Here is a 138519-nt window from a genome sequence, read left to right on the forward strand (position 1 = left end):
TTTCCTGCTAATAACATCTGGACAGCAGGTTTTTCGCTTACACAATAAGTTTGATCTGGGGTGTTGAGGTAATGCCTCATCTTCACTGGAAAGTGTTGCTATCATTGTTTGTTGTTTTTATTTTTACCATTCTACTTTCTTCATTATACGTATATATGTTGTTGTTTTTTTCTCTTGCTTATCGTTGTTGTTTGGGGTGGCATAATCATATGATAAATCAGGAGGGAGATGTTAGGGTTTTCAGGTTAGTTTGATCCTATGATTATGTTGGAATGTACAATGTAATAATTAAATCAATCACGTCTGGCCCTCACAATGTAATAATTAAATCAATCACGTCTGGCCCTCACAATGCAGAGTCTGTTTCCCACAATAGTGTAAAACACCCCCTGCTCTGATCTTATCAGAGGCCGGGGGTTCACCAAACCTGTCCACTCCCACCCCCACTCTGTTCCTCCTAATAAATATGCCCTTGCAGGGAGGAGACTTTTAGACTTCATTCCTGTAGCGAGTGAACTCTCCACCTGCAGGTGTCTAAAAGAACTTGCCTGTCTCCTTGTGGTTCTTGCAAAATAAGTTGGAGTAAGCAAATCTCTAACACCCTTTGAGACTGTTTGTGATTTAGGGCTATACAAATAAACTTGACTTGACTTGACTTGACTTGTATGCCAGCACGGGATAAAATATTATTATTTTCGGAAGAAGACCTGATAACTTCCTTACATGTTTTCTTGGTCCTCGCACATGTCAGTCAATCATACAAGTGTGCGATAACGGTGACATCACGTTCAAGCTTTTTAGCAACACCATGCTAACGTGTCTACTGACTAATGTTCCTTTGCTAGCGCTCAAATGCAGACCGACTTTTTTTAGCAGCAGCGTGTTGTGCCACTGACAAATGTGAAACATTTGCTTGAGTGCCAAAAGGTGTGAGTTGAACTGGCGCTCACCTTTGCCAGCTGGGCGTTCACCCAGTTGGTGAAAGTCCTTTTCTGGATCTGCTCCTGCTCCACTGCACACGCACGCACACATTGGTCTAGTTTATTTCATGTCTCCATCAAACACACAAGTGTGAAATATTTCACTGAGACACGTTTGATCACGTTTGAAAGCATCTGTCATTTCCCCAATGTTGAATATAGAGCAAAAATCACAGTCGTTGTCAGCTAAAGCTCAAGTTTACATGGACTTTGGGGTCCAGAATTTGCGAATTGCGTTTACACGCTAATCATTTAGCTTCACATTGTCTTTATAGTCAGAATCAGAAATCAGAATCAGAATCAGAAAACCTTTATTGTCATTCTACATAGTACAATGAAATTGGAGACCTCCATCCAGTGCATGAGGTAGACACAAGTAACATAGTCAAGTAATCGACTAGTAGAAAAATTTAAAATTCATTTAAAATACTACTTGAGAATGTATTTACGATGAGACAAATTTTGGAGGCCGTGACCCAACTTCGGTAGACAGCAAGTCGCGTAGAATCGATCTGGGTAAAATATAATTTCGGCTGTAATTGCTTAAAGACGCCACAAGATGCCGGCACAGTGTTCAAAGGAACCTTCTCAACGCAAATTATTATACTGTAGTTACTGGCACCAAGATGGTAGAAGATGGCGCCCAACCACAATTTGTGCCTCATTGGGGCTGAATGCTGAACTGCAAATGTCCGCACACACACATTGGCGGCATTGGCAATTGAACTTGATATTGTTTGCACCTCGGCTTTTGTATTGAATGTGGCTGCAAGGTGTACCTAACTTACTGTCCAGTGAGAGGACTATTTTTTTCATTTTTTTTTTTCAATTGACATCATCACTTCCTGTTTTGCGAATTTACTTCAGCCAATCAAGTACTGCACAAAATAATAATAATAATAATAATAATAATAATAATAATAATAATAATAATAATAATAAAAGACGGCTCGGTGGCGCACTGGGTAGCACGTCCGCCTCACAGTTAGGAGGGTGCGGGTTCGATTCCACCTCCGGCCCTCCCTGTGTGGAGTTTGCATGTTCTCCCCGGGCCCGCGTGGGTTTTCTCCGGGCGCTCCGGTTTCCTCCCATATTCCAAAAACATGCTTGGTAGGCCGATTGAAGACTCCAAATTGTCCCTAGGTGTGAGTGTGAGTGCGAATGGTTGTCTGTCTCTGTGTGCCCTGCGATTGGCTGGCAACCGGTTCAGGGTGTCCCCCGCCTACTGCCCGATGACGCATGAAGCCTGTCCACATGAGCCGGCGCCTTTGAAGACGTCAGAAATACCCGGTCAGCCAATTTTATTTCTGGAAATTGGAAAGCACACACGGATGAGCGAGTCGTGCGAGAACTGTCATCGAAAATGTGGCCCAATATGTCATATTCGACTTTGGATGTAGCACTTGAGTTTAACAATACTCACAGGTCTATTCTTCTTTGTTTGTCTTTGCATGGCTGCATTGTATTGCCTCCTAGTGGCCAACTTGTGCACAGCAGAAAGAGGGCAAATGAAATCCATTTAAGGATTCCCCAATGGTTTCTTTCATCTTTTGTGTTTTGTTAATGATGTGGTTACTGTATACACAAGTGATATTTTTTGTCATTAACGAACACATCACAAAAATTTTTTGGGGGGGGGGGCTGAAATATAACATATTTATTCTAATTATCGCCCATATTCTAATAATCGCCCAGTGTGTGTTAGCGATGACATAAATAAAAAACATTGATACCTCTAATTATCGCCCATGCTGCTAAAAATTCCACCCAAAACTTACATTTTCCAAGTTTAAATATGACTGATTTGACAACAGGTCGAATGTCCCTTTTAAATTGTTTTTCTCCATAAATTACACTCGTCACTCCGCTACAATATCCTCACACAATTACGTTTTCGGGGCGTGCGCTCGAACAAGACGATCGCGATAACATGACGTGCTCAACATGTGATGTGCGACAGTAACACGTCGCATCAATTGAGCGTCAATTGACGCACCCCGCTGTTAGAGGTAGATCAAAACAGCCGCAGTTCTAGTGTTAAGAACACCAATGAGATGCAGGTATTGCATACTACATAAGGAAAATATACATATTATCGCCCATTTCAGTGCCCCTTGGCGATCGGACAAAAAGTGTTCTCTATTAATCGCCCACCCCCCATGTTGGACATAAACCTTCTCTAATTATCGCCCTAGGTGACGTGTGAGCACGTTTGGTGTTGTGTAGTTTTACTGACCCTGCAGCAGCATGAGTACGTTGTCAATGTCCAGAGAGGTGGAGCCTGGCTCCCCCATGACGTCATCAGTGTAGTCCGAAGCCATTTGGGCTCAGTGGCCCCCTGCTGGCACCACAGCGCCTCTGCACAGACATGAACAACAAACTCATGTCCATCCATCCGGGAGGACACAGTTAGACGGACAGCTGTCATAACGTGTTCAAATGACAACACCTGACCGTAGCACGCACACCCACACTTGTTTTGACCTTTAGCCACTGCCAACGATTCAACAACTACAGAACCCATAAAAGTGTATGCGTGCGTGTGTGAGCATGACAAAAGCCATCCCACGTGCTTTCTGAAAAGCAACTTTAGAAGTCAACCACTCCCCACGTGCTTCTTGCAAGTCATCCCAAGGTTGTAGCTCAGCTGCAGCAAGAACCGCACGCACGCATGCACGTCCACTATTGGAATCAGAATCGCCTTTATTGCCTTTGTACACAATACATACATCGAAATTTGAGCCTTGCTTCCTTTGATGCAAACAAAAGCAAATTAAATAAAAAGTACCCAGAGCACACAAGATAAGGAAGAAAAAAAGTAAGAAAATTATATCAAATATATAGAAAAGGCAGTCGTATATACAGGCAGTAGTATATACAGATATGTACAAATATGGAGTGATATGGGAAACCCGATTATTGCACAGGAAACCAGAATATTGCACAAGATTCCAAGGCCAGTTTCATTGCACATGCAGATTGATTGTTTTTTGCATTGTGATCAATGTGATCAGTATACATTCAAACCTCGGTTTTCGAACGTCCCGGTTCTCGAACAAATCGGAATTCGAACGAGAAATTCGAGATTTTTTTGCTTCGGTTGTCAAACAAATTTCGAAGGTCGAACCTCGCGAGATGAGCCGAGAGGACCCGAGAAAATCCGACCGCGCGGCCCGGATGCCAACTGACTCCGTTGTTATTGTATTTTCGTTACTTTGAGGATTGTATTAACCCCTAATTATGCTTCCAAAGAAAGCAAGTAGGACCAGTAAAGCCATCCTAAAACACAAAGATGCTCTTAAAGCAATGCGACAGTGAGCGCCCAGCACGCTGCAGTTGCGCGATCAGACCAAATTAAGCTCCCTGCGCACTGCGGTCCACTTAAATTTGGGAAAGTACATCAGGACTTTAAAAATATTTCTAAATTTCAGCGACGGCTCTGTCACCATACTGCGACCAGTGTGGTGCAGTTGCGCGGTCGGCAGTGCGCTACGGTTGCACGGTCGTCGGTGCGCTGCAGTTGCGCGATCGGACAAAAATGCGCAAATGAAAAAATGCTTTAAAAAGTTTCTCAGTGAGCGGGCGAGTGAGTTTTTCCAATAAGGACTTTGAGTGCAGCTTACCTGCGGCAAAGGTCAGCAGGGTGGAGCACGAGATATAGAAAGGTTCGCCGGGCAGAAGAAGATGAGGAAGACGAGGAGGAGCAAGGTTGAGTGCCGGCAGCGTTTGGACACTCCGGAGGCAAACTTGAAGCTCCGATGATGCGCCAACACACCAAGTGGGACAGACACCGGAGATATCCCAACCATACTTCTCGCCTGACTAAATATAGACACACGCTGGCATGCACACACTTTGACGCACGAGCACAAACCAGCACAGACGCATTTGCATCTTTACACTCATGCACAAACACACGTGTGGTCATCCATATTCACATGCACACGCAGAGACACACACAAAACATTCAAGCACTCATAGCGCACTTGACACCTGCTTTGAAGGACCAAAGGCAAGCACAGTCTAAAGTCACCAAGAGAACAATAACAAAGTAGTAAGGACCCTTAAAAGCCAATTTTATCTGCGAAGGAGGTGGGCTTTACGCAAAGAGTCCAGACAAGTTCCCCCAAAACAGCATGAAAAGCACCTGCAGACTCAAGAGAAAATGTGTTGTTGCTAACCTTGCCGCAAAAGTCTTCACTTTCATCCTGCTAATGGGCTCGCAGAGGAACTTCCAATGGTGAAAAATTCTTCATAGTTCAATGTGTTCTATGCATATTTGGGGTCTTTTTTGTGGCGTGTTTCAGCAATCAGAAAAGAAAAACAAACCTCAACGAAGCAACAACATTTAATCCCGAACCACTGTAAACAGCATCATGAGAGAAATGTGCATCCCTTTTCTTCCATTTGACATTTTCTTTGTTAAAAATGAAAAGTTCGTACGAAAAGTCCACATGGAAGATTCCTGTTCCCGTCACCAGAAGGAGCAGTGCAAGGCCGCCAGCCGACACGACCGGAACGCGGCAGATTGCTGGTCCTGCCACCAGAGGGAGCAGCGCAAGGCCGCCAGCCGACACGACCCTCACGCCGCACGCAGTAGCACAGGCCTTTCGCCCAAGAATAGCGCTATCGACTCAATCCCATTCCGGAGCTCAAACTCACGGTGTCTTATTTCTCTTGGAAGACGCGACAGCCTCCTGCCCCCTACTGGTTTGGAGTTTAAACATAGTGAGTTTAGTCTGAAGCGCGCTAATAATTAGCGTGACCAGATTTGGGATTCAGAAAACGAAGACACCTTTCTTTTTGGGCGGGGGGGGAAGTCTTTTTTTTTTTTTTTGGGGGGGGGGGGTCATTTGTGTCATAATGGGATGACACATTTGACATGGTGTCTGTATAGCAATTGCATTTATTGGCCCTAATAACACAATAACAAAATATATATACACATATATACAATAACAAAAACATTTGTACACTGACATTTTTTAGTTTTATAGTGATACACTCTGTATAGCAATTGCATTTATTGGCCCTAATAAAACAATAACAAAATATATATACACATATATACAATAACAAAAACATTTGTACACTGACATTTTTTAGTTTTATAGTGATACACTAAGAAAAAAAAAAAGACAAAAGAAATATGACCATCGGTGCACCGTTTGAAGAAGAAAAAAAGTCCTCCTCTTGCGGGGTGCATTGGCACTGTTGGATTTTGTCCACAATTTAGGGAGCGCGCTATCTGCGCCTCACGGCAAAAGCCGTTGCCAATCACTTGTTATCCAATTTACTCACTGCGTGCTCGTTTGATTTCTTCAGATTTAGGAAAATGCTAAGACACTGAAGCAGAAATTAGACTTACACAGGTTGGTTGAGTTCAATCACAATTCTTGTTCAGAAAGCTCTGTTTTCAGGAAAGTACAATACAGCGCTGGGCCTTTCAAGAGCGGAAAGTCTCCATTCAGAAAAGGCAATGTTCAAGGTTCTTTGGTCAGCTTATATTCAGTTGCACATGCCAGTGTGGGCCAAGTTTGATGAGTGATGAGTCTTTGGGGCGGGGCAAGTTCGCAGGAGAGTCTGATTCCATGGGAGTGGGTGCTGGTTCGGTGAGAGCTGGTTCCGTGGAGTTGGGTGCTGATTATGGCCGATTCGATGTGTGGGGGCTGTTGTTTTCCTTTCCGTCTTTCAGCCTTGACGATCATCTTTGGCTGGGCTGTCTCCCTCTGGCACCTGCTGGTTTTATCTCCAAGTGACCTTCCTGTAAACATTCTCCTCCATTCTTGCACATACACTGTTCCACCTCATCCATTCACCATTCTTCCAATTTTGTCATTTTGTACGGAATTATGTGAGCTTTTCGCTGTGACATCATCTACGTATTTATTAATGTTCCCTGACTATGCAAAGTTTGTACTCACCACTTACCATGTTTTTGTTTGTTTGTTCTTTTGATCTCCATGTACTTGCTTATGTCATCATATTCTTAGTTTAACCATGCTTTCAACCATATCTTTTCTTTGTTAGGCAAAAGATTTACCTCTGTCCAGAACGTTCAGTAGTAATCAAAAACTGCCGTCTAGCATTAGTCAAAACATAAGATACAATCAAGTACTGCTTTGGCAATGTCCGTGATTTAGAAAATCATCAGGCATGCATTAAACAGTTCCTTAAGGGTCATTAAGCTATTCAGGCAATATATCAAAAAACATTTGTTATTTCAAAGTGCTCAGAAATATAGATCAGATCATAAAGTTATAAAAACCTTTCTAATTACCACTTATCAAAAAATGTCTAGTTATGTCTTCTTTATTGATTTGGTGTGTAGGTATAATTATATGCTTAAAATTTTTCTTTTATTTATTTAATATGTGAATATACTTGTCTGCTTATGTACTTTATTCAATGAGGTTTGAGCATATCTGTTTTTGTAGCTAGGCAGGACTTTTTGTATTTCGACCCCATTCCTTCAGCACCTTTATTTGCCACAGACACGTAAGTGCCTGCCTTGAATGTCAAGCACTCAGCTTCATAAGGATCACGAACCTGGCGAAAGCACGGGGAAATGTTTTATTCAACTCCTCCGTGAATGTGCATTTACCTTTTGGCATTGCTTGTAAACACTCGGTGTAGACTGGCCAACCCACCCTACTTCGTAGCAAAGTGATTAGATTTGAGGAGAAGAGCGTGACTTATTTGCAAACGATACAGAACAACCTGGAATTGAGTGAAATGGAACTATTAATAATGTACTGACTGAATCGCGATGTAGCGAGATGTTTTGGGTTATTCGGGCCAATAAATACAATTGCTATACAGACACCATGTCATTTGTGTCATAACATGACATATCATAGAAATGTGTCTTTAAACGTGTCTTAAATGTTTCTACTGAGGTAGCAGTTCTAATAGCCATTGGTAGGGCATTCCAACCCTAAACCCCCGTCGACTGACTCGTCCAACCGCACATGTTGTGTACAAATTGTCGTCCGTCCACCCACAACCGCACATGTTGTGTACAAATTGTCGTCCGTCCCCCCCGTCGACTGACTTGTCCTACTGCACGTGTCGTCAAACAAACGTTAGAACTGCTGACTTCGGACTGACGCCCCCCTACCGCCCCCTTCAACTTCTGACTTCAGACTGCCGCACCCTACCGCCCCTTCGTCCTCACCGCCCCCCTACCGCCCCCTTCGTACTCACCGCCCCCCCAGATCTTTCCACCGCCCACTTTGGGAACCACTGCTCTAGACCCTGCAGACATTTTCTTGGCCCTCGGTGTCACTAAAAGACTAGCGTTTTACGAACGAAGGTTACGAGACGTTCCCATGGGCTCACCACCTGTGGGAGGGGCCGAAGGGGTCGGATGCAATGTGAGCTGGGCGGCAGCCAAAGGCAGGGACCTTGCCGGTCTGATCCCCGGCTGCAGAAGCTGGCTCTTGGGACATGGAATGTCACCTCTCTGGCTGGAAAGGAGCCCGAGCTGGTGTGCGAGGCAGAAAGATTCCGACTAGATATAGTCGGACTAGCCTCCACACACAGTTTGGGTTCCGGTACAAGCCCTCTCGAGAGGGGCTGGTCTCTCTTCCACTCTGGAGTTGCCCACGGTGAGAGGCGTCGAGCAGGTGTGGGTATACTTATTGCCCCCCGGTTGGGCGCCTGCACATTGGGGTTCACCCCGGTGAACGAGAGGGTAGCCTCCCTCCGCCTTCGGGTGGGGGGACGGGTCCTGACTGTTGTTTGTGTCTATGCACCAAACAGCAGCTCAGAGTACCCACCCTTCTTGGGGTCCTTGGAGGAAGTGCTGGAGAGCGCTCCTTCTGGGGACTCTATCGTTCTACTGGGTGACTTCAATGCTCACGTGGGCAATGACAGTGAGACCTGGAAGGGCGTGATTGGGAGGAACGGCCCCCCTGATCTGAACCCGAGCGGTGTTCTATTGTTGGACTTCTGTGCTCGACACGGATTTTCAATAATGAACACCATGTTCAAACATAAGGGTGTCCATGTGTGCACTTGGCACCAGGACACCCTAGGCCGCAGTTCGATGATCGACTTTGTAGTCGTGTCATCGGATTTGCGGCCGCATGTTTTGGACACTCGGGTGAAGAGAGGGGCGGAGCTGTCAACTGATCACCACCTGGTGGTGGGTTGGCTCCGATGGTGGGGGAAGATGCCGGTCCGACCTGGCAGACCCAAACGCTCTGTGAGGGTCTGCTGGGAACGTCTGGCAGAATCTCCTGTCAGGAAGAGCTTCAACTCCCACCTCCGGCAGAGCTTTTCCCACGTCCCGGGGGAGGGGGGGGGAAATTGAGTCTGAGTGGACCATGTTCCGCGCCTCCATTGTTGAGGCGGCCGACCGGAGCTGTGGCCGTAAGGTCGTTGGTGCCTGTCGTGGCGGCAATCCCCGAACCCGCTGGTGGACACCGGCGGTAAGGGATGCCGTCAAGCTGAAGAAGGAGTCCTATCGGGCCGTTTTGGCCTGCGGGACACCGGAGGCAGCTGACAGGTACCGGATGGCCAAGCGGAACGCGGCTTCGGCGGTTGCTGAGGCAAAAACCCGGGCGTGGGAGGAGTTCGGTGAGGCCATGGAGAATGACTTTCGGACGGCTTCGAGGAAATTCTGGTCCATCATCCGGCGTCTCAGGAGGGGGAAGCAGTGTAACGTCAACACTGTTTACAGTGGGGATGGCGTGCTGCTGACCTCGACTCGGGACGTTGTGAGTCGGTGGGGAGAATACTTCGAAGACCTCCTCAATTCCACCTACACGCCTTCCATTGAGGAAGCAGGGCCTGGAGACTCTGAGGCGGATTCTCCAATCTCTGGGGTCGAAGTCACTGAGGTAGTTAAAAAACTCCTCGGTGGCAAGGCCCCGGGGGTGGATGAGATCCGGCCGGAGTTCTTAAAGGCTCTGGATGTTGTGGGGCTGTCATGGCTGACACGCCTCTACAACGTTGCGTGGACATCGGGGACAGTGCCTCTGGATTGGCAGACTGGGGTGGTGGTTCCCCTCTTTAAGAAGGGGGACCGGAGGGTGTGTTCCAATTACAGGGGAATCACACTCCTCAGCCTCCCTGGTAAGGTCTATTCAGGGGTGCTGGAGAGGAGGGTCCGTCGGGAGGTCGAACCTCGGATTCAGGAGGAGCAGTGTGGCTTTCGTCCTGGCCGTGGAACAGCGGACCAGCTCTACACCCTCGGCAGGATCCTCGAGGGTGCATGGGAGTTTGCTCAACCAGTCCACATGTGTTTTGTGGACTTGGAGAAGGCGTTCGACCGTGTCCCTCGGGAGCTTCTGTGGAGGGTGCTTCGGGAGTACGGGGTGCCGAGCCAACTGATAAGGGTGGTTCGGTCCCTGTATCACCGATGCCAGAGTCTGGTCCGCATTTCCGGCAGTAAGTCGGATTCGTTCCCAGTGAGGGTTGGACTCCGCCAAGGCTGCCCTTTGTCACCGATGCTGTTCATAATTTTTATGGACAGAATTTCTAGGCGCAGCCGAGGCGTTGAGGGGGTCCGGTTTGGGGACCTCAGCATCGCGTCTCTGCTTTTTGCAGATGACGTGGTGCTGTTGGCTTCTTCAGGCCGTGATCTCCAGCTCTCGCTGGAACGGTTCGCAGCCGAGTGTGAAGCGGTCGGGATGAGGGTCAGCACCTCCAAATCCGAGTCCATGGTCCTCGATCGGAAAAGGGTGGAATGCCCTCTCCGGATCGGGGATGAGATCCTGCCCCAAGTGGAGGAGTTCAAGTATCTTGGAGTCTTGTTCACGAGTGAGGGGAGGATGGAGCGTGAGATCGACAGGCGGATCGGTGCAGCGTCGGCAGTAATGCGGACCCTGTACCGGTCCGTTGTGGTGAAGAGAGAGCTGAGCCAAAAGGCAAAGCTCTCAATTTACCGGTCGATTTACGCTCCTACCCTCACCTATGGTCACGAGCTTTGGGTCGTGACCGAAAGAACGAGATCTCGGATACAAGCGGCCGAAATGAGTTTTCTCCGCAGGATGTCCGGGCTCTCCCTTAGAGATAGGGTGAGAAGCTCGGTCATCCGGGAGAGACTCGGAGTAGAGTCGGTACTCCTCCACGTTGAGAGGAGCCAGATGAGGTGGCTCGGGCATCTTAGCAAGAATGCCTCCTGGACGCCTCCCTGGGGAGGTGTTCCGGGCATGTCCCACCGGTAGGAGACCCCGGGGACGACCCAGGACGCGCTGGAGAGACTATGTTTCTCAGCTGGCCTGGGAACGCCTTGGGATCCCCCGGGATGAGCTGGATGAAGTGGCTGGGGAGAGGGAAGTCTGGGAGTCCCTCCTAAAGCTGCTGCCCCCGCGACCCGACCCCGGATAAGCGGAAGAAGATGGATGGATGGATGGATGGATGGTTACGAGACGGAACATAAGGAACAACTAGGTCGACGAGATATGAAGGCGCTAAGCCATGCAGTGATTTATAGGTTAATAGAAGAACCTTGAAGTCACATCTTAAATGGACCGGGAGCCAATGTAAGTTGGCTAATATTGGGGTAATGTGATCAAATTGTCTTGTCCGTGAGAGCAGCCTCGCAGCAGCATTTTGTACTAACTGTAGACTTTTGATGCTGGACTTAGGAAGACCAGAGAATAATGCATTACAGTAGTCCAGGCACGACGTGACGAACGCATTTTGTACTAACTGTAGACTTTTAATGCGGGACTTAGGAAGACCAGAGAATAATACATTACAGTAGTCCAGGTGCGACGTGACGAACGCATGTATAATAGTTTCCGCTTCACCGGTCGAGAGGATCGGACGAATCTTAGCAATATTACGAAGGTGAAAAAACGCAATTCTGGTTATATTCTTAATGTGCTTTTGAAAGGAGAGCGTTTGGTCAAATATTACCCCGAGATTAGTTACAGTATCGCTCTGAGTAATAGTACGGTTATCTATAGTTATAGTGGTTTCCTTAAATAAGTGTTGATAACGAGTTGGACAAATTATCAACAAAGAAAGATTGTTGATGAGAACAGAGGCTTTAAGAAAGAACGGACTGAACTATTTGCTTTCATTGCCGATGCTGAAGCATTGCCTCCATGTTTGATTTGCAATGAGAAGTCGTCAAATAACAAGAGCAATTTAGAGAGACATTTTCAGCTAAAGCATGCTAAATTTGCTGCCAATCACCCAGTTGGAACTGAGAGGAAAGGTGCAATTACAGTGCTGGTGGAGAAATTTGAGGACCGAAAAAAACAGTTTCAAGAAGTGGATTGCATCTCCAAACTCTACTACTGCTGCAAGTTTTGTTGCAACCCCGGAGATAATAAAGCGCAGAAAACCATTCACCGATGGCGAGTACATGAAGGATTCATTCATTAAAATATCAGTGCCTATTTTCGGGCTTCAAAAACAAAACCGAGATCATTCAGACAATTAAAGGCATGCCTCTCCAAACAAACAATATCACCGATCAGCAGATCAAGGACATAAATTCAGCTCCAGCTTTCTCAATTGCCTGTGATGGATGAGTCGTGTGACGTGACTGATATCGAACAGACAGCGCTGCTATGCAGATACGTGAACTCTAATGGGCCGCAAGAAGAAATGATCAAATTGACACCACTATTTTTCTTTAAATTATTTTAATAGTAGGCATACAACTTATGTATTGACAGTCTATGGTGCATTATAAAAGGCTTTTAGATTTTTGCAGCTCCAGACAGGTATGTTTTTTGTTTTTTGGGCCAATATGGCTCTTTGAACATTTTGGGTTGCCGAACCCAGCCCTAGCTAATTCCAATCAGGTGAGCCTTGCTCATGACCATCACGCGTGCGTACCCAACAAAGCTCACCTGAGCCTCCTCGCTCGTTCCAGTGGTGAAAAATATCAATAGTCTATATGCAGTAGTACAGCAATCCCTCCTTTGTCGCGGATAATTGGTTCCAAAAAAAAACACGATAGGTGAAATCCGCGAAGTATGGTCACCCTCTCATCTGTACATTTTGTGTGTGTCAATAAATGTGTATGAAACCATTTAAGTGCATATTTTATTAAAACATTAAATAATTGTTTCAAACATGTAAATACATTAATAGTATAAATAACATACAGACCCCTCCGCGAGTCGTCACCTTATCGTGGTGGAGGGGTTTGCGTGCCCCTATGATCCTAGGAGCCATGTTGTCGGGGGCTTCATGCCCCTGGTAGGGTCACCCATGGCAAACGGGTCCTAGGTGAGGGGCCAGACAAAGCACGGCTCACAAGCCCCTTATGATGAGTAATATAAATGGACTTAGTTTTCCCTCGCCCGGACGCGGGTCACCGGGGCCTCCCTCTGGAGCCAGGCCTGGAGGCGGGGCTCGAAGGCGAGCGTCTGGTGGCCGGGCCTTCGCCCATGGGGCCCGGCCGGGCATAGCCCGAAATGGAAACGTGGGTCCCCCTTCCCATGGGCTCACCACCTGTGGGAGGGGCCGAAGGGGTCGGGTGCAATGTGAGCTGGGCGGCAGCCAAAGGCGGGGACCTTGGCGGTCTGATCCCCGGCTGCAGAAGCTGGCTCTTGGGACATGGAATGTCACCTCTCTGGCTGGAAAGGAGCCCGAGCTGGTGTGCGAGGCAGAAAGATTCCGACTAGATATAGTCGGACTAGCCTCCACACACAGTTTGGGTTCCGGTACAAGCCCTCTCGAGAGGGGCTGGACTCTCTTCCACTCTGGAGTTGCCCACGGTGAGAGGCGTCGAGCAGGTGTGGGTATACTTATTGCCCCCCGGCTGGGCGCCTGCACATTGGGGTTCACCCCGGTGAACGAGAGGGTAGCCTCCCTCCGCCTTCAGGTGGGGGGACGGGTCCTGACTGTTGTTTGTGTCTATGCACCAAACAGCAGCTCAGAGTACCCACCCTTCTTGGGGTCCCTGGAGGAAGTGCTGGAGAGCGCTCCTTCTGGGGACTCTATCGTTCTACTGGGTGACTTCAATGCTCACGTGGGCAATGACAGTGAGACCTGGAAGGGCGTGATTGGGAGGAACGGCCCCCCTGATCTGAACCCGAGCGGTGTTCTATTGTTGGACTTCTGTGCTCGACACGGATTTTCAATAATGAACACCATGTTCAAACATAAGGGTGTCCATGTGTGCACTTGGCACCAGGACACCCTAGGCCGCAGTTCGATGATCGACTTTGTAGTCGTGTCATCGGATTTGCGGCCGCATGTTTTGGACACTCGGGTGAAGAGAGGGGCGGAGCTGTCAACTGATCACCACCTGGTGGTGGGTTGGCTCCGATGGTGGGGGAAGATGCCGGTCCGACCTGGCAGACCCAAACGCTCTGTGAGGGTCTGCTGGGAACGTCTGGCAGAATCTCCTGTCAGGAAGAGCTTCAACTCCCACCTCCGGCAGAGCTTTTCCCACGTCCCGGGGGAGGCGGGGGACATTGAGTCTGAGTGGACCATGTTCCGCGCCTCCATTGTTGAGGCGGCCGACCGGAGCTGTGGCCGTAAGGTCGTTGGTGCCTGTCGTGGCGGCAACCCCCGAACCCGCTGGTGGACACCGGCGGTAAGGGATGCCGTCAAGCTGAAGAAGGAGTCCTATCGGGCCGTTTTGGCCTGCGGGACTCCGGAGGCAGCTGACGGGTACCGGATGGCCAAGCGGAACGCGGCTTCGGCGGTTGCTGAGGCAAAAACCCGGGCGTGGGAGGAGTTCGGTGAGGCCATGGAGAATGACTTTCGGACGGCTTCGAGGAAATTCTGGTCCACCATCCGGCGTCTCAGGAGGGGGAAGCAGTGCAACGTCAACACTGTTTACAGTGGGGATGGCGTGCTGCTGACCTCGACTCGGGACGTCGTGAGTCGGTGGGGAGAATACTTCGAAGACCTCCTCAATTCCACCTACACGCCTTCCATTGAGGAAGCAGGGCCTAGAGACTCTGAGGCGGATTCTCCAATCTCTGGGGTCGAAGTCATTGAGGTAGTTAAAAAACTCCTCGGTGGCAAGGCCCCGGGGGTGGATGAGATCCGCCCAGAGTTCTTAAAGGCTCTGGATGTTGTGGGGCTGTCATGGCTGACACGCCTCTACAACGTTGCGTGGACATCGGGGACAGTGCCTCTGGATTGGCAGACTGGGGTGGTGGTTCCCCTCTTTAAGAAGGGGGACCGGAGGGTGTGTTCCAATTACAGGGGAATCACACTCCTCAGCCTCCCTGGTAAGGTCTATTCAGGGGTGCTGGAGAGGAGGGTCCGTCGGGAGGTCGAACCTCGGATTCAGGAGGAGCAGTGTGGCTTTCGTCCTGGCCGTGGAACAGTGGACCAGCTCTACACCCTCGGCAGGATCCTCGAGGGTGCATGGGAGTTTGCCCAACCAGTCCACATGTGTTTTGTGGACTTGGAGAAGGCGTTCGACCGTGTCCCTCGGGAGGTTCTGTGGAGGGTGCTTCGGGAGTACGGGGTGCCGAGCCAACTGATAAGGGCGGTTCGGTCCCTGTATCACCGATGCCAGAGTCTGGTCCGCATTTCCGGCAGTAAGTCGGATTCGTTCCCAGTGAGGGTTGGACTCCGCCAAGGCTGCCCTTTGTCACCGATTCTGTTCATAATTTTTATGGACAGAATTTCTAGGCGCAGCCGAGGCGTTGAGGGGGTCCGGTTTGGGGACCTCAGCATCGCGTCTCTGCTTTTTGCAGATGACGTGGTGCTGTTGGCTTCTTCAGGCCGTGATCTCCAGCTCTCGCTGGAACGGTTCGCAGCCGAGTGTGAAGCGGTCGGGATGAGGGTCAGCACCTCCAAATCCGAGTCCATGGTCCTCGATCGGAAAAGGGTGGAATGCCCTCTCCGGATCGGGGATGAGATCCTGCCCCAAGTGGAGGAGTTCAAGTATCTTGGAGTCTTGTTCACGAGTGAGGGGAGGATGGAGCGTGAGATCGACAGGCGGATCGGTGCAGCGTCGGCAGTAATGCGGACCCTGTACCGGTCCGTTGTGGTGAAGAGAGAGCTGAGCCAAAAGGCAAAGCTCTCAATTTACCGGTCGATTTACGCTCCTACCCTCACCTATGGTCACGAGCTATGGGTCGTGACCGAAAGAACGAGATCTCGGATACAAGCGGCCGAAATGAGTTTTCTCCGCAGGATGTCCGGGCTCTCCCTTAGAGATAGGGTGAGAAGCTCGGTCATCCGGGAGAGACTCGGAGTAGAGTCGCTACTCCTCCACGTTGAGAGGAGCCAGATGAGGTGGCTCGGGCATCTTATCAGGATGCCTCCTGGACGCCTCCCTGGGGAGGTGTTCCGGGCATGTCCCACCGGTAGGAGACCCCGGGGACGACCCAGGACGCGCTGGAGAGACTATGTCTCTCAGCTGGCCTGGGAACGCCTTGGGATCCCCCGGGATGAGCTGGATGAAGTGGCTGGGGAGAGGGAAGTCTGGGAGTCCCTCCTGAAGCTGTTGCCCCCGCGACCCGACCCCGGATAAGCGGAAGAAGATGGATGGATGGATGGATAACATACAGAATTATTTTTATAAATACAATATAAATACATGTGTGCGTGTAACATATGTTAACAAGGAGTACTGGGCAGAGTAACGAGTTAGCAGAAAGATGCTAATTCGCGATCGTGCTAACACGTGAAAACGGACCTCTAAAGGAATGTAAACGAGCATTTGGAGCAATACTACATTGTCCTAAAGGTTAGACACATGTGATCGTTCATTTCTCTTGTTAGGAGACTAAAGGAAAATGTGCTTTCGGCAGTTTGCAAACATATGTTTTAAGGTTGTGTTAAACTTATAATCATATTAATATCTAGTATTAGAGTGCTCGTGTGGATTGGTGGGGGGCGAGGAATGTGCAGACAAACTGCATGAACTTGTTTTCTTCAAAGTGTTGTGGAATAGGCCCGGATAGGGAGTACCGGAGGAGACCATCTCAAGGTCGGTTAGGAACAAGAACAACAGCACGTCTATGAGACCGGCCTTCGAGGGAAAAACCCAACTGTCTGACCTCAGCGACACCTGGACCGGGGAGGAGATGGCCATCGACCAATCATCTCACAATATTTTGCATGCTTTAATATTCATATTGTGTTTCTTTAAAACTGGGCAACCCGGAAGAATGTGTCGTCTTTTGGTGGTCACAAAAACGCACGAGTTTTAGTGTGAGGGACCCGGGACCCAGGCCTGTATTAGTGCGCTTTGTCAGGAATAAATAATTGGTAAATTTGGTCTGATTGATCTACTGGTCTTCTCTTTGACAGAACGAACTCGCAAAATTGTTAGGTGCGCCAGTGTGTGGATTAGGACATAGCAATTTATGTGTTAAGTGTTGATCGCAATTTGGAGTCAGATCAATAACTAGAATCCGTAACCTAACAATTTCTTGGTGACCGCGGACGTGATGTCAAGAGAAGGGTAATTGACAACTCGTGGTCTTTAGCCAAGACACCGGACAGTGTCAGGGACACTGTCTCCCGGTCGGCGAACCGTTTGGAATAAGCGCACAACGTTGAGCTGGTACGACGTTTCCTAAACCCTGAGCTCATCACCGATAAGGTAAGCAGAATACCTGTTACTATAAGTCGAAATGCTGCAAATTGAAAGAGGAAATTTAAGAGGAGACTGTCGTTCAGATCAAATAAGGTGTGCATGAAGTTAAGATACATACGGTGAATAAGTTTGGAACTTACGTGTGTAACGTGTACGGTAAAGTCAGGGACTTACGCGTACTACTGATAGGTCAGGGACCTAGTGCTTCGTCGTGGCGGACAAGGGTGCGGTGACGATCGTATTCAAATAGCTGGGGTTAATAAAGAGATCCCCGAGGGGAAGTGAGGCCTCCTCAAAAAATATCCGGTGGTAACAGTTCCTCCTGTGAGAGATCAGACCGCTAAAACATCCAAAATGAACCAAATTGGGGGGAGAGAGAGTGTGCGCGCAGAGGATCCTCATGAGTGGGTGTGTATATGAGTGTGTGTGAGTGATGTGTGTTCTATGGAAGAATGGTGTGTTTAAGTTAAGTTGGTTAGAGAAACTAAGATGAGCAAGGTGTGGCAGTAGAGAAAATAAGGTGTGTGACAGAAAGTTACTAGAACGGTGGCTTGATAGGATGAGAATAAGAGACAACAAATGTTGTGTAGAAGACATTGAAAGATGTCGAATGTGAACATGGTGAAGGGCGCAACAGCAAAGTTGGCCTGCCCTTTGAGAGGTTGAGACTGATGGGCGAGCCTGCACTCGCGCGTAGTCGCGGGTCTGGGCTGTATGCGTGGGCCTGTGCTATGCTCGCGCGGGCGGTGGGCCGGCATCATGATTGTTGCAGGAAATGGCCAGCCTGTAACCAGTCAACATTGATGCCACGACCCTCTCGCACGGGGGGTGCTATAGCCCGGGCGGGGCAGGGACAGTGTGAGTTTCTCAGTGAATGTTTGAAGCAGTGAGATTGAAGGAATGTATATGCTGATGTGGAAGCGCAAATTGTGAGTGGTATTGACCGATAGAAAGTGGCAAAGAAGCTACATGAGAGATGGATTGTGCGTGCGTGCGTGCGTGCGTGCGTATGCGTGTGTGTGTGTGTGTGTGTGTGTGTGTGTGTGTACGTGCGGTTGTGTGCGCGCTCGGTGTGTGCGTTTATGTGCACACCCTGTGTGCTGCATCCACACAGTGTGAGGAGGAAGACGGCATGGATCAGAGAATGTTCAAGAAAGGGGGGCTAACTCGTAAATAATGAGGAGCTATTGGGAGTAATCTGTTTGTCCTTTCTTTAAGGTTAGGTTAGGTTAGGTTAGCAACACGAGCGATTTAGAGGTTCAAAAGAAAGACAGTTAAAAGAAAAAAACATTTTTGATTTGGACAATGGCAGGCTAACAAGAGCATGAGAAAGAAGGGTAGAGAAAGCGGTGAAAATAGACAAGGAAAGAAATGAATACAAGGGCATTTATCCATCTTTGCATGATGTGACACACCCGAGTGCCCCGAAACTTGGAGTGAGCTATGTTGGACCGCCGCCGTACGGCGACCCCGGAGTAATGGATCCGGTGGTGACGTTGGGTGGTAGGATGGTAGTGGATGTCGAGGGCGAAGGCGAAAGGGCGGATCAGAGTATTGTACAGTTGATTGAACAAGCAGTAAATAAAGAGAGGCGACAGGCCCGGGAGGGGGACACATCCCGCGTGGACACATCCCGCGTGGACACCTCCACCCCCGGTCCGAGCCCTCAACCGTCCAATGTGACAAAAGGAGAAAGCTGGCATAGACTTACTGCCGAGAATGAGGAGCTAAAAAAGAAAATTGATCAAGCCGATGAGCAGCGTAGACAGGAAGCGCAGATGTTAAAATGGGCAACAGAGAGAGAGAGAAAGAGAGAGAGAGAGAGAGAGAGAGAGAGAGCGAGACACGGAGAAAATATAATTTGCGGAGTGGTCAGGGACAGATGACACAGGCCGAGGTGCAGAAAAATGAATTGATGTGTCCGCTGGTGACCACATCGGGCGGTCAGCACTACGAGCCCATGGTGCTCCGTGATGTGACCACGATAATGGAAAATATGCCCCCACTTCACAGAGGAGGCAAGGTGTGGCTGAACAAATTTTTGGCTCTGATGAGTGGGCAGAGCTGTACACTCGGTGACATGCGCCAGATGTTGGCAGGAGCATGCTCCCTGGTGCAACTGCAGGCAACTGAGGAAGCAGCAGGCACAGCGAGACTGGGGAGGGAGGTGCCCTTGCCACAAGTAGCAGCGCCCCTGTTTGAAAACATTAAATTGACTTTCCCACAACCCACCGATCTGGCCCCCACTATGTTTCCTTATGATGTGAAAATGTCACCTGCACAACATTATGTAACATGTGTGGAGAGTTGGATTGAAACCACAGGTCGACATCCGGCTCTCACGCACGAGGCAGAGGTGCTCTTCCGAACGGCGCTGCTGGATGGACTTCCGCCAGATGTGAAGAAGCAGCTAATGTCAGATCCTGACATTCTGGTTTGTGCCGAAGAACGATTTAAACGTCATCTTTTGCATCACTGCAGAATGTTCACTGAGTCACAAGCTAAAGTTGAAAACGAGACAGACGCATTATCTAAACAGTTGTTGAAATTACAGTTGGCAAAAATGCATGGTGAAGCTAAACAGTCTAAATCACAGAAAAAGGAAATGCAAATGTCACAGGCTCTTCAGGTGGTGGGGCGCGGAAGGGGCCAGTTCCGGGGCGGATACAGAGGGAGTGCACCTGCTTACCCGGGGAGGGCAGCATACAAACCCCATTCGCCCAACGCATGTTTCATCTGCGGCGAAACCGACCACTGGGCAAAAGAATGCCCACAGTATCGACCGCGCGGAGCCACCCGCCCACAAACGCACGGAGGTCAGTACTACCAACATGATGATCTCTGGTGTGGACAATTTGAATAGGGCTGCCCAGGGAGCCAGGAAAGCAGTGGCCCGGCGGAGCCAATGCTTCATGTGACAGTGGAAAGAAAAACCTGTGAAGATGCTGGTGGACACAGGAGCAACTTATTCATCAATAAACACTGCCCTTCCTGTATCCTCACTGTCAAAGAAAACAACAACTTTAGTCGGCTTCTCGGGACAACCACGTACTCTGCCTTTTACCAAACCACTTGAAACTGTGATCACCCGGACAGGGTGTAGACTGTGGTACAAATACATCCATTCCACAGACACTCCGATCAATTTGATGGGAAGGGACTTGCTGTCAGCCGTTCAAGCCAGAATTCTGTGTGGGCCAAAGGGAGTGATTATTCAATTTCCAGATGGCATCAGCATCCAGTGCTCACAGCAGCTACAACAACATGGTCAGTGGCTGATGGCGCCCCTACCGGCAGAAGCAGAAACTGCAACCATCTACTGGGCCAGGCTGGAGCCAGAGACCCCTGCTGGTGGCGGTGTGTTCTCGACCTACCTACTGTGGAAGCCTGGATCTGCTCACTGGCGCCATACCACCCACCTGTTGATCCTTTGCATTGCACTCTATTTTATGACCGAAAAAGTGATGATGTATATCGGGATTTGTTTGAAGAAATTGAAGGGCACATGTGGGATTTAACTTCATCGTGCATTTTGATTGGTAAAGAGGGAGTCGCAGCGGCAACTGAATTGACATATGAACAAATGCAGTGGTTCAAAATGACAGAGAAAGGGGTGCCACACATTTCGCTGGCTCTTGCCCCAGGACACGAGGCCAGACAATTGGGCTCAATGGTCAAGCAGTTGTTGCAACAGACTGATTGGCGGAAAACTCACATTCCTAATTTGTACTGGTCTGAGTCTCAGAATGCATACCAAATTAAACAACCCATGGCAGACACAGGATTGCTGGAGGAGATGATGGTGTCCCGCACACACGGTAGGGAGTTAACTGATCATGAGGACGCTGAAGTAATGCTGGCGGCCTTGCCCGACACTCTGTGGTCCCAGGGTCCATTTGATGTCGGGTTTTGTCATTCGGTGGCCCCTATTGATCTCCAAATGGATGAGACGCAGCCTATCAAACGGCCTCAATATCGTTGGCCGAAAGAGGCGGACCAAGGCATGGAAGACACTCTGTGTGGCCTCTGGGACGCAGGGGTGTTGGAAGTGTCCGACGGCCAAATCGCACTCCTTGCTGTGGCGTTACCAAACTGGGTGGAGCTCGGGTCAAGGTGGACAGGAGCTTCATTGTGCACTGAGTTTGACAGAACTGAGGAGATTTGATAAAAATTGAATAATGCGTAGAGCTACAGAGAAAAGCATCATAGTCAGAGATTGAACAGATTTGGATAAAACAAATAGGCTAAAACGGTAAGAAACAAGAGCGAGATCTGATATTTTGGCTCATCAGGCTTAAGAAGTAGAAGTCGAGTTAGATACATTTTAGAATAGGACATTTGGACTAAAGTGGATTCGGTCAAGAGGAACAGGGGCATTTTAACAGGGATTGACAGCAAGGGAGATTGAGGATAGAAGATCTGGACGGCAATGACGTAAATTACATTAAAAACTGCCCATTCTAGGGAGAGGTGCTGGATGGTGTGACAGGCAGGATTTTTAGGAAGAGAAAAAGGGGCGAGTTAGACTCGCCAAGAGGGGCAATAAAGAGAAGCAGACTGAGAAACATATTTGAGCTAGACAACAGGAAAAAGGGGGAGAGCCAAATGATGATGTAAAAATCCAGAGGGAATAGTCGGACCCATCTTTATTGAATTTAATTAGGATAATTAATAGAGATCGAGTTTGTAGGAGCAATCTGAGGTTATGGAGGCTCCCCTGACACGCGGGTCCCACAGTCGTCTCCCCCCCAGATAGACATATATGACAATTTGCGATGAATCTGATGGGCGACTTTATGGAAAATTGAATTGGAGATTTTACAATAGGTCATGTTGACAAGTATGTCCAAATGTGAAGAGTTACTATTAGGAGTCAATGTTTGCCTGCACACTAACATACTAACTTTGCTTAGTGTGGGAGGAGAGCTGAGTGATAGAGACGGATGTGTGTGTCTGCGAGTGTGTGGATGGGTGTGTGCGCATGTGATCATCTATGACTGTGTGTGCGCAGTATGATTGGCCAGAGAGGTTTGAAGTTGGGGTGATGTGTTTGCAATTGAGGATAAAATTCCTCTCACCTGAAGGCGTGGTACAGACTGGAGGGTCTGGAACTGGTAAATGATGAGTTCTGACCGGAACCATGGCTCAATGATCAAATCAGGGGCACCATCGACAACAAAACGATGTGATGGAGAAGGCCCATTTCAGTGATATGGTCAGACAAGACAGAACTAGTATCGAACAGCAAGACTTTGGACGATTTGACGTGTGACGACTTTGAGCTCACCCGACGGGGTGACGGACTAGGTGGACAGTGACCAATTGTTTGACGCTTGAACGTGTTTGCGACAATAGCACGCTCTGCTTTGTTTTTCTGTGTGACTTGATTTTTTTTTTTTTTTTTTTGCAGCATCAGCCACCAGCCAAGGAGCGGATTGCGCGTTGCTTGCGTAACTTGTTTTCATTCTTGCAGGTTGTCGATTGCATTCGTGGAAAGTTTGTGTTGGATTTACAAGAATATGTTAACCCTTGCCCTTTTGGTTTTTATGATGAACTTGTTGATGACGTGGTTTTCAGGACATGATCCGCGGGCGCCAGGATTCATTTTATGACTGTTTTAATTTTGATACTTGATGTCTGTTTTTGTGTGTACAAATGTCCGCTGTCAGCCGGGCTATAAGCTCACTGACAGGAGTGCGATGATTTTTGTTTGTGTTGCCGAGTGTGTGTGTGGTGGACAGTCAAGTTTCAAGGACTTGGGGTGATGGTCCCGGGGCCCAGATGGTAACTAGAGGTTCCGCGGGCCTGGCTACAATGAGTGTGGTGATGAGAGGGGACGCTTTGCAGGTTCCTTTTGATACGTAATGACACATTGGGTGAATGTGTCAAAGGGGGAGAGTGGTAAAATAGAAATGGGTGAGTAGGTTTCAATTTGTAATTGTGATATACAATTTTTTTTTCCAAATTCACTTGCTTTCAAGCTTTAACAGGACATGCCAGAATTCACCCAGCAATGATGGAAGGAGCAGAGGAAGACCAGTGACATCTGGTTGTGGTGTGGAGATGACAAATTATAGGATCGCTTGCCGAAGAATGCATCAGGTATCTGTGCCCTCGTGTCGTTGATAATGCCTGTGGTGGTTGTCCCCATTGAAATACAGAATCTCAATTGGAACCTGGAGTCCCCACTGGCGGGGCTCCTGAAGCAAGCCAAAAGAGACATTTTGCCCCCGTGGTTGAGCGACGACCATCCAACATATATTGACACTATAGGAGTGCCCCGGGGTGTGCCAGATAAGTATAAACTCGTTAATCAAGTGTCCTCGGGATTCGAAAGTATCTTCCTATGGATCACCCCCAGTAAAAATGTAGACCGTATTAATTACGTTCATTACAATGTCCAACGACTGGGTAATTATACAGCTGAATCATTTGCCGCAGTTCATGAACAATTGGCTGCAACGTCGTTAATGGCGTTCCAAAATAGAATTGCGTTGGACATGCTATTGGCTAAGGAACATGGTGTGTGTGGAATGTTTGGTGATGCATGTTGTACTTTCATCCCAAACAACACGGCACCAGGAGGCCGACTGACCAGGGCGTTGGAAGGACTAAGGACACTGAACAAAAAGATGAAAGATCATTCAGGCGTACACACCGATATTTGGTCTGATTGGATGAAAACGTTCGGAAGCTGGAAAGGCCTCATCATGTCTGTGCTTGTTGCTGTAGCTATTTTTATTACAATTATGATTTTACGCGATTGTTGTTGTATTCCATGTATTAGGTCACTCACTGTCCGGTTGATCGAGAAAACCGTCGGCCCGTTGCCACCGATGGGCCAATATGCCCTGGTGACTCAACATGAGCAGCGGGGGGAAGGAAGGATCGACAGCGCGCTGGTAGCTGTTTGCTAAAGTAACGGGTGATGACCTCATAAATGAGGTCATGAGAGGGAATAAAGGAAAATGTGCTTTCGGCAGTTTGCAAACATATGTTTTAAGGTTGTGTTAAACTTATAATCATATTAATATCTAGTATTAGAGTGCTCGTGTGGATTGGTGGGGGGCGAGGAATGTGCAGACAAACTGCATGAACTTGTTTTCTTCAAAGTGTTGTGGAATAGGCCCGGATAGGGAGTACCGGAGGAGACCATCTCAAGGTCGGTTAGGAACAAGAACAACAGCACGTCTATGAGACCGGCCTTCGAGGGAAAAACCCAACTGTCTGACCTCAGCGACACCTGGACCGGGGAGGAGATGGCCATCGACCAATCATCTCACAATATTTTGCATGCTTTAATATTCATATTGTGTTTCTTTAAAACTGGGCAACCCGGAAGAATGTGTCGTCTTTTGGTGGTCACAAAAACGCACGAGTTTTAGTGTGAGGGACCCGGGACCCAGGCCTGTATTAGTGCGCTTTGTCAGGAATAAATAATTGGTAAATTTGGTCTGATTGATCTACTGGTCTTCTCTTTGACAGAACGAACTCGCAAAATTGTTAGGTGCGCCAGTGTGTGGATTAGGACATAGCAATTTATGTGTTAAGTGTTGATCGCAATTTGGAGTCAGATCAATAACTAGAATCCGTAACCTAACAGAGACCCACTTACATCGTCAATGACTCCTGTACCACTGTAGCCGACATATGTACACGAACGTAGAACAGGAAATGGTATCGCCTGAAAACGGCCTGCAAAATAAATCACCCTACCTCAAATCAAAGCATAGCTTAATAACATAACATGGAGAATTCTTAACACATACTGTAAATATGTTTTTAGAACAACTTTTATTATATTATTTTATACAAGTGTACATACTGTAAATATGTTTTTAGAACCCTTTTATTATTATAAAAAAATTTCTATAACAAGGTACGACACTGTAAATATGTTTTTAGAACTTATAAAAAAAATTTATAAAAAGGTACGAGTGTATGCACTGCAATTGTGTGGGCACTCCTTGCCTTCTGCTGATGTGTGGGCAAGTTTCGTGCCATAATTCTTCAATTTAGAAGTTTTATTTTGACTTTTAAATTAGTTTTTAATTTTGAAAAAAAATCTGCGATGTAGTGAAACCGCGATAAACGAACCGGCACAGACTTTCAGGCAGGAGGGTGACATGCTGTCTGAGCCTGGTGCCTTCCTGACCTTTTGTCTCTGGAACATCTGAGCTTAGGGTGAGAAGCTCGGTCATCCGGGAGAGACTCGGAGTAGAGTCGCTACTCCTCCACGTTGAGAGGAGCCAGATGAGGTGGCTCGGGCATCTTATCAGGATGCCTCCTGGACGCCTCCCTGGGGAGGTGTTCCGGGCATGTCCTACCGGTAGGAGACCCCGGGGACGACCCAGGACGCGCTGGAGAGACTATGTCTCTCAGCTGGCCTGGGAACGCCTTGGGATCCCCCGGGATGAGCTGGATGAAGTGGCTGGGGAGAGGGAAGTCTGGGAGTCCCTCCTAAAGCTGCTGCCCCCGTGACCCGACCCCGGATAAGCGGAAGAAGATGGATGGATGGACATCTGACACTTCCTCTTCGCGAATCTGAAGTGCGGCTTCTGTAAGAGAGAGAGTAGGTGATAACGATGATGGAGGTGTGGACAGGGGGGTTGTGGGGGGAGGTGTGTATGGTGTGTATGTCGATTGTGATGCAGGAGGTCCTGTTCTGTTGGTGGACCCTTCAAACATGCAGTAAAACCTGTTTAGCTGGTTTGCAAGCTTTGGGTTCTCCACAGGACAAGTGGGTTGGTTTCTTGAAGCCCGTGATGCTCTGCAGACCTTTCCACACTGTTGAGGGATCAGGATTGGCAGAGAGGTGTCTCTCCCCATAACACCTCTTAGCTTTCCTTATCTCTTGGTTCAATATGCTCCTGGTCTGCCTGAACAGGTCCCAGTCTCCACTACTGTAGGCCTCCTCCTTGGCTTAGCGCAGCATCCTGAGGTTTGGTGTAAACCAATGTTTGTTGTTGTTGTACGTGCAGAAGGTCTTAGTCTGCACACACAAGTTCTCACAAAAGCTGATGTATGATGTCACAGTGTCGGTGAGTTCATGCAGGTCTGAAGTTGCAGCTTCAAAAAAAAAAAAACAATCGGTGCAGTCAAAGCAGGCTTGGAGGCCCTGCTTTGACTCCACTGTCCACTTCCTCACAGTCCTCACCACAGGCTTAGAAGTTTTAAATTTCTGACTATAGGTTGGGATCAGATGAACTAGACAGTGGTCCGAGCGTCCTAAAGCTGCACGGGGTACAGAGCGCTATGCGTCCTTTATTACAGAGTAGCAGTGGTCCAGTGTCTGTCTCCCTTTGGTGGGACACGTTATGTGCTGTCTGTATTTGGGGAGTTCGTGCGTGAGGTTCACCCTGTTAAAATCACCCAAAACAATTAGTGAGTTTGGTAGTATTTTCTCCATGTCTGTTACCTGATCAGCCAGCAGCTGCGTGGCTTCAATCGCACATGCGTGTGGTGGAATGTAAACAGCCGCCATTAAGATCGAGGAGAACTCACGTGGTGAATAAAACGGCCGGCAGTTTATGAAAAGTGTTTCTAGGAGAGGGCTGCAAGACTCAACACCATGACATCAGTCTCCTGTGGACTTCCTCACGGTAGCCTTCCGCGGCGTCATGCACCAGGCCTTGCTTGTCACCGGGCATGCCGCTCGTCCGGCGTCCCGGTCCTTCTCACCACTGTGCTGCCTGGGACTTTTCCCCTCGCTCAACTTACCACACGCATGCAGACAAGGAGACAGAAAGGATAGGCGTAAAGAGAGGAGAGGAATTTCCTGGCTACAAGTGCTTACGAGGAAGACGTCGAAGCAGAAGACTGAGACGCCACGCCATTTGGGAGAAAATCCAATATTTGGTTAAATGGCACAAAGTGTGTGAAACAGAAGAAAGCTTTTGTTTGTTTGAAGCACATAACATTTTCTATTTTTTCTTGTTTTTTATTATGTTTTTTTCCGTCCGTTTGCAATAATATCAGTTGAAGGGAAAAAGAAAAAAAATATTTACAGTGTTGAAAGCATGAAAATAGACGTGAAGATGAATCTATTGTAAAGTAATCGCACAAACACAAGAAAAAAAACATAAGAAAACAAAAAGTATCAATTAAGAGACCAGCGGAGCTCCCGATCCAAACCGCAGACACCGCCGGCCAGACGTTTCTGGGGAGGGGTGGGTTCTGCGGGACGTGGCTGATGGGGATGGGGGGGTTGAGCGTTAAGTGGGGATGATGCCATCACTCCGTAGGCCTCGCTTGAGCTCCAAGTCCTCCAACTTCTTCCAAAGTTCCTCGCGCTCCTTCTCCTTTTTCTTCTCCCTGGAGCCAACAGTCCACAACAAATCGCAATTTCATCCAGCACACTTGCTGTAAGGGGGCAGTCATTTATAACGGGTGGCCCTCAAGTGGCTACTGGCAAGTTGTCCTCAGTGCCACAGAGGAGAGGACCGGGACCAGGCACTTGCATATGCGGGCATTCTCGTTAGAGGATGATATGGATTGGCACACGCGGTCGCCACAACACTCAGGCTGACGTGTTTCTTACCGCTGGCGGTCTGACTTGTAGGTGGCGGTGAGTTCGTCGAATAAAGTACTGTTCATCTCCATGAAGGCCTTCAGTACGTTGTACACCAGTGCCACGATAGCCCTGAGGAACACCACAGGGGACGGTCACATTAGAATTACCACAGCAACAACAAAAGCCGCCCCGCCCGAACCAAATTGCCTCGCCCTGAGTTGGGCTGTCAATCGGCCTCTTTCCCCCCTCCGAGGCGGCCGATCCCAAGGATTTGGATGGTCATCGGATGAGCCCGTCGTTGCAGCGGACGAGCAAAACGTGGACAGCGAGCGGGCGGGGCCGGCCGGCTCGGAGAGTGGGAGAGATTCTTCTTGTGCGGCAGTTAGCATTAGCGACATTCAAGAGGAAGGAAGAAGCTACTTTTTCTTGCTCGAGAAAGCGAGGCGCGCTTTGCTTACGGGTTCCAGTGTTCTTTGGAGATGCGGTAGAGGCTGGCAAACATGATAGGCAGAATGACGCTGGAGTTTTCTTCAATCAGGCTCATGATGTACTCATTGTTCCAGTAGTAGAGCGCTCGCTCCGCCACCTGCGCACACACCGGCACCTCTGTTAGCTCGAGCGCAAAGGTGGCGCACGGGGCAAGGCAGACCTGGAAGTGCGGGCTGGACACGCATCTGGAAATCTGTTTGAAGAGCGGTTCCTGGATCTTGACAAACTGGGTGGGCTCAATCACATCCAGGATCTCCTCCAGCTCGCCCAGAAACATCACCTGAGGCAGCCACGCAAAGGCTTTCAAGCGGCGGAGACAAGAAATGAGAAGAGACGCGGTGGCTCACCTCTTTTTGACTGCAAGTCTTGGGCCAGAACTTGAGCAATCCTCGGATGACCTGAACAATTTAGTCAGAGTTAATGTCTAGCAATGCTTTTCAAATTTGGTCCCAGGGTGGCGACGCATACTCACAGGTTCTGTTAATGTGGGGTCTTTCTCTAGGAACTGTACAATGCAATACGCCAACTGTAGACAAGAGAGGAGACGGGCGGCGTCAGTCGGGACACCACGTGCGGGGCACCCGATATGCCATCTCGTCTCATCGGAGGCGCGTGTGTACCTGCGCGTGGAAGAGCGACAGACTGCGGACCGTGTGGAGCGGGATCAACACTTTGACCAGGAACTGTTTATGCTCCGCCTTCAGCGGCAGAGCAAAGCCATTGATTATACTGCACACAAAAACAAGCGCTCATCACCACTCTTGACAAAGGGTGACTCGGACTTGAGGTGATTTTATGGCTGGTTCCGAAAGCTGACTGAAGAACCGCTCAACTGCAATATTGAGAATAAAGCAGAAGCGCATTTTTTGACTTTGTGACGAGTGAAAATCTTGCACAACAATGCCGAGTTAAAACATGTCCAGGTCTTCGATACAGTCAGTACGGAAATGCATTGAAAATTAGGGTTTACATTTTACTGTTGTTTTGAATGGTAATGGTTGAAAACCACAAGCTGACTAGCGTTTTATTTAGCCTGTCCAACTTAAGTCTGTGCAATTGAATCAACAGGGGAGAGAGTCAGAGAGGAAAGGGTGTTTTGTTGTCAATGTTTTGCTGTTCTTTCAAAAGTTGGAGTAGTTAAGAACCATCAGCTGACAAGCTATTTGTTTAGCCAATGAAACGTCAGTACAAACGAAACAACGGAGGAGGGAGTGTAAGAAAGGAAGGGGTGCCGTGTGTGTGCGTGCGTGACAGACTGCGTGATTGGACGCTGCAATGAGGAGTAATGTCTTCTCTCCCGATGTGTTGTTAAGTAAAGTACTGAATGCATGTACTTTGTGGGGAGAACAAGTATTTGATACACTGGTGATTTTTCGGGTTTTCCCACTTGCAAAGCATGTAGAAGTCTGTAATTAGGTACTCTTCAACTGTGAGTCAGAAAAACAGACCTTAATATTTGGTGCAGAAACCTTTGTTTGCAATTACAGAGATCAGATGTTTCCTGTAGTTCTTGACCAGGTTTGCACACATGCAGCAGGAATTTTGGCCCACTCCTCCATACAGATCCCTTCCAGAACCTTCAGGTTTTGGGGCTGTCGCTGGGCCACACAGACTTTAAGCTCCCTCCAAAGATTCTCTACTGGATTCAGGTCTGGAGACTGGCTAGGCCACTCCAGGACCTTGAGATGTTTCCTACGGAGCCACTCCTTAGTTGCCCTGGCCGTGTGTTTTGGGTCGTTGTCATGCTGTAAGACCCAGCCGCGACCCATCTTCAAAGCTCTTACTGAGGGAAGGAGGTTGTTGGCCAAGATCTCACAATACATGGCCCCATCCATCCGTCCCTGAATACGGTGCAGTCGTCCTGTTCCCTTTGCAGAAAAGAATCCCCAAAGAATGATGTTTCCACTGCCATGCTTCAGAGTTGGGATAGTGTTCTTGAGGTTGTACTCATCATCATTCTTCTTCCTCCAAACATGACGAGTGGAGTTTAAACCAAAAAGTTCTATTTTTGTCTCATCAGACCACATGACCTTCTCCCAAACCTCCTCTGGATCATCCAGATGGTCATTTGCAAACTTCAAACAGGCCTTGGCTTGAGCAAGGGCACCTTGAGTGCACTGCAGTATTTTAATCCTGGATGGCGTAGTATGTTACTGATGGTTTTCTTTGAGACTGTGGTCCCAGCTCTATTCAGGTCATTGACCAGGTCCTGCCGTGTAGTTCTGGGCTCATTCCTCACCTTCCTCATGATCATTGATGCCCCATGAGGTGAGATCTTGCATGGTGCCACAGGCCGAGGGAGATTGACCGTTGTCTTGAATTTCTCCCATTTTCTAATAATTGCACCAACAGTTGTTGCCATCTCACCAAGCTGCTTGCCTATTGTCCTGTAGCCCATCCCAGCCTTGTGCAGGTCTACAATTTTATCTCTTATCTCCTTACACAGCTCTCTGGTCTTGGGCATCGTGGAGAGGCTGGAGTCTGATTGATTGTGTGTGTGGACAGGTGTCTTTTATACAGGTGACGAGCTCAAAAAGGTGCAGTTAATACAGGTGGAGAAGAGGCGGACTTCTTAAAGGAGAACTAACAGGTATTTGAGGGCCAAAATTCTTACTGGTTGATAGATGATCAAATACTTATGTCATGCAATAAAATGCAAATTAATTATTTGAAGATCATCTGCTGTGATTTTCTGGATTTTTGTTTTAGATTTTATCACTCACAGTTGGAGTACCTATGACAGAAATTACAGACTTCGACATGCTTTGCAAGTTGCAAAACCTGAAAAATCAGCAGTGTATCAAATACTTGTTCTCTCCACTGTAGTAGACCAATCACTTACTACAGCAATGTGGAGCTCAACCCAGCCATATATCAATATTTGACACGTTAACAATAACAAGGGGGCATGGCTTTTTCTTGGATAGCCCATAGACTAATAAATGACGACCTCTTGGTGAATGAATGAAACTTGTGCCATGACAAAGGTGAATAACAATACGTAGTAAACACATTTGCAAATGAACTCTATTTAACCATCTACTAACCTGTTGTATTTGTACAATTGTTTAAATGTTGTTACTGAGTAAGAGGTGGAGCAATGGATGATTTAAAATTAAGTAATTTTTAAGTAATTTAAGTACCGTAATTTTCGGACTATAAATCACGTTTTTTTTCATAGTTTGGGTGGGGGGGGCGACTTATACAAAGGAGCAACTTATATGTGAATGTTTTCACAAATTTTCAAAATTGAAAAAAAGAATCCGCTATAAACGAACCGCGATGTAGCAAGGGATTACTGTAATTTGAATTTCAAGTGACGTCAGCGGTTGTTTACATAAAGGACAAAGATTCGATCACAAGATGACGAAGATGACGAAGGGCCTCATGTACTACCGGCATCATTAGCGGCTTTGTTTGTAAGTGACACGGAGGACGAAGTGTTTGAAGGATTTAATGATTTGGAGTGACACAGAAGGTTTGAAAAACTATTATGGCTTTTACGCACGCCCGGTCCTACTCTACGGAGCTCTCTTTCACCTCCGTGGATGGAAGCCGGGGGCTGGCGCTCGGTCGGGTGGCTGTCCGGGGACAGTGGATGGGGCTCGGACATGGCTTTTACGCACGCCCGGTCCTACTCTACGGAGCTCTCTTTCACCTCCGTGGATGGATGTCGGGGGCCGGCGCTCGGCCGGGTAGCTGTCCGGGGACGGTGGCTGGGGCTCAGACATGGCTCTTACGCACGCCCGGTCCTATTCTATGGAGCCCTCTTCCACCTCCGCGGCTGGAAGTGCCATCTCCGGGGATGGAAGTCCATGCCGCCACACGCCTGGAAGTCAGCGCCGGTGCTTGGGGCCGTGTGACGGTGAACTATTTATGTTATAGTTATTTGATATATTTTATTTCGTGTCGCAACTTGTATATGTTTTTATCGTTACAGTTCAGTAGTTGTTGGTTCGTTGAACTTTTGTTTTGTTAAACCCTTCTAGTTTGTTAACGCTACAATATAGTTATATACAAGATCTGTGGAATAATGACGAGGCTGACGTCAGGGCGCACGCGCGGCATTGTTGACAAAGGACGAGGAATTTGATCGATGGATTTAATGATTTGGAGTGACACAGATGGTTTGACAATATTATTGCTCATATAATAGTTATTTGATATATAATCAACTCAACCACTCTAACAAGGCTCTCGGCTCTTCGTTTGTGTTTATGTCACGTTCGCATACCTATCGTTTAGCCTGTTGTTGCTCGTTCATGTCTGTTCTTGGTGTTGGATTTAGTCGAATAAATTTACCCCAAAATGCGACTTATACTCCGGAGCGACTTATATATGTTTCTTTTCACGTTATTGTGCATTTTATGGCTAATGCGACCTATATTCCGGAGCGACTTTTAGTCCAAAAAATACGGTAATTTTTTTCACATTAAACTTAATTTGAGTCAGTCAAATTTTGTCTCTCTAGTCTTCTTGGTCCTGGACGACTTTAGTTAGGGGGGCCCCTTGACATATTTTTGCCTAGGCCAAATAGAGGTCTGAACCGGCTCTGGGAATAAGGCCAAAGTGCTTCAGGGCTCAAATGGAATGGCAACGGGACTGCCGGCCTGCAATTTCTTCCCGTGGCACTAGAGGGGGCCGCATTTATACAACCACTCAACTTCTAACCTTGGCTTTTGTTTTCTCCAAGCTAACGCTGCACAAGCAGGACTAGTGGGGGTCCACATACCTGCCAAGGATCTCCAACAACTCTGCCACCCCGTTGAAATGCTCCGTCTCATAAACAAAACTGCAGGCGTCGGCATGAGAAGACAAGCAAAGAGAAACAAGGCAAAACCTTTGCAAATTGATCAAACACAAAATCGGGAGCATGCAAACGGGCAAACAAGACAAAAGTGTGCGCTGACCGTAGAAAAATATTATTGATCTGTTTTCGTATAAAAGCCCTCAGTCCCAGGAATTTGCCGTAGATTCTATGCAGAACCGTCTTCAGGTAGTCTCGCTCCCGAGGGTCCTCGCTGTCAAACAGCTCCAGGAGCTGGCGGGACACGGCAGAGGCACATTACATTAGGCCGCCACTTGGCGAGTGGTCCGTTACTTGTGTGAGTGACATTTTGGCACCACGGCTCCCCATCGGGTCACACAAATGTGAAGCTTTTGTTTTTTGGATTGTGTGGATGTCAACGCGTGGCAGTGTGGATGTGGCTGGGCGCACCTGCAGGACAAACTTCTGGTCTATGTACTTTTTGGCAATGCTGGGCTGGAACTCCTGGCTCTCCAAGAAGCGGATGAAGAATTCGTAGACCAGCTGAGGACAAGGACGACAAGGGCCGTCGGTAGCACAGACCTTGATGTAACGGAGCAGGCAGACCAAAAGCCGAGAGGCGCAGCGGGCGGAGCGAGGCCCAAAGCCAAGAGGCACAGTGGGCGAACAGGCACTCGCTCGCTCACCTGTAAGTGAGGCCAGGACGCCTCCAGCGTGGGCTCGTCCTCTTCGGGGTCAAACTCATTACTGTCGCTGGGCGGGAGGGTCCGGAATATATTGTTAGACACCTGGAAGCAAAAGGGGGCCAGGTGAGGACAGGGGATGGCGCTGGCGCCGGCACTGACGGTGTTGGCTCACCATTTTCACCACTTCGGGGTAGGCCTGCTCGGTCAGGTAGCCGCGGCTGACGGTGACGTAGTCCACCAGCTCGTTGAGCGTGGAGCGCTTGTACTCCTTCATCTTCAGGTCTGACAGCGTGTCCATGAAGTCAAAGACGGTACAGCACTGCTGCAGCTTCTTCAGGAACAGCTCTGGCTGCTCCGGCGCCGGCACATCTGCGGACGGCCAGACACACAGACAAATGTCAATCAATCAACGGGTATGCTCTTCCCAAGCGGCCACGTCGCTTCCCGACAGACAAACGGCAATTGAGCAACGGCATTCTTTATCGGGGATGCTTTCCCAAGCGGGCTTGGAGCCACGGGGAAGCCTGCATGCCGGATGTCGCCAACAGGTATTTTAAAATGGGGGGTCGCGCCCCTTCTGGCAGCAGTGGCCTTTCCCGGTTGGCAAGCGCAGAGTGGCATAACTTTGGGGAGGCGTTGCCGCGTACGGTGCTCAGAGGATGGTAAACCACACAAGTCCATGTGCTTGACTTGCAAAGACATCAAGGTAGCGCCACAAAATGTCCCTTCCACAACGAGCGCAAGCCGAGCTGCGCTTTCACCTCACTCACGGGATGAACGTTCCACTGACTGCGTCATAAGTTCTCTTTTCCATTGAGACAGCAGCCGGGGCCATTTCAAGGTTCGGAGTGACGGGCGGGCCTGGCAGGCCGGGCTAACTTTAACACCAGGGACACCCACCTGGAGCCCCGACGCCGCCGCTCCCTCGGCGGCGGCGAAATGCGGCGGTGAACGTGGCTTGGCTGCCAACATGCGGACGACAAGTTTGGCGGCGCGCCTCTTGTGGCTTGCTTGGAGCAAGTGTTGCCACCGGGGAAAATGTAAAGGGACACCCTGTGGCTCGGGTTTCTCTCGGGGGAGGGGGTCATGATGGTTGGCGGTCTCAGGCTGTCAAATGGGGCAGGTGGCCTTGCGCGTACGTCTCAATGCGGCTATTTTGAGGCCCTCTTCTTGAACCTGATGACCAAGAAGCTCAGACGGACATGGACAGACATGGCCACGTCGTGCCAAAATGTAGCCGGTGGGAAAAGCAAGATTCCCTGCAAAGTCGACAATAGAGCAGTGACTGACAGCCTCAGTCTAAGATCAAAGGTTCAAAGGTTTCTGGATGGCGAGGATCCATTCCGGACCATTGTGTGCCAAAGTCAGCGATGTTTGGACGGAGCGCTCGCAAACAGTTTTTTAAAGGAGAGAGAAACTTGTCAAAGTTATTTGCAGAGATGACAAATGTTTTCAATACAGGCAACAAGGGTTACTGACATTAGTCCACTATGACAAAAGGAACAGTGGACAAGATTTGCGTGTGCATTTATGTGGCACTTTGCCTCTCCTGGCTGCCCAGCTGGCCTTCAAGCTTTCGTGCTGATAAAAAGCGTTTGCAAAGAACATATAGAAAAAATGTTCATCATGGGAGTATGGATGAATGGATGGGGCCATCCGGGGCAACTTTGAGTGCGCTCGTAAAACCACTTTGCTGTCCCAAGAAGGCATCCGAGTCAATGAACGCAACACGCAGTCGTCTTCATCCAGATTGTCTTTGGAGTAAAATCAAAGTAAATCTTGAAGCAGTGCTCAATCATCAGCATGAAAAATGGAGAATGTTTCATATCAAGCCAGCCATACGCAGCGGCAATGTCAACGTGATGACGTGTCTTTCAGGCTCTGTTGCCATGACAACCGAGCAACGAGCGCCCTCACCACAAATGTCTTCAACTGCTGCACAAAAATTTAAAAGCTCTTCGGGAGCGATCCCGCTGCCGTACGGGCAATCTGTTTGCAATCGCCAGGGGACGAGAGCTTCAGAGTCATCACGCCTCGCTGGCCCCTCCAGGAAACTTTACCCTCGGCCGTCTTCCTCCTCGAGAACAGCCCAGTGGCCACATAAGGCACCGAATCCGGCCGGCTTCATTGTGCCCTTCCCTTCCGCTATCAATACAATTGCGATGTTTTAAAAAATGACATTTTCATGCTCTACTGCAGGGGTGTCAAACTCATTTTTTTCGCGGGCCACATTGTAGTCATAGCTTCTTTCGGAGGGCCATTATGACTGTCAACCCAAATAAATGTATGAGCACCTCATATTATATACAGTAAAAGCTACAAAACAAACTGACAAATAACTCGTTTTCAAATCAGACGAGTAAAAACTGGTCAAATATAAAAATAAAAAAAAGACATTATTAAAAGTGAAGACAATTTGCAATTCGAGTAATGACACACGAATTTGATGCACAATTTGTCTTCGCGGGCCACATAAAATGATGTGGCGGGCCGTATCTGGCCCCTGGGCCTTGAGTTTGACACCTGTGCTCTACTGCAAGAATTGCAATTCCCACGACAAAATAAGCAAGCGCGACATATTCTCGGCCAGAGACGCCGTTTCACTATTTGCGTTGGACTGCGCCGATTCAGTTCAAAGTAAGCAGCCCAGGGCACGTCTTTGCGGGATGCCTCTCGCGAGACTATGTTTTGCCGGCCCTTTGAGTCAGTTTAATGCCTGCTTAATGCCTGTTATTTCTGCGACCGCTGCGGCTTTGCTTTACATGAACAGATAGATGGGTGCCCACCTTTTTGGGTGCTACGATGTAGCAAGATGGCGCCCTAGCAACGTCATGTCGTTGCGAGCTGGGGGCGGCCGCAACTCGGTTCGTGGGGAAAAGCTTTAGGCGAATCGATGAGCAGAACAATCCAGAGTTTGAGATTAAGAAGGCCTGAGCAGCAAGACTTGGTACGCACGCAGGTACGCATGCACGTAGGCAGCAGCGGAGGCTTACCCTTGAGCAGCGGCAACGGCGTGAGCTCGATGGGTTTGCCCTGGGAGCGGAACTGGGACGAACTCTGTGAGCGCTTCTGCTTGGCCTTCCTGACAGACTTGCGGGAAAAGCCATCCACTTTGTCCACCGATGGAGGCGTGGTAGCTGCTGAGGACATCGCCCTGCTAGGGAACAAGCGCGGCCACATGTTACTATTGAAAGCACACAAAAAGGACAAGCTGCGCTACGTTGAGGAGGCGTGGCGCGCTTCGACCTCCAAGTCGGCCGACAGCTCGCAAGCGCAGAGGCAATGCCGACATTGGCTCGCAAGGAGCTTCAAACGGGCCAGGACCTCAGCAAAGTGCAGCAAGGTGTGCTGACTTGCCACAGCCGCCGAGCCGTGACTTCCCCTTGTTTGCATTAAAGCCCCGGACGGCAACGCAACAAGGCCTGGTCCCTTATGATATTACAACACCATCTAACACGCACTGCCAAAAAAACAGCTGCTGCTTAATCTTGAAGGACCCCCCTTCAATCCATTTTAGGGAGTGTGAGATAACACTTTTTACCCAGACCGATAGAACGAGGACTTGAACCTTTAGTAATCACCGATAGTGCCCATACCATGAGTGTTTTGAACCCCTGCTAAAAAAGTGACAGATCATTTTAAATAAATACCAATATATCCAACAGCAATTTTCCTTCAAATTTAAATTTATAGTTCCTGATTGTAAATGACCACATGAGCTCAGAACTCGGAATAAAGCCGATACCCAATTTGATCCTTTGAAATTGTTCATACAAATCACGCAAGGAAAAAGTGTTAGGGATCCAATCCAACTGAATTTCTATCGCGCATTTTACAAACGCCGCAGCTATATCAAAGCGCTTCACATTTAGCAACGGGTCAATCACTGCATACACGTGTTGAGATGAAACCAGGCGGCGGCGTGGAGCCCAGGAGGACGGCGCCTGAGTGTGTGACGTCACCAAAAATCTGGGATTAGCTCACAAGGCTAAGAAGGGCACCTCGCTGACGTCTTCCCAATCAAAGAGCCAAACATAGCGGCCGTCTGATGCGCCGCTAATCGGCACACGCTGTGCGTCGCCGCGGCAACAACAGGCCTTTCCTACCAGAACTGCCGCTCTGAAAAAAGACAACACCATTATCGATCCTAAAAAGGTGCTGACTCATCACGCCTTGACCGTGTGGTAAATGAGACATGTACCAACGAACATCAATGCTGTGCGGCGGCAGCCATTTTGATGATATTTGCCGCCCATAGCAAAACACCAGAAGCCAATCGACAAGCTCCAATAAACTCGTGCACGCAAACTCATCATCCCGATCAAACAAACGCTCTTCCTGGCCTCACCTGTGCGGCAGAGGGGCGGCGCCCTCCCCGTGCACTACCATCCGTCCCTCGCTGTCTCCCTGACAAAAACAACCACGGTCACCGTGAGAAGCGCACGACGGCAAAATCAAGGAGAAGCAGAGGAAGGAGGAGGGGAAGGACGATGCGAGAGACTTTGGCTCTTACATAAGCAGCCTGAAAGGGGGGGGGCTTACAGCAGGAAAAGAAGGGGGGGCAGAGGCCCGGACACAGAAAGACCAGAGAGACACAAAGAAGGGAAGAGAGGGCGAGAGAGAAGGACAGACAGAAAAGAGAGCGAGGGAGAGGAAGCAAGAGGAAGGCCTGCTCCAACAGGAAGCCACACACTCACACGCGCACGCACAGACGCGTGCGAGCCTTATTAAAGCTGCAACTCATGATTATTTGAATGACAGATTCCTGCGTCAATAGTGTCAATGAATGGGACAAAAAAAAACTCAACTACCTTTTCAGAAATGTGTCCATTCTTTCTTTAACTTCATTTGTCATTTATTTTGTGCTTTCCTTCTCTTGATGGAGGAATAACATCAAGCAGAGTGCAGAAAAGGCACCAACATGGCATTTTTTTGCCAGTCTTTGCTTTCCAAGGCAAAGCGGTCGTTTGCAAATGTCCTACTTCGGCCGACAATTATTAGCACTTTTGTTTTGCTTTGTTTTCCCAGAGTGTCAAGCAGATTGTTGTTCTCCCATGTCGGGCCCTAAAAATGCCAAGCAGGCAAGTGGTCTTGCAATGTTCAACTCATTACGGGGCTGTTCCTCAGCCAACCATACAAAAGTCAACATGCGCGCGCACACACACACGTTTTCCCACAGGATATGCTTCCTTTGAGCAGAGGTGGGCCACCACGCCATGTGACTGCAATGCAGGCAGGCCTGGCCCGAGAACCAATTTTTATGGATGCCCTATTTTATCGAGGGCGAAACAGTGGGAGAAGAGAAGCTGACACGGAGTACCACGTTAGGGCTGCACTACATTGAAAAAATATTGCTGCGGTGATTATTGGCCGCATACTTCAAAGACAAAAGTTTCTTATGGAATCGTTTGCTTTTGTCCAAGTCGGACCGGTCAATTGTGTTCGCCATCCAAGCGAGCGGCGTAGCCGCGGCCCGAGATAGGCGGAGGTCGATGCAGGCCAAGACACCATCATCAACGAAAACTAGGAGCCGTCCAGCCAGCGAGCGCTTTCCAACATGCAGTCACGGTTTCATGTTCAGAGCGCAGAGTGGGTGGAGCCTGCTATTTTTACAAGCATCCAACTATGCTTTGGCCATACAGAGGCCAGTTTCCTCAAAGAGGAACGTCATGCCAAGCAAACATCGGCCTGGGGGGGCACACATCACCACTGTGTCTGCTGCAGAGAGCCGCCCCCCAGAAACAACCACCACAAACAGCAGAGTCGTTGCAACAGAGTCCATCTTTGAGCAAAAATCACTCGAGGACATCCTTTGTCAGCGCAGTTGGCTATCAATTCTCAAACAGATTGAACATTTGCATGGAAAACAGGCGTCAAGTCAAGGCCAGAAGAATCAAACACTGCCACAAGTTCAGCTTGGGCAGAGGGAAGGAGGTATTTCTTAAAAATGAGCCGCCATTGGTTGTTGGCTTTTTGGGGTGGAATGTGACGGGCAACAAACGGAAACACATTCATCTGACACAACACATCGTCGTGGCTGCCTGCAAATAGGTCAGCTTTGGGATCACTTGAACCTGGCCGGATCTCGCTCAGACTAAGTGAGGCGAGCTCACCGTTGCAAGACGCTACTCGGCTCCCGTCTGCGCTCAAGAACAAAACGTGAAACGAGTTCCTCGAGATTGTACGCCCTTTCCTTTGGTGCCCATGGGCTTTCCAATGGCGGCGTGAAGATTGTGAAACCCCGCCCATTCCATCCATCCATCCATACCGCGTGTCCCCACGGGGGTCGCAGGCTGTCCCAGCAGTCATCGGGCAGTAGGCGGGGGCCACCCTGAACTGGTTGCCAGGCACACACAGAGACTAATAACCATCCGCACGCGGACCCACACCTAGGGGCAATTGGGGGTGCTCAATCGGACTACCAAGCAGTTTTTGGGATGTGCGAGGAAACCAGAGTGCCCGGAGAAAACCCACGCGAGGAGGGGGAGAACATGCAAACTCGACACAGGGAGGGCTGGAGGTGGAATCGAACCCACACCTTCTTAACTGTGGGGTGAACGTGCCACCTATCATGAAAGCCCGATTCAAGCAAAATACAGTCACACCCCAAACCTTGACACCAAGTGACTTTGCTTTGCATTAAGACAAAAGCCAGGAATCGGAGCATTTTCACAGGTTTTTCTGATAAAGTCGTCAGGCAGCATTGGCAGGCGCACGGCCGGGATAAGGCGTTCTTCTTGGCTTTGGCGAGATGACACCAGATAGACTCGTGCCACCCAATACGTGCTTTGGGGTGGCTGGTGATGGACATAATTTTAATGATTGTGGATACATTGCTGGCACGCAAAATGGTTGCACGCATGCCTGACATTTGCTGCTGTTGGTCCAAGTGTCCAAACAAAAAATCATTTATTTCCAATATTAGAATCTTCTCTACATGTACACCAGGCCTAAGTGTTTGGAGATATAGTGGTAATTTCCCCTGCCAGCAATCTTCAACCTGATTACTTTTAACTCTTCTTACTCGTGCTGCATTCCAGACCAAGTGGCAAACTTGCGTGCATTTGTCTTTAACAACATGAGTCAGTGACGTCCCATCGCAACTGAAACCAAGGGCCTGCCTGAGCGTGATAACTGTTGACGGATCGTGTACACGTTTTCGCGACAAAATCGGGAATTGTTGTAGCGGAGCTTTCCACAAGGTTAAGCAAACTGACTGCAGCCGGGCTCTTTGAGGCTCTCTTTCCAGCTCCTTTCTGGCCTACCGAGCTCCAGCCTTCCAAACTTGACAGCTAGCACTTAGCCACTTGACACGGTAACCTCCCGTTTGGCTACTTGATTGACCTGGTTGCCGTTGGCCGCAGTTTGCCGGCCGCTCGATTTCCACGCGCACGCGAGACATCTGCGGGGCGTCAGGCAACTTTGATTACGAAGAGTTACCCCAAATATGGAAATGCTGCTGCTGTCTCGCAGCTAGGCGAAGCTAAGATGAGGGGAGCCGAGCGGAGCGGCTAACGAGTTGGTTGGCTAGCTAGCTAGCTAGCTAGCTGTTATCGCGCTAGCACGTCGTCGTTCCCGACCAAGCATAAGACAACATCATCAGGACACGAACGAACACATGAAACACAAATCAAGTCAGTAAGGTTCTGCTGAGCCGAAACACTTTACCTGGGCGGGTTCGGACGGTCACCCATCATCCCAGACGTAAAAACCGAGGCGGAGCTAATGCTGCTAGCGATAGCTGACACACTGACGGAGGGGAGGGGGGCACTGAAGCCCAGGCTGGACGCGCCGTCCCGAGTCCCGACAAGGCGCTGTTAGCTCCACTTGGGGGCGGAGGAGAAGGAGATGGTGTGGGGGTGGGGGAGTACTTTACCTTGATCGTCTGCGCTTCGCTACGGAGACGATGGCGAGGATTTATCCTATGTTTGGGAATCTAGCGGGCTGGGGTGGGGGTGGGGGGGGCGGGAGAGCGGCTAAATTGCGGGGCTACCTCCAGCTCGGTGCGGCCAGCCTTTCCCAAGCGGCAGCGGAGTAGGAGGAGGAGTTGGAGGAGGAATGAGGCAGATTGTCGGCCTGCGGCGGGTCTCCTGCCGAGCGAACAACCCTCAAACTGCCATGGAGAAAGCCAAAGATGGCTTTTACATTCCCAGTCCTTCCGCTTTGCGTCCTGCTGCTGATGATGATTATGATGATGCTGACGCTCGCGTCCGGCTGCGAAGGTCCTTCTCCTCTCGAGTCGGAATCTGTGTTGCTGCTTTTCGGCACCTATTGTCAACACCACCGCACACACTACGCAAAGCACACGAACGTGCTCGGTATCTCCCGTCACGCCCATTGGTCACCCGGGGCGACAACCGCCATTGCGATTGGAAGACGAATGCGTCAGTCATAGGGTGGAGCGGGGCTAGGTTGTGACGTTGCGGGTCCGGCAGAGGAGGAGCCCGCAGCAAACAAGGAAAGAAAAAAAGGCTCTGACGCAGGCTGGGAGAGAAGGAGCTCGACGTTAGTTGACTCGGAATGAGGACAAACCTGTCCACAGCGGCCCTGCCCCTGCTGCCGCCATTCTCATTCTTCAGCGCTACGAGCATTAACCGCCAGATTAAAGCTATCAACATGGTGACGCCACTCACCACATTTGAATTTTTTTTTTTTTAAATGCTTTGGAAGTCACTATCGCTGGACGTGGGCTTGACTTGGCAGGTTTGCCACGGTCGTGGGCGTTCACACGGGGGTCTTGACCCGGTAAATCCTGACTGGGCAAAAGGCGGGATACACCCCAGACCGGTCGCCACCCAATGCCCCGCTTACATAAGTAACGTACTGATGAGCTGAAAGCCAGGGGTGGTGAAAAATCTTGAAATGCAGTGTTAATGCATTTGAAAAATTCCACAATCAGTTCAAGATCAAATACTTTATTTTGTTGAGACTTATTGGTTCACTTTGTCAACGGTTTTCAAAAAGAAAAAACATTAAGTCAGTCAGATGCAATGGAAGTAGCATGAGGAGTTCACCACAGCCCGATATTCACTTTGTAGCTAAATCACGTCAGGTATGTGTCGCCTTGTAGAACGTTTTCTCCTGAGTTAAAAAATGTTGTTTTTTGGATTTTGATGCAAGTAATCCCAGGTTAAAATACAATTTAAAGATAAGTACATGTATTTTGTTATTACAGTGGCCTATTTTTGGATTTCCACTATTACGTGCGGACTCCATTTGAGTTTAAAGGCAGAAGAATTCTCGTTGTCCTCTCCTCCCCCCGGTTTCCATAGCAACAGCCGGGCGTCCTCCCCACCGGTGATTAGCATCCCCCTGGCCTCGTCCCACGCGAAGCACCTGACAGTGGCAGCGTGTCCCCCGTGGAGGCTCGCAAGAAGATGCAGCCCGTCGCCGTCGCACTCCATCAGGCAGACGTCGCCGCCCTTGTCCCCGCCCACCACCAGCAACTTGCCTGCTCCTTCCAGCCAAGCCCCACCCACCAGGTAGTCCAGGCGCCGCCCGCCCGGCACCAGTTCCAGGCGGCGCACGTCCGGGCAATTATAGACAGCAAGGGGTCGGTCAGTGTCCAGCTGGCGCAGGTCCCACAGGCGCAGTCCCTCGTCGGGGCTGAGGCACAGCAGGTGGCTGCCGTCGGCCTCCGCCCAGCACACGGACACCGCCGCCGAGTCGTCCTTGCATGTGCAGAGCAGCGCTTCCTCCTCTGAGCCGCGTCGCAGGTCGAACACGTTCACCAGGCCATCGGAGGAGCCCGACGCCAGCCGGTCCTTGTCGTGCGGATGGAAGCGCACCTGCGTGATGTCATCGCTGTGCGACTCAGAGTACACGCCCAGCGGGGCTGTGTTGGGCTTCCTGCTGTCCCAGAACATCAACAGGCTGTCTTCGTCCACCACCTGAGCCACGCAAAAGACAAGGAGAAAAATCAACCGGAGACACACAAAGCTCTGACATGCTTTGCCAACCAAAACTTTCTTCTACACATTCCCCCTTTTGGGGTGGATGGCCCCAAGACAAACTCATGTGATGAGACCAGTCCTTGAGTAATTGGAGTCATGCGCGAGGAATCTTTGATTTGATGGCCACTGTCAGGAAGACCAGCCGCAGTAACTACGGTTGCATGCTCTGCGGGACCAAGGTGATGAGAAGGCCCAATTCAGAATAAAATCTTTGCAAAGATTACAGTCCATGAAGACGGATGCCTTGGAAGTGGTTTCTGGCAGGGCGCGGCGGCTCAATGGACCCGTCTTGCCGTCTGGTGGTTCATACGAGTTCAAAAACAACAGAGCGCTTGGCTTTGTTGTTTTCCTGCTGGAAAAACAAGACTCAAACCGCCAAAACGAAAATGCTGTTGGCAACAGGCAGCGAGCCAGTTTAAATTCAGAGGTGACCAACTCAAATGGAGCGCAAACTCAAAGTGGGTCCTGTGGTTCTGGCATCACTCGCTTGTGCTTAGGCAAAAAAAAGCGAGAAATGAAAACCCACAGGCCGTTCATTTTTCAGTGAAGCGTCTTGCTTTCTTTTGTCGTTTGACAAGGACAAGTGTGAGGGGCAGTCCCAGAGCGGCAACTCATGACAAATGAAATGCAAACTTTCTTTCAGTTGCTTTCCCAGCATCATCTGACTGGTTGTCCACCTTTGGGCTGGTGACCAGTCCACCTTTCATCTCTGTAAGTGCCCTGGCATGAACTCACGACCATTCCATCACGTGCAAGTCCAACGTAATGCTGAGTGGCAACAGGTCTGTCCTTTGCATGCTTGTGCCCTAATATTGAGTGCGTGGTGACCAGTCCCCCTTGTTCTTATTTTTTTTGCCTTTACCTGCACTCTTAATCTGTCCTATGTCCTGAACCTATGCCCCACGAGTCGTCTCCTTTGTGCTCTCACGCCACGAGACGGCCCGGTCCAAGACGACGGGGTATACTGACCGAAGTGCCGGCGCAGAGCAGCACGTCGCCACAGCTAAGGTCAAAGCTACAGAAGCTGTGGGTCCGGTCGCCACGGAAGACCTGGGCTGCGGCACCGCCGGGGCGGCGGACGTCCCAGGCCCGGACCGTCCCGTCCTCGGATGCCGAGTAGAGGAGGTCGTGCCCCGCATGAGCAAAGGTCAGCCCGCACACACGGCCGATGTGCCCGCGACACTCGCCCACCAGTCGCAGCGTGGCCTGGTCGTAAAGCCGCAGCGCCAGGTCAGAACACGATGCGGCCGAGGCGGCACCGGCTGGGTGCAGCGCCATGTCCAGGAGGTAGATGGGTTCGTCAGAAACGCACGCAAACTTCTTTGGCCACCAGGCCTCCATGCTCGCCTTGCGGCTCCGGAGAAGCACCGCGTCAAAGCGTAGGCCCACTTCACAGCTAACTGGTAGCTTGCTTGTTGCCGGATTCAAAAGAGATTATGGCCCACAAAGGGAGAACAATGGCCAAAACCTGAAACAAACAGTCAACAAAAGATACACGAATAATGCAAAAAAAGACAACAAATTTTGGATCGATTTAAAAAATGGATGAAAACTACACTGACTTTTATACATACAAACATATATATATATCCATTGTCTGTACATAAATTGTAATTTGTTAACTTGGAAGAAAAACACAAAAGTCTTTAGTTTTTAGATCTGACGAAAATAGAGACGTTGAATACCACCGTGAATACCAGAACCAGTACTTAACTATTAAGTAATTTATATACCACCAAGTTGTCCTGGCATAAAATGTTCCCCCAAAAACAAATTGTGGAAATTGTATGCATCAAAAGTACGAGCGGGAGCAATAACGTGGAAAATTATTAGAAAATTCATTGAAAAAACACTCAGTGGTTAAATAAAAAATAGTCTACAATATTAGCTGAAAATATAATAAATACGAAAAGATTAGAAATTGAGAACGCACATTTTCTTTAGCTGCAAATACAAAGAAAGTTGCAGAATGCATATGTATTTTTTTTAAATTAGAAAAACATAAAACAATTTGGAAAAAATTGTAAATCGTTCATTGTAAAGCATAAGATAGTAAGTGGGGGTGGTTAAATGTAAAGCTAAGTAAGCTAAGCTAGGGTACTAATAAACACGCGCAAACACACAGTCGTGCCCAGGTTGGCAGTTGTTCATCATTTCTTCCGTCAAAACAAACATTCGCACAATGAAGAACTTACTTCGAGGAGTTTAGACTCGTTTCCACTCGCAGGACGACGCAAGAATGACGACTCGAACAACACACGAATCCACCAGAGATAGTGCACGCAGATGACTGTGTCACGCCGACCGGAAGCCCGGAAACCCAAACGAACAAGGTTTCCGCTTCGCGAAAACGGCCGAAGATGATTATGATTTTTTTAAATTATGTTAGGTTACGGATTTTAGTTATTGATCTGACTCCAAATTGCGATCAACACTTAACACATAAATTGCTCTGTCCTAATCCACACACTGGCGCACCTAACAATTTTGCGAGTTCGTTCTGTCAAAGAGAAGACCAGTAGATCAATCAGACCAAATTTACCAATTGTTTATTCCTGACAAAGCACACTAATACAGGCCTGCGTCCCGGGTCCCTCACACAAAACTCGTGCGTTTTTGTGACCACCAAAAGACGACACATTCTTCCGGGTTGCCCAGTTTTGAAGAAACACAATATGAATATTAAAGCATGCAAAATATTGTGAGATGATTGGTCGATGGCCATCTCCTCCCCGTGTCGGTGTTATCGCTGAGGTCAGGCGGTTGGATTTTCCCGCGAAGCCCGACCACATAGACGTGCTGTTGTTCTCGTCCGGTACTCCCTGTCTGGGTCTATTCCACAACACTTCAAAGAAAACAAGTTCATGCAGTTTGCCTGGACATTCTTCGCCACCCACCAATCCACACGAGCACTCCAATACTAGATATTATATTAATATGATTATAAGTTTAACACAACCTTAAAAATATGTTTGCAAACTGCCGAAAGCACATTTCCCTTTAATTATGAATACTACTTGGGAATTCTACGTGGCGATTCAGTCGGACCTTAGGTCACTTTAGTTGCGCGTTCGTTTGTAAATCGTTTTGTAACGCAAACGCAAATTCTGAGGTTGTGTGTGGAGAATCCAGGCGACCTCAAAGTAATTATTGTACGATTTAATTCCAACACGTGGATGAATTGGGTTGAGGTAGGTTGCGGCAGTGCCGCCGTTGTGGCGGACGTCCTAGGCCCGGACCAAACATTGATGTGGAACACTGTACACTCTACGGTACAACTGGGGCAGCTAGCATGCAATCGAGCAGACTTGGCCATTGTAAAGGGTGGAAAATCACGAGAAGGAGGAATCTGTGTTTATATCCGTGACGATTGGTGTCGGGACACTGTAGTAGTATTCAAACACTGCTCGCCACTGGCGGAGTTTATGATCATAAATCATCGTCCTTTTTACCTGCTGTTAGGTTACGGATTCTAGTTATTGATCTGACTCCAAATTGCGATCAACACTTAACACATAAATTGCTATGTCCTAATCCACACACTGGCGCACCTAACAATTTTGCGAGTTCGTTCTGTCAAAGAGAAGACCAGTAGATCAATTAGACCAAATTTACCAATTATTTATTCCTGACAAAGCGCACTAATACAGGCCTGGGTCCCGGGTCCCTCACACTAAAACTCGTGCGTTTTTGTGACCGCCAAAAGACGACACATTCTTCCGGGTTGCCCAGTTTTAAAGAAACACAATATGAATATTAAAGCATGCAAAATATTGTGAGATGATTGGTGGATGGCCATCTCCTCCCCGTGTCGGTGCTATCGCGGAGGTCAGGTGGTTGGAATTTCCCGCGAAGTCCAAGACACATAGACGTGCTGTTGTTCTCATTCCCGACCTTGAGGTGTTCTCTCGTACCGGTACTCCCTGTCTGGGCCTATACACAACACTTCCAAGAAAACAAGTTCATGCAGTTTGCCTGCACATTCTTCGCCCCCCACCAATCCACACGTGCACTCTAATACTAGATATTAATATGATTATAAGTTTAACACAACCTTAAAAAATATGTTTGCAAACTCCCAAAAGCACATTTCCCTTTACTGCCAAGGGAAATTACTGCGATTCTGCTAGTCGCAGTATACATCCGGCCTTCCAACATTAACAGCGACAGGAACACGGCTCTTAGTGAACTGTACCAGGCTGTCAGTGAACAACAGACGGCACACCGTGACGGTTTCACCATCTTCGCTGGGGATTTTAACCATGCAGACCTAAAGACTGTTTTTCCTAAGCTACACCAGCAAGTTGATTTTCCAACAAGAGGAGACAGCATCCTGGACCTGGTCTACACTACACATAAAAGAGCTTACAAAGCCACCACCCCTCCCCCACATTGGACTTTCTGACCATATCACTGATATGCTAATGCCCGCAAACAGACAAAGAGTGAAAGCATCCCGGCCGGTACGCAAGCGGGTAAGAGTGTGGCCTGAGGGAGCCTCTGATGCTCTTTGAGACTGCTTTAACACAACAGACTGGGAAATGTTTAAGCAGGCAGCCACTTACAACAATCAGACAGTCATAGAGGAGTATGCAGCCAATGTAACCTCTTACATCACGAAGTGCATTGTTGATGTGACCCACACACAAAATACATAATCACTCGGGCTAACTGGAAGCCATGGGTGACAGGGGATGTCCTCGGGCTGCTGAGGGCGAGAGACAAAACCTACAGAGCTGGGGATGAAGCTGGCATGAGAACAGCGAGGGCCAACCTGTCCCGTAGCATCAAGGAGGTGAAAAAGGAATTCACTTGCAATATAACCACCCACTTCAAAGACAGCAGGAACGCACGAAGCCTCTGGCAGTGTATTCAGGCCATCACGGACTAGAAGCCCGCGCCACAGAGCTGTGAGAGCAACATCCCTCTGCTCAACTATCTGAAACGATTTTTTGCTCGCTTTGATGCTCAAAACAGCACTTGCCCACAGAAGACCCCTGTCCCTCCACACGAGCAGCCCCTGTGCCTCTCTGCCCATAGCGTGACGAGGACACTTGCTGCTATCAACACCCGTCAGGCAGAAGGCCCAGACAACATCCCAGGTCGAGCGCTGAAGGACTGCGCTGAGGAGCTTAAGGGTGTCTTCACAGACATCTTTAACACTTCCCTGAAGCAAGCCATTGTCTCATCATGTTTCAAGGCTGCCACCATCATACCTGTGCCGAAGAAAACACCCATCATCATATCATCATGAAGTGCTTTGAGCGGCTTGTCATGACACACATCAGATCTGTTCTCCCCCCCACCTCCCCTTCCAGTTTGCATACCAAGCCAAACGGTCCACAGAGGATGCAATTTGCTCTGCCCTCCACTCAGCCCTCACCCACCTGGAAAAAAGAGACTCGTATGTGAGATTGCTGTTTGTAGACTTCAGTTCTGCATTCAACACCATTGTACCACAACAACTCATCTGCAAACTCGACAAACTGGGACTCAGTACCTACCTCTGCAACTGGCTACTGGACTTCCTCTGTCAGAGGCCTCAAGTAGTACGTGTTGGCGACAATATCTCAAGCAGCATCACACTGAGCACGGGGGCCCCCTAAGGCTGCGTGCTCAGTCCGCTGCTCTTCACCCTGCGGACGCATGACTGCACTGCAACCTACAGCAACAACCGCATAGTGAAATTTGCTGATGACACGATTCTGGTGGGTCTCATCACCAAGGGCGACGAGACTCAATACAGGTTGGAGGTCGACCTTCTGATCACGTGGTGCAGAGACATCAACCTCCTGCTGAACGTCAGCAAGACCAAGGAGATTGTTGTTGACTTCCGGAAGGGTCACACCCAACACCTGCCACTGACCATCGATGGTGCTGTGGTGGAGAGAGTGAGCAGCACCAAATTCCTGGGGGTGCACATCAGTGAAGACCTCTCCTGGACCATCAACACTGCCTCACTGGCTCAAGAAAGCTCTGCGTCACCTGTACTTCCTGCGGAAACTCAGGCAAGCAAGTGCTCCACCAGCCATCATGACCACATTCTACCGAGGCACCATTGAGAGCATCCTCACCAGCTGTGCAGGGTGGAGGCTGCACTGAATACAACAGGAAAGCCCTGCAGCGCATAGTGAACACAGCTGGAAGGATTATTGGTGCTTCACTCCCCTCCCTGAAGGACATTTACACCTCCCACCTCACCCGCAAAGCGCCCACAATTGTGAGTGATGTGAATCAGCCCGCTCACAATTTGTTTGATCTACTGCCCTCTGGGAAGAGGTACAGAAGCCTGTGCTCCCGCACCACCAGACTCACCAACAGCTTCATACACCATGCTGTTAGGATCCTGAACTCTCTCCACCCTCGGCTGCATAACACCCTGGCCTTTTGCGCTATTATACTGACTGTCTGCTGTATGCACAATTACACCATTTCAACCAAGTTGTCCTCATTTATTCATTGTATGTGCCTTCTTATTTTTACTTTTTATATTGTTTACTTGAATGTTTTGTTTGTCTGTGGACCAATTGGGTGTAATGTCTTGTCTCCACCGTGGGATAGTAGGAAACGCAATTTCGATCTCTTTGTATGTCTTGACGTGAAGAAATTGACAATAAAGCAGACTTTGACTGTTTTCCAAACGGTGGCAGACACCCCAATTATCTGCGCAACATACCGGGCAAAGTAAAACTATGCATGTGTTCATTCATTCATTCATTGTATTTTGTTTCATTCTGATTATAGCCTCAGTGTGAACAGTGAGTTAACCATAACAGCTATTTTTGTCATTATTGAATAATTAAACATACCGTAATTGATACAGAAAAATGAAAAAAAGGGAAGATTAGAAAAATTAACAAAAGCGTGAAAAAAAGCCACATTTTATTTCATATGGAATGTACTGTCTGGTTTACATTTCAAAAATTAAATATTTTGTGTATAGAAATTTTGTATGAACCAAACAGTGCTTTTTTGCCAACCTAGAGTGAAGTCAGAGTCAATATGATCAATAATAAAACATCTCAACAAAACATGTTAATTTACTAGAGCATGTGAACCAATGTTTCAGGCAGCACTCCAAAAAAACAATTAGACTCAACAAAAGCAGACCAGTAAGGAGTGATGTTTTAGTTTGTTTGTAATACCAATACGCTAGTGGTAGAGTGTCCGCCCTGAGACTAGAAGGTTGTGGGATCAAACCCCGGCTGGGTCATACCAAAGACTATACAAATCGGACCCATTGCCTCCCTGCTTGGCACTCAGCAACAACGGTTGGAATTCGGAGGTTAGCTCACCAAAGGATTCCCGAGCGCGATACCGGTTCTCACTGCTCCCCTAGGGGATGGGTTAAATGCAGAGGACAAATTTCACCACACCCAAATGTGGGTGTGACAATCATTGGGTCTTTACTTTTACCTTTATGTCAATCTTCTCAGGTGGTTTGGAAGAAGGGAACTTCTTTTAAATTGTTTTGGAGCAAGCGTGCGGATAGAGCAATTGGGCCATTTGAAAGCCGCCCGTCATCCACAGTGTGTGCGCACGCCACAAGGAAAAGGGTTAACAAGATATGGGCTTTTTTTATTTTTATTTAAGTACGACACAACACAAAGACTATACATTCACGTCGCCGTTTTGAATCAAAAACCCTCAAAAAAGGCTTTGGCAATTGCTTTTAGCAGTGGCCAGCAACAACAAAAACGCTCGCAATGGCTCAGCATTGTCACAGGTGAAAGGCCGTAGCAATATTTGGACCTGTGGAGATGTGACCAAAGTAGTGGGATGGTTGTCTGTCGTCAAGCGGCGAGCTCCTCCAGCCTCTGAAGGACAGCGCTCGCCAGCTTCAAGTAGGACAGCGCCTGGAGCGAATGCAAACACAAAGATGGACAGGAAAGAATCGAGAGGCTTCCCGCAGAGGAGGAGGAGAATGAAGAGAAGGAGGAGGGGAAGCACCTCAGGGCTGCCAGGCGAGGACACAACGACAGGCTCCCCTCTGTCGGCCGTCTGTCTGATGTGGACATGTAGAGGAATGTCACCTGAGAGCAGACACTCAATCAGGACATGGAAGGACAAGCCCAACGGGGTATCGGCTGCTTGCGACACACCGGCGCCTTGACCGACCGCCCCTATTGCTTTCCTGCGTGAAATTGAGGCTCGACCATTCATCAAATTAATCAATTATGATTTTTGGTCATCGTCCAGAGCTCATTGAACTGGCACTTTCCCGTCCTGCGCACTGAGAATGTCTTTTTTTCCAAATGTGATATTTGCAAGAGAAACATGGACACGCTTGCAGGTTGTCTAACATAACAAACCAGCAAGAGACTCATAATCAACACACGTTTGCACGGTTTCTGCACTCTCAACTTGAATGGACGTGCGTTTTGGCAATAGGGCTGATTGACTCGATGATTGACCAAAGAACCGAGAGGTGAATCCATCGTTAAAAGCGTGGTGACAAGACAACACAAAAGCAGAACCATGACTTCGTAGAGACACGCAAAGACAAAAGGCATTTGATACGGACAGAAGGCGCGATGGCCAGAGAACGCTGTACCTAATAAAGTGACTCCCAGCGAGTCGGCCAGCTGCCGGGCGCCGTCCGAGCCAAAGATGGCCGTCCGCTGGTGGCACCTAGGGCACTCGAATGTGCTCATGTTCTGTACCAGGCCCAGAACCTGCAGGCAGGCAGGCACACACAGGCATGTTAAGCCACAATGGTGCACAAAATGGCTTTTCAGGCGACTGACTTTTACCGGCACGTTGACTTTACGAAACATCTGGGCTCCTCTGCGGGCATCCAGCAAGGCCACGTCCTGCGGCGTCGACACAATCACTGCGCCTGCACGCATGCATGCATGCACACAACGTGTGGCTCACCGGAGTGCCTCATATCAAAAGTCCACACACCCCATTGCAATTTGGCGCCACTGGTCAAAACAGGCCCCGAATAAAGTTGGGCTGTTGTTGCGAGCTGGTTTGCGGCTTCCGGATAGCCCGCACGCGAGGTGACGATGATGATGATACCCGCAGCATGCTTGGGTGGAGCTCTCCTCCAAGATCAAGCACATGAGGAAGTATCTCCTCCCTCTCAAGGGATAGGAAGAGATTTTTTTCACATTTGCTTTGTGATTCGCCGCCCAACCCAGTACGCCTGAAAAAGTCACACGCGCTTAAAAGCAACTTTTTTTCTCAGGGATTTTGGGCGCCTTGGACATGCTTTGGTGCCCCAATCCTCACGATGTCAGTGGAAGCCCACTCGAAGTTCACAACTTTATTCGTAGTTAGATCATCAGAGGCACTTGTGTGCGCCAAGGCATTTGAATGTGATTGTTGAATTGCAAAGGCAGGTGCAGAGACAAGGGTGTGCACACTTATGCAACCTTGTTTTGGGTGCCAGCCACATTAATGCTGGAAGAAGGTTGGAAGAATAATTTTGGTGTGTTGTATTTTGGCCTTTTAATAATTATCATTGCGGAGGTGCTAACCTGCTATGGGGATGCTCTGCGTGATGGTCAGCTGTACGTCACCTGTCCCAGGAGGCATGTCAATCACCAGATAGTCCAGAGAGCCCCACTCCACCTACAGACACTCACATGCACGCACGCACGCACAAACGCACGCACGCACAAACACACGCGCGCGCACGCACACACAGACACGCGCACACACACACACACACACACACACACACACACACACACACACACACACACACACACACACACACACACACACACACACACACACACACACACAGGTGTGCATATCCTGAAGACAAATCTTGGTGCACACGCAGGCAGGATGCGGGAACCTGTCTGAGCAGCTTGTCTAGAGCAGACATGACCATGAGGCCCCTCCATACGATGGGGGCATCCTCGTCCACCAGGAATCCCATCGACATGCTGACAGGAGGAGGGACAGAATAGCACATGAAGCCCAACACTGCTGCCAACACTGCCGCCAACGCTGCCGCCAACGCTGTCGCCAACGTTGCTGCCAAAGCTGACACGTGGACCTTTGCCCCCCTCCCCCCTTCTGTGGAAAGCCAAGGTCAACGCGTCCACCTAATCAGTCTTGCTTGGGACCTCTGAACCAAGCCAAGGCCGTCGACTGGTAAGGGCTTCAAGCGGCCACCAAAGGTGCACATTGAAGGCGAGCCAGACGGACGCATTTGGATTCCCTCATAGACTCACCAAGGAACACCGTAGTTGGTCAGCGGGAGCATGCGATTGTCTGAAGAAACCAAAACAAAATCTCTTTGAGAACATTTGTGCAAAAATATTTTGAAAATTTGAAATGAAATTCTCTCTCTTTCCTGCCGTGTGTGTGTTTGTGTGCGTGTGTGTGCGTCTGTGCAGCACAAGTGCGCACACCCCTTCTCTCTACGGTTTGGCCTTACTGTCAGTGAGCTGCGGGTTTCCCTTCAGGTTCATCATCTTGGGAACAGACGGCCCATAGACGTCGGCGTCCAGCAGACCCACCGACTTGGACTGGAAGGAGACATTTGATGGAGATCTACAGGCTACAAAGTGCAAAATGTGGCAGGTGTGTCCGTGACTCTTGGCCACCCGTGTGACGGGTACTTCGCTCGTGAGGAAGAATGTGTTTTCACACAAAACGCAAACCCTAAGCCCGCCACCCCACCCCCGACCCCGTGTGTCTCGCCCAGTTGGTTGAGTGCCATCAGTCAAAGCAGGTCGATGCCATCAGACAGTAGAGCGTCCTCACCGGCTGGTTGGCCATCAATGCCAGCGCCAGGTTGACTGCGGAAGAAGGAGAGAGCGGTTGTACAAAAGCTGGCACGGCGGAGATGTGATGCGCTGTACCCGCAGTAGTGGACTTTCCCACGCCGCCTTTCCCGGAAGCCACCAGCAGCACCTGGCGGACTCCGGTGATGGCCTTCCGCTCGGGGAGGCTCCGAGCCATCTGCCGCTTTCGACGCTCCGCCAAGGCCTCAGCATCTGCCGACCTCTACGACGGCAACAGAAGAAGCATAGAACCTCCTCGGGTGACTCACTTCTCGCCAATGACTCCGGCGCTGTTAGATACCGGTTTAATTTGTTCCAGGAAGGACCAGATAAATATCTAAATCTTACACATTTTTTGTATTCCACATTTAAGCGGTGCCGTTGCCCGTTTACATTGCAAAATGACGAGTCGGTCAGCGAGCTCACGTCGTTCAGGCATCTCGTAACACAGCGGGTCAGGCAAACGAGAATCAGGTGGCAGGCGTGTGTGTCAAAACACAAAACTGTGAGGACTGACGATTAGCAGTTCCGTATTGGCAATGCGCGCCTCAGAGGTCTAGCACAGGGGGTGTGTGATGCCATAGGCCAGCAGGACTAGAGCGGAGACGTGACACAGCCGCGCACGAAGGAAAAATGCACCGCCGTGCAGAAACAGTTAGGACAACGGCAGTGAGCATAACCGCGCACGTAGGAAAAACGCACTGCCGTCCAAGATTTGGGACAGCGGCCGTCAATGAGCACTAAGCGCAGGACATGCCTCTGAGCAATGTGTCGATGCCCTCGTGCTGGGCTGCCGGGGTGCGTCAGCCGGTCAGCACCGCAAGAGCAAAGCGGAGCCGTGACACATTTACATTTACTTTAAACTGTTTAAATGTTTAAAAATACAATAAAGTATTTATGAATAAAATGAGTCTTGTGCGGATGCGCTGGGCTGTGGGGGCGCATCAATCGGCCAGCGTGCAAGAGCAGAGAGGACCCGTGACACTTCAAAATATTTTGAAAAGTGCTAAAAATACAATAACGTATTTAAAAGCACAATACAGTGTAGAAAATAAAATTATAAAAGTCTTGGGCGGATGCGCTCGCGCTGGGCCGCGTCAGTCGGGCCCGCACACGAGCAGAGAGGAGCCAGACACGTTTACACTTCAAAAAAGGTTCACAAAAGTCTTGTGTGGATATTGTAACAATATATTTACTCATATTTATTTTCTTATTTAAATACATAAGAATGTTTCTGAAAGTCAGTTTGACTTTAGAACATTTACAAGTGTTTAAAAATACAAAAAGTGTTTAAAAAACAATAAAGTGTATAAATGTCTTGTGTAAAAATAGAGTAAAATACAATAAAGGTTCATAAAAGTATTTTGTGGATATTTTCACCTATCGCGGGTGGTCTTGGAACCAATTATCCGCAATAAACGAGGGATTAACATCGGATGTTAACTTGAATTCCATCGTGACACTTCCTGTGCTATCGCTGACGAAACGTAGAGGACTTGACGTTGCCCAGCCATCTTAGCACAAAATAAATAGCGTCTGGAGAAAGTCTCAAAATACTTACGTGCCAGCGTATAAAGTGTAAATAGCAGGCGAAAGCGGCTTTTTTTGGTGGTGCAGCTCGTACAACCAACGATTTGTTGGCGTGTGTGCTCATGAAAGACAAAAGTCTGCTGTAAGTGAACTGCGCCATGTTTGAGGTGCTCAAGTTGATCACTTGAAGGGCGTCAATGTTGCGCAAAATACAGATTTCAGAACATTTTCAACAAAACGACAACACGTGGTTTGTTTAGGAATTATCACGATTGAAGAATCATCTAAATGGGTGTTTTAGTAATGTATTGATTTTTCATGTGGCAAAATTATTGACAGCGATTGAAATGCGCAACTTTGAGCTTCTTAGAACAGCCGGTGTTACATGTCAAGTTGCTCCCATGTTATCTTGCACCCCGTCTTGATAAAAACGCTGAACGAAACGTCTCGTTTGCATTCCCGACTGGCTGCAACACATAGCAAACACAATATATATATATATATATATATATATATATATATATATATATATATATATATATATATATATATATATATATATATATATATATATATATATATATATATATATATATATATCTCATAAACGGGATTTGAACCCGTGACGCAAATATATCAAGTGCAGCGTACTAAGCACCGCCTCAAACGCTGTGCTGTAGTGATACACAGTGAACACAATACATAATTTTTAATATAGCCAAAACTAAATTACCCGGAGAGGGTACGCGTTGATCTGATGCCTTGTGTATACCCGTCCATGTTAACTGGCTCATCGGAACCAACTTGACATGGTCGCGTTCCAAAGCTTCACGCCAACCTTGCAGTAGGGCATGCATTTATGACATGGTCAACTTTCTAGACATAAGGAAGTGGTTCAAGTACTAAAGCAGCGGAGTTATATTGATCGGGTTTGCGTATGTGTGGAGAGAACAGAATTTCACAAATTGTTGTCTGTTATGCGACGCGCGGAGGGTGAGCGGTGGGATATACAAAAGTAAAATTCACCTTTATTGACTTTACAGTTGTTTGTCTCTAATTATTCATCACATCTCAACGGTGAGACTACTATTTCAAAATCCATGCATTGACATCATGGTGGTGCAAACAAACATGAACATTGGGCGTGCGTGTATTCAGATGCCCCATAAGGACTTTTGAATGTCAACATTGTGTAAAGAGTGCTCCGATATCAAAGATAACAGAACAATAATTAATCCTTGGCTGGGGGGCTGTGCATGTCTACCACCATTTCAGCGGTCAACTTACGTTCACCCTCCACGCGTCGCATGACAGACAACCATTTGTGATATTTTGTTCTCTCCACATTCCTATTAATACGCAAAGCCGATCAATATAACACCGCTGCTTTAGTACTACTTGGACCCATTGCTTATGTGTCTAGAAAGTTAATCATGTCATAAATGCATGATGCCCTGCTGCGAGGTTCGCGTGAAGTTTTAGAACGCGACTATGTCAAGTTGGTTCCGATGAGCCAGTTAACATGGGCGGGTATACACAAAGCATCAGATCAACGCGTACCTTCGCCGGGTAATTTAGTTTTGGCTATATTAAAAATTATCTATTGTGTTTACTGTGTACCACGATAGCACAGCGGTTAAGGGGCTGCTCAGTACGCTGTACTTCACTTCTTTGCGTCATGGGTTCTACTCCCGTTTATGATTTTATATATACATTTTAGTGTTTGCTATGTGTTGCAGCCAGTCGGAAATGCAAACGAGACGTTTCGTTCAGCGTTTTTATTGAGAATTTGAACAGTTTTGCAGTCAGGCAAGTTCCAAGTCGCTTGTGACGAATCTCCAGTCGCGAAACACAAAATCGCTTTACCATAACAGTCGTAACTCGAGACAGGGAGCAAGATAACATGGGAGCAACTTGACATGTAACACCGGTGTGACATAACCCGGAAGTGTGCTTCAACTTTGTCATTTCCTGCTTTTCCAAACTACATCCATACACTTTGTTGAGCTAAGTGGAATGGCTGGCAGGAGCGGTTGTGCGACCCCGGTGGTCCGCACGATTCTACAGCAATGTTTGCAAGCGAGGCTGCAGGTGAAGCCGCAGGACGAGCAACAACCGGCTCAATGGGTTCAGGTCAGTACAACATGCGCAGTCCACGCACACGAAATCATTGCTAAAGTGGCCTCGTTTTGTTTCATCAAATGGAAAAGTGAAAGCAGCTGACGGAACGGTGAATATATTTATAGTTCTAAATCAGAAACGCCCAGGTCCTCGAGAGCCCCTCTGCTATCTGTTTTGGATGTTTCTCTGCTCCAACACACGCGACTCAAACGATGGGTGGCAAGGATGCCAGGAGCCTAAGGATCCTGGTCATTCGTCTAAAACAGCCTGGAGAGGGGCTGTGTCAAGGACCTGTGTCTCGAGCGGTCGAGACCGGAGTGTGAAATACAGGCATTTGCACAGCCAAACACTTGCTATTTGTCTTTTTATAAACAATATGTTGCTGTGAGCTATCAGGCTCTGGGTTATCAACCACATGCATCCAAATGTATTTGCTGGCCGCCATTTGGACGGCTGCAACATGGCTCTCTTTTAAGTTGAGCAATGCAAACCCAAGAGGACCGTACGTAGCCTTCAATGCGCAAGGGTGAACCTGACGCAAGGCAGTTAACCCGGAGCGGACTCGGAAATGAGCCATGTCACGCACTCTGGTGTCAGACGGCACTGTGATGTCTGTGTCCTTGCAGATTGAAAGAGGCATGGTGGTCTACGTTTGTTTTTTGAAAGGCGCAACAGAAGACATCCTTCCCAAGATGGGTGAGTCGCCTCCGAACCTTGCGATGGGCCGCCACCTCCGCGCCTTGCGTTCGCCCTCTGCTCACCTTACTAAAAGTACAACGCAATTCTTCGGAAAGGATGCGCATCAAACGCCATCTGCCGCCATTTCATTCGACACTCAAAAATACGTGACGTCTTGGCCAGCTCCCGCTTTGAGCCTGATTGGCCGTACAAGTCGAGCGACAAGTACGGTCACGTGAACTCGCTGGCCCTCCAGAGAGTTCCGGTCTCTCGGCCCCGTTGTGCAACTGTACCAAAATCCACCACACATCAACTCTGTCAGCAGACAGCAATCCCAATTTAAATTAAACTGGGGAGTCCGCATTGGGATCTGAGACATTAATTTTCCCACGCAATGTCTTCTTGCTGATGTAGTTTCCACGCTGCTCAACGTGCGCGTCTGCGAGTCGCCATCAGGGAAGATGGTTTCGCTGGCAGAGCTCCCGGGTAGCCTCCTGCTGGTCCCTCAGGCCACGCTGGGCGGCAAAGCCAAAGGCAGGACAGTGCAGTACCACGACAACATACCCAAGGAGGACGGACTGCGGCTCTACTCCTGCTTGGAGGCTCTGTGCAGCCAGGAGGTGACGGCGCCTGGCCTGAGCGTGCAGCACGGAACGTACGGGAATAGACAGGTTCTGCACATCCAGACCGATGGACCTCACGCGCACCTGCTGGAATTCTGAGAAAGGCTCTTCATCCGTCTTGAGTTGGCTCCTCTTTTTGTCCCAAGATTAAAATCTGAAAGTAAATCAGACGCTTGTCACACTTTCCTTGACCGTAACGGTGCATCACCCACCAGGCCCAGGAGAGCCCGTACCGGATGACGGCGTCTGACGCCACCATTGATGAACGGAGGGGTGCAGTCCGTTCTTTTCTTTCAGAGGTCTTTTCTTCAGTTTGTGCCACGTGGTATATGTGGTTTGCTCGATGTTCCTGACTCTGCGCATTGCGGCAACTTGATTTGTTGACCAGGTCAATACTTATTGGCTAGGAGCAGGCGGGATTGGGAGAGGGGGCTTGGGAGGATTAGTTTTGATTTTAGGTAGGAAGACAGATATGTCTGACAAATGATGGACAATGGATTTTCAGCGAGGCGTTGCTTTTAAATTCATTGATTGACATACGCTGGCGCAAAATTAAAAAATCTGATGGTGACTTGACTAAATTTTCCAGAATTTATCAAGCGTTAACATTCTGTATGAATTTTGTCCTTCAGAATAATCACCTCGTGCAGACGAAAAAAAATTTCAAATAATTTCATGTCTTTGCTTTGTGACAACACAATGTACAAATTCCATTCAAAAGCCTGTTTCAGCTAGCCAAAATCCTTTGAAGATGTAATGTTGTTGCGTCAAACTTAGTTTAATTAAAACGGTCCCTCATAAGAACAGTGTATTCACAAAAGAAAAAAGGCAGTCAACATTTATCCTGATTAATCGTTTTTCGATGATTTATCTAAAAATGTCCACTTGTTAATCACACCTTGGTGACTTCCTTTGAGCCCCGTGTCGAGCTCATGTCCGCTTCGTCGGTCTTGTCTAACACACAGTCAGTCATGTGGTCCTGTTTGGTCTTACCTTGTCTTGGTCTTGCCGGGCCTTCCTTGTCCTTTCTTGACCCATCTTGTTTTGTCCAGTCCTATCTTGTCTAAGCCCGAATATGGTGTAGTCCATTCCCATTTCATCTTAATTGTTCCTTTCCTGTCTTGTTTGGGGGCAAGTCTTTTCTTGACTGGTCTGGCATTGCCCAGTCCTACACCTTGCCTTGCCTTATCCTGTCAGGCTTTGTCCATCCCTATTTCATCTTAGTGTCTTGTCTTGCGCTGTCCAATCCATTTTTGTCTTCACACATCCTTCGTTGTGCTGTCCTGTCTTGCTTTGGCTAACAATAACGCTGTGTGGTCTAGCAAGCCTGTCTTATTATTCATCTTGTGCTGCCCTTTTGTCGTTTTCTTGTATTGTCCTGTCCAGTCCAGTCTTGCTTTGTCTCATCCTGTTCAGTCAGGTTTAGTCTTGTACTTCCTGTATCCATCGTGGCTCAAGGTCTGTTTGTCTTTGGGCGAGCTCAGGTTCAGGTCATTAACACTCAACCACATAGTTCTTGTAAGCGCTTCACAAGGTTGTCCAAGTTCCAGGCTTCCATCAGTCTCCCTCCCAGACACAGTTACACTCTCTGAGCGGGTTACGGCGGCGCATGGCGGTCACCACTGTGATCCGGTTGGCTGACAGCTGCACCAGCTGGTCGATGAGCTCCTGGACGCAGGGGCTCGGCCACGGGTGCCCGTTCAGGTAGTCCCTCAGAATGAAGGAGCGCTCCACCAAGAGCTCCAGACGCTCCAGGTGCCGAAGACGTTGCAGGCTGAGGAGGTCCTTCTCGGGCTCGCGGCGAAAGAACCTGCAAAAGGCAGCATTATTCCTGTACTAGAACCACATTGAGCAGTCCTACCTTGTATGATTCTATCATTTCGTAGCCTGTCTTGTGGATATACTTGTTTTGTGTTGCCTCAATTTATCCTATCCTAAGCTTCTGTCTCCAGACCTGTCTTGTCTTGTATGATCTTCTCTTGCATAGTACCGTATGTTCCGGACTATAAGTCACATTTTTTCCCCCCATAGTTTGGCCGGGGGTGCGACTTATAATCAGGAGCGGCTTGTATGTGAAATTATTAACACATTATTACTTGATCATGAACACATTACAGTAATCCCTCGTTTATCGCAGATAATTGGTTCCAAGACCACCCGCAATAGGTGAAAATCTACAATGTAGAGAAACTATATTTTTACACTAAAATATAAGACTGACGCGGCCCCCCACGAGTGCATTCGCACAAGACTTTTATAATTTTATTTTTTAAACACTTTATTGTATTTTTAATCATTTGAACATTTAAACACAACTCCGCTTTGCTCTTGCGGTGCTGACCGGCTGACGAAACCCGGCAGCCCAGCGCAAGAGCATCCACACATTGCTCAGAGGCATGCCCTGCGCTTAGTGCTAATTGCCGCCCGCTGTCCCAAATCCTGGACAGCAGTGCTTTTTTCCTACGTGTACGGTGCTGCTGATATGTTGAGGTAGACGGAGTAAATAAAGTGCGGGAGACTGAGATAAAGTGTAGTTAGAACTGCTAAGCCAATCAGCTGCAAGGACACAGATCAACAAGTTCCCATTGGCCATTATATCTTATGGGCAGACAAAGCCCTGCGCTTCAAGTGAAAAGCCGCGACCATCGGGGAGTCGCTGATGTGAAGGTGCACTTGCCTGCCTTGTCTTGTTGCCTGGCTTGTGTGCTTCATTGCTTATTACGCTCTGAATGTGTGTGTGGCAGAAAAAAAAAAATCTGCGATGCACCGAATCTAGCCGCAATATTTGTTTAAAAAAAAAAAAATTGCGATAGAGCGAGGCTGCGATAGGTGAACCGCGAAGTAGCAAGGGATTACTCTACTTACTTACTAGTAGTTTATCACGTCACATGTTATTTTCACTTTAAACTGCATGAGGGCGCTCTAGGCCTGTGGAATAATTGGAACTGCAACAGACAATGAGTCTGCATCCATCCACTGACTTCCGGAGTCAGCGGAGTTGTTTATGACACAAAGGACACAGATTGACACAGGACAAAGATTTCGATGGATTTAATGATTTGGAGTGACAAGGATGGTTCGATAAACACATTTGTTATAGTTATGTGCTATATACCGTATTGGCCCGAATATAAGACTGTGTTTTTTGCATTAAAATAAGACTGAAAAAATGGGGGTCGTCTAACATTCGGGGTCTAGACATTATACCCATTCACAACGCTAGATGGGGCCAGATATCTTTAAAGGGAATGCTGAACTTAACTCCCCAGGCCAAAGCAAACCCCTGTCACGAAGAATAAAAATAGCTGTAGCACATAGAAGAAAAATACAAAATAGCGGTAAGAAAGAAAAGAGAAGAAAATAAGAGAAGAGATAACAGAAAATGGAGAAACGTAGCGACAATCGGGAGAAAAGTGGGTCGAAGATCGGCCAGGTTAGTTGAGGAGAAGTTGTGATGCAAACTTCAAGATGATGGTGATAAATGAGGCAGAGTCTTCAAACAATTGCAAAGCGGCTGTGAAATATGGTGTCACAGTGTAATGTACGGAGATAGAGAGCTCAAAAAATTGCCTAAATAATGCTCACAATCAGAGCAAAGCTTTCCGTGGTCCTCAGAGCGGCCGCTTTCAAGAGTTCGACAGGAGGGTGTGCGCGTACATGGACAGTGAACTGAGCACAGCGAGGCAGAAGATGTTTGTGAGGAGTAATGTTCTGACATGACATATCTCAGCTACTCTCAAGTTTAAACCAGTTTGCATTATTTTATTGCAATGTTTTTCCCTTATTCACATTTGTTTCAAGAATTACAGTTAGACTTCACTTTGATGGTTAATGCAGTTATTGCAATTTTGTTGTTTTGTCATAGTAGATTGGTTTGATGATGATGATGGAATCTCCCGTCGATCTGACGGATGAGTAGAATAGCAGTTATTTCTGCAAGTCTTACCAGCACAAAAATTGATTTAGGTGTCAAGCGACCATGCCGTCCCCTTGCCACCCTCTCGCCTACAGAGGGTCGTTTGCCCAGCAGGTGCAGGTACTGCCACATGCAGGGCGGCCCAAGAAGGTGCAGCTTTACAGCATCCCCAATCCAACCCTTAAATGCTGAGTGTCAAGCAGGGAGGCATTGGGTTCCATTTTGTTTATAGTCTTTCGGTATGACTTGGCCGGGGATCGAACCCACGACCTCCCAGTCTCAGGGCAGACACTCATACCACAAGGCCCACTGAGCTGGTTTAGTAGATTGGTTTATTTACATTTAAAAAAACCAGAAGCCATTCATTTAATTGCACTTTAGTTCACATATTAACATGTTCAGATATTAAGATGAAATAGACAGTTTTTGCATGATTTGAATGAGGCAAAATAACATGCTTTTTCTCTCGAATATATTGTTATAATCATTTGTTTCAGATGTACTGTCATTATTTGCTGTATATAAATTAAAATTGGTGTTCAAAAAGTATTTTTTCCAAACTTGAGTCTTGAAAAAGAGGGGGTCGTCTTATAATCAGGGTTGTCTTATATTCTGGCCAATACGGTAGTTTATATATAGTTATATAGGCCTGTGGAATAATTGGAATCGCAAGTGACGATGAGTCTGACGTCAGCACCGCATGTATTTCTGGAGTCAGCAGCGGCGTTTTGTATAAGTGACACGGAGGACGAAGATTTCAATGGATTTAATGATTTGGAGTGACACGGATGGTTCAATATATTTGTTATTTATGTTGTAGTTATTTGATATATATAGGTTATATATAGTTATATAGGCCTGTGAAATAATTGGAACCCCAACTGACGATGAGTCTGACGTCAGAGCCACATGTACTTCCAGAGTCAGCAGCAGTGTTGTTTATAAGTGACACAGAGGCAGAGATTTCAATAGATTTAATGATTTAGAGTGACATGGATGGTTTGATAAACTTATTTATGTTATAGTTATTTGAATAAATGTTAATATGTTACGTCAGGCACGTTCTCAGTTCCTTGTTCGTGTTTATGTAACGTTAGCACACCATATTTTAGCCTGTTGTTGCCTACTCATGTCTGTTCTTGGTGTTGTATTTTGTAAGATAAAGTTCCCCCAAAAATGCAACTTGTACTCCAGTGCGACTTGTTTTTTTCCTCCTTTATCATGCATTTTATGGCTGGTGCAACTTGTACTCCAGAGTGACTTGTAATCCGGAAAAATACGGTACTAGTCGTGCCTTACCTAGCCCTGCCCAGTGTTGTCACACCTTCTGTCTTCTGTTTTTCTGTTTTGTCCTGCTATGCCTCAGCTTATCCTGTCCCGTCTTACGTTCTCCTGTTGACTTCACCCGTCTGCCTTGTTTTACAGTCCTGTCCACGTCCATTGCCTTCCCTTGTCCCATCTCTTACTTTATCGTTACTACGTTTTCTTGTCCTGTTAAGCGTGTATCAGTGTATTATCTCTTATCATGTCCCGAAGCTGTGTGTATGAGGCTGTGTCGAGATTTCCTTTCTTGTTTTGTCCTGCGTGGATTGTCGCGGCTTGTTCATACGGTGTTTTCCTGCCTTCCCCCCCGTCCCTGTGATGTGCTGGCCGTCAATGCGGCCAAGATCCACTCACCGTATGCGCAGCGTCCGCAGTTGAGGGAACAACATGGGGATGCGCCGGCACAGGCTTCCGCTGGAGCGGTTCTGCTCGATGTCCAGGTGCTCCAGGGCCAAAACTTTGGGCGCAATGGAGTCCAAATCCTTCAGAGTGATGGCCACACGCAGTGTTAGCCGTGTGACGCTGGCCGGGATGGTGTTGGTGTACAGCGACAGGGAGTTCCCGCCTGCCAACAGTTATATAGTCATGGCAATGTTCTTTCATCCGACATATTTTATTGTGCTTCTGTGGCGGTACTCTGGCTGAGTTTTAGCCAATCAGTGTTGATGGCTTTTTACTAGGGGTGATCTGTTTATCTGCAATGTGAGTCATGTCACAATTTGTGGCTGGTGATTCGGTTTCAGGACAATGTATGGATTGCTCTTATGCCGTTTTTCAAAGACAGAATCTTTTTTTAATTTGCCATTATCTGAGGTGCCACTCACCCACTATGCTGAGGGTCTCCAAGTGCTTGAGGGGCGCCAGCCAGGACGCCAGGCGACAGTCCAGTCCATCACGGATGTAGCGGTAATGCACGGTGAGCGAGCGAAGGGAGGTCAGACTCCTAAGCGCATTGTAGGGCAAGATGGTCTCGGGGTAGTCCACCAGTTCCAGACTGCTCAGGGCTGGACCCCCGCCCGGGAAGCCTGAACCGGACGGACACGCAGACGCTTTTCAATCACGACCGCCACTCATCAACATTTGTGCAATCCACAACCGTCGTTACGAAAACAAATGAGCGTTGAGGCCTACAAGGGCCGACTCGCTCCGTGAGCTTTTCCACGTGTTCAAACATTCCAACTGCTCTGCGAAATACACACTAAAACTCTGCCTCAATCAATTGTATGACGTCAACGACGATCCTCGCGTGTTGCGCGATTGCGAGGCGGCTGATCGACTTAATGGAGGGGGGTGGGGGGCGAGTAAACAGCAGGTTGGAATAGATCACATCGTCACGCGTCGATTTTGATTTTAATGCTTCTCATTTTAGGTTGGCTTTTCCACCTGCCCGAGGGACTGATGATTTAATTAAATCAGCTTAGTTGAGCTAACTCGGGTGCATTTACATCGTATAACGCTGATCCAAGTGCATTGCACCTTTTAAATAAAGAATCAACCAATGATTCTTCGTAAAAAAAAAAAAAAGAAATTGAGTATTACTGATAAATTCTAATACATGAACTAACTTATTTTTGTTACAATGTACCACTAGTTGAATGTGGCTCAAATTTAACATTCCTTACACAACTTGCATTTATAGCTGTCCTAAACATTGCTTGTAAAAAAAATTAAGATTTGTACATCAACAACTACCCATATCAACAACTTTCACTGGACACAAGGCCATGCTATAGACTTTATAGCATAACCTTCAAGGTCATGACCTTCAAGGACCTTCAGGTCACGTGGTGGTATAGTATAGAGTTATGTGTAGTGAATATAGACAGCATGACCTTGTATAGAGTTACGTATGTGTAGTGAATAATGAGACCAAAGTTCCCTGTGTACGAATGACGCAAACGGTTAGAGAGCACTTAAAGGTTAAAGCAGTTGGCAATCATTGGCTCCGGTTGAAATCGTAGTTTGCGGCACACCCGCCTCACCACTCTTAACACAACTGCCAACACACAATAGGTCCTCTTGAATTCAGTCCGGTTTTACACATTTCAGATGCTTGGAGCGAGATTTCTTTTTTCTAATATGGAATGAGGCCAACTGCCTGCATTTTTCGCTTTCCCGATTCGACGGCCGTCCGGTCGCTCCACCTACCCGGGCGCCACGGGTCCGGTGGACTCAGGTAGTCGTCGGGCAGGGGCTCCTGGGGCTCGCCCCTCATGCCCCACGAGAGGTGCGTGAGCTTGGGCAGGCCGGTCATCATGTGGTGGAAGTTGTCCCGGGGCACAGGGCGCACCCGGTCCAGCCCGCAGCCCTCCCCCTGCTGGTGGAAGAGCAGGTAGCGCAGGTTGCTGAGGCCGGCCAAGGCGTGGACGAAGTCGGCGGCGGAGCGCAGGCGAACGTTGCACACGCTCAGGTGGGTGAGCTGGGCGCTCAGGTGCGCGCTGAGGGCGGGGCCCAGCATGGGCTCGGACCAGGCGGCGTCTCGCACGGCCAGCTCTCGCACGTCAGAGAACTGCAGCAGGTGGTCCAGGTACTTTTGCTTGTAGACGCGGCCGCCGTTGACGAAGGCGACGGCGCTGAGCGACGGCAGGAACTTTACCAGGCGCCGCCACTCCTTGCGGCGCAGGTGGCGCACAGCCACGCGGGTCAGCTTGCGCCGGCGTAGCGTGTCCCAGAAGCCGAAAGTGTAGCGGCGCAGGTCGGATAACACCACCGTTTGGCCTCGCCAGAGGTAAGGGTGGTCGGCCAGCAGGCGCAGGGCTCGGCACGAGCAGCGCACAGCCTGCATGTCGGTGGGGCCCAGGAAGCTCAGCACCGATACCCACAGCTCCGGTGGCAGAGGCGGGAGGACAGACATCACAGGCAGCGGGCGGGCAGGGAGACTGGCGGGCTGGCGGGCAGGTAGACTGGCGGGCAGGGAGACTGGCGGGCGCGGCGGGCAGGGAGACTGGCGGGCGGGCGGGCGGGCAGGGAGACTGGCGGGCGGGCAGGGAGGGAGACTGGCGGGCGGGCAGGGAGACTGAAGGGCGGGCGGGCAGGCAGGGAGACTGGCGGGCGGTCAAGCGGCTACAAACCCAGGCGCGATGGCGACATTTGTCAGATTACGCCCCACGGAGGGAGGGAGGAGGCCTCGGCGGGTGCTGTCGTCGGCTAGCGCCACTCAAACGTCATCGCCGTCGTTGTCCAGTTTTAATTTTAGCTGTCGGACTTTGTGCTTTAAACCAACGTAGCGTTGGATTTTGTCTTCATTTTCTCCCAGCGAGTGGATGACATGCGTCACTTCTGGTCACGAATGGGTTGTCAGCCAATCGCGGAGCAGCTTTACGACTTCTTCGATGGGAAAAGTGGCGGAAAACATAATGAATGACCGCTTTAGCGCCCCATAAATTCAGAATTTCTCAGGGGTTAACAGACAACGAGGCAAACACGCTTATTACAGAAATATATCATGAAGAGTACTTTAAGAATATTTGATTTCGTTTTCCAGCATAGCAAATTTAGGTTTCTGATTAATGAATTGACATGTGTGGTGTATAGGAAATGGCATAGCTTATTACTGGCAAAATGACGTTCCTTAACATCCCTCTGTCTGCCCTGTGATTGTCTGGCAACCAGTTAAGGGTGTACTCCCTCCTGCCCGATGACAGCTAGTATAAACTCCAGTACGGCCGCGACCCACATAGGGACAGGCAGTACGGACGGACGGATTATTAATGAAATTGCTAAATGCAGCATGATCACACGTACACGTCCCGCTTACAGTTTATGTCACACCCAAAAGTTCACGTAATTCCGTACAAAATGACAGATTGGCAGGATGATGAATGGTGGAGTGGATGTATGCAAAAGATCGCTTGTGCGAGAATGGAGGAAAAATGTTTACAGGAAGTATACTTGGAGATAAAACCAGCAGAGGTGCCAGAGGGAGCGGCAGGAGATGAACAGCCAATGGGTGATCGCCATGGCCGAAAGACTGGAAGGAGGTGGATGGAAAAACAACAGCCCCCACCAATTCAATCGCCCCCACGCACACACCGAATCGCCCCTCACCGCACCAACCCTCCATGGAATCAGCCCCCACCATCAGCACCCACTCCCATGGAATCAGCTCTTATCGAAATTGCCCCCACAGGATGAAATGAACCATCACTCATCAAACTCGCCCCCCCCGGCATGTGCAACTGAATATAAGCTGACCAAGGAACTTTGAACGCTGCTTTTTCCGAATTTGGACTTTCTGCTTTTGAGCATTGTCGCACGAAAATCCCAGCGTTCTGTATTGTATTTTTCCCGAAAACAGAGCCTTCTTAACGAGAATTGTGATTGAACTCAACCAACCTGTGTAAGACTAATTTTTGTTTCGGTGTCTTATTCTTGTCCTAAAAACTGAAGAAATAAAACAAGCACACAGTGAGTGAATTGGATAACAGGTGTTTGGCTATGGCTCTTGCGTGAGGCGCGGCTTGCGCGCTTCCCAAATTGTGGATTAAATCCAACAAGAGAAATACAAATATTACTTATACAATATAAATAATACTCATCAGCAAACCAAAACAGACAGCCTGACTGAAACTTTCTTTCTCATAAGCAAGAAGGCAAGAATGCAACTTGGTATTTCATCATAAAAATGTTTAGAAAAGTTCAAGGCACCATAAACCTAGAACCACTCAGGAAGTGTCATCAAAAACGATTTCATTTTCTGATTTTTTTTTTTCTTTCAGTATTACTGCAGCCTCAGCATACAGGTAATAATCCAAATGCCCAGCTCAGTCCAATTGATTGGTTTTCAAAATGAATTTCAATGTCAGTTTTTCTTTTCCATTACTGATTCAGTTACATGAAATATGATTGATGTTTAATAATTGTGTTGATATTGTGAAATTATGAATAATAATACACAAAGCCTACCATCACGTTTGTAATAGCAAATTACAACAACCAAATTGTGCTTTTTTTTTTAGTAAACAAGGGCAGTAGGAGAAAAAAAAATAGACACTGTCGCCATCTCTGCACGCGCTCCAAATTCCACATCGGGACCCACAAGCACACTGCTTTAAATTTTTGAACGCTTGAGTTGCGCATATTTACACTGTGTCCGACACGCTTTCTGTCACACATGCACTTGGGTTTCGTTTGTCGGCTGAGGAGCTCTGGAAAAAAAAAAAAAAAAAAATCACTAAACAGGAGCTTTTCATTTGCCGGCCAACCGGATGTCTGGTCTCAGGGGTGACCCGGCCTCACTGTCTGCAGGGAGCAGGTCGGCTTCTTTGAAAAGCCCAAATTGTCGGCCGGGAGGATGTTTGTGTGTCTGGACGCGCCCTGACCCTTTTTTGATGTGGGGCCGCCGGTCGAAGGCACGAAACCACAAGCTTTTAGCGAGGAGCGGTCGATGCTGACGCGCGCACACTTTTTTCTCCTCTGGCGAGTTTTTCTACTGCGCCGGCGAGAAGGTGAGGATCATCCAGCCGATGACAAAGTAGAAGAGGACAACGGGGTAGACGGCCAGGCCCTTGCGGTTGGGTGGCTGGCTGCCGACCAGGAAAGCAGCGGAGGCGAAGGCGGACCAGCCGAAGGACGCCACCACCGCAGCCAGGCGCACGGCGAAGCTGACAGCGCCCACGCTGCCCAACAGGACCAGGCGGCACACCGCCATGGCCACCGTCAGCGGCAGAATGCAGTAGCCCAGCACGCACAGACTCTGGAAGAAGGAGATGGTGCCGCCCAGAAGCTTGGAGTTGAGTGTGATGACGATGGAGCCCAACCACACAATGACAAACACCTGCAGAGCAAACGCACGCTGTCAAGCCTCCGTGCCCGTTCGGAGCTTGGTGCCCGCAGAGCTAACGACCTACTGAAATTCACTTGCAGAACAATTTGGCCGAATTTCCAGACAACTAACTTTTTGTTAAGAACATTATCGCAATGCGTATTTGGCCATACGTGCAATTGTTTTAAATTGGAACATGCCTACGTCTTCTACTACAGTGTAAATCGTCCTCATCTTTTTTGCCCATTTGAAATGATATGCTGGACTGCAATCATGTTCTAATTTGGAGCCAGTTCTATTTTGGTGAGAATTGAGTTGAGTCGCTGCCTTTCGGGCTGGCCTACCTCAGCGAACTGCGGCCCTCCCTGGTCGCCGGTCCGGGCCGCCGCGCCGCCCTGGAGGAGTAGCGCCAGGGTGACGCAGAGCAGCAGCGGGCCCCACAGGTCCCAGTCCCGTAGCAGATCCGAACTCTGCTTGGGGTACAGGACGTGCACAAACTTATTAGCCACGGCGCGCAGGTCCCTCAGGATGGTCTCCTTCACGGGCTCGTCCAGCGTCGACAGCTCGTCGTCGTTCGGCTGCGTCGAGTCCACCGGCACAGAGATGTCGCCCTCCACAGGGGTGTCCTCCGGGACTGAGACCGACGCCAGGCCGGCGAATGGTCGGCTGATGTCCGCCATTTTGCTGGGGGGCAGAAGAGCGACTCGATTCGCTTTTTTGTCGGGTTCAATTGCGCAGAACGTCGAGAAACGTCGAACGCAATGAATTGACTTATTCCACTCTCTTCGTTCGTCACCACGTCAGCTGAAGATTGTGTACTTCCGCGTACCGCTGTAGCGACTGCCGTAGCTTCTTCTTCTTTTGCTGTTTGATTTGATCGGCGCTTAGCAACCAACGTTAACGCGCAATACCCCCACTTAGCGGAGTGCACTGACAACCAACCATCCATCCATCATCTGTATTGCTTGTCCCGCGGGGTTCGCGGGCGTGCTGGAGCCGTCATCGGGCAGTAGGCAGGGGACACCCCGAACTGGCTGCATGGCACACGGAGACATACGTTCACTGATTTAACTTGTTAATTGTTTCAACCTCCACGTCAGCCGGAGATTGTTTACTTCCGCATTCCGCTTCGCAATCAGCCTGCACACGCAACACTGCTTCCAACCGGACTGGAGAAGCGGCAACCGCTGCTGTTACGTGCGCGATAAAAAACGAACACGAAAATTATCACAAATGTAAAGCTCAAATCACACACAAACATAATTCACAATAGCTGGCTTTTTGGAGCGCCTCGAACGTTTCGGTAAAACGTTAAAATGGATGTGAAATTGAAGATTCAGACCATTTTTTTCTTTTGGTGAGAGTCGGTACAATGGTTTTGGCTCGAATTTCAACAATAGGCTTGTTCAATAGGCTTACTCTTTGTTACTCTTAGTAACTGTGATGTTAAATATGGCTTTTTTCATAATGGTAAATTTAACTTTTTTATTAACAATATTGTTTTATTGGCCAAACAATACCACAAACGGCACTTCTTTGAAACAAAAACATTCTTCATTGGAAGAATCATCTGAAATCCTACAACATTTCGTTAAAATGTATTAACATCAAGAATGCTGTAAAGCTGACTTCATTTATTGAGAGGCTTTTGCTGTAAGATGTTCGCTCTGGCTGTATACTCTTTGGATATTGTGGTATATTTTTATTCTGGTATCATACAATGTATATCTCATTAGTAAGCCTAAGTGTGACCGGATCATGTTCGAGTCAGGTTTGTGCGGGATTGTTTGGGGCTTGGTCCAGGAACGTAGACTCATTGGCACCAGACACATCTGGTTTCCATTAGCAACTGACAATATATACACCGTGTAGAGTTGGGGAGGCTGACTGGGGGATCATAGGTCAGCCAACAGCCCCGTGTGCGCGCACCCAAGTCAAGGGAAGCGCGGGGGTATAAGTTTTAGGGCGAGAGTAGACAAAGGGACTTGACATTTTGGCTAGAGCGCAAGACACTTCTCTCTGACATCAGTTGAATAAAATCTTTCCCTAATCAGCCGTGTGTGACTGAAGTTTTCCTTCCCCAAGCCAGCCACTTTTTCACTGTTTGCTTGGAAGACCAGCTGACCACCGAAGAGAATTCACCACAATTTAATTTATGGAGTTGCCCTGTAATGTGTGCGTGTTTTTTTCCTGGTATCGTGTATGCTTTATTTTGTTTTTTTCTGCCTGTAGTTGTTGATATGTGCAAAGGATCTTATTATACGTAATGTGTTTGTGTTTGAATAAATGTTTGAATTAAAAAAAAAAAAACACCTTGGGGTTTGATATTCACAAATGGATCAAACAAAAGATCTAATCGTTTCCAGATTCTATCTTGAGAGACGATTTAAGTTTTGGTATGATCTTACAAAACAACAATGATGAACTCTGTTGTAATATAATCCTATGCTAAGCAAAATTCTTTATCCATAGAATAGAGTACTGATATCGTTCCCCAAATGTATTGTCTTCATGATTGAATTTAAAATGTATGTGAAATCTCTAAAATTTATGAAAGGTGTTAAAGCACAAAAATTGTATGATATTTTGAAAACCTTCCCTACTGAAGTGAATAGTTAACTTTAATCTACCCCCCTCCTCGTGAAACCAATGTCAGTCACTTGTTTGTATTTATTTTATTGATATGTTTATTTTATTTTTATACTTTGTGATGATTTGCAATATAATGTCAAATTGATGTTCTCTTGGAAATCTCTTGACAGTGTAAAGTTTACACTGTTTAAATCAGAAGTTCAAAGTCCGGCCCACGGGCCAAATCCGGCCCCCGTTCAGATTTCATACGGCCTGCAGCTACGGTCTTATAATGTATTATTTATGGCCCACCTGCACTATCAAACTGAATTAAGAAAATATCATGAAACTTTAAACTGTAATTCCTCCTATTACCAAAAGGTGGCAGCACCACCCTTCTCCGCTCATTTCTGCCATGGCGACTGCAAAGAAAACGAGGAAAGTTGACATTGAGGGCCGACGCTTTCAAATAGAATTTCAATAGAATGGGAATTACAATAGTTCTTAACTGAAAATCAAGGCAATTTTGTTTGTCTAATTTGTAAAGAGACAGTTGCCTTGTTTAAAGGCCCAGAGACACCGGTATATGTATAAATCGGTTTTAGTTAGCTTATGGGCTTATAAATATAAATTGACGATCAAAACAACGAAAAGGAACCTGTTGCTCTGAAAAATATAATTTAAATTTGTCGCGCAGACGAGTTTGACTGCACCAAGCCGCCAGCCGGAAGTGACGTCTCATGACGTCTCAAGTTGTACGCGTTTAGCTTTAGTGAATGTAAACAAAAAGAGAAGAGGGGCCAGCGCCGAGACGTCGGGCCAGGCTTGCGGCCAACCCAGCTCGCCCAGCCGTGCCTTCCATTCTCCTGGCGTACGTTCGTTCGCGGGACGACAAGATGGGTTGCGTTCGCCTGATTGGATCCACGAACCGGACAGTGCGTGCCTGCTGTGTGCTCGTGTTCACAGTGGCCTGGTTGACTGTCATCTTTCCGGACTCTGATGTGCATCGGGAGCGGCTAGCGTGCTATCACTCTTATTGTTCATTGATGTTGACTTCTTGTTTTATTTTTCCTGTGTTGTTTACTTGTATGTGTGTTGTGAACTCTGTCTTGTCACCCTGTGATAGTGAGAAACGTAATTTCGATCTGTCGAAGCGTCACGGGAGGGGCACAATTCAGAAAACCTGCTCAGCTCGTCGAAAAAATGCGATTTAAGCAATAAAATTAAAATTGCGCATAAAACCTAAACCAAACGCTGCAGATGTTCATTTCTTCATGCGCAGTGGTCAACTCGGCACTCTAAAGCCCCCTTTGAACTTTTTACTATGCCAACCTACCCAGAGTGACGGGAGGGGCACAAATCAGAAAACATGCTCAGCTCGTCGAGAAAATGTGATTTAAGCAATAAAATTAAAAATGCTTATAAAACCTAAACCAAACGTTGCAGGTGGTCATTTATTCATGTGCCGAGATCAACTCGGCACTCTAAAGCCCCCAAGAGCACTTTTTACTATGCCAACCTAACCAGAGTGACGGGAGGGGCACGATTCAGAAAACGTGCTCAGCTCAGCCCAGGTGAACTGCTAGATTCATCATATTCTGCGTCAAAAGAGGTTTCTAAATCGGTTAAAATGATGCTAATATTGCCGCTAGAAACGGAGCTGTCGCTATCATCTGCCATGTTGTTTGGGTTTGTTGAGATCCGGATGTACAACTTGTGACGTCACAGTAATGGCGCCATCAGTGTGGCTGCGTGCGGAACCCGATCGAAACTGGCATTTAATTTTAGCTTTATTCTTAGTAATCGGTGTCCATTTTTAATTTCCAATGCGGCAAATGTGTTCTCTTTATACATTCTATCAAATTCCGTTCTAATTGAAAAAAAAAAAAAGGGATGTCTCTAGGCCTTTAAGGATTTCAACCTAAAGATACACTATCACAGGGGTCCCCAACCCCTGGTACACACTGTTATAAAACAAATTTCCTTGTCCCAATTGTCTTTATTTTTTTTAAAACAGGGGTCCCCAACCTCCGGTCTGCGGACCGATACCGGGCCGTGGGTCACTTGGTACAGGGCCGCCAAGCCGCACAGAAAAAAAAAAATATATATATATATACATATATATATATATATATATATATATATATATATATATATATATATATATATATATATATATATATATATATATATATATATATATATATATATATATATATATATATATATATATATATATATATATATATATATATATATATATATATATATATATATGGCGGCTTGGTGGCGCACTGGGTAGCACGTCCGCCTCACAGTTAGGAGGGTGCGGGTTCGATTCCACCTCCAGCCCTCCCTGTGTGGAGTTTGCGGGCCCGCGTGGGTTATATATATATATTGAAGGAATGATGTCGAAATACAAAAAGTCCTGCCTAGCTACAAAAACAGATATGCTCAAACCTCATTGAATAAAGTACATAAGCAGACAAGTATATTAACATATTAAATAAATAAAAGAAACATTTTAAGCATATAATTATTCCTACACACCAAATCAAGACATAACTAGACATTTTTGATAAATGGTAATGAGAATGGCGGCTTGGTGGGTGGCGCACTGGGTAGCACGTCCGCCTCACAGTTAGGAGGGTGCGGGTTCGATTCCACCTCTGGCCCTCCCTGTGTGGAGTTTGAATATTCTCCCCGGGCCTGCGTGGGTTTTCTCCGGGCACTCCGGTTTCCTCCCACATCCCAAAAACATGCTTGGTAGGCCGATTGAGCACTCCAAATTGTCCCTAGGTGTGAGTGCGAGTGCGGATGGTTGTTTGTCTCTGTGTGTCCTGCGATTGGCTGGCAACCGGTTCAGGGTGTCCCCCGCCGACTGCCCGTTGACGCTTGGGATAGGCTCCAGCACGCCCGCGACCCCCGTGGGGACTAAGCGGTTCAGAAAATGGATGGATGGATGGTAATGAGAAAGGTTTTTATAACTTTATGTTCTGATCTATATTTCTGAGCACTTTGAAATAAAATGACTTTTGATATATTGCCTAAATAGCTTTAATGACCCTTAAGGAACTGTGTAATGCATGCCTGATGTTTTTTCTCTAAATCATGGACACGGCCAGAGTCGTCTTGACCGTTCAGTACTTGATTGTATCTTATGTTTTGACTAATGCTAGACGCCAGTTTTTGATTACTACTGAACGCTCTGCACAGAGGGAAATATTTTGGCCTAACAAAGAAAAGATACGGTTGGAAACATGATTAAACTAAGAATATAATGACGTAAGTAAAGACATGAAGTATCAAAAGCACAATCTTTACATAGTCAGGTAACAGCAATAGATTAATGATGTCACAGCCAAAAGCTAACATAATTTCGTACAAGATGACAAAATTGAAAGAATGAGGTACGACAGTGTATGTCCAAGATTGGAGAAGAATGTTCACAGGAAGATCACGTGGAGATAAAACCAGCAGGTGCCAGAAGGAGCCACCCAAAGACTCGGCCAAAGATGATCGCCAAGGCCGAAAGACGGGAGGGAAGACAACAGCCCCCACCCGAGAACTCGGCCAAAGATGATCGCCAAGGCCGAAAGACGGGATGGAAGACAACAGCACCCACACACACCAACAGCCCCCACCTACACACCGAATCGCCCATAACCAGCACCACTCCCATGGAAGCAGACTCTCCTTCGAACTTGCCCCACCCCGAAGACTCGTCACCCATCAAACTCGGCCCACACTGGCATGTGCAGCTGATATAAGCTAACCAAAGAACCTTGAACGTTGCCTTTTCTGAATGGAGACTTTCCGCTCTTGAAGGGCCCAGCGCTGTATTGTACTTTCCTGAAAACAGCTTTTTGAACAAGAATTGTGATTGAACTCAACCAACCTGTGTAAGTCTAATTTGTGCTTCAGTGTCTTAGCATTTTCCTAAATCTGAAGAAATCAAACGAGCAAATTGAGTGAGTAAATTGGATAACAGGTGATTGGCAATGGCTTTTGCCGTGAGGCGCAGATAACGCGCTCCCTAAATTATATATATAAACTACAAAACTTTTTCCTCACCCCCCGTGGGTGGTCTCTTTTTCCCTTCAAGCTCGGGTCCTCTACCAGAGGCCTGGGAGCTTGAGGGTTCTACGCAGTATCTTTGCTGTTCCTAGTACTGCACTTTTCTGGACTGAGATGTCAGATGTTTTTCCTGGGATCTGTTTCAGCCACTCCTCCAGTTTGGGGGTTACTGCCCCTAGTGCTCCAATGACCACAGGTACCACTGAAGTCTTCACTCTCCAGGCCTTCTCCAGCTCTTCTCTGAGCCCTTGATATTTCTCAAGTTTCTCATGTTCCTTTTTCCTAATGTTACCATCATTTGGGATGGCTATGTCAACCACAACGGCTTTCCTCTGCTCTTTGTCCACCACCACAATGTCCAGTTGGTTCGCCATTACCATTCTGTCTGTCTGGATCTGGAAGTCCCAGAGGATCTTGGCTTGGTCATTCTCTACCACCTTTGGAGGTGTTTCCCACTTATATCTTGGGACTTCCAGTCCATACTCTGCACAGATGTTCCTGTACACTATTCTAGCTACTTGGTTATGGCGCTCCATGTATGCTTTACCTGACAGCATCTTACACCCTGCAGTTATGTGCTGGATTGTCTCAGGACCTTCTTTGCACAATCTACACCTGGGGTCTTGTCTGGTGTGGTAGATTTGGGCCTCTATTGCTCTGGTGCTCAAGGCCTGTTCTTGTGCAGCCAGGATCAGTGCCTCTGTGCTGTCCTTCAGACCAGCTCTTTCTAGCCATTGGTAGGATTTCTGGATATCAGCCACTTCAGCTATGTTTCGGTGGTACATCCCATGTAGGGGCTTGTCCTCCCATGATGGTCCCTCCAGCACCTCATCTTCCTTTGATGCCCATTGTCTGAGACATTCACTGAACACGTGATCCGTTGGGGCCTTATCCCTGATGTACTTATGGATCTTGGATGTTTCATCTTGGATAGTGGCTCTCACGCTCGCTAGTCCTCGGCCTCCTTCTTTACGGCTAGTGTACAGTCTCAGGGTGCTGGACTTGGGATGGAACCCTCCATGCATGGTTAGGAGCTTCCGTGTCTTGATATCTGTGGTCTGTATATCTTCCTTTGGCCACCGTATTATTCCTGCAGGGTATCTGATTACTGGTAGGGCGTAGCTGTTAATGGCTAGGGACTTGTTCTTGCCGTTGAGCTGACTTCTTAGGACTTGCCTTACTCGATGGAGGTATTTGGCTGTGGCTGCTTTCCTTGTTTCCTCGTCAAGGTTGCCATTTGCCTGTGGAATTCCAAGGTATTTGTAGCTGTCCTCAATGTCTGCTATTGTTCCTTCTGGGAGTGAGACCCCCTCTGTGTGGATTACCTTTCCTCTTTTAGGTACCATGCGGCCACATTTCTCAAGTCCGAATGACATTCCGATGTCAGAGCTGTAGATCCTGGTAGTGTGGATCAGGGAGTCAATGTCCCGCTCGTTCTTAGCGTACAGCTTTATGTCATCCATGTAGAGGAGGTGGCTGATGGTGGCCCCATTCCTGAGTTGGTATCCATAGCCCGTCTTGTTGATTATTTGGCTGAGGGGGTTCAGTCCTATACAGAACAGCATTGGGGACAGAGCGTCTCCTTGGTATATACCACATTTGATGGTCACGTGGCTTGCCATTGGCTTCAAGTGTGGTTTTCCCCTGTTTCATCGAGTTGGCGATGAAGGTTCTCAGAGTCCCATTGATGTTGTACAGCCTCAAGCATTCAGTGATCCAAGTATGTGGGATTGAGTCATATGCTTTCTTGTAATCAATCCAGGCAGTGCTCAGGTTGGTACGTCTGGTTCTGCAGTCTTGGGTGACTGTTCTATCCACCAGGAGTTGATGTTTTGCTCCTCTGGTATTTTTACCAATCCCTTTCTGAGCAGTGCTCACGTATTGATCCATGTGCCCGCTGATCTTATCTGATATTATGCCCGACATCAGCTTCCATGTTGTGGAGAGGCAGGTGATTGGCCGGTAGTTGGATGGGACTGTACCCTTTGAAGGATCCTTCTGGATCAGGATCGTACGCCCTTGGGTTAGCCATTCAGGGTGAGTCCCATCCCTTAGCAGCTGGTTAATTTGTGCTGCCAGGCGCTCATGGAGAGTTGTAAGTTTCTTGAGCCAGTAGCTGTGGATCATGTCAGGGCCTGGTGCTGTCCAGTTTTTCATTCCTGAAAAATGGTTACTGGGTTCTGTTCAGGGAGCTTGCTGTGGTCCTTTCTCAGAGCCACCAGCCACTGTGCATCCTTCTTATGTGATGCCTCCCGCTCCCATATATCCTTCCAGTACTGTTCAGTTTCCAGCCTTGGTGGGTCTGCTCTGCTATTATTCCCCTGCCACTGAGCGTACACTTTCGCTGGTTGTGTTGTGAACAATCTGTTTATTCGTCTGGCTTCATTCTCTCTTGTGTACCTCTTTAGGCGGCTGGCCAAGGCTTGGAGTCTTTGTTTGGCAGTTTCGAGTGCTTCAGGTATGGGCATCTGGCTGTATTTCTTGGGAACTTGCTTTTTCATTGCACCTTTCTGGGCCTCTGTTATTTGGCTCACTTCTCTCCGTGCTATCTTGATTTTGGCCTCCACCCTTCTCTTCCATGGTGGGCACTGTTGTGGTCGCATATGGTCATTCTTCTTGTAGCCAAGCATTTCTAGGATCACTGCTGCTGAGGTGTATATCAGCTCATTAGTTTCAGTGATGGTAGCCGTAGGAATTGTTGTCAGTGCTGCATTCACATCTTATAGGAGACTTACTGAGGGTACTTCACTTAGCCTCTGCAGTGTGCATCTAGGTTCCCGAGCATTCATTCTCACCGTGATCTTGTTCTTCAGGTCAGTTGCAGCTTGATTGTGCTTATTTGGGTTTCGTACCCAACCCCTGGACTTGTACATGGATTTAACTCGTCTCTGACCTGGTGCTCTGGTTGACCTTCGCTATGGCATTTGTGATGTATCTCATCAATCTCGAGCTGTGATAGAATATTGGAACATTGAGCTACTAGTTGCTTGGCCGAGAGTGTTGACTGTGGGTATCGAAGTTGTCATTGTTCCTGCATTCTCTGCATGTTACCCCTCTCGCTCGGGTTGCTGGAGTAGTAGCATTCCAACAGATCCTTATTCTCGCAACTCGCCCATTTGTGTCTTGTTCCAGTAGCCCATTTTTCATCAGGGTGCTCTGGTTCCCCAGCACCTGACGCAGACCTTGTTTGTCCGGGCGACGTCTGAGCCGGCATGTCTTTCGTTTCTTGTACTCATTATCTCTGAGGTAGGCGGTATCGTTAAGGGTCTTGCCTAAGGACCCACACTGACTGTTGGTAAGGTAATCGCTCATTGCTCATATTGTGCCCCTGCCGGGAATCGAACCCGGGTCTCCCGTTTGTAAGTCATGTGACTTACTGGTTGAGCTAGTCAGCCGTGTATATATATATATATATATAGTGAAGGAATGAGGTCGAAATACAAAAAGTCCTGCCTCGTTACAAAAACAGATATGCTCAAACCTCATTGAATAAAGTACATAAGCAGACAAGTATATTCACATACTAAATAAATAAAAGAAACATTTGAAGCATATAATTATACGTACACACCAAATCAATAAAGAAGACATAACTAGACATTTTTGATAAGTGGTGATGAGAAAGGTTTTTATAACTTTATGATCTGATATATATATTTCTGAGGACTTTGAAATAACAAATGACTTTTGATATATTGCCTAAATAGCTTAATGACCCTTAAGGAACTGTGGAATGCATGCCTGATGTTTTTTCTCTGAATCATGGACACGGCCAGAGTCGTCTTGACCGTTCAGTACTTGATTGTATCTTATGTTTTGACTAATGCTAGACGCCAGTTTTTGATTACTACTGAACGCTCTGCACAGAGGGAAATAGTTTGTCTAACAAAGAAAAGATACGGTTGAATGCGGTACGACAGTGTATGTCCAAGATTGGAGAAGAATGTTCACAGGAAGGTCACGTGGAGATAAAACCAGTGGGTGCCAGAAGGAGCCACCCGAGAACTCGGCCAAAGATGATCGCCAAGGCCGAGAGACGGGATGGAAGACAACAGCCCCCTCCAAACACACACACACACACACACACACACCAACAGCCCCCCACCAACACACCGAGTCGCCCATAACCAGCACCACTCCCATGGAAGCAGACTCTCCTTCGAACTTGCCCCACCCCGAAGACTCATCGCCCATCAATCCCAGCCCACAATGTGCTACTGAATATAAAACTGATCTAACAACCTTGGACTTTGCCTTTTCTGAATGGAGACTTTCCGCTCTTGAAGGGCCCAGCGCTGTATTGTACTTTCCTGAAAACAGAGCTTTTTGAACAAGAATTGTGATTGAACTCAACCAATCTGTCTAAGTCTAATTTCTGCTTCAGTGTCTTTGCATTTTCCTAAATCTGAAGAAATCAAACGAGCACGCAGTGAGTAAATTGGATAACAGGTGATTGGCAAAGGCTTTTGCCGTGAGGCGCAGATAACGCACTCCCTAAATTGTGGACAAAATCCAACAATATATATATATATATATATATATATATATATATTTTTTTTTTTTTTATCAACGATCAATTAATTCAGGTCAAGACGCTCGTCCTAGTCACGAGCCCGCCCGAGGACTGCCCAAAACCGTGTTAAATGGAGAAGAGTCGTCGGTGGCCTATGCTCCATGGAGAGCGGTGGGCCTATGTAAGTAAGTATTGTGTTATTTGTTGTCTTATGCCTTTGTGTTTACTGCAATGACTTGACGTTTTCTCTTTTATGTACTGCGGACACTTTACGTTGGCTTTTACCTTGTTTGCAGCAACGGGAAGTAGGAAGTAAATATAATGAAGCGCGCCAAGAAACGCAGGTGAAAACAAATGAAAGTGTGCGAGGAACAATAAAGAAGTGAATGCCAAATGCCACCATCGTGTCGTGTTGTGTCTGAAGGAAATGGACTACAAAGCTGCAGACCCAACAGAAGCTTTCCAAACATGTCTGTTTCTTGCTCATTTTTGCTAGCTTCGAGGGCTCGACTGGGGGGACGAGCTTCTTGACCTGAATTAACCTGTGTCAAGAGACACAGATGCACCGACGGATGTTATTGGGAGAGAATCACCATTTAAAAAAATATTTTTCAATATAAATTCTTACTTATTTTTGCTAGCTTTGCGGGCTCGACTCGGGAAACATGTCACGTGACCGGGACAAGCGTCTTGACCTGAATTAATTGATCATCGATAAAAAAAAAAAAAAAAAAAGAATTCTTTCTGTGCGGCTTGGCGGTACCAAGTGACCCACGGCCCGGTATCGGTCCGCGGACCGGAGTTTGGGGACCCCTGATTTAAAAAAAAATAAAGACAATTGGGACAATGAAATTTGTTTTATAACAGTGTGTATTTGCATGAAATCTTTGTAGTTAAATTTCCGAACAAACTATTGGCCCCTGGGCCCCTTCACTTGATCAAATCTGGCCCTCCTTGCAAAAAGTTTGGACATCCCTGGTTTGGTTTAAACGTATGAAAAATGTTAATTGTCATATTTGTTCAATAAAGCATTGAAAAAAAAAAGGTTTCTGTGCATCCTGACAATGACGTCATAGACAAGGGACCCCGGCGCACGTATGTGTCGTTTAGCCAACGTTACTGTAAATCGCAAAGTAACGCGCTGTCTTTAAATACGAAAATGAAAAGACAACTCTTTTTAAAATGTATAGTCGCCATTAGCGAGTTTTAATAATTGTAGTTTGATGATGAATTCGGCGTGGAACCAACAAGTTCGCTCGGATTGCGAGGAGCTGCTTGCGCGGTTCCAACAAACGGACTCTGTCCGCTTTGAGATTTTCTGCAAAACCTGGAGAGAAATGAAGTTTGGACACATATTTTTGTAAGTTCACTCTTAAACGCACACAAACGTGTATTCATTCCTGCGTCTGACCTCGAGAGAATGGCTGAAAATGACTTTTTTATCTTTGGTTGGAAATGCGTTCAAATAACGAAAGCTTGAAAATCTACTTCAATAGTCCAGCCCGGGTGATTTCCATGCACTTTCTCTTGGTGCAACAATGACCAAAATAAAATAAAAACGAGTTTGTTGTAATCGTCTTCAGGAAGAAAAGGCGAACATTTGTAATTCTGAAATCGAGTTCCATACAACACGATGCAAGATTCGTTTCAAACATTTATTTGCCCATTGCCAAACATTACGGGACAAGAAATGTCAACTTGTCACATAGGAGCTAATGAATGTTATAGTTTCTTTTTGTTTTTATATTACAGTTTTGTTTTCGTAGTGGGGAAACCAATGTATTTGAAATAATGATACTACTCAAACGTGATCTCGTTTGCTGCCTGCCAGCAGCTAGCCAGACTTCAACTAGCAAGAAGTTGACCCAACGTAACATTTGTTGAATCCATTTTCATCTGGTAAATTGGTCACATAAATGGTCGAATCCATTTTCTGTACTGCTTTGACACCCTATAATTTTTGAGTGGATCAATGAATTGAAAACTTGAACAAAGACTCAGATGACGCAGATGAGGATTCAGCGAAGTGTTAAACTCCCGCAGAATAGCTGCCAACTGCTGCCAAGGAGGACTTATCAATGTCAGATTGCTTGATTGACCAATGTATTGCTGTATTTACGTCAAGTAAGGCTCATATCGGCTCGATACCTGAACCTGCTATCGGTAGTCGTCATCCCTGATGACATGAAGAGACACATTTTGAATTGACGTGATGCGCCGTCTAATGGCGACTGCGTTTCTTTAATGGAAGGCCTGCGGAGTGTTTGACGCAGTTGTGTGTGACCTTTCAGCGGCACCGCAGGTCGCGAGAAGCGAGCGTTCAGTCGTCTGGCGTTGAACGCGGCCGCCATCTACTTCCTGCCCCCCTTCAGCTTCCAGATCCGAACGGGAGGACTTTACCTTCTCTACAGCCTCTACCAGTGCCAGCGCACCTCGCCGCCCATCAGGGTGAGGATTGGGCAGCGCGTGAGCCCGCTCGTGTGCTGCTGCTGCTGCTGCTGCTGCTTGCGCTAACAACAGGCCGGCAAAAGGTCGGACGCTAGTTTTGCCTTTTGGTCCCATCTCTCATCAAGGTGATTTCAATTGCCAAGGTTGTTAGTTTTGCTTTGTTTTGTTGACCGTTTTGTGTGTGCGTGTGCAGATCCGCCTGGCGCTGAAGGACTGGGAGGACGTGGTGACCTTCCAGAAGGAGGCGTTAGGAGCTCAGCATCTGGACGCCGTCTTTGTCCTGCATCAGCTGCTCTTCCACAAAGCCTTCCACTTCACTGCCATGCCCACATTGGTGAGTCTTTTGTGGGATTGCAACGTACAACCTAACGTACAATTACAACCATTTTGACACCGCAAGGAGCTAAGTTGTGCTTTGCTCTGCTGCCAGCTGACCTTCAAGAGGAGCAAGGAGACCACCGGTCCTCAGCAGCCCCGCAACTTTGTGGCCGGGGCGTGCGGCCCTCAGGAGCTCATCGACCGAGACGCGCTGGAGGTGAGTGGCGCTCTTTTGCAGCGGGCAGCCACTGCAGGCGGGGCCCTTTGCCGTGACGGCGCCGCTGTGCTGCTCTCAGGAGCTGTCCGACGTCCACCGCGTGTACGGCGAGCTCAAGTTGTCCGTCTACTCGCAAGCACAGCTGGAACGCCTGGGCGTTGACCTACACCGGAAAAACCTGTCGGCTCTGCTCCGAGGATATGTCGTTGCTTTCCACAGCTGGCAGCAGGAGATGCGGCAGGTTGTCCTACCACCACGCTTTTGCAGAGGACCGCAAGTGGCCTAACCCTCGCCTGTACTTTGTCAGGAGGAGAGCGCCGAGGACAGGGGCGCCGGCGGCAGTGGCGAGACCACGTCGTCGCAGGCGGAGGTGTGTCTCGCCGTTGGTGGGTCTTGGCGATATAGGGCTTCACCTCTCACTCTTTTGTTAAATGAATCCCATTGTAAACGTGCTCAAAGACTCCAAATGCCTCTTACGTACAATACAACCTGATTTTTTGGCACTTAACATTGACGGCTGAGCTTTTAGAAGCGACCAATTCTGTTACTGTTGACCGCTTGTCTTGACTTGTATGTGTGTGTGTGGTGCTTGTATTCAGAGTTCCAGAAGAGCTCAGCTGCTGTCATTCATCAAGTCCAAAGCGTACGGTCAAGCCGCTGAGGTTTGTCATCTTCGTTACATCATCATCCGGTCCCAAGTCGACAACCGTGTGATCCCTTTGCCACGTCACCGTAATTAGTCATCTTTGGAATTTGTCGCAAAAGCGACCGCAAACGCCCTCGGCACCCTCTGCAATGATCGACACGCAAATGCGGTTGGTGGCGTCATACGTGCCAAATCCTAAAATATTCAAAGTCCCTGATGTCGTCACTGACTTGAAAATGTTTCCATTCAAATGTATGGAACTTGAGCAAAAGGGAAATCTCGGAAACCCCATATGGGCCTGGCCCCGGTCCTAATTAAGCAACGGCGCCCCTTCTGCTGCTTTTGTGGCTGTCTTGCAAGATTGCTCAGGGGAATAATTGCTCTTGTTGTCTTTGCACGCGCAGGTATGCAAGTCTCGCCGACATCGCCGGGTGGACGTGGACACTGGCGAACAGTCGGGCCCCGCCTCCCCAAAAGTACGCTGCAGGCGTGGCAAAACCTCCCTCAGAGCGAGAACCAAGAAGAATGTTTGCATCGTGGGTAAGTTGTAAGGCCGTCAAAAGCCAGCAAATTGTCCCCATCCTTCTTCAAGATGATTCAAATGTAACATGGAGCAGAAGGAAAGAGCTTTCTGAAGCCTCGCTTCCACCGTATCTCATCAACTATTGAGTCCAGCGGGAGTGCCTTTTGTTTGTAGAACTTGTTTTGCAGCAAAAGTACAACTCAGAATCCTTTCGACTGCATTTATTTCGTCGCCCGCCAGGCCGCATGAGCAAAGACGCCGCCACGTCCACTCGCATCCAACGTCTGACCACCCTGGACAGCGCTGGCCCTCAAGGTATGGGCCACACGCGATCTTGGTCGCCGGCACGGCCTCTGATGCTTTTTCTCCGTCTTTTCAGCCAAAAGGGAAGAAAGCGCAGGGCAGTGAACTTGGACGTGAGCGCCAGACCTTCCCGCTCGGCGCCTTTCCGAACCTTGTTCTGGGCGATTTGCCGTCACTTTTGAAGCACCACACGTCAGTGCGCTTTCACCATGCTACTGGAAGAAAATGAGCCTGCTTTGTTCTGCTTTTCCTTGTGCATTAAAAAAACAGCAGCACAGTCATTTGCCTGCATTTCACTGGACAAAAGCCAACACGCCAAAAGATGAACATGTAACAACTCCTTTCTGCCCCCGATTGATTATGTGAGTGAGCTACTCAGTCTCGGAACAGATTTGATTCAAGTGTCTCAGTCTAGATTCTGCGGTAATGCAGCACTGCACAACTCCGAAGTGTCCAACAGAAAGTGCACTTGCGGTGCGACCCTGAACGACCCAAGGCCACAAGGAAAAGATGTTCTTCCTTTGGACTTTTCACAAATTGAAGTCAATTAAGTCAAAAAAGTGGAAGTGGCCATTTTGGGTGAAAATATGGAATGTCATCAGTGTTACAAAGAGGACGTTTGCTTCTTATTTGACTGGTAAGTACTTCTGAAACAGAAAATCTTTTCATCGGTAGTAGTCCATCCATCCATTATCTATACCGCTTGTCCCCACGGGGATTGCGGGCGTGCTGGAGCCTATCCCAGCAGTCATCAGGCACTAGGTGGGGGACATTTTGAACCTGATGCCAGACAATCGCAGGGCATATAAAAACGAAGTCATACGCACTTGCACTCACACCTACGGGATTGCTCACTCAGCCTACCATGTATGTTTTGGGGAAGTGTGAGGAAACCCACGCGGGTGCGGGAATAACATGAAACTCCACACAGGGAGGGCCGGAGGTGGAATCGAACCCGCACCCTCCTAACTGTGAGCCGGTTGGGAGTAGTAATGACAACTATTCTTTCAACACACACGATTAAACATTTTTTTTTTTTTTTGCTGTGCTATTAGCGCCCCAAAGCGGTCGCAACGCCCTAACCTACTAACTAACTCGGCGTAGTTTAGGTTTGAGAAAAGGAGGCTAGAGTGTTCCACTTTCCCAGCGTTCATGAAGGCGTCGCTGTTGTTCAGCGCTTTCGGGTGTGCTGCTCGCGGAGGAGAGTCCCGGATGTCGGTCCTTGCCTGACGACTCTGGCCCGGAGAGACCCGACACGCTCCCTCCCGCCCGGCTGCCGTCGCCATGGCCTTTGACAGTAAGTAGCGACGAAGCAGCGAACAGGTGTTGTGCTCGATTTGGTTCCCCTGTTGTGCTCGATTTGGTTCCCCCGTGAGATTTTGTTCCCCATGCCGCGGGAGCGCGCACGCCTTGTTTGGAAAGCGAAAAACCGATGCCGTACGGCGTCGTACGGCGTCAGCACTATGTTGTTTTCAATAAAAACATGAAGAATTCACGTTTGCGTCAGTCAATTTTAATTTTTATAAAGGATTATTCTCATTTGATGTCTTTAAATTCATCCGCGTTCTGCCATTTAAGCGGGGTGCATTCAAAGACCAGTCATACAGACGGAACACTCACTCACTTCACCAAAAAGCAACGATATAATTACGTGAGCTCTTTGCATAAACCTCGATGCAAAGAAACTCCTCCTTTTGGGTACCGTTACATGCTACAAGGAGTATATATTACAAATGAGACTTTATTCTTAATTGTGATCATCATTCATCCATCCATTTTATTACTCAGGTATTTTCAAAGCAAATTAATATTGTTGCATTTATTAATTTGCTTTAAAATGACAGCGCAATATAATTAAAAGCTGACACTCTAGCCCCGTGAGGATATGTTCCCCCCCATTACTTTGAGAACGGTGAGTCCTAGACATCGACTGACACACTACCTGAACAGACGCCCAGGAAGACAGAAAAAAAGCCAGTCGATGTCCAGGACTCATTGCCCCGTGAGGATATGTTCCCCCCCTGTAACTTGGGCTAGGAATGAGGGAACCTGTTCAAATTTGCCACACTACCTGAGCAGACCCCCAGGAAGACAGAAAAAAAAAACAGTTTGAGTCTAGGACTCACCGTTCTCAAAATAAGGAGGGGGAACATATCCTCACGGGTGTTCAAATTTGCCACACTACCTGAGCAGACCCCCAGGAAGACAGAACATAAAACATGAAGAATTCACGTTTGCGTCAGTCAATTTTAATTTTTATAAAGGATTATTCTCATTTGATGTCTTTAAATTCATCCGCGTTCTGCCATTGAAGCGGGGTGCATTCAAAGACCAGTCGTAAAGACGGAACACTCACTCACTTCACCAAAAAGCAACGATATAATTACGTGAGCTCTTTGCATAAACCTCGATGCAAAGAAACTCCTCCTTTTGGGTACCGTTACATGCTACAAGGAGTATATATTACAAAGGAGACTTTATTCTTAATTGTAATCATCATTCATCCATTTTATTACTCAGGTATTTTCAAAGCAAATTAATATTGTTGCATTTATTAATTTGCTTTAAAATGACAGCGCAATATAATTAAAAGCTGACACTCTAGCAATGTCAAACGTGTTCATTTAAGAAAAAGCCACACACGTTTTGTGATCAAATCTTACATAACGACAATGATTTGAGTGAATTGATTTGAATGAATAATTGAGAAAACATTTCAGTTCTGAAGGCTCCTTTTGTCCCAAGCAAAGTGAAAGGTGGTGGGATAAAAATTGTAACAGGAACGCTATATTAAATGTCAAGCCGTGAATATTTGTGCCCCCCTCCCATTTTGAGAACGGTGAGTCCTAGACTCCAGCTGTTTTTTTTCTGTCTTCCTGGGGGTCTGCTCAGGTAGTGTGGCAAATCTGAACAGGTTCCCTCATTCCTAGCCCAAGTTACAAGGGGGGAACATATCCTCAATAATAATTTCAATAAAATGTGTAAAGAACAAAATTAATGCCAATTGAGTTATGCCAGTTATAATGTCTTAATAAAATTGTTGGTCCACTAATTGGCCCGACAACAATATTAAGATATTTAACTTCTTAACTTCATTGATAATTTTGCAAGATATAATTCAATAAACAGTACTGATACAGACAGACCTTGAGTCTGTAGCCCAAGTTACAGGGGGGGAAACATATCCTCACGGGTGCCCTGTGAGAATATGTTCCCCCCCCATTTAAAACGGTGTAAATGTAAATAAATGATTTGTGCACTGATAACTTTACAATATTGGATGTTAAATAAATAAACAAACAAATAGATAATAATGTTTTTTAATAAAGTTTAAAGTCATTATTTTTATGTATGTTATATGATAAAGAAACAAAGTTGTTTGACCCAAATAAGGCCAAAGACATTGATAAAGTGCATTAATAACAGTATCACTGCACAAATCATCAGAAAAAAAACAGTTGGAGTCTAGGACTCACCGTTCTCAAAATGGGGGGGGGGGGAACATATCCTCACGGGGCACCCGTGAGGATATGTTCCCCCCCTGTAACTTGGGCTAGGAATGAGGGAACCTGTTCAAATTTGCCACACTACCTGAGCAGACCCCCAGGAAGACAGAAAAAAACCAGCTGGAGTCTAGGACTCACCGTTCTCAAAATAAGGGGGGGGAACATATCCTCACGGGGCACCCGTGAGGATATGTTCCCCCGTGAGGATATGTTCCCCCCCTGTAACTTGAGCTAGGAATGAGGGAACATGTTCAAATTTGCCACACTACCTGAGCAGACCCCCAGGAAGACAGAAAAAAAAACAGCTGGAGTCTAGGACTCACCGTTCTCAAAATAAGGGGGGGGGGGACATATCCTCACGGGGCACCCGTGAGGATATGTTCCCCCGTGAGGATATGTTCCCCCCCTGTAACTTGGGCTAGGAATGAGGGAACATGTTCAAATTTGCCACACTACCTGAGCAGACCCCCAGGAAGACAGAAAAAAAACAGCTGGAGTCTAGGACTCACCATTCTCAAAATAAGGGGGGGTAACATATCCTCACGGGGCACCCGTGAGGATATGTTCCCCCCCTGTAAATTAGGCTAGGAATGAGGGAACCTGTTCAAATTTGCCACACTACCTGAGCAGACCCCCAGGAAGACAGAAAAAAAACAGCTGGAGTCTAGGACTCACCGTTCTCAAAATAAGGGGGGGAACATATCCTCACGGGTGCCCCGTGAGGATATGTTCCCCCGTGAGGATATGTTCCCCCCTTGTAACTTGGGCTAGGAATGAGAGAACCTGTTCAAATTTGCCACACTACCTGAGCAGACCCCCAGGAAGACAGAAAAAAAACAGCTAGAGTCTAGGACTCACCGTTCTCAAAATAAGAGGGGGGGAACATATCCTCACGGGGCACCCGTGAGGATATGTCCCCCCCCTGTAACTTGGGCTAGGAATGAGGGAACCTGTTCAAATTTGGAGTCTAGGACTCACCGTTCTCAAAATGGGAGGGGGGCACAAATATTCACGGCTTGACATTTAATATAGCGTTCCTGTTACAATTTTTATCCCACCACCTTTCACTTTGCTTGGGACAAAAGGAGCCTTCAGAACTGAAATGTCTTCTCAATTATTCATTCAAATCAATTCACTCAAATCATTGTCGTTATGAAAGATTTGATCACAAAACGTGTGTGGCTTTTTCTTAAATGAACACGTTTGACATTGCTAGAGTGTCAGCTTTTAATTATATTGCGCTGTCATTTTAAAGCAAATTAATAAATGCAACAATATTAATTTGCTTTGAAAATACCTGAGTAATAAAATGGATGGATGAATGATGATTACAATTAAGAATAAAGTCTCCTCTGTAATATATACTCCTTGTAGCATGTAACGGTACCCAAAAGGAGGAGTTTCTTTGCATCGAGGTTTATGCAAAGAGCTCACGTAATTATATCGTTGCTTTATGGTGAAGTGAGTGAGTGTTCCGTCTTTACGACTGGTCTTTGAATGCACCCCGCTTCAATGGCAGAACGCGGATGAATTTAAAGACATCAAATGAGAATAATCCTTTATAAAAATTAAAATTGACTGACGCAAACATGAATTCTTCATGTTTTTATTGAAAACAACATAGTGCTGACGCCGTACGACGCCGTACGGCATCGGTTTTTCGCTTTCCAAACAAGCTGTGCGCGCTCCCGCGACAGGGGGAACAAAATCTCACGGGGGAACCAAATCGAGCACAACACCTGTTGAGAGAAAGCACTTTTGGCGCACTGTTGTTTGTTCTGCACTCGCTTCCTCATTTCAAGTCTTTCTTGGCTCCTGTTTGCTCACAAAGCTTCAGGCTGTGCGTGTGCACGCGCGTGTGTGTGTACGTGCGGACGCCAACTGACGTACGTGCGCGCGCCTGCCGGCCACACCTTCCTCCTTGGCCCCACGGGAAGCACACGCATGAAGCTGGAGATAACTGACAAAGTGGAGAAAGACGTGAGACAGAAGAAAGGACTTGACAGAGAAGAGGGCAAGACGTTCGTGAAGAAGAGTCAGAAAAGTTGCGAGCAGAATACAGAGGAGAGCCCATTTCGGAGGAATTGGAGAAGTGAGGAGAACAAAGTTGTGAAGGAGAAAAAAAAGTTGTTGAAGGTGGCAGTCAAAATTGGTGTGAAAATGAAGGAGAGAAGTCATTGTGGAGGAGGAGAAGAGGACGACATGAGAGGGGCGCTCAACTTGACTGCGGCGCCATCTTCAGATTTTGAAAGTAGGTGGAGCTTGTTGATCAGGCGACCTTCAAAACGTATTTCGTCTCTCAAAGTTGTTGAACTCAGCGGTCACATGGTTAGGTACACGTGCCGGTCCAAAACTGGTCTCCTTGGCGACAACTTTCCCTGGCAACCGTAGGCCTCACTACATCCCTATTCAAATCTTCTCATGTCTCTTACTCTTTCCGCCACTGTTTTCTGAGCTGACATTTTTTACATTTTCTTCTGATGTCCAACACTTAACGGCCATTTGTTGTTGTGTTTGTGTGTGTGATACGCCATGTGCGTCCGCGTCTAGGTTGTCTGTTTGTGTGGTCTGATCAGTGTGTCATTGTGTGTCCCCTCTTCCTCCTCCAACCAGTCACGGCGGAGGCGGTGGGCTTCCTGTCGGTGGTGGGCGTGTTCATCGCCGCCCTGGCACTTGTCTTCCTCTTCATCAATAAGATGCTCTGCTTCTCCAAAGTGGGCAGAACTCCATGCATGGAGCAGGAGCAGCGCCGGCGGTCAGGGAGCCAGCGGCCGGGTCTCGGTGAGACGCACAAACACCGGGTGGCTTCTCATCTGCTGATTTCGTCGCATGCAGACTCTGCAGCCGACTCCAATCGGCGCCAATCCAAATGGCTCTTATCAATCCCTTCAAATAGAAATAGATGTGAAATCACGTGACATGTTTTGATGTCATGCCTCATTGACCCATTGACCGAAAAAAATTCACCACCGGTGACTCCTTCTGTCTTGGAGGACACCTTCTGTCTTGGAGGACTCCTAGTGCTTATGCTTGCTTGGCAAGGAGAAGACAAAATGCTACCGAAATATTCAAAGAAAAAAAAATGTATGAATGAAGAAGAAGAAAAAGACCTTTGTTGGTGTTTTGATCTTGATGCGGATCAACATGAGCCGTTGTTAAAGTCAACAACAGGTCAGAAGCAAACACGCCGCCAAGACACGCTGGTCCGGTCCCTGCTCAAACATGACACTAGTTGTTAGTTCGCGAGTTAGCCGGATTTCCCATGTTGTAGCCAACAAGGCTTCTTGTTGGAAGGCGAAGCTCTCATCCGCGTGAGGCGTGGTACCAAAACGGTACCAATCGTTTTGTGTTTTGTGTGCGACCAGTCAAGAGCTGGAGTGTGGATGGCAGCCAATCATCCTCAGACAGCGACAACCAGGTGATGAAGCAGTTTGAGATCTCGGTGTCGCGAGCACACAGTTTGCGTTCGGAGCGGCAGCCTCCGAGAGCGGCCAGATGCCGTGACAACTTGGCTGGCTCGTCGGAGCGACGGAATGCCAACTCTCGCCCGTCCGATTGTGAAGGTATGTGCTTGACAAATTGTGTGTGTGTGGGGGGGGGGGGGGGGGGTGCAGGATGACGTCAAAAAGATGTGGTTGCAGACGATTTCCCACCGGCCGTCACGGAGGCGACCGCTCAACGCAACCTTCAGGAAGTGGCGCCAGATGGAACTCGGTCACCGCCGCAGCACTCAGAGAGCCCAACCGCCTGCGAACCGTTAATGTCAGAGGACGTGCAGGTGGGGCACCGGGACACGGCCAACGGCTCCACCCCGTGGACGCCTCAGGTACTTACAATTTGCCATTGTCGGGCAGACTCGATCACTCTGGAATATGCTCATTAGTGGACAGGCCTGAAGCCATCATTGCGACTTGCGACAGGTTGTTTATGAAATGTTTGTGTGTGTACTGCTCGTGACATAGTCACCTTTGATGAACGGAATGTTAAGCTAATATTGAGCATCCAACATTGAAGGTCCTGTCGCGGTCAACCAGAAAAGAAGAGCCAGGGGCCGGTCCAGGTGTCAGCTGCGCTCCCTTTGTGTTGCCTGCCCAGGACGAAGACACCGCCCCGCCGCCGCCCACCTGGCCATCCCCTCCACGACGCGTCTCTAAGTGCTGCGACCTGCTGGTCTCCCTGGAGTACCGAGCAGCCAGCGAGAAGCTGCTGGTCACAGTGGTGTCGGCACGAGACCTTCCCGACCGACGGCGGAGCGGGACGGACAACTGGCAGGTGCACGTCGTCCTCATGCCGGCCAAGAAGCAGAGACACAAGACCTCGCTCAGTCGGGTGGGCTCCGACTTTGGTCTGGACTTTGGCCAGACCTTCGCCCTGACGCGGGTTGAGACCTCCCGGTTGGCGGCGTCGGCGCTCCGCTTCCGCATGTACGCCCTGGAAGGCAGAATACTCCGGCGGCGGATGATGGGCGAGAAGCTTCTGCCCCTGGCCGGCCTGGACCAGACGGCGGGATCTGTCGATGTGCAACTGGTGCTGGTGCCTCGCGGCAACATGGAGGTAGCCTCTGGCCGCATTTGTGGGACCCTCTGGCGTGTTTGCTGACGTTTGCTCTGGCCAGAGCGTGGACTCAGAGCTGAGCCTGGCCGGTGATGGCGCCTGGTCCTCGCATGAATGCGCCGAGCTCCTGATGGGCTTGTCCTACAGCGCTGCCACTGGGAGGATGTCGGTGGAGATCATCAAGGGCAGCCGCTTGGGGAGCATGGCCGCCGGCAGACCTCCGGGTATGTTGGCCTCCTCCTTGGCCTCCTTGGCGTTGCTCTCTGACCTCTTTGTCTTGTTGTTTTTGTGCTTTGGGTCACGTTCATCGTCATGTTCTTCACGGTGGTCTCCCGGGTGTTGTCGGCGACCGTGTTGTGACGATGTTCTCGTTAGACACATTTGCCCGGTTGACGCTGCTCAACTCAGTGGGCCGGGAGATCTCCCGCTGCAAGACGTCGGTGCGGCGTGCCCAGCCCAACCCGGTGTTCAAGGAGACCTTCGTCTTCCAGGTAGCGCTCTTCCAGCTGTCGGACGTCACTCTCATGACATCTGTCTACGGACGGCGCAGCCTCAAGCGCAAGGAGATGATCGGCTGGGCTGCCCTGGGCCAGAACAGCAGTGGTGAGGAGGAGCGCCTTCACTGGAGGGACATGAAGGAGGCGCACGGGACGCAGGTGTGCAGGTGGCACGTCCTTCTGGATGCCTGACCGACGCAAGCTCCTTGCCTTTTGTGTGCTAATGTGCTCGGGTTTGGGCCAAGAGTAAAGTAGCACTTGCTCAAGAATCCTCTTGAATATTTCCCCAAAAAAGCTAAGCTTTTCCACATTCGCCACGGAGTGTATTCCGATTAGAATGTTTCAGAAAGCCCAAACGAAGCCAAAATGCTGCAAGTATCCTAATTTCCAAGCAAACAATGGCAAGAGGACGCTAACTTGTCTTGCATGTGTTATGGGCAGCACTTTTTGACATCAACTGGCAGGGAGCTTTTTATTCGAACAAGTGTTGCTGGGAATGAGCGCTTGTGCAATCGTTGTACATATGAACCACTTGACTGGGGCCTAATTCAGCATTTCTTGTTTTCTGTTCAACTGCCCCAGAGGCAAATATTTCGACTGTAAATAGTATCATTTATCTATAAAATTGTATATATATATCTGCATGACATTGTATCCCTCGTTGACTTTAAATGAATAAAATAAAATAGAGATCAATTTACTGCTATGAAAACCTTTATTAACCATTTTTCGACTCTCTCTCTGCCTTTTTTTTTTCATTCCTGTTGATTTCTCCACAGTGTCTCATCTCCTGATCTGTGTTGTGTGTGCACACCTCAGTGGGGGATTTGGAGATCCCCGTGCTCAAGGATAAGTGTAGCTCCGCCACTGGTAGAGCGGGTAAGTTGGAGAAAGACGATGAGAGAGCGCGAGAGAGAGAGAGCAAGAGAAAGCGAGATAAAGCGAGAGTGAGAACGAGAGAGATTCGCCATTACTGTTGTGCAGAGGTCCCGTTGACGTCTCGTCTCGCACATCCCACGTATGGCCTGTGGGAGGCCCAGTCGACGTTTAGTCGGACGCAGCAGCATCCGCAGCAGTTCAGGCAGAGGGAGTGAGCCAGCGATCGAGCGCCACCCCCGACGCCCGTCACTGCCCCCGGGTGGAGCGGACGCGAGGACAGCGCCGGACGTGGAATGAGTGGCTCGAGGACGCGTTTTTTTGGTTTGTTTGTTTGTTTTTAATTTTCTGCGGAGTTGTCCTCCCCTCTCTTGTCCTTTGCAAGGTGGAGACATCGTTTTTTTGACGAGGAATTGGAGCGACCATGTTGTTGTTCTTTCTACTAGGTGGGTACGGAACGACGGGAATGTCTCCTGGCTGGGATTCATAAAGCTCGGGTCGCCGGGCTGTCCGGGCCGCGCCGAGCCGAGTTCCTCTGACGAGCCGAGCCGAGCAGCTCGAGGTCGATCGCGCGTCGTCGTCAGGCTGCAGGAAGCAGCGGCGAAATGAGCCCCGGGTCGACGAGCTCGCTTCCTGGGCGCCAGCTAAGCTAACGAGGCGAGCAGCTAGCGCCTTGCTAATGTTAGCTGGTCGCCATCGCTTGGAAAGGTGCCCACTGCCAGCCCGTGGTTTGTCTTCGCACCGTAAGAAGAGACTTTGGGAGCAGGATCGTGATTTTTTTTTTTTTTTTTTTGGGGGTGGGGGGGCTGGGGGGGGGGGGGGGGGCGTAGGTTTGATTGTCGGCTGCTTGAAGGCTGCCCCGACGAGTGTTTGAAAAAACAACCTAAGTAGGACATGATGGAAGCTCGTTCGCGGTACTTTGACGCATTACCGGTGTCACCCGAATTCAGCACCTCCTCAAATTGTCCCCGTCGCATAGCGTTTAATGTCATTTGGACCAAAACTTGTGGCGGTGCCGAAACTTTTGGCCATTTTGCACATTGACGACCTCACGCTGAGATCGTCCTCCTTGGTTGCCTTTGATGCTTTTGGGGCTATTTGTAGCCACCGACCCTCGATAGCCACCGACCCTCGAGTGGTGTCACCGGTACCAACGCCACTGTAACTGTGAGGGCTGCCGCATTCCTGGGAAGCAGGAAGTCAGAGTTTTGCCCTTTCCGAATTGGTCTTGAACTTGTGAAGTGCGATTACGTGTCTGGCACCTTCTCATCACTTTGAATTGAGATGTCCAAGTGGGGGACTAAAAGTAGGAAAGTGGGCTCTCACAATAACAAATAACTTTGCTGATAGATCGGTCAATTCACAGTTAATGCACAGAGACATATTTCGGCTTTGCAACTACGTAAGTGGGTAAAAAAGGGGCACTGGAGCCCAGCGCAGTTGCAGTTTAAAGGCAAGTTGGGTTCGGGTTGCAAGCAGCGGCGACTAGTGTGATGACTGCAGCCGTTGACAAATCTCAGCGCTGACTGTGTCCAGGAAACACAGACGTGTAGATGATGCACTCAACTAAAGCACCTCCCCACAGCCAACAAGTGGCGGCAAGTTCGCCGGCATTCTTTTTCCTCTCAGCCCAAGAGCAATGCGGCTTCCATTTCTCGAAAAATAAGGCTGGCGGTCGGCACATGGCCTCCCTCGCCAAAGCAGATCCTCGGATCGGCCCCGGCCAGTGCAGGAACGTCATGCCGTCCGTCCGTGCTTTTTTTGAAGGAACTGCTCTGCGGGGAATTTAATTAGCGACACGTTTGTAGGCGGTGAGCTCGGGAGGAACAAAGCAAAAAGTCGTCTTCGTTGGCCAAACATGGGAGCCGGACCCGATGGAGCACTTGCCCGCTGTCCTCAGCAGCCGGTCGCAACCGGTCATCAAAACGAGGACGCACCCTCCATTGTTTGGAGGAAAAGAGTTGAGTTTGGGATTGCATGGGTGACGCTCCTCTCCGGTGTCCGGCGTCTTGGATCATGCGTTAATCATCTAATTTTTTATCTTCAATTAGACGCTGGCTTGACATGAGCCGATTTCTTGGTTTGAATTCATTTCTAGGTCAGCGGTGGTCAAAGGGCTGCGCTGGCCTGCCATTTTTCTCTGCCTCGCCACAAATGGCGGTGAACCTCTGTTTTTTTGCCACCTGGGTTGGGGGGGGTGCTTTTGACTTTTTTTTACCATGGTTAGAATAATGACTCGCGTTGTAATGAATGTGCAATTGATCCCAATAGGCCATATGATGCTTCGGTAGCTGTGATGTCTTTTTCTAACTTCTGCACAGTCCGACGTTTACCGATGGACACACTGGGGCAGTGTTGGGCTACCCAAAGCTGTCCCCGACTGACGCCGGCCCAGTACAGTAGACAAAAAAGAAAAAACATGCCAGTTTGGAAATGCTAAAAGGGTCGCAGAGGTTTTGCGGCTCTAGCTCGGCTGCAATTGAGCTTGGTGCGATCCGAAGGGCACCGGTGATTGAGTGGCTGATTGTTTGCGTTGAGCTAGCTCTAATGCTCAAATTGTCTTGCAGGCAGGTGATAGGAGGGGAAGCACGCCAGAGGACAGGAAAGGCGGGGGGGAGCGGCCGCTCGTCCAAAGCCCCGCACGAATGATATCCTGAGCTCAGCTCTGAGCTGGCGGTGCGCCAGTCGGCGACTAAGATGGCCAAAAACAAGGAGGCGCGGCACCCAAGCTTCACCGTCAGCGTGGTGGGCCTCTCTGGGACGGAGAAGGACAAGGGCAACTGTGGCGTGGGCAAGTCGTGCCTCTGCAACAGGTATGTGCGGCCAGACGCCGACGACTACTACTCGGAGCACACATCGGTGCTGAGCACCATCGACTTTGGGGGCCGCGTGGTCAACAATGACCACTTTCTGTACTGGGGTGAGGTGGCCCACCGAGGGGAGGAGGGGCCCGACTGCAAAGTGCAAGTGGTGGAGCAGACGGAGTTCATCGACGACCAGACCTTCCAGGCGCACCGCAGCACCAACATGCAGCAGTATGCAAAACGGGCGGCGGCCACCAAGCTCCAGTCGGCCGAGAAGCTCATGTACATCTGCACCGACCAGCTGGGCCTGGAGCAGGACTTTGAGCAGAAGCAGATGCCGGACGGCAAGTTGAGCGTGGACGGCTTTGTGCTGTGCGTGGATGTCAGCAAGGGCTGCAACCGCAAGTTTGACGACCAACTCAAGTTTGTCAGTGGGCTCTACTCGCAAATGACCAAGTCCAAGAAGCCCGTGGTGTTGGCCGCCACCAAATGCGATGAGCTGGTCGAGCAGCACCTGCGGGAGCTTCAGGCCTTTGCGGCGAGCAAGAAGAACTTGGTTCTGGTGGAGACGTCGGCTCGCGCCAACGTCAACGTGGAGCTCTGCTTCAATACACTGCTCCAGCAGCTGGACAGAAGCCGGGCCAAGCCCAAAGCCATGCCCTATGCCGAGGCCCACAAGGTGCAGAGGCAGCTGGTCGCCGCCGTGACGGACCGGTTCGAGAAGCTGGTGGTGCAGACGGTCAGAGATTACCACAGCACCTGGAAAGGTGCGCTGAGCGGCGGCCTGAGGGGCCACCCCGACTTTGAGGACTTTATCGCCCTGGAGGGCTCCAAGAAGGCCCGCAACGCCTTCACCAAGCACATTGCGCAACTCAAGCGGGAGCACGTGGAGCGGCGGCGTGAGGAGTACCTGGCCACCCTGCCCAAGACGCTGAGCCACCTCCTGGGCCGGTTGGACGAGGTAGAGCACCTGACATGGGGCGAGGCGCAGAGCCTCATACGCCAGCGCCCTGACTTCCAGTGCTGGTTCGTGGCGCTGGAGCAGACGCCCTGGGACGAGTCGGACCACGTGGATCACAGCGACCGGCGTATCCCCTTTGACCTTCTGGCCACGTCTGACGCCGAGAGAATCTACCGCAACCACGTGCGGCTCCTGCTGTCGGAAAAGAGGAGGGCGGACATGAAGGAGAGGTTCAAGAAAACGCTGGAGCAGCTCCACTTGGTCGGCGCCGGACAGCCTTGGGAGGAGGTGGCGTGCTTGCTCGCCGAGGATGAAGCCTACAAGTTCATCGCCGAGTCGGACAGGAGGGACGTCTACGGTCGCCACCAGCAGGAAATAGTGGAGCGGGCCAAAGAGGACTTTCAGGAAATGCTTTTCGAGCACGCCGAGCTCTTCTACGACTTGGACTTAAATGCCACGCCCAGCTGCGACAAGATGAGTCAAATCCACAGCGTCCTCAACGAGGAGCCCCGGTACCGGGCGCTACAAAAACTGGCCCCGGACCGAGAGTCTCTCCTGCTCAAGCACATCGGCTTCGTGTACCACCCCACCAAGGAGACGTGCCTGAGTGGCCCCAACTGCGTGGACCTGAAAGTGGAGCAGGTTCTGGCCAACCGGCTGCTCCAGCAGCAGGAGCGCGCCCGCTCCGACCTCTATCGCAACGGCACCGACGTGGACAAGATCAACCTCTGCCTCCTGGGAAAGGAGGGCCTGGCACAGGAACTGGCCAATGAAATTCGAGCTCAGTCCACCGACGACGAGTACGCCCTGGACGGCAAGCTCTACGAGCTGGAGCTTCTCGCTGTCGATGTCAACTCCACCTTGCTCTTCAGCCACACCTGGGTGTCCAGCTTCAAGCCGCACGGCTGCTTCTGCGTCTTCAACTCCATGGAGTCCCTCAATTGCGTGGGTGACTGCGTGGGCAGGATCCGAGCCGAAATGGCCCAGAGCAGGAGAGACAAGTGTGCCGCTCCCCTCCCCTTCATCCTCATGCTGGCCAATCCCAGGGATGGCGGCGCCTGCAAGAACGTGCCCATCCTTCGGCACCAGGGCCAGCAGCTGGCCAACAAGCTCCAGTGCACCTTTGTGGACATCCCCTCGGACGCTTTTGCACGCAAGTTCACTGAGTCCCAGGTCAAGCAGGGCCTGCGTGGCGTGCTGGACGGGCTCAAGCGCCACTCTGACCTCCTCGCGCCGCCAACGCTGGCGCCGCTGCTACCCTCCTCCGTCAAAGACGCGGCGTCCGAGGCCCACTTGCGGGTGGTCATGTGCGCCATGTGCTGGGACCCCTTCAGCGTTGACCTCATTCTCTCCCCTTTTCTGGAGTCGCGCTGTTGCAGCGCCGGGCAGCCAGGCCGGGCCAACACGCTGCTACTGGACAAGATTATCGGCGAGAGCCGGCGCAGGATCCAAGTCACCGTGCTCTCCTACCACTCCGCCATCGGTGTCCGCAAGGACGAGCTAGTACACGGCTACATCCTGGTCTACTCGGCCAAGCGCAAGGCCTCCATGGCTACGCTGCGGGCCTTCTTGGCAGAGGTCCAGGACGTGATCCCGGTCCAGATGGTGGCTGTCACCGACAGCCAGGCCGACTTCTTTGAAAATGATGACATCAAGGAGCTGATGACGGAAGGCGAGCACATCGCCACGGAGATCGCCGCCAAGTTCACGGCTCTCTACTCGCTGTCGCAGTACCACCGGCAGACCGAGGTCTTTACGCCTTTCTTCAACCAAGTGCTGGAGAAGAAGGCCCACATCGAGAACGCTTTCATGCCAGACGGATCATCGCGTGAGCGCGCCGCCGAGCTTTTCCCCAGCTCGCCGCTCAGCCGCTCGCCGGCTTACGACTCGTACTACCCAGAGTCGGACGATGACAACGAAGCCCCGCCACCATACAGCCCGATTGGCGACGACGTCCAGCTTCTTCCCGCGCCCAGCGAGCGCAGCGCCAAATACCGCCACGTGGACCCGGAGGGCAACGAGTACCCGCTCCATGGTGCGCCAGCCAGCGAGCACGAACGCAACCTCAAAGTGCCGCCACCCGTTCGTCCCAAGCCGGCTCTCCCCAAGCCCAGCGTGAAAAAGTTGGACCCCAACCTGCTGAAAACCATCGAAGCCGGAATGCGAAGCAACCGGCGGATGCCGCGCGCTCCCACCTCCATGCACCCCAACGACACCGAGGCCTCGGACGACTACGCTGAGCCCGCCGCCGCCCCGCCGCCCAGGGCCTTCCGGCCGGACGATATTTACGTGGAGCCGGATGACGCGCGCGGCCGCCCCGCCAAGCTCCGCGACTCGGAGGACGAAAACGGCTACGAGCGCAAGTCCCGGCCCGGACGGCGGCCCTCCAAGTACAAACACCGCTCAAAGATCCTCTTCAGCAAGACCAAGGCCTACCAGAGACGCTTCCACTCGGACAGCGACGGCGAGGAGGCAGGCCCCGCCACCCAGAGGAAAAAGAAGGGGCGGGCCCATCGTGGCAGCGAGGAGGACCCGCTGCTGTCTCCCGCCGACCCTTGGAAGGGTGGCATCGACAACCCCGCCGTCACCTCTGACCCTGAACAGGAAGACAAGAAGATGAAGAAGAAGAAGACACACAAGATGCCAAAGGAAGCCAAGAAGGTGAGTCAGAGCTTCTCTGCCAAGCTTTTTCGTCTGGCTTTTGTGCCGTCCGTGCCGAGAGCGGGAAATGCAAAACACAACTTTTTGCGAGGTACCCGCGATGTTGAGGTGAGGCGCGTAATAGGTAAACGCAATGCTTCATGAAAGCAAGCCCCCAAAAATCACACACATTCATCAATTTGATGACCACAAAATTCTCTCCTCGCTCGTCTCACCATCTTAAAACAAATAACAAGAAACGCTTAGTTGCGTCATGCGGTTCTGTACAATGGGTGAGAACTGATCTGGAGCCAGCGGCAGTGGACGTGCCGCGCCGTCGCGACCCAAGCCTTGAGTAGCGTGCAAATCACTGGACAAATTCTGCCCCTGGCGCTTGACGGCCACCTTCAATGAGCGCCATTGTGAATAGTGTCAAGTGCATCGCCAATTGTGCCGTGGGAGTTGATGCGCTCGTATGGCAGCAGCAAACTCACGTCACAATAAGTGTCCTTTTTTTCTTTTTTTTTGTAGACCTTGCGTTCTTCAAACCGACCACGTTGCCTTTCCAACGGCCCACTAACCGGTTAGCGTGACTAGTTGCAAGAGATAAAGCGGTGAAGACAAGCGCTGGCCCCAAATATCGGCGCGGAAATTAAACGTGGCCTTGTGATTGAAGAAGAAATGATGTCGACGTTTTTTTAATGAGTGGCCCTTCACCCGAAGGAGCGAGCTTTTGAGCATTTGGCGACCCATGCCAGGTCATTTGGGCCACTCTCTCTCTTCCCATTGCAAAGCAAACGTGCGCTTGTCAGCATTGCTCTGCTCTTCATCCTGTGGTCCCAAGGCGGCAAGTGCATTTCTTGAGCTCCAAATGGGTCCGCGGGGTTTTCGGGGACAGCCAATCGGATTGTGGTTTGGTGTCAGCTTTTGGTCATGCTGTTGTCCAGGCCAAGTCGTCCAAGGTGCCCAAGCCGTTGTACCCCCCCACGCGGCGAACGTGGGAGAGCAACTACTTTGGCGTCCCACTGCACAACCTGGTCAGCCCAGAGCGGCCCATTCCGCTCTTCATTGAGAAGTGTGTTGACTACATCGAGCGCACAGGTGAGCCAAAGCCCGCTTGAGGCCGCCTTCCTTTCTTTACATGAACGCCCGCCTTGGCTTGATGTTGAATGCGTACGTGTGTTGGCAGGTTTGACCACGGAAGGCTTGTACCGCGTGAGCGGCAACAAGACGGACCAAGACAACATCCAGAAGCAGTTTGACCAAGGTGATGTGCTTGCGCCTGTCTTGTCACACACATTTGACAAGAATGTAGCCCCTTTCTGCTACGATTATTTGTCCCCAAAAGAGCCAACTTTGGCCATCGCTCTACATCTGGCTTTTCTGCTTTGCTTGGGTTCGTGTGTGAGCGATTCGAGTCGGGCCCTTTGCCGCCCGCGCATGTCGATGGTGGCGGCTGTGAGACGTTGACGGTGTGCCTTTGCGGGTGCAGATCCGAGCATGGACTTCCTGGAGCTGGACGTGGCCATCAATGCGGCGGCCGGCGCGCTCAAGGCCTTCTTCGCCGACCTGCCTGACCCGCTTATCCCGTACGCGCTGCATCCTGAACTGGTCCAGGCCGCAAGTAAGCAAGCACGCACGCACGCATGGATGCTCTTTGGCAGCCACTCAAGAGTCAGTCATATAAAGAACAATCAACATAGTTATACAGAAATAAATTAGCAAAACATAGACTGTAAAACCAGTACAGACTGGTGGCCCCCATGGAAGTGACATTGACAGCGTGACCCACTGCGTTACGGACTACATAAATTTCTGTGTGGAGACCACTGTGCCCTCCAAGTTGGTCCGGTATTTTCCCAATAACAAACCCTGGGTGTCGTCCGAGATAAAGGCTCTGCTTAATGGGAAGAAGAGAGCCTTTGGCTCGGGGGATGTGGTGGAGCTGCATAGAATCCAGAAAGAACTCTGGCTGAAGATCAGGCAGGGGAAGGAGAACTATGGGAGGAGGCTGGAGAAGCAGATGGGGCTTAACAACACCAGGAACGTCTGGAGGGGTCTGCAGTCCATCACGGGCCATGGTAAAGGGGCTGATCGGAAACCGGCTGATGGGGACAAGGACTGGGCGGATGAACTCAATATGTTCTTCAACAGATTTGATTCCGCCTCCCCCCCGCCCCTTCACCTCGCTCCGCACCACATTCTGCCACCTTTGACACTCCAGCCCTCCCGCCAGCTCACCAACCTCCGCTCACCCCCCCGGAGTCACTCTTCTGTCTCCACTCCATCACCCTGGTCTTCCGACATCCCCCTCTTCTTTACAGATCTTCAGGTGAGGAGTCACCTCAGAAAGATCAAGGCAGGGAAGGCCCCGGGCCCGGATGGCATCTGGCCGAGACTGCTCAGGGAGTGTGCGGACCACCTAAGTGGTGTGGTCAGGTACCTGTTCAACCTGAGCCTGAGCCTGAACAAGGTCCCAGGACTGTGGAAGACCCCCTGCGTGGTCCCTGTACCGAAGGTGCCGCGCCCCAAGGAGCCTAACCACTTCAGGCCTATTGCCTTGACTTCCCACCTGATGAAGACTATGGAGAGGATCATCCTGGGTCACCTGCGTTCACTAGTGGGAGCACAGGTGGACCTCCTGCAGTTTGCTTACCGGCCTGGTGTTGGGGTGGACGATGCAATGATTTATTTACTGCACAGAACACTGCTTCACCTGGAGGACAACAGGAGCACTGGGAGGATCATGTTCTTCGATTTCTCGAGCGCTTTTAACACCATCCAGCCGTCACTGCTTCGGGTGAAGATGGAGAAGGCGGGTGTGGACCAGCGCCTGGCTGCATGGACAACGGACTTCCTCACTGACCGCAGTATGTGAGGTTACATTGCTGTGAGTCTTACGTGGTGTGCTGCAGCACTGGTGTCCCCCAGGGTGCGGTGCGCTCTCCTTTCCTTTTCACCCTGTTCACTTTACCCACGACACCGCTCACTGCCACATCCAGAAGTTCTCCGACGACACGGCCATTGTTGAATATGTCTCGGAGGTGAATGAGCTGGAATATAAGTCGGTCATCAAGGACTTTGTCAGCTGGTGTGAGCTCAACCAGCTTCAGCTGAACACCAGCAAGACGAAGGAGTTGATTGTGAGCTTCGGGAGGACAGCACATATCTTCACTCCGGTGAACATCCAGGTGTCGGACATTGAGGTAGTGGAGAACTACAAATTCCTGGGTGTTCGCCTTAACAACAAACTGGACTGGACTGATCACACCCATGCCCTGTACAAAATGGGCCAGAGTCGCCTCCACCTGCTGAGGAGACTGAGATCCTTCGGTGTGTGCAGGGCTCTCCTCCGGACCTTCTATGACTCTGTGGTGGCCTCAGCCATCCTCTACGCTGTGGTCTGCTGGGGTGGGGGGAGTACTGACCGGGACAGGGGGAGACTGAATAAGATGGTCAGAAGAGCGAGCTCTGTCCTGGGCTGTACCCTGGACTCCATTGAGGTTGTGGGTGAGAGGACGACGTTAATTAAGCTTAAATCCATCTTGGACAACACCTCTCACCCCCTCCATGAGATTGTGCGGTCCCTGAGCAGCTCCTTTAGTGGTTTACACCCTCGGTGTAGGAAGGAACGGTTCCGCAGGTCCTTCATTCCCTCTGCTGTCAGACTTTACAACATGCATGCCACCTGATAAGATGAGTGTTTCGTCTCTACTAGGAGCACCTGTGTTTGTACTTGTCTGTTATTTACCCTTTTTTGTAATTCTGGCACTCGTATTATTCTTGCACTCATATGCGCTGCTGTGACAAGTGAATTTCCCCGCTCTGGGATGAATAAAGTTCTATCATATCATCATCATCACAATAGAATAACAAGTTAGAATAAATAAAAGAATATACAATTATAATACTATAATAATTATTTTATGCAAAAATGTTGATGTCAGTGAGTTTTTGATGAATGGAAAAGGCAATTTTGCATTTACATTTCAAATCATTCTTTGATCAATTCTAATTAAGCTAATTAAAGGCAGGTGCAACAATTGTATTTCATGTTCAGTTTGGGCGTCTTTGACAAAATCAGCATTACAAATTGTTTACGCGCCGCCGAACGATTAGCCTCGAAACGTTCCGCCGCCGCTCTCGCCGGCTCCAGATGGGCCGCCGCGGCCTTTGAGTCTTTGACCTTGTGGTGTTTGCAGAGCTGACAGACTATGTGGAGCGCCTGCACGTCCTCAAGGAAATCGTGAGCAAGTTCCCCTCCGTCAACTATCACGTCTTCAAGTACATCATTACTCACCTCAACAGGTAAGAAGCGCGCGCAAGCCTTCTCGTACAAGCAGGCAGAGGGCACGCACGTGCGCACACACACACACACACACACAAACAAACACACACTCACACTGGCGTCTGTGTGTGCAGGCTGAGCCAGCACAGCAAGAGCACGCTAATGACGGCCGACAACTTGTCCATCTGCTTCTGGCCCACGCTCATGCGGCCTGACTTTGAGAACAAAGACACGCTCTCCAGCACTAAGCTCAACCAGGCCGTGGTGGAGGCCTTCATTGTGCAGAGCGATTTCTTCTTCCACGGTGGCGATCTAGTCCACGGCAGCAGCGGTGACGACGGCGGGCCGCCCCCGCCCTGCCGCGACATGGTGGAGGCCCTGCTGCCTCTGCAGCTGCCGCCCCCCCTGCAACCGCAGCAGATCCAGCGCGCACTGCCCCCGGAGCCCCTCGTCTGAGCGCCCTCGAAAAAATTGGTCGTGTGCTTTTCTGCCGCTAATTGAAAAACAGGCTGCAGGACTGACCTCACTGGCAGATGGGCCGATATCGTGGTAGTTTTTATTTTTTTTAAACAATCGGGGAGTCTAAGCATGCTTCAGGGGGAACAATGCCCCCGCGGCCCCCCTCTACCACCGGCAGTGACCGACACCCACTCCCGTTCCCCCGAAAAAGGGTTGAAGTTGGCTGTGGATGGCAACAAGGCTTTTGCCGACATTAGGCTCCTCAACCCACTTCAACATAGTTACTGGGCACCAAGATGCCACAAAACAATGCCAGGTTAGTTTTGCAGCAAAAAGCGGACTTTAAACCATTTGGAAAAAAAACATACAATCTATTAAATGGACGTGCAACTTTCAACGCCTGTAAAAAGAGTAACATTGAAATACAGTAGCGTATAGCAGGTCCAAGTGTTCAAAAGGAGGCGGAGCTTTCATTCTTCAAAAGGAAATTTCCCAATATTGGATGTTAAGAAAATTAAAAAGTCAACACAAATAGTTCAGTTGTCAAATAGTACAGCCGTCGACACGTTGCAAAAGTCTAACGTTAAATGCACGTTGGTAAGAAGAAATGTATTCCCATGCATAACAAATGCATGCATGAATGCAGTCCTGTGGCCTGAGTTTCAATTTCCTTAATTTTTTCCCTCAAAGGCAGAAATTGAGCCATGACAAATTGAGTCTTTTTTTCTTACTGACTGTGTTTTTTGGTTTGCTGATGCAAAAGGTTGCAAAGGAACAGTTTGTACAAGGAGAACAATGACATGACTTCACTTTTTTATTTTTCTGTTTTTTTTTGGGGGGGGGGGGGTTGGCAACTATATGACTTACGTCCGCCCCCTCCCAAGGCTGAAAAGTCTTCCTCAAGGTCGTCACATTTCTGCACAAGAGCCTCAGCTTCATCGCACGCCGCTTTTCAATCGTTTTTTATTTTGATATCTTATCTGTCTGCTCTCATTTCTACCCTGTGTATGCGTGCGAGCACGCGCGTGGATTTAGGAGGGAAAATGTAACATTCATCGTGTGTTACATGTAGAGAAGAGACAAACTGACAAACTACTACAGGACACCGCATCCGCATGTTTGCTATTGAACGAAAACAAAGCAGGCAACCCATTCACGTTATCGTCAGTAACTCTGTTAAGAAGGGGAGGTTCTTGTTGCTGACAATTAACTATTTTGTTTCTTTTGCTTAAATGTATAGTTTCCCCCTAAATAGAGGAAATAAGTTTATAAAAGAATCACTATGTAATATTCGCTTTGATCAGCACAAAACCTGCTGATGGACTTCAGCAACAAAAGGGAAAGCCTGCAATTCCCTACCGTGTTTGCCCGCAGCACCCCTTCCGGCGGTGGGGTGTGATGCGGGAGTCGTGAAAACGGAACAAATGTCCCACGTTGGGGTGCTTGTAGACTTAGTTTTCGTTCATTTGGGCAGCAGGAAGCACTTTGTGCAAAGACGCAAGACATCACAGCAATGTTGGAATTTGGGAGCGAGCCAAACGGAAATATGAAAAGGTGGAGTGGGTGATGCAAGGCCGGCTGTTTGGACAACAAGCGGCGCGCCCAAAGTGTTGTTGCGTACGAATGAGTGGCGATTGAATGTCAGCGAGCCAGTTCGTGTGATCAGATCAGAGTTGGAGTCCAAGCGTGCGAAAGTGGAGGAAAAGTGTGTGCGAGTGTTTGTCACTAGCTCACCGCACGAGCACACGTCCCGCACCGCCCTGTTGATGGCATAGCCTGATGCTAGCAAAGTGCTAGCACCGGAAACAAAATACTTGCACACTTTTTTGGGATTTGGTTTGGACTCACACTCGCATTAAGAGAGTGGAAAAATAAGCAAAGGGAAAATGTAGCAATTCATGTGGGAAAAAGTCGTGTTTTGGGGTTAGACTTTATTCCAAATAGTTGTTGACGCGTCTGGCGGGAGACGAGCGCGGCCCTTTTCTTCCAAAGGCGTTAAAGGGACAAAAACTTTGCCGACTGCATTGCGTTTGTAAACTTTTGCGACGTAGGCCAAGAAACTGAGCGTCTGCTACACCGAGAGAAAAATAAAAACACGTTTGTCTACTTGCCACATGTGACAAGCTGCCAGAAACACAAAAGTACATCCTGTTTCCAAATAAACTTTTTTTCCGCAGAAAACAATGATTGTTCCTCATTGACATCCAATTTGTTTTTGTTGCAGGGATGAGAATCTTCCGTGGATCCGCAGATTTCCGTGTTTTTGTCCGTCGGGAGTATCATTTTCGTGAATCGTGTAGATCAGTTGAGAAAATTGTTTTTATGGGGGGGGGGGGGATGATCGGGGATGAGATCCTGCCCCAAGTGGAGTTCAAGTATCTTGGGGTCTTGTTGACGAGTGAGGGCAGGATGAAGCGCGAGATCGACAGGCGGATCGGTGAAGCGTCGGCAGTAATGCGGACTCTGTACCGGTTCGTCTTGGTTAAGAGAGAGCTGAGCCAAAAGGCAAAGCTCGCAACCGGTCAATCTATGCTCCTACCCTCACCTAAGATCACGAGCTATGGGTCGTGACCGAAAGAACGAGATCGAGGTTAAGACCTTCACACTATTGGTTTAAAAAGGTCACTTCCGGTTTAAAAAGGTCACTTCCTGTTTATTTTGGGTTACTTCCGGTTGATTTGGGGTCACTTCCGGTTTACCTAAGGTCACTTCCGGTTCATTTGTGGTTCACTTTCGGTTTGATTTGAGATACTTCCGGTTCATTCTGGGTTCATTGGGACACTTCAGGGTCAATCCAAGATGGCCGCCACACTGGAAGTGGGGGTAGAGGGGGTGAATATGGTAAGCATAAGGTGAACATAGTGAATAAAGTTGGAATGGGTTGAATCAGTTGAAAAATGTAGAAATTAGAGTAGAAAAACAAAGTTGTAGAGAATATTTGGTAAGTGGGAAGTTGTGGAATAGGAAGGCAAAAGATGAACAGTTGAAAGTTGGAATGAGTTGAATCGGTTAAAAAATGTAGAAGTTAGAGCAAATCTTGAATCCTCATAGAGAATGAATGGGAATTAAAAGAAAAAAAATTGAAATTTGGAACAAAAGGAATTAAACGACTTCAGGAGGTTCACTTTTGGGGGTAAAATGTTGAAACGGGTTTAATCTGACAAAAATTGCAAAAGTTAGCGCAAATTGTAGGTATTTAGGTCACTTAATGTCGAAATAAGGTCACTTCTGGTTTGATTTGGGTCACTTCCGGTGTATTTGAGTCACTTCCCGTTTGGTGAGAGACACTTCCGGTCAAGCTGAGGTCACTTCCGGTTTAAAAAAGGTCACTTCCGGTTTAATTTGGGTCACTTCCGGTTTGATTTGGGGTCACTTCCGGTTTACCTAAGGTCACTTCTGGTTCATTTAGGGTCACTTCCGGTATGATTTGGGTCACTTCCAGATTTTTTGGGTCACTTCCGGTTTGAATAGAGGAACTTCCGGTCTAGTTGAGGTCACTTCCGGTTTATTTGGGGTCATTTCCGGTTTAAAAAGGTCACTTCCGGCTTAAAAAGGTCACTTCCGGTTTATTTTGGGTCTCTTCCGGTTTGATTTGGGGTCACTTCCGGTTTACCTAAGGTCACTTCCTATTTTCCTAAGGTCACTTCCGGTTTGATTTGGGGCACTTCCAGTTCATTCCGGGTTCATTGGGTCACTTCAGGGTCAATCCAAGATGGCCGCCACTCTGGAAGTGGGGGTCAAGGGTTGAATTGTGAAAGCATAATGGAAGTGAGCGTGAAGGGGGTGAATATGGGAAGCATAAGGTGAACAAAGTGAATAAAGTTGGAATGGGTTGAATCGGTTGAAAAATGTAGAAATTAGAAGCGAAAAACAAAATTTCGGGAAAATTTGGTGTGAATTTCAAAATTGAAAATTTGGAAATTTTGGTAAGTGGGAAGGTGTGGAATAGGTAGGCAAAAGATGAACAGTTGAAAGTTGGAACTAGTTGAATCGGTGGAAAAATGTAGAAATTAGAAGTGAAAAACTAAATTTAGTGAATTTTTGCAAAATTTTGTGCAAATTTTAAAAGTGAAAACGTGAAATTTTTGAATTTGGCAAGTTTGGGAATGTCCCCAATGTGATTTGAATGTGTTGAAATAAGTGAATTTCAAACTGGAACAACAAAAATGTGAAATGTTGAATCTGCCATTAAGAATGAATGGGGAAAAAATTGCCATAAAATCGTGAATTTTGTGAAAACGGAAAATTTTTTGAACGGAAAAAATGTAAGCAACCGTGTCAGGAATATTTGGAATAAGTGAAAAGTGGAACGGAGTGAATCGGTTGAAGGATGTGGAAGTAGTTAACGGACAAAAAAGTGAGCGAAATAAGTAGAATAATAATAACTAGAATTTGCAATTCCTGAAGAAATTGCGTGTGAAGGTGAAGAGGCTGAATAAATACTTGGGGAATGCTGCAGAATGATGTTGAAAAGAGTTGAATCGGTTGAAAAATGTAGAAATTACAAGGTAAAAAGGAAATTTGGGAAAATTGGGTGTGAATTTCAAAATTGAAAATTTGGAATTTTGGGTAAGTGGGAAGTTGTGGAATAGGTAGGAAAATGGTGAACATTTGAAAGGTGGAATGGCTTGAATAAGTTGAAAAATGTAGAAATTAGAGTAGAAAAACAAAATTGTAGAGAATTTTTGGTAAGTGGGAAGTTGTGGAATAGGAAGGCAAAAGATGAACAGTTGAAAGTTGGAACGAATTGAATGGGTTAAAAAATGTAGAAGTTAGAGCAAATCTTGAATCCTAATAGAGAATGAATGGGAATTAAAAGAAAAAAAAATTGCACCAAAATTTTTTGAAATTTGGAAGAAAAGGAAAAAAACGGCTTCAGGAGGTTCACTTTTGGGGTTAAAATGTTGAGACGGGTTTAATCGGGCAAAATTTGCAAAAGTTAGTGCAAATGTATGTGTTTAGGGCACTTAATGTTGAAATATGGTCACTTCCGGTTTGATTTGGGTCACTTCCGGTCTATTTAGGTCACTTCCGGTTTGATTAGAGGCACTTCCGGTCTAGCTGAGGTCACTTCCGGTTTATTTGGGGTCACTTCCGGTTGAAAAAGGTCACTTCCGGTTTGATTTGGGGTCACTTCCGGTTTGATTTGGCGTCACTTCCGGTTTACCTGTGGTCACTTCCGGTTCATTTTGGGTCACTTCCGGTTTGATTTGGGTCACTTCCGGTCTATTTGGGTCACTTCCGGTTTGATAAGAGGCACTTCCGGTCTAGCTGAGGTCACTTCTGGTTTATTTGGGGTCACTTCCGGTTTAAAAAGGTCACTTCCGGTTTGATTTGGGGACACTTCCGGTTTTAAAAGGTCACTTCCGGTTTGATTTGGGGTCACTTCCGATTTACCTAAGGTCACTTCCGGTTCATTTGGGGTCACTTCCGGTTTGATTTGGGTCACTTCCGGTCTATTTGAGTCACTTCCGGTTTGAATAGAGGCACTTCCGGTCTAGCTGAGGTCACTTCCGGTTTATTTGTGGTCACTTCCGGTTTAAAAAGGTCACTTCCGGTTTAAAAAGGTCACTTCCGGTTTGATTTGGGGTCACTTCCGGTTTACCTGAGGTCACTTCCGGTTCATTTGGGGTCACTTCCGGTTTGATTTGGGTCACTTCCGGTCTATTTAGGTCACTTCCGGTTTGATTAGAGGCACTTCCGGTCTAGCTGAGGTCACTTCCGGTTTATTTGGGGTCACTTCCGGTTTAAAAAGGTCACTTCCGGTTTGATTTGGGGTCACTTCCGGTTTGATTTGGGGTCACTTCCGGTTTACCTGAGGTCACTTCCGGTTCATTTGGGGTCAATTCCGGTTTGATTTGGGGCACTTCCAGTTCATTCCGGGTTCATTGGGGCACTTCAGGGTCAATCCAAGATGGCCGCCACTCTGGAAGTGGGGGTCAAGGGTTGAATTGTGGAAGTGGGGGTGAAGGGGGTGAATATGGTAAGCATAAGGTGAACAAAGTGAATAAAGTTGGAATGGGTTGAATCGGTTGAAAAATGTAGAAATTAGAAGGGAAAAACTAAATTTTGGGAAAATTTGGTGTGAATTTCAAAATTGAAAATTTGGAAATTTTGCTAAGTGGGAAGGTGTGGAATAGGTAGGCAAAAGATGAACAGTTGAAAGTTGGAACGAGTTGAATCGGTGGAAAAATGTAGAAACTAGAAGTGAAAAACTAAATTTTGTGAAATTTTGCAAAATTTTGTGCAAATTTTAAAAGTGAAAACGTGAAATTTTTGAATTTGGCAAGTTTGGGAATGTCCCCAATGTGATTTGAATGTGTTGAAATAAGTGAATTTCAAACTGGAACAACAAAAATGTGAAATGTTGAATCTGCCATTAAGAATGAATGGGGAAAAAAATGCCAGTAAAACGTGAATTTTGTGAAAACGGAAAATTTTTCGAACAAAAAAAATGTAAGCAGCCGTGTCATGAATATTTGGAATAAGTGAAAAGTGGAACGGAGTGAATCGGTTGAAGTATGTGGAAGGAGTTAAGCGTCAAAAAAGTGAGCGGAATAAGTAGAATAATAATAATAATAACTAGAATTTGCAATTCCTGAAGAAATTGCGTGTGAAGGTGAAGAGGTTGAATAAATACTTGGGGAATGTTGCAGAATGATGTTGAAAAGAGTTGAATCGGTTGAAAAATGTAGAAATTACAAGGGAAAAAGGAAATTTGGGAAAATTGGGTGTGTTACAAAATTGAAAATTTGGAATTTTGGGTAAGTGGGAAGTTGTGGAATAGGTAGGAAAATGATGAACAGTTGAAAGGTCGAATGGGTTGAATAAGTTGAAAAATGTAGAAATTAGATTAGAAAAACAAAATTGTAGAGAATTTTTGGTAAGTGGGTAGTTGTGGAATAGGAAGGCAAAAGAAGAACAGTTCAAAGTTGGAACAAGTTGAATCGGTTAAAAAATGTAGAAGTTAGAGCAAATCTTGAATCCTAATAGAGAATGAATGGGAATTAAAAGAAAAAAAATTGCACCAAAATTTTTTGAAATTTGGAACAAAAGGAAAAAAAACAGCTTTAGGAGGTTCACTTTTGGGGTTAAAATGTTGAAATGGGTTTAATCGGGCAAACTTTGCAAAAGTTAGCGCAAATGTAGGTATTTAGGGCACTTAATGTTGAAATATGGTCACTTCCGGTTTGATTTGGGTCACTTCCGGTCTATTTGGGTCACTTCCGGTTTGATTAGAGGCACTTCCGGTCTAGCTGAGGTCACTTCCGGTTTATTTGGGGTCACTTCCGGTTGAAAAAGGTCACTTCCGGTTTGATTTGGGGTCACTTCCGGTTTGATTTGGGGTCACTTCCGGTTTACCTGAGGTCACTTCCGGTTCATTTGGGGTCAATTCCGGTTTGATTTGGGGCACTTCCAGTTCATTCCGGGTTCATTGGGGCACTTCAGGGTCAATCCAAGATGGCCGCCACTCTGGAAGTGGGGGTCAAGGGTTGAATTGTGGAAGTGGGGGTGAAGGGGGTGAATATGGTAAGCATAAGGTGAACAAAGTGAATAAAGTTGGAATGGGTTGAATCGGTTGAAAAATGTAGAAATTAGAAGGGAAAAACTAAATTTGGGGAAAATTTGGTGTCAATTTCAAAATTGAAAATTTGGAAATTTTGCTAAGTGGGAAGGTGTGGAATAGGTAGGCAAAAGATGAACAGTTGAAAGTTGGAACGAGTTGAATCGGTGGAAAAATGTAGAAACTAGAAGTGAAAAACTAAATTTTGTGAAATTTTGCAAAATTTTGTGCAAATTTTAAAAGTGAAAACGTGAAATTTTTGAATTTGGCAAGTTTGGGAATGTCCCCAATGTGATTTGAATGTGTTGAAATAAGTGAATTTCAAACTGGAACAACAAAAATGTGAAATGTTGAATCTGCCATTAAGAATGAATGGGGAAAAAAATGCCACAAAATCGTGAATTTTGTGAAAACGGAAAATTTTCCGAACAAAAAAAATGTAAGCAGCCGTGTCATGAATATTTGGAATAAGTGAAAAGTGGAACGGAGTGAATCGGTTGAAGTATGTGGAAGGAGTTAAGCGTCAAAAAAGTGAGCGGAATAAGTAGAATAATAATAATAATAATAATAATAATAATAATAAAGGACAGCAATAACAATAGTGTGAAGGTCTTCACCTTCACACTAACTAGAATTTGCAATTCCTGAAGAAATTGCGTGTGAAGGTGAAGAGGTTGAATAAATACTTGGGGAATGCTGCAGAATGATGTTGAAAAGAGTTGAATCGGTTGAAAAATGTAGAAATTACAAGGGAAAAGGAAATTTGGGAAAATTGGGTGTGAATTTCAAAACTGAAATTTTGGAATTTTGGGTAAGTGGGAAGTTGTGGAATAGGTAGGAAAATGATGAACAGTTGAAAGGTGGAATGGGTTGAATAAGTTGAATGGGTTGAATAAGTTGAAAAAAGTAGAAATTAGAGTAGAAAACCAAAATTGAACAGTTGAAAGTTGGAACGAGTTGAATCGGTTAAAAAATGTAGAAGTTAGAGCAAATCTTGAATCCTAATAAAGAATGAATGGGAATTAAAAGAAAAAAAAATTGCGCCAAAATCTTTTGAAATTTGGAACAAAAGGAAAAGAAACGGCTTCAGGAGGTTCACTTTTGGGGTTAAAATGTAGAAACGGGTTTAATCGGTCAAAATTTGCAAAAGTTAGCGCAAATGTAGGTATTTTGGGCACTTAATGTTGAAATATGGTCACTTCCGGTTTGATTTGGGTCACTTCCGGTCTATTTGGGTCACTTCCGGTTTGATTAGAGGCACTTCCGGTCCAGCTGAGGTCACTTCCGGTTTATTTGGGGTCACTTCCGGTTTAAAAAGGTCACTTCCGGTTTGATTTGGGGTCACTTCCGGTTTGATTTGGGGTCACTTCCGGTTTACCTGAGGTCACTTCCGGTTCATTTGGGGTCAATTCCGGTTTGATTTGGGGCACTTCCAGTTCATTCCGGGTTCATTGGGGCACTTCAGGGTCAATCCAAGATGGCCGCCACTCTGGAAGTGGGGGTCAAGGGTTGAATTGTGGAAGTGGGGGTGAAGGGGGTGAATATGGTAAGCATAAGGTGAACAAAGTGAATAAAGTTGGAATGGGTTGAATCGGTTGAAAAATGTAAAAATTAGAAGGGAAAAACTAAATTTTGGGAAAATTTGGTGTGAATTTCAAAATTGAAAATTTGGAAATTTTGCTAAGTGGGAAGGTGTGGAATAGGTAGGCAAAAGATGAACAGTTGAAAGTTGGAACGAGTTGAATCGGTGGAAAAATGTATAAACTAGAAGTGAAAAACTAAATTTTGTGAAATTTTGCAAAATTTTGTGCAAATTTTAAAAGTGAAAACGTGAAATTTTTGAATTTGGCAAGTTTGGGAATGTCCCCAATGTGATTTGAATGTGTTGAAATAAGTGAATTTCAAACTGGAACAACAAAAATGTGAAATGTTGAATCTGCCATTAAGAATGAATGGGGAAAAAAATGCCACAAAATCGTGAATTTTGTGAAAACGGAAAATTTTTCGAACAAAAAAAATGTAAGCAGCCGTGTCATGAATATTTGGAATAAGTGAAAAGTGGAACGGAGTGAATCGGTTGAAGTATGTGGAAGGAGTTAAGCGTCAAAAAAGTGAGCGGAATAAGTAGAATAATAATAATAACTAGAATTTGCAATTCCTGAAGAAATTGCGTGTGAAGGTGAAGAGGTTGAATAAATACTTGGGGAATGTTGCAGAATGATGTTGAAAAGAGTTGAATCGGTTGAAAAATGTAGAAATTACAAGGGAAAAAGGAAATTTGGGAAAATTGGGTGTGAATTTCAAAATTGAAAATTTGGAATTTTGGGTAAGTGGGAAGTTGTGGAATAGGTAGGAAAATGATGAACAGTTGAAAGGTGGAATGGGTTGAATAAGTTGAAAATGTAGAAATTAGAGTAGAAAAACAAAATTGTAGAGAATTTTTGGTAAGTGGGAAGTTGTGGAATAGGAAGGCAAAAGAGGAACAGTTGAAAGTTGGAACGAGTTGAATCGGTTAAAAAATGTAGAAGTTAGAGCAAATCTTGAATCCTAATAGAGAATGAATGGGACTTAAAAGAAAAAAAAATTGCACCAAAAGTTTCTGAAATTTGGAACAAAAGGAAAGAAACGGCTTCAGGAGGTTCACTTTTGGGGTTAAAATGTTGAAATGGGTTTAATCGGGCAAAATTTGCAAAAGTTAGCGCAAATGTAGGTATTTAGGGCACTTAATGTTGAAATATGGTCATTTCCGGTTTGATTTGGGTCACTTCCGGTTTGATTAGCGGCACTTCCGGTCCAGCTGAGGTCACTTCCGGTTTATTTGGGGTCAATTCCGGTTGAAAAAGGTCACTTCCGGTTTAAAAAGGTCACTTCCGGTTTGATTTGGGGTCACTTCCGGTTTACCTGAGGTCACTTCCGGTTCATTTGGGGTCACTTCCGGTTTGATTTGGGTCACTTCCGGTCTATTAAGGTCACTTCCGGTTTGATTAGAGGCACTTCCGGTCTATTTAGGTCACTTCCGGTTTGATTAGAGGCACTTCCGGTCTAGCTGAGGTCACTTCCGGTTTATTTGGGGTCACTTCCGGTTTAAAAAGGTCACTTCCGGTTTGATTTGGGGTCACTTCCGGTTTGATTTGGGGTCACTTCCGGTTTACCTGAGGTCACTTCCGGTTCATTTGGGGTCAATTCCGGTTTGATTTGGGTCACTTCCGGTTTGATCAGAGGCACTTCCGGTCTATTTAGGTCACTTCCGGTTTGATTAGAGGCACTTCCGGTCTAGCTGAAGTCACTTCCGGTTTATTTGGGGTCACTTCCGGTTTAAAAAAGGTCACTTCCGGTTTGATTTGGGGTCACTTCCGGTTTGATTTGGGGTCACTTCCGGTTTACCTGAGGTCACTTCCGGTTCATTTGGGGTCAATTCCGGTTTGATTTGGGGCACTTCCAGTTCATTCCGGGTTCATTGGGGCACTTCAGGGTCAATCCAAGATGGCCGCCACTCTGGAAGTGGGGGTCAAGGGTTGAATTGTGGAAGTGGGGGTGAAGGGGGTGAATATGGTAAGCATAAGGTGAACAAAGTGAATAAAGTTGGAATGGGTTGAATCGGTTGAAAAATGTAGAAATTAGAAGGGAAAAACTAAATTTTGGGAAAATTTGGTGTGAATTTCAAAATTGAAAATTTGGAAATTTTGCTAAGTGGGAAGGTGTGGAATAGGTAGGCAAAAGATGAACAGTTGAAAGTTGGAACGAGTTGAATCGGTGGAAAAATGTAGAAACTAGAAGTGAAAAACTAAATTTTGTGAAATTTTGCAAAATTTTGTGCAAATTTTAAAAGTGAAAACGTGAAATTTTTGAATTTGGCAAGTTTGGGAATGTCCCCAATGTGATTTGAATGTGTTGAAATAAGTGAATTTCAAACTGGAACAACAAAAATGTGAAATGTTGAATCTGCCATTAAGAATGAATGGGGAAAAAAATGCCACAAAATCGTGAATTTTGTGAAAACGGAAAATTTTTCGAACAAAAAAAATGTAAGCAGCCGTGTCATGAATATTTGGAATAAGTGAAAAGTGGAACGGAGTGAATCGGTTGAAGTATGTGGAAGGAGTTAAGCGTCAAAAAAGTGAGCGGAATAAGTAGAATAATAATAATAATAACTAGAATTTGCAATTCCTGAAGAAATTGCGTGTGAAGGTGAAGAGGTTGAATAAATACTTGGGGAATGCTGCAGAATGATGTTGAAAAGAGTTGAATCGGTTGAAAAATGTAGAAATTACAAGGGAAAAAGGAAATTTGGGAAAATTGGGTGTGAATTTCAAAATTGAAAATTTGGAATTTTGGGTAAGTGGGAAGTTGTGAAATAGGTAGGAAAATGATGAACAGTTGAAAGGTGGAATGGGTTGAATAAGTTGAAAATGTAGAAATTAGAGTAGAAAAACAAAATTGTAGAGAATTTTTGGTAAGTGGGAAATTGTGGAATAGGAAGGCAAAAGAGGAACAGTTGAAAGTTGGAACGAGTTGAATCAGTTAAAAAATGTAGAAGTTAGAGCAAATCTTGAATCCTAATAGAGAATGAATGGGAATTAAAAGAAAAAAAAAATGCACCAAAAGTTTCTGAAATTTGGAACAAAAGGAAAAAAACGGCTTCAGGAGGTTCACTTTTGGGGTTAAAATGTTGAAATGGGTTTAATCGGGCAAAATTTGCAAAAGTTAGCGCAAATGTAGGTAATTAGGGCACTTAATGTTGAAATATGGTCATTTCCGGTTTGATTTGGGTCACTTCCGGTTTGATTAGAGGCACTTCCGGTCTAGCTCAGGTCACTTCCGGTTTATTTGGGGTCACTTCCGGTTTAAAAAGGTCACTTCCGGTTGAAAAAGGTCACTTCCGGTTTGATTTGGGGTCACTTCCGGTTTGATTTGGGGTCACTTCCGGTTTACCTGAGGTCACTTCCGGTTCATTTGGGGTCAATTCCGGTTTGATTTGGGGCACTTCCAGTTCATTCCGGGTTCATTGGGGCACTTCAGGGTCAATCCAAGATGGCCGCCACTCTGGAAGTGGGGGTCAAGGGTTGAATTGTGGAAGTGGGGGTGAAGGGGGTGAATATGGTAAGCATAAGGTGAACAAAGTGAATAAAGTTGGAATGGGTTGAATCGGTTGAAAAATGTAGAAATTAGAAGGGAAAAACTAAATTTTGGGAAAATTTGGTGTGAATTTCAAAATTGAAAATTTGGAAATTTTGCTAAGTGGGAAGGTGTGGAATAGGTAGGCAAAAGATGAACAGTTGAAAGTTGGAACGAGTTGAATCGGTGGAAAAATGTAGAAACTAGAAGTGAAAAACTAAATTTTGTGAAATTTTGCAAAATTTTGTGCAAATTTTAAAAGTGAAAACGTGAAATTTTTGAATTTGGCAAGTTTGGGAATGTCCCCAATGTGATTTGAATGTGTTGAAATAAGTGAATTTCAAACTGGAACAACAAAAATGTGAAATGTTGAATCTGCCATTAAGAATGAATGGGGAAAAAAATGCCACAAAATCGTGAATTTTGTGAAAACGGAAAATTTTTCGAACAAAAAAAATGTAAGCAGCCGTGTCATGAATATTTGGAATAAGTGAAAAGTGGAACGGAGTGAATCGGTTGAAGTATGTGGAAGGAGTTAAGCGTCAAAAAAGTGAGCGGAATAAGTAGAATAATAATAATAATAACTAGAATTTGCAATTCCTGAAGAAATTGCGTGTGAAGGTGAAGAGGTTGAATAAATACTTGGGGAATGTTGCAGAATGATGTTGAAAAGAGTTGAATCGGTTGAAAAATGTAGAAATTACAAGGGAAAAAGGAAATTTGGGAAAATTCGGTGTGAATTTCAAAATTGAAAATTTGGAATTTTGGGTAAGTGGGAAGTTGTGGAATAGGTAGGAAAATGATGAACAGTTGAAAGGTGGAATGGGTTGAATAAGTTGAAAATGTAGAAATTCGAGTAGAAAAACAAAATTGTAGAGAATTTTTGGTAAGTGGGAAGTTGTGGAATAGGAAGGCAAAAGAGGAACAGTTGAAAGTTGGAACGAGTTGAATCGGTTAAAAAATGTAGAAGTTAGAGCAAATCTTGAATCCTAATAGAGAATGAATGGGAATTAAAAGAAAAAAAAATTGCACCAAAAGTTTCTGAAATTTGGAACAAAAGGAAAAAAACGGCTTCAGGAGGTTCACTTTTGGGGTTAAAATGTTGAAATGGGTTTAATCGGGCAAAATTTGCAAAAGTTAGCGCAAATGTAGGTATTTAGGGCACTTAATGTTGAAATATGGTCACTTCCGGTTTGATTTGGGTCACTTCCGGTTTGATTAGAGGCACTTCCGGTCTAGCTGAGGTCACTTCCGGTTTATTTGGGGTCACTTCCGGTTTAAAAAGGTCACTTCCGGTGGAAAAAGGTCACTTTCGGTTTGATTTGGGGTCACTTCCGGTCTATTTGAGTCACTTCCGGTTTGAATAGAGGCACTTCCGGTCTAGCTGAGGTCACTTCCGGTTTATTTGTGGTCACTTCCGGTTTAAAAAGGTCACTTCCGGTTTAAAAAGGTCACTTCCGGTTTGATTTGGGGTCACTTCCGGTTTACCTGAGGTCACTTCCGGTTCATTTGTGGTCACTTCCGGTTTGATTTGGGTCACTTCCGGTCTATTTAGGTCACTTCCGGTTTGATTAGAGGCACTTCCGGTCTATTTAGGTCACTTCCGGTTTGATTAGAGGCACTTCCGGTCTAGCTGAGGTCACTTCCGGTTTATTTGGGGTCACTTCCGGTTTAAAAAGGTCACTTCCGGTTTGATTTGGGGTCACTTCCGGTTTGATTTGGGGTCACTTCCGGTTTACCTGAGGTCACTTCCGGTTCATTTGGGGTCAATTCCGGTTTGATTTGGGGCACTTCCAGTTCATTCCGGGTTCATTGGGGCACTTCAGGGTCAATCCAAGATGGCCGCCACTCTGGAAGTGGGGGTCAAGGGTTGAATTGTGGAAGTGGGGGTGAAGGGGGTGAATATGGTAAGCATAAGGTGAACAAAGTGAATAAAGTTGGAATGGGTTGAATCGGTTGAAAAATGTAGAAATTAGAAGGGAAAAACTAAATTTTGGGAAAATTTGGTGTGAATTTCAAAATTGAAAATTTGGAAATTTTGCTAAGTGGGAAGGTGTGGAATAGGTAGGCAAAAGATGAACAGTTGAAAGTTGGAACGAGTTGAATCGGTGGAAAAATGTAGAAACTAGAAGTGAAAAACTAAATTTTGTGAAATTTTGCAAAATTTTGTGCAAATTTTAAAAGTGAAAACGTGAAATTTTTGAATTTGGCAAGTTTGGGAATGTCCCCAATGTGATTTGAATGTGTTGAAATAAGTGAATTTCAAACTGGAACAACAAAAATGTGAAATGTTGAATCTGCCATTAAGAATGAATGGGGAAAAAAATGCCACAAAATCGTGAATTTTGTGAAAACGGAAAATTTTTCGAACAAAAAAAATGTAAGCAGCCGTGTCATGAATATTTGGAATAAGTGAAAAGTGGAACGGAGTGAATCGGTTGAAGTATGTGGAAGGAGTTAAGCGTCAAAAAAGTGAGCGGAATAAGTAGAATAATAATAATAATAATAATAATAAAGGACAGCAATAACAATAGTGTGAAGGTCTTCACCTTCACACTAATAATAATAAAGGACAGCAATAACAATAGTGTGAAGGTCTTCACCTTCACACTAATAAAGGACAGCAATAACAATAGTGTGAAGGTCTTCACCTTCACACTAACTAGAATTTGCAATTCCTGAAGAAATTGCGTGTGAAGGTGAAGAGGTTGAATAAATACTTGGGGAATGTTGCAGAATGATGTTGAAAAGAGTTGAATCGGTTGAAAAATGTAGAAATTACAAGGGAAAAAGGAAATTTGGGAAAATTGGGTGTGAGTTACAAAATTGAAAATTTGGAATTTTGGGTAAGTGGGAAGTTGTGGAATAGGTAGGAAAATGATGAACAGTTGAAAGGTCGAATGGGTTGAATAAGTTGAAAAATGTAGAAATTAGAGTAGAAAAACAAAATTGTAGAGAATTTTTGGTAAGTGGGTAGTTGTGGAATAGGAAGGCAAAAGAGGAACAGTTGAAAGTTGGAACAAGTTGAATCGGTTAAAAAATGTAGAAGTTAGAGCAAATCTTGAATCCTAATAGAGAATGAATGGGAATTAAAAGAAAAAAAATTGCACCAAAATTTTTTGAAATTTGGAACAAAAGGAAAAAAACAGCTTTAGGAGGTTCACTTTTGGGGTTAAAATGTTGAAATGGGTTTAATCGGGCAAAATTTGCAAAAGTTTGCGCAAATGTAGGTATTTAGGGCACTTAATGTTGAAATATGGTCACTTCCGGTTTGATTTGGGTCACTTCCGGTCTATTTGGGTCACTTCCGGTTTGATTAGAGGCACTTCCGGTCTAGCTGAGGTCACTTCCGGTTTATTTGGGGTCACTTCCGGTTTAAAAAGGTCACTTCCGGTTTGATTTGGGGTCACTTCCGGTTTGATTTGGGGTCACTTCCGGTTTACCTGAGGTCACTTCCGGTTCATTTGGGGTCAATTCCGGTTTGATTTGGGGCACTTCCAGTTCATTCCGGGTTCATTGGGGCACTTCAGGGTCAATCCAAGATGGCCGCCACTCTGGAAGTGGGGGTCAAGGGTTGAATTGTGGAAGTGGGGGTGAAGGGGGTGAATATGGTAAGCATAAGGTGAACAAAGTGAATAAAGTTGGAATGGGTTGAATCGGTTGAAAAATGTAGAAATTAGAAGGGAAAAACTAAATTTTGGGAAAATTTGGTGTGAATTTCAAAATTGAAAATTTGGAAATTTTGCTAAGTGGGAAGGTGTGGAATAGGTAGGCAAAAGATGAACAGTTGAAAGTTGGAACGAGTTGAATCGGTGGAAAAATGTAGAAACTAGAAGTGAAAAACTAAATTTTGTGAAATTTTGCAAAATTTTGTGCAAATTTTAAAAGTGAAAACGTGAAATTTTTGAATTTGGCAAGTTTGGGAATGTCCCCAACGTGATTTGAATGTGTTGAAATAAGTGAATTTCAAACTGGAACAACAAAAATGTGAAATGTTGAATCTGCCATTAAGAATGAATGGGGAAAAAAATGCCACAAAATCGTGAATTTTGTGAAAACGGAAAATTTTTCGAACAAAAAAAATGTAAGCAGCCGTGTCATGAATATTTGGAATAAGTGAAAAGTGGAACGGAGTGAATCGGTTGAAGTATGTGGAAGGAGTTAAGCGTCAAAAAAGTGAGCGGAATAAGTAGAATAATAATAACTAGAATTGCAATTTCTGGAGAAATTGCGTGTGAAGGCGAAGACCTTCGCACTATTGTTATTCTACTTTAAGCGGGAAGAATAAAAAGGAAATTAAATTATTATAAAATAAATGGGAAAATGACAAAAGTTATAAATGATAAATGATAAAAATGATAAGCGGGAAGAATATAAAGGAAATTAAATTATTTATACAATAAATGGGAAAATGACGAGAGTTACAAATGATAAGCGGGAAGAATAAAAAGGTTATTATTAAAATAAATGGTAAAATGACAAGTTACAAATCATAAGCGTAAAAAATAAGAAGCAGTGAATAAAAAGGAAAAAAAACAGTACCCACAGTTGGAATCGAACTCACACAGGGACATGTCTAGAGTTAAGAAGTGCCCACGTTACCACCTGAGCTAATTGGTTTTCTCTTTTAAGGTGGTGAAATTCGCTTAATGTGATGAATGTTCATGTTGAATACGCCATTAAGAATGAATGTGTAATTTTGCACCACAAATGTACTAATTATGCAAAAACGATAAATGTTTATGACGAAAAAAACCGCAGCCAGTGTCGTGTGAGTTTGTGTAATGGTGAGACGCCCAATGTGACACATGTAAAATTCGAACCCACGCAGGGAAATGGCTCGTGTTGAAACTGCCATTAAGAATGAATGGGGAATTATAAGTCACAAATTTGCTAATTACACAAAAACGGTAAACGTTAAGAACAAAAAAAATGGTAGCAAGCATGACATGAATTTTTGGAATGTGTGAAAGTTTGAACGGGGTGAATCGGTTGAAGCATGTAGGACTAGTTAGGTGCCAAAAAAGTGGGCGGAATAAGTTGTTTAATAATAATAATAATAATAATAATAATAAAGTAGAATAACAATGTGTGAAGGCCTTCGCCTTCACACAATAAATTTGCAATTCCTGAAGAAATTGCGTGTGAAGGTGAAGAGGTTGAATAAATACTTGGGGAATGTTGCAGAATGATGTTGAAAAGAGTTGAATCGGTTGAAAAATGTAGAAATTACAAGGGAAAAAGGAAATTTGGGAAAATTGGGTGTGAATTTCAAAATTGAAAATTTGGAATTTTGGGTAAGTGGGAAGTTGTGGAATAGGTAGGAAAATGATGAACAGTTGAAAGGTGGAATGGGTTGAATAAGTTGAAAATGTAGAAATTAGAGTAGAAAAACAAAATTGTAGAGAATTTTTGGAAAGTGGGAAGTTGTGGAATAGGAAGGCAAAAGAGGAACAGTTGAAAGTTGGAACGAGTTGAATCGGTTAAAAAATGTAGAAGTTAGAGCAAATCTTGAATCCTAATAGAGAATGAATGGGAATTAAAAGAAAAAAATTGCACCAAAAGTTTCTGAAATTTGGAACAAAAGGAAAGAAACGGCTTCAGGAGGTTCACTTTTGGGGTTAAAATGTTGAAATGGGTTTAATCGGGCAAAATTTGCAAAAGTTAGCGCAAATGTAGGTATTTAGGGCACTTAATGTTGAAATATGGTCATTTCCGGTTTGATTTGGGACACTTCCGGTTTGATTAGAGGCACTTCCGGTCCAGCTGAGGTCACTTCCGGTTTATTTGGGGTCACTTCCGGTTGAAAAAGGTCACTTCTGGTTGAAAAAGGTCACTTCCGGTTTGATTTGGGGTCACTTCCGGTTTGATTTGGGGTCACTTCCGGTTTACCTGAGGTCACTTCCGGTTCATTTGGGGTCAATTCCGGTGTGATTTGGGGCACTTCCGGTTCATTCCGGGTTCATTGGGGCACTTAAGGGTCAATCCAAGATGGCCGCCACTCTGGAAGTGGGGGTCAAGGGTTGAATTGTGGAAGTGGGGGTGAAGGGGGTGAATATGGTAAGCATAAGGTGAACAAAGTGAATAAAGTTGGAATGGGTTGAATCGGTTGAAAAATGTAGAAATTAGAAGGGAAAAACTAAATTTTGGGAAAATTTGGTGTGAATTTCAAAATTGAAAATTTGGAAATTTTGCTAAGTGGGAAGGTGTGGAATAGGTAGGCAAAAGATGAACAGTTGAAAGTTGGAACGAGTTGAATCGGTGGAAAAATGTAGAAACTAGAAGTGAAAAACTAAATTTTGTGAAATTTTGCAAAATTTTGTGCAAATTTTAAAAGTGAAAACGTGAAATTTTTTAATTTGGCAAGTTTGGGAATGTCCCCAATGTGATTTGAATGTGTTGAAATAAGTGAATTTCAAACTGGAACAACAAAAATGTGAAATGTTGAATCTGCCATTAAGAATGAATGGGGAAAAAAATGCCACAAAATCGTGAATTTTGTGAAAACGGAAAATTTTTCGAACAAAAAAAATGTAAGCAGCCGTGTCATGAATATTTGGAATAAGTGAAAAGTGGAACGGAGTGAATCGGTTGAAGTATGTGGAAGGAGTTAAGCGTCAAAAAAGTGAGCGGAATAAGTAGAATAATAACTAGAATTTGCAATTCCTGAAGAAATTGCGTGTGAAGGTGAAGAGGTTGAATAACTACTTGGGGAATGTTGTAGAATGATGTTGAAAAGAGTTGAATCGGTTGAAAAATGTAGAAATTACAAGGGAAAAAGGAAATTTGGGAAAATTGGGTGTGAATTTCAAAATTGAAAATTTGGAATTTTGGGTAAGTGGGAAGTTGTGGAATAGGTAGGAAAATGATGAACAGTTGAAAGGTAGAATGGGTTGAATAAGTTGAAAATGTAGAAATTAGAGTAGAAAAACAAAATTGTAGAGAATTTTTGGTAAGTGGGAAGTTGTGGAATAGGAAGGCAAAAGAGGAACAGTTGAAAGTTGGAACGAGTTGAATCGGTTAAAAAATGTAGAAGTTAGAGCAAATCTTGAATCTAATAGAGAATGAATGGGAATTAAAAGAAAAAAAAATTGCACCAAAAGTTTCAGAAATTTGGAACAAAAGGAAAAAAACGGCTTCAGGAGGTTCACTTTTGGGGTTAAAATGTTGAAATGGGTTTAATCGGGCAAAATTTCCAAAAGTTAGCGCAAATGTAGGTATTTAGGGCACTTAATGTTGAAATATGGTCATTTCCGGTTTGATTTGGGTCACTTCCGGTTTGATTAGAGGCACTTCCGGTCTAGCTGAGGTCACTTCCGGTTTATTTGGGGTCACTTCCGGTTTAAAAAGGTCACTTCCGGTTGAAAAGGGTCACTTCCGGTTTGATTTGGGGTCACTTCCGGTTTGATTTGGGGTCACTTCCGGTTTACCTGAGGTCACTTCCGGTTCATTTGGGGTCAATTCCGGTTTGATTTGGGGCACTTCCAGTTCATTCCGGGTTCATTGGGGCACTTCAGGGTCAATCCAAGATGGCCGCCACTCTGGAAGTGGGGGTCAAGGGTTGAATTGTGGAAGCGGGGGTGAAGGGGGTGAATATGGTAAGCATAAGGTGAACAAAGTGAATAAAGTTGGAATGGGTTGAATCGGTTGAAAAATGTAGAAATTAGAAGGGAAAAACTAAATTTTGGGAAAATTTGGTGTGAATTTCAAAATTGAAAATTTGGAAATTTTGCTAAGTGGGAAGGTGTGGAATAGGTAGGCAAAAGATGAACAGTTGAAAGTTGGAACGAGTTGAATCGGTGGAAAAATGTAGAAACTAGAAGTGAAAAACTAAATATTGTGAAATTTTGCAAAATTTTGTGCAAATTTTAAAAGTGAAAACGTGAAATTTTTGAATTTGGCAAGTTTGGGAATGTCCCCAATGTGATTTGAATGTGTTGAAATAAGTGAATTTCAAACTGGAACAACAAAAATGTGAAATGTTGAATCTGCCATTAAGAATGAATGGGGAAAAAAATGCCACAAAATCGTGAATTTTGTGAAAACGGAAAATTTTTCGAACAAAAAAAATGTAAGCAGCCGTGTCATGAATATTTGGAATAAGTGAAAAGTGGAACGGAGTGAATCGGTTGAAGTATGTGGAAGGAGTTAAGCGTCAAAAAAGTGAGCGGAATAAGTAGAATAATAATAATAATAATAATAATAAAGGACAGCAATAACAATAGTGTGAAGGTCTTCACCTTCACACTAATAATAACTAGAATTTGCAATTCCTGAAGAAATTGCGTGTGAAGGTGAAGAGGTTGAATAAATACTTGGGGAATGTTGCAGAATGATGTTGAAAAGAGTTGAATCGGTTGAAAAATGTAGAAATTACAAGGGAAAAAGGAAATTTGGGAAAATTGGGTGTGAATTTCAAAATTGAAAATTTGGAATTTTGGGTAAGTGGGAAGTTGTGGAATAGGTAGGAAAATGATGAACAGTTGAAAGGTGGAATGGGTTGAATAAGTTGAAAAATGTAGAAATTAGATTAGAAAAACAAAATTGTAGAGAATTTTTGGTAAGTGGGTAGTTGTGGAATAGGAAGGCAAAAGAAGAACAGTTCAAAGTTGGAACAAGTTGAATCGGTTAAAAAATGTAGAAGTTAGAGCAAATCTTGAATCCTAATAGAGAATGAATGGGAATTAAAAGAAAAAAAATTGCACCAAAATTTTTTGAAATTTGGAACAAAAGGAAAAAAACAGCTTTAGGAGGTTCACTTTTGGGGTTAAAATGTTGAAATGGGTTTAATCGGGCAAAATTTGCAAAAGTTAGCGCAAATGTAGGTATTTAGGGCACTTAATGTTGAAATATGGTCACTTCCGGTTTGATTTGGGTCACTTCCGGTCTATTTGGGTCACTTCCGGTTTGATTAGAGGCACTTCCGGTCTAGCTGAGGTCACTTCCGGTTTATTTGGGGTCACTTCCGGTTTAAAAAGGTCACTTCCGGTTTGACTTGGGGTCACTTCCGGTTTGATTTGGGGTCACTTCCGGTTTACCTGAGGTCACTTCCGGTTCATTTGGGGTCAATTCCGGTTTGATTTGGGGCACTTCCAGTTCATTCCGGGTTCATTGGGGCACTTCAGGGTCAATCCAAGATGGCCGCCACTCTGGAAGTGGGGGTCAAGGGTTGAATTGTGGAAGTGGGGGTGAAGGGGGTGAATATGGTAAGCATAAGGTGAACAAAGTGAATAAAGTTGGAATGGGTTGAATCGGTTGAAAAATGTAGAAATTAGAAGGGAAAAACTAAATTTTGGGAAAATTTGGTGTGAATTTCAAAATTGAAAATTTGGAAATTTTGCTAAGTGGGAAGGTGTGGAATAGGTAGGCAAAAGATGAACAGTTGAAAGTTGGAACGAGTTGAATCGGTGGAAAAATGTAGAAACTAGAAGTGAAAAACTAAATTTTGTGAAATTTTGCAAAATTTTGTGCAAATTTTAAAAGTGAAAACGTGAAATTTTTGAATTTGGCAAGTTTGGGAATGTCCCCAATGTGATTTGAATGTGTTGAAATAAGTGAATTTCAAACTGGAACAACAAAAATGTGAAATGTTGAATCTGCCATTAAGAATGAATGGGGAAAAAAATGCCACAAAATCGTGAATTTTGTGAAAACGGAAAATTTTTCGAACAAAAAAAATGTAAGCAGCCGTGTCATGAATATTTGGAATAAGTGAAAAGTGGAACGGAGTGAATCGGTTGAAGTATGTGGAAGGAGTTAAGCGTCAAAAAAGTGAGCGGAATAAGTAGAATAATAATAATAACTAGAATTTGCAATTCCTGAAGAAATTGCGTGTGAAGGTGAAGAGGTTGAATAAATACTTGGGGAATGTTGCAGAATGATGTTGAAAAGAGTTGAATCGGTTGAAAAATGTAGAAATTACAAGGGAAAAAGGAAATTTGGGAAAATTGGGTGTGAATTTCAAAATTGAAAATTTGGAATTTTGGGTAAGTGGGAAGTTGTGGAATAGGTAGGAAAATGATGAACAGTTGAAAGGTGGAATGGGTTGAATAAGTTGAAAATGTAGAAATTAGAGTAGAAAAACAAAATTGTAGAGAATTTTTGGTAAGTGGGAAGTTGTGGAATAGGAAGGCAAAAGAGGAACAGTTGAAAGTTGGAACGAGTTGAATCGGTTAAAAAATGTAGAAGTTAGAGCAAATCTTGAATCCTAATAGAGAATGAATGGGAATTAAAAGGAAAAAAAATTGCACCAAAAGTTTCTGAAATTTGGAACAAAAGGAAAGAAACGGCTTCAGGAGGTTCACTTTTGGGGTTAAAATGTTGAAATGGGTTTAATCGGGCAAAATTTGCAAAAGTTAGCGCAAATGCAGGTATTTAGGGCACTTAATGTTGTAATATGGTCATTTCCGGTTTGATTTGGGTCACTTCCGGTTTGATTAGAGGCACTTCCGGTCCAGCTGAGGTCACTTCCGGTTTATTTGGGGCCACTTCCGGTTGAAAAAGGTCACTTCCGGTTGAAAAAGGTCACTTCCGGTTTGATTTGGGGTCACTTCCGGTTTGATTTGGGGTCACTTCCGGTTTACCTGAGGTCACTTCCGGTTCATTTGGGGTCAATTCCGGTTTGATTTGGGGCACTTCCAGTTCATTCCGGGTTCATTGGGGCACTTCAGGGTCAATCCAAGATGGCCGCCACTCTGGAAGTGGGGGTCAAGGGTTGAATTGTGGAAGTGGGGGTGAAGGGGGTGAATATGGTAAGCATAAGGTGAACAAAGTGAATAAAGTTGGAATGGGTTGAATCGGTTGAAAAATGTAGAAATTAGAAGGGAAAAACTAAATTTTGGGAAAATTTGGTGTGAATTTCAAAATTGAAAATTTGGAAATTTTGCTAAGTGGGAAGGTGTGGAATAGGTAGGCAAAAGATGAACAGTTGAAAGTTGGAACGAGTTGAATCGGTGGAAAAATGTAGAAACTAGAAGTGAAAAACTAAATTTTGTGAAATTTTGCAAAATTTTGTGCAAATTTTAAAAGTGAAAACGTGAAATTTTTGAATTTGGCAAGTTTGGGAATGTCCCCAATGTGATTTGAATGTGTTGAAATAAGTGAATTTCAAACTGGAACAACAAAAATGTGAAATGTTGAATCTGCCATTAAGAATGAATGGGGAAAAAATGCCACAAAATCGTGAATTTTGTGAAAACGGAAAATTTTTCGAACAAAAAAAATGTAAGCAGCCGTGTCATGAATATTTGGAATAAGTGAAAAGTGGAACGGAGTGAATCGGTTGAAGTATGTGGAAGGAGTTAAGCGTCAAAAAAGTGAGCGGAATAAGTAGAATAATAATAATAATAATAATAATAAAGGACAGCAATAACAATAGTGTGAAGGTCTTCACCTTCACACTAATAACTAGAATTTGCAATTCCTGAAGAAATTGCGTGTGAAGGTGAAGAGGTTGAATAAATACTTGGGGAATGTTGCAGAATGATGTTGAAAAGAGTTGAATCGGTTGAAAAATGTAGAAATTACAAGGGAAAAAGGAAATTTGGGAAAATTGGGTGTGAATTTCAAAATTGAAAATTTGGAATTTTGGGTAAGTGGGAAGTTGTGGAATAGGTAGGAAAATGATGAACAGTTGAAAGGTGGAATGGGTTGAATAAGTTGAAAATGTAGAAATTAGAGTAGAAAAACAAAATTGTAGAGAATTTTTGGTAAGTGGGAAGTTGTGGAATAGGAAGGCAAAAGAGGAACAGTTGAAAGTTGGAACGAGTTGAATCGGTTAAAAAATGTAGAAGTTAGAGCAAATCTTGAATCCTAATAGAGAATGAATGGGAATTAAAAGAAAAAAAAATTGCACCAAAAGTTTCTGAAATTTGGAACAAAAGGAAAGAAACGGCTTCAGGAGGTTCACTTTTGGGGTTAAAATGTTGAAATGGGTTTAATCGGGCAAAATTTGCTAAAGTTAGCGCAAATGTAGGTATTTAGGGCACTTAATGTTGAAATATGGTCATTTCCGGTTTGATTTGGGTCACTTCCGGTTTGATTAGAGGCACTTCCGGTCCAACTGAGGTCACTTCCGGTTTATTTGGGGTCACTTCCGGTTGAAAAAGGTCACTTCCGGTTGAAAAAGGTCACTTCCGGTTTGATTTGGGGTCACTTCCGGTTTGATTTGGGGTCACTTCCGGTTTACCTGAGGTCACTTCCGGTTCATTTGGGGTCAATTCCGGTTTGATTTGGGGCACTTCCAGTTCATTCCGGGTTCATTGGGGCACTTCAGGGTCAATCCAAGATGGCCGCCACTCTGGAAGTGGGGGTCAAGGGTTGAATTGTGGAAGTGGGGGTGAAGGGGGTGAATATGGTAAGCATAAGGTGAACAAAGTGAATAAAGTTGGAATGGGTTGAATCGGTTGAAAAATGTAGAAATTAGAAGGGAAAAACTAAATTTTGGGAAAATTTGGTGTGAATTTCAAAATTGAAAATTTGGAAATTTTGCTAAGTGGGAAGGTGTGGAATAGGTAGGCAAAAGATGAACAGTTGAAAGTTGGAACGAGTTGAATCGGTGGAAAAATGTAGAAACTAGAAGTGAAAAACTAAATTTTGTGAAATTTTGCAAAATTTTGTGCAAATTTTAAAAGTGAAAACGTGAAATTTTTGAATTTAGCAAGTTTGGGAATGTCCCCAATGTGATTTGAATGTGTTGAAATAAGTGAATTTCAAACTGGAACAACAAAAATGTGAAATGTTGAATCTGCCATTAAGAATGAATGGGGAAAAAAATGCCACAAAATCGTGAATTTTGTGAAAACGGAAAATTTTTCGAACAAAAAAAATGTAAGCAGCCGTGTCATGAATATTTGGAATAAGTGAAAAGTGGAACGGAGTGAATCGGTTGAAGTATGTGGAAGGAGTTAAGCGTCAAAAAAGTGAGCGGAATAAGTAGAATAATAATAATAACTAGAATTTGCAATTCCTGAAGAAATTGCGTGTGAAGGTGAAGAGGTTGAATAAATACTTGGGGAATGTTGCAGAATGATGTTGAAAAGAGTTGAATCGGTTGAAAAATGTAGAAATTACAAAGGAAAAAGGAAATTTGGGAAAATTGGGTGTGAGTTACAAAATTGAAAATTTGGAATTTTGGGTAAGTGGGAAGTTGTGGAATAGGTAGGAAAATGATGAACAGTTGAAAGGTCGAATGGGTTGAATAAGTTGAAAAATGTAGAAATTAGATTAGAAAAACAAAATTGTAGAGAATTTTTGGTAAGTGGGTAGTTGTGGAATAGGAAGGCAAAAGAAGAACAGTTCAAAGTTGGAACAAGTTGAATCGGTTAAAAAATGTAGAAGTTAGAGCAAATCTTGAATCCTAATAGAGAATGAATGGGAATTAAAAGAAAAAAAATTACACCAAAATTTTTTGAAATTTGGAACAAAAGGAAAAAAAAACAGCTTTAGGAGGTTCACTTTTGGGGTTAAAATGTTGAAATGGGTTTAATCGGGCAAAATTTGCAAAAGTTAGCGCAAATGTAGGTATTTAGGGCACTTAATGTTGAAATATAGTCACTTCCGGTTTGATTTGGGTCACTTCCGGTCTATTTGGGTCACTTCCGGTTTGATTAGAGGCACTTCCGGTCTAGCTGAGGTCACTTCCGGTTTATTTGGGGTCACTTTCGGTTTTAAAAGGTCACTTCCGGTTTGATTTGGGGTCACTTCCGGTTTGATTTGGGGTCACTTCCGGTTTACCTGAGGTCACTTCCGGTTCATTTGGGGTCAATTCCGGTTTGATTTGGGGCACTTCCAGTTCATTCCGGGTTCATTGGGGCACTTCAGGGTCAATCCAAGATGGCCGCCACTCTGGAAGTGGGGGTCAAGGGTTGAATTGTGGAAGTGGGGGTGAAGGGGGTGAATATGGTAAGCATAAGGTGAACAAAGTGAATAAAGTTGGAATTGGTTGAATCGGTTGAAAAATGTAGAAATTAGAAGGGAAAAACTAAATTTTTGGAAAATTTGGTGTCAATTTCAAAATTGAAAATTTGGAAATTTTGCTAAGTGGGAAGGTGTGGAATAGGTAGGCAAAAGATAAACAGTTGAAAGTTGGAACAAGTTGAATCGGCGGAAAAATGTAGAAATTAGAAGTGAAAAACTGAATTTAGCGAAATTTTGCAAAATTTTGTGCAAATTTTAAAAGTGAAAACGTGAAATTTTTGAATTTGGCAAGTTTGGGAATGTCCCCAATGTGATTTGAATGTGTTGAAATAAGTGAATTTCAAACTGGAACAACAAAAATGTGAAATGTTGAATCTGCCATTAAGAATGAATGGGGAAAAAATTGCCATAAAATCGTGAATTTTGTGAAAACGGAAAATTTTTTGAACGAAAAAAATGTAAGCACCTATGTCATGAATATTTGGAATAAGTGAAAAGTGGAACGGAGTCAATCGGTTGAAGTATGTGGAAGTAGTTAACGGACAAAAAAGTGAGCGGAATAAGTAGAATAATAATAACTAGAATTTGCAATTCCTGAAGAAATTGCGTGTGAAGGTGAAGAGGTTGAATAAATACTTGGGGAATGTTGCAGAATGATGTTGAAAAGAGTTGAATCGGTTGAAAAATGTAGAAATTACAAGGGAAAAAGGAAATTTGGGAAAATTGGGTGTGAGTTACAAAATTGAAAATTTGGAATTTTGGGTAAGTGGGAAGTTGTGGAATAAGTAGGAAAATGATGAACAGTTGAAAGGTCGAATGGGTTGAATAAGTTGAAAAATGTAGAAATTAGATTAGAAAAACAAAATTGTAGAGAATTTTTGGTAAGTGGGTAGTTGTGGAATAGGAAGGCAAAAGAAGAACAGTTCAAAGTTGGAACAAGTTGAATCGGTTAAAAAATGTAGAAGTTAGAGCAAATCTTGAATCCTAATAGAGAATGAATGGGAATTAAAAGAAAAAAAATTGCACCAAAATTTTTTGAAATTTGGAACAAAAGGAAAAAAACAGCTTTAGGAGGTTCACTTTTGGGGTTAAAATGTTGAAATGGGTTTAATCGGGCAAAATTTGCAAAAGTTAGCGCAAATGTAGGTATTTAGGGCACTTAATGTTGAAATATGGTCACTTCCGGTTTGATTTGGGTCACTTCCGGTCTATTTGGGTCACTTCCGGTTTGATTAGAGGCACTTCCGGTCTAGCTGAGGTCACTTCCGGTTTATTTGGGGTCACTTCCGGTTTAAAAAGGTCACTTCCGGTTTGATTTGGGGTCACTTCCGGTTTGATTTGGGGTCACTTCCGGTTTACCTGAGGTCACTTCCGGTTCATTTGGGGTCAATTCCGGTTTGATTTGGGGCACTTCCAGTTCATTCCGGGTTCATTGGGGCACTTCAGGGTCAATCCAAGATGGCCGCCACTCTGGAAGTGGGGGTCAAGGGTTGAATTGTGGAAGTGGGGGTGAAGGGGGTGAATATGGTAAGCATAAGGTGAACAAAGTGAATAAAGTTGGAATGGGTTGAATCGGTTGAAAAATGTAGAAATTAGAAGGAAAAAACTAAATTTTGGGAAAATTTGGTGTGAATTTCAAAATTGAAAATTTGGAAATTTTGCTAAGTGGGAAGGTGTGGAATAGGTAGGCAAAAGATGAACAGTTGAAAGTTGGAACGAGTTGAATCGGTGGAAAAATGTAGAAACTAGAAGTGAAAAACTAAATTTTGTGAAATTTTGCAAAATTTTGTGCAAATTTTAAAAGTGAAAACGTGAAATTTTTGAATTTGGCAAGTTTGGGAATGTCCCCAATGTGATTTGAATGTGTTGAAATAAGTGAATTTCAAACTGGAACAACAAAAATGTGAAATGTTGAATCTGCCATTAAGAATGAATGGGGAAAAAAATGCCACAAAATCGTGAATTTTGTGAAAACGGAAAATTTTTCGAACAAAAAAAATGTAAGCAGCCGTGTCATGAATATTTGGAATAAGTGAAAAGTGGAACGGAGTGAATCGGTTGAAGTATGTGGAAGGAGTTAAGCGTCAAAAAAGTGAGCGGAATAAGTAGAATAATAATAATAATAATAATAATAATAATAAAGGACAGCAATAACAATAGTGTGAAGGTCTTCACCTTCACACTAATAATAAAGGACAGCAATAACAATAGTGTGAAGGTCTTCACCTTCACACTAATAACTAGAATTTGCAATTCCTGAAGAAATTGCGTGTGAAGGTGAAGAGGTTGAATAAATACTTGGGGAATGTTGCAGAATGATGTTGAAAAGAGTTGAATCGGTTGAAAAATGTAGAAATTACAAGGGAAAAAGGAAATTTGGGAAAATTGGGTGTGAATTTCAAAATTGAAAATTTGGAATTTTGGGTAAGTGGGAAGTTGTGGAATAGGTAGGAAAATGATGAACAGTTGAAAGGTGGAATGGGTTGAATAAGTTGAAAATGTAGAAATTAGAGTAGAAAAACAAAATTGTAGAGAATTTTTGGTAAGTGGGAAGTTGTGGAATAGGAAGGCAAAAGAGGAACAGTTGAAAGTTGGAACGAGTTGAATCGGTTAAAAAATGTAGAAGTTAGAGCAAATCTTGAATCCTAATAGAGAATGAATGGGAATTAAAAGAAAAAAAAATTGCACCAAAAGTTTCTGAAATTTGGAACAAAAGGAAAAAAACGGCTTCAGGAGGTTCACTTTTGGGGTTAAAATGTTGAAATGGGTTTAATCGGGCAAAATTTGCAAAAGTTAGCGCAAATGTAGGTAATTAGGGCACTTAATGTTGAAATATGGTCATTTCCGGTTTGATTTGGGTCACTTCCGGTTTGATTAGAGGCACTTCCGGTCTAGCTCAGGTCACTTCCGGTTTATTTGGGGTCACTTCCGGTTTAAAAAGGTCACTTCCGGTTGAAAAAGGTCACTTCCGGTTTGATTTGGGGTCACTTCCGGTTTGATTTGGGGTCACTTCCGGTTTACCTGAGGTCACTTCCGGTTCATTTGGGGTCAATCCCGGTTTGATTTGGGGCACTTCCAGTTCATTCCGGGTTCATTGGGGCACTTCAGGGTCAATCCAAGATGGCCGCCACTCTGGAAGTGGGGGTCAAGGGTTGAATTGTGGAAGTGGGGGTGAAGGGGGTGAATATGGTAAGCATAAGGTGAACAAAGTGAATAAAGTTGGAATGGGTTGAATCGGTTGAAAAATGTAGAAATTAGAAGGGAAAAACTAAATTTTGGGAAAATTTGGTGTGAATTTCAAAATTGAAAATTTGGAAATTTTGCTAAGTGGGAAGGTGTGGAATAGGTAGGCAAAAGATGAACAGTTGAAAGTTGGAACGAGTTGAATCGGTGGAAAAATGTAGAAACTAGAAGTGAAAAACTAAATTTTGTGAAATTTTGCAAAATTTTGTGCAAATTTTAAAAGTGAAAACGTGAAATTTTTGAATTTGGCAAGTTTGGGAATGTCCCCAATGTGATTTGAATGTGTTGAAATAAGTGAATTTCAAACTGGAACAACAAAAATGTGAAATGTTGAATCTGCCATTAAGAATGAATGGGGAAAAAAATGCCACAAAATCGTGAATTTTGTGAAAACGGAAAATTTTTCGAACAAAAAAAATGTAAGCAGCCGTGTCATGAATATTTGGAATAAGTGAAAAGTGGAACGGAGTGAATCGGTTGAAGTATGTGGAAGGAGTTAAGCGTCAAAAAAGTGAGCGGAATAAGTAGAATAATAATAACTAGAATTTGCAATTCCTGAAGAAATTGCGTGTGAAGGTGAAGAGGTTGAATAAATACTTGGGGAATGTTGCAGAATGATGTTGAAAAGAGTTGAATCGGTTGAAAAATGTAGAAATTACAAGGGAAAAAGGAAATTTGGGAAAATTGGGTGTGAATTTCAAAATTGAAAATTTGGAATTTTGGGTAAGTGGGAAGTTGTGGAATAGGTAGGAAAATGATGAACATTTGAAAGGTGGAATGGGTTGAATAAGTTGAAAATGTAGAAATTAGAGTAGAAAAACAAAATTGTAGAGAATTTTTGGTAGGTGGGAAGTTGTGGAATAGGAAGGCAAAAGAGGAACAGTTGAAAGTTGGAACGAGTTGAATCGGTTAAAAAATGTAGAAGTTAGGTCAAATCTTGAATCCTAATAGAGAATGAATGGGAATTAAAAGAAAAAAAAATTGCACCAAAATTTTTTGAAATTTGGAACAAAAGGAAAAAAACAGCTTTAGGAGGTTCACTTTTGGGGTTAAAATGTTGAAATGGGTTTAATCGGGCAAAATTTGCAAAAGTTAGCGCAAATGTAGGTATTTAGGGCACTTAAAGTTGAAATATGGTCACTTCCGGTTTGATTTGGGTCACTTCCGGTCTATTTGGGTCACTTCCGGTTTGATTAGAGGCACTTCCGGTCTAGCTGAGGTCACTTCCGGTTTATTTTGGGTCACTTCCGGTTTAAAAAGGTCACTTCCGGTTTGATTTGGGGTCACTTCCGGTTTGATTTGGGGTCACTTCCGGTTTACCTGAGGTCACTTCCGGTTCATTTGGGGTCAATTCCGGTTTGATTTGGGGCACTTCCAGTTCATTCCGGGTTCATTGGGGCACTTCAGGGTCAATCCAAGATGGCCGCCACTCTGGAAGTGGGGGTCAAGGGTTGAATTGTGGAAGTGGGGGTGAAGGGGGTGAATATGGTAAGCATAAGGTGAACAAAGTGAATAAAGTTGGAATGGGTTGAATCGGTTGAAAAATGTAGAAATTAGAAGGGAAAAACTAAATTTTGGGAAAATTTGGTGTGAATTTCAAAATTGAAAATTTGGAAATTTTGCTAAGTGGGAAGGTGTGGAATAGGTAGGCAAAAGATGAACAGTTGAAAGTTGGAACGAGTTGAATCGGTGGAAAAATGTAGAAACTAGAAGTGAAAAACTAAATTTTGTGAAATTTTGCAAAATTTTGTGCAAATTTTAAAAGTGAAAACGTGAAATTTTTGAATTTGGCAAGTTTGGGAATGTCCCCAATGTGATTTGAATGTGTTGAAATAAGTGAATTTCAAACTAGAACAACAAAAATGTGAAATGTTGAATCTGCCATTAAGAATGAATGG

The 138519-nt window shown here is 46.4% G+C and overlaps 10 protein-coding genes across 31 annotated transcripts in view; 4 read left to right on the forward strand and 6 right to left on the reverse strand.

The window, feature by feature from the left end:
- LOC125981346 (plectin-like) overlaps positions 1–4957 on the reverse strand; it is a 41215-nt gene extending 36258 nt beyond the window's left edge. For all 3 annotated transcript variants that reach the window (XM_049741338.2, XM_049741337.2, XM_049741336.2), the window contains exons 1-3: positions 4604–4957; positions 3217–3338; positions 951–1012 (exon numbers count right to left, since the gene is read on the reverse strand). In XM_049741338.2, coding sequence (XP_049597295.1) covers positions 951–1012; positions 3217–3301 — 147 coding nt within the window. In that variant the 5' untranslated portion in view covers positions 3302–3338; positions 4604–4957. The remainder of the gene's footprint in view (positions 1–950; positions 1013–3216; positions 3339–4603) is intronic.
- A 22431-nt stretch (positions 4958–27388) lies between these two features.
- LOC125981410 (serine/threonine-protein phosphatase 2A 56 kDa regulatory subunit epsilon isoform) lies at positions 27389–42231 on the reverse strand. Of its 10 annotated transcripts, none has more exons than XM_049741495.1 (14): positions 41594–42229; positions 36919–37082; positions 34098–34294; positions 33926–34027; positions 33690–33782; positions 33382–33512; positions 33204–33263; positions 29092–29200; positions 28944–28997; positions 28819–28869; positions 28632–28751; positions 28441–28568; positions 28010–28111; positions 27389–27783 (listed from the first exon to the last, which is right to left on the reverse strand). In XM_049741495.1, exons 1-14 carry the CDS (start codon positions 41620–41622, stop codon positions 27684–27686), a joined length of 1440 nt encoding a protein of 479 aa, XP_049597452.1. In that variant the 5' UTR covers positions 41623–42229; the 3' UTR covers positions 27389–27683. The 10 variants fall into 10 exon arrangements, with proteins under 10 accessions (XP_049597452.1, XP_049597451.1, XP_049597450.1 ...); XM_049741494.2 differs by lacking the exon at positions 41594–42229 and adding an exon at positions 38274–38686; XM_049741493.1 differs by having other exon boundaries at positions 28441–28751; positions 41919–42231.
- A 593-nt stretch (positions 42232–42824) lies between these two features.
- Positions 42825–46901, reverse strand: wdr89 (WD repeat domain 89). The gene is made up of 3 exons (XM_049741497.2): positions 46074–46901; positions 44848–45346; positions 42825–43815 (listed from the first exon to the last, which is right to left on the reverse strand). Exons 2-3 carry the CDS (start codon positions 45217–45219, stop codon positions 43105–43107), a joined length of 1083 nt encoding a protein of 360 aa, XP_049597454.1. The 5' UTR covers positions 45220–45346; positions 46074–46901; the 3' UTR covers positions 42825–43104.
- A 4534-nt stretch (positions 46902–51435) lies between these two features.
- On the reverse strand, positions 51436–56357 carry nubpl (nucleotide binding protein-like). 2 transcript variants are annotated; one of them, XM_049741498.2, is made up of 11 exons: positions 56188–56357; positions 54705–54849; positions 54607–54641; positions 54278–54368; positions 54072–54111; positions 53690–53780; positions 53364–53457; positions 52632–52717; positions 52433–52553; positions 51829–51911; positions 51436–51734 (listed from the first exon to the last, which is right to left on the reverse strand). In XM_049741498.2, the coding sequence occupies exons 1-11, from the start codon at positions 56314–56316 to the stop codon at positions 51672–51674; spliced, it is 978 nt and encodes a 325-aa protein (XP_049597455.1). In that variant the 5' UTR covers positions 56317–56357; the 3' UTR covers positions 51436–51671. The 2 variants fall into 2 exon arrangements, with proteins under 2 accessions (XP_049597455.1, XP_068509148.1); XM_068653047.1 differs by lacking the exons at positions 54607–54641; positions 54705–54849; positions 56188–56357 and having other exon boundaries at positions 53690–53913; positions 54278–54385.
- Positions 56358–57704: 1347 nt separating this feature from the next.
- On the forward strand, positions 57705–59746 carry dtd2 (D-aminoacyl-tRNA deacylase 2). The gene is made up of 3 exons (XM_049739914.2): positions 57705–58289; positions 58904–58973; positions 59370–59746. Exons 1-3 carry the CDS (start codon positions 58173–58175, stop codon positions 59675–59677), a joined length of 495 nt encoding a protein of 164 aa, XP_049595871.1. The 5' UTR covers positions 57705–58172; the 3' UTR covers positions 59678–59746.
- Positions 58124–69078, reverse strand: im:7136021 (uncharacterized). Of its 2 annotated transcripts, XR_007485679.2 has the most exons (5): positions 66966–69078; positions 65642–65842; positions 65172–65382; positions 60572–61388; positions 58124–59732 (listed from the first exon to the last, which is right to left on the reverse strand). XR_007485679.2 is itself a non-coding variant. In XM_049739912.2 (4 exons), the coding sequence occupies exons 1-4, from the start codon at positions 67669–67671 to the stop codon at positions 61136–61138; spliced, it is 1371 nt and encodes a 456-aa protein (XP_049595869.1). In that variant the 5' UTR covers positions 67672–69078; the 3' UTR covers positions 60236–61135. The 2 variants fall into 2 exon arrangements, 1 of the variants encoding a protein (XP_049595869.1); XM_049739912.2 differs by lacking the exon at positions 58124–59732 and having other exon boundaries at positions 60236–61388.
- Positions 69079–69229: 151 nt separating this feature from the next.
- Positions 69230–71693, reverse strand: yipf6 (Yip1 domain family, member 6). The gene is made up of 2 exons (XM_049739913.2): positions 70926–71693; positions 69230–70593 (listed from the first exon to the last, which is right to left on the reverse strand). Exons 1-2 carry the CDS (start codon positions 71259–71261, stop codon positions 70246–70248), a joined length of 684 nt encoding a protein of 227 aa, XP_049595870.1. The 5' UTR covers positions 71262–71693; the 3' UTR covers positions 69230–70245.
- Positions 71694–82799: 11106 nt separating this feature from the next.
- On the forward strand, positions 82800–86478 carry snapc1b (small nuclear RNA activating complex, polypeptide 1b). Its single transcript, XM_049739689.2, has 10 exons — positions 82800–83102; positions 84034–84190; positions 84384–84524; positions 84621–84725; positions 84805–84966; positions 85033–85095; positions 85325–85387; positions 85776–85911; positions 86135–86209; positions 86274–86478. The coding sequence occupies exons 1-10, from the start codon at positions 82966–82968 to the stop codon at positions 86300–86302; spliced, it is 1068 nt and encodes a 355-aa protein (XP_049595646.1). The 5' UTR covers positions 82800–82965; the 3' UTR covers positions 86303–86478.
- Positions 86479–87337: 859 nt separating this feature from the next.
- On the forward strand, positions 87338–95454 carry syt16 (synaptotagmin XVI). Of its 7 annotated transcripts, none has more exons than XM_049739686.1 (8): positions 87339–87494; positions 91535–91954; positions 92254–92484; positions 93069–93266; positions 93345–93529; positions 93718–94257; positions 94319–94481; positions 94749–95454. In XM_049739686.1, the coding sequence occupies exons 1-8, from the start codon at positions 87482–87484 to the stop codon at positions 94862–94864; spliced, it is 1866 nt and encodes a 621-aa protein (XP_049595643.1). In that variant the 5' UTR covers positions 87339–87481; the 3' UTR covers positions 94865–95454. The 7 variants fall into 7 exon arrangements, with proteins under 7 accessions (XP_049595642.1, XP_049595643.1, XP_049595639.1 ...); XM_049739684.2 differs by having other exon boundaries at positions 87341–87494; positions 94633–95454; XM_049739685.1 differs by having other exon boundaries at positions 87338–87494; positions 93799–94257; positions 94319–95454.
- A 76-nt stretch (positions 95455–95530) lies between these two features.
- arhgap5 (Rho GTPase activating protein 5) lies at positions 95531–108966 on the forward strand. 3 transcript variants are annotated; one of them, XM_049739678.1, is made up of 8 exons: positions 95531–95633; positions 95739–96076; positions 98198–102056; positions 102983–103136; positions 103225–103302; positions 103528–103659; positions 106238–106343; positions 106458–108966. In XM_049739678.1, exons 3-8 carry the CDS (start codon positions 98328–98330, stop codon positions 106777–106779), a joined length of 4521 nt encoding a protein of 1506 aa, XP_049595635.1. In that variant the 5' UTR covers positions 95531–95633; positions 95739–96076; positions 98198–98327; the 3' UTR covers positions 106780–108966. The 3 variants fall into 3 exon arrangements, with proteins under 3 accessions (XP_049595635.1, XP_049595636.1, XP_049595638.1); XM_049739679.1 differs by having other exon boundaries at positions 95606–95954; XM_049739681.2 differs by lacking the exons at positions 95531–95633; positions 95739–96076 and having other exon boundaries at positions 98198–98443; positions 98556–102056.
- Positions 108967–138519: the final 29553 nt, after the last annotated feature.

Source organism: Syngnathus scovelli, chromosome 14, assembly GCF_024217435.2.
Source record: "Syngnathus scovelli strain Florida chromosome 14, RoL_Ssco_1.2, whole genome shotgun sequence".
NCBI lineage: Eukaryota > Metazoa > Chordata > Actinopteri > Syngnathiformes > Syngnathidae > Syngnathus > Syngnathus scovelli.

Coding starts and splice junctions, on each gene's coding strand:
- dtd2 (XM_049739914.2), top strand. CDS start 58,173: ATGGCTGGCAGGAGCGGTTGTGCGACCCCGGTGGTCCGCACGATTCTA. Junction 58,290..58,903: donor AACCGGCTCAATGGGTTCAG/GTCAGTACAACA, acceptor GTGTCCTTGCAG/ATTGAAAGAGGCATGGTGGT. Junction 58,974..59,369: donor AGACATCCTTCCCAAGATGG/GTGAGTCGCCTC, acceptor TTGCTGATGTAG/TTTCCACGCTGCTCAACGTG.
- yipf6 (XM_049739913.2), bottom strand. CDS start 71,261: ATGGCGGACATCAGCCGACCATTCGCCGGCCTGGCGTCGGTCTCAGTC. Junction 70,594..70,925: donor GAGGGCCGCAGTTCGCTGAG/GTAGGCCAGCCC, acceptor TTTGCTCTGCAG/GTGTTTGTCATTGTGTGGTT.
- snapc1b (XM_049739689.2), top strand. CDS start 82,966: ATGATGAATTCGGCGTGGAACCAACAAGTTCGCTCGGATTGCGAGGAG. Junction 83,103..84,033: donor AAGTTTGGACACATATTTTT/GTAAGTTCACTC, acceptor GTGACCTTTCAG/CGGCACCGCAGGTCGCGAGA. Junction 85,096..85,324: donor CCACGTCGTCGCAGGCGGAG/GTGTGTCTCGCC, acceptor GCTTGTATTCAG/AGTTCCAGAAGAGCTCAGCT.
- wdr89 (XM_049741497.2), bottom strand. CDS start 45,219: ATGGAGGCCTGGTGGCCAAAGAAGTTTGCGTGCGTTTCTGACGAACCC. Junction 43,816..44,847: donor TGCTCTGCGCCGGCACTTCG/GTCAGTATACCC, acceptor TGCGTGGCTCAG/GTGGTGGACGAAGACAGCCT.
- arhgap5 (XM_049739678.1), top strand. CDS start 98,328: ATGGCCAAAAACAAGGAGGCGCGGCACCCAAGCTTCACCGTCAGCGTG. Junction 102,057..102,982: donor TGCCAAAGGAAGCCAAGAAG/GTGAGTCAGAGC, acceptor GCTGTTGTCCAG/GCCAAGTCGTCCAAGGTGCC. Junction 106,344..106,457: donor ATCATTACTCACCTCAACAG/GTAAGAAGCGCG, acceptor CTGTGTGTGCAG/GCTGAGCCAGCACAGCAAGA.
- syt16 (XM_049739682.2), top strand. Junction 91,955..92,253: donor GCCATCTTCAGATTTTGAAA/GTAGGTGGAGCT, acceptor GTCCGCGTCTAG/GTTGTCTGTTTGTGTGGTCT. Junction 93,530..93,717: donor CCACCCCGTGGACGCCTCAG/GTACTTACAATT, acceptor CCAACATTGAAG/GTCCTGTCGCGGTCAACCAG.
- LOC125981410 (XM_049741486.2), bottom strand. CDS start 38,314: ATGGTAGTGCACGGGGAGGGCGCCGCCCCTCTGCCGCACAG. Junction 29,201..33,203: donor TTGTTGGAGATCCTTGGCAG/GTATGTGGACCC, acceptor TTTTGTGTGCAG/TATAATCAATGGCTTTGCTC. Junction 27,784..28,009: donor TACAAGTCAGACCGCCAGCG/GTAAGAAACACG, acceptor TGTTGGCTCCAG/GGAGAAGAAAAAGGAGAAGG.
- im:7136021 (XM_049739912.2), bottom strand. CDS start 67,671: ATGTCTGTCCTCCCGCCTCTGCCACCGGAGCTGTGGGTATCGGTGCTG. Junction 65,383..65,641: donor GGAGACCCTCAGCATAGTGG/GTGAGTGGCACC, acceptor AACTGTTGGCAG/GCGGGAACTCCCTGTCGCTG. Junction 61,389..65,171: donor CTGCGGACGCTGCGCATACG/GTGAGTGGATCT, acceptor TGCCTTTTGCAG/GTTCTTTCGCCGCGAGCCCG.
- nubpl (XM_049741498.2), bottom strand. CDS start 56,316: ATGGCGCAGTTCACTTACAGCAGACTTTTGTCTTTCATGAGCACACAC. Junction 51,912..52,432: donor GCTGGGAGTCACTTTATTAG/GTACAGCGTTCT, acceptor GTCTGCTCTCAG/GTGACATTCCTCTACATGTC. Junction 51,735..51,828: donor CCTCGCCTGGCAGCCCTGAG/GTGCTTCCCCTC, acceptor CATTCGCTCCAG/GCGCTGTCCTACTTGAAGCT.